We start from the raw sequence: 135,474 nt of genomic DNA, 5'->3' as shown, positions 1-135,474 counted from the left end.
AAGTTATTTTCCGACTGATTTTGCCTTCCCTCAGCCTTGGTTGTCTTTGAGAGCATAATGACAATGAAGTGTAAGGTGCTTGGTATGTTTGTTAATTGCCATTTGGTCCCTTGTAAGTTATAAGTGACCTGTATAAACCTCATATTCTATCAGTTGATGGTGGTGGTGTACTGCATCTGGTGCAGCCTCCTGTTGAGCCAGACCAACATGCAGTTGTGAGTAATACTCCACAGATTATATGAGTTTACAGTAGAACAGCAATGTTGTCTATTTCTTTACTACAGGAAAATAATGAAGAAACATTGACAGCTGTTACAGAGGAGGAAGCAACAGAGACACTTTATGAGGTTTATATCTTTTAATACTTTGTGTACAGGAAATACAGGCGACCAATAAAGCCAGTTGAACAAAAAATCTGTTTATTCTTCTTTCAACATGTTGAGGTGATGGGTCAAAAGAAATGATTGTGACATATGGTGTCTCTGACTGCTCTTCCATCTTGTATGTCCGTGGGAGGGTCAGGATGTTCATGGTTTGGATCACTGCTGATGTCTGGTTCAGAAGGACAGTGTTCTCCTCTAATTGTGGCAATGTTGTGAAGAATCACACATGCCACAATAATGTCACATGCCCTTTCTGGGGTGACCCTGAGTCTTTGCAGGCACTGGAACCGGGCCTTAAGCATTCCGATAGTCATTTCAATTCTGGCTCTTGTCCTGCAATTAGCCAGATTATATCGCTGCTGTGGGCCCGGTTCAGGGTCAGGGTAAGGGGTAAGCAAATAGGGTAAACATGGATACCCCCTATCACCAAGCAAGTAGCCAGTGAACTCTCCTAAGACAGAAGGATACACTTCAGTTCAAATGTCCCTGAAGCAATTGGTCTTTATATATTTTAAAGTATTCTCAACTCACCATGTCCAAATTTTGTGCTCAGTGTACATTCACGGAATATTTGTGAGTCATGGACAGAGCCTGGCCACTTGGCTTCCACATTTGTGATAATGTTGGCAGCATCATATATGATCTTCACAGTGCAGAGAACACAAATTAGCATCCATTACTATAATGAAATAATTTGTTAGTTTGACATGCTACAGGGAACTATGTACCTGTACATTAATGCTGTGGAAAGACTTCCTGTTCACATAGTCTCCTTCATTTACTGAAGGAGCAATGATTGGAATGTGAGTGCCATCTGTACAGCCAATCACGCCTGGGAACCCTGAAAATAAATGTGCAATTTAAGTAGTAGTCCAAGTATCACCACATCATACATTAAGTTTTGGTCATCCTGATACCTGCAATTTTGTGGCATCCCTCTTTGATAAATCTTGTGGGTCTGTGACCGGGGAACACCACAGACGAGTACAGGAGACGTTTCAGTGCAACTGTAACATTCCTGACTGCCCGACAGACGGTAGCCTTGGAAACGTGCTCAGCGTCACCAATATTATATAGAAAGCTCCCGTTTGCAAGAAACCGAAGTGCAATACAAATAATATGCAATGAACTGAGAGCATGTCCGCGATGTGTCACATGCGTAATATATGGCCTGAGGATGTTATCCAAATAAATTATAGATTGTGCTGAGAAACGGTAACGTTCGCACAGAAAATCATCAGGAAATGATAAAATGTCCAAACGCGCTCTGATCACTCTCTCCCGGCGGAGAGCTCTGCGGAGAATTTGGGCTTCACGATCTACTGGCTCTTCAAGGAAGTGGCACGCCATGTCCGACACTTCCTACTGTCAGGTTTCCGACAAAGGGGCGGAGACAGTCAGGGTTAGTTGTAGTAAACCTGCTAGGGGGCAGGTTAGCTTCACGGAGTGTGTCGTCATAGTGACTCACTCAGGCTGCAGCTGAACTCGCTTTGTGAAACCGAAAACCCAGAGTTTTCGTTAACTCAGGGTATACTTACTCAGTTTTTCCACTAAACCGGCTTCCTGAAACAGGGCCCAGGACCTTCAAATTCAGGAGGAAAGAGGTTGTGGATAAGAAGCCTGACATCAAGAACCTCTTGGAAAGATGGCCAGGTCTATTTCAGATGGAAGAGGTATAATTTTAACTTTTTTGTACTAATGCCTTTTATCATAGTTTGGAAATGGGAAATATATGTTTTGACTTTTTCTTGTTGGAAGTTGGTCTTTAAAAAAATGTATTGTACACTGTCTACTCATGTACAGATTAATGCAGAGTTTCTGCGGGTTACTGCAGTTCCCCTGCTAACCAGATTCATGGCCCAGCTGGACAAGCACTCCCCACAGCTACTTAAAATAATCAGAAAGAAAGGAGGGACAACCAAAGCAAAAACTGCCATAATCCTAGAGTTTCTTGATCAGGTAGGGTGTATATAATTAACTATTAACATGACAATTAGCATTTTAACCCCTGTATCTAATGAGAATTTGTATCCTGTTACAGTTTTATTTTGGTAACGTCAGTGATTATGTCTGTGACCTTTAAAAATGTTGAAAGGAAGTGTGGGCTTTGTCCTTGAATGAATGAAGAGATTTATTGTCATTATGCAAGTACAGAGCACATGTAACCCATATCAACTACTCCCTGTCACATGACCCACGTCAGCTGATTTGAGGTCCCTCTTCTGATTGGCTCCTTCCATGTCGCGGCAACTCTGAAAACCGGCTGTGGAGGGATACTTCCGGGTTCGACTCCTGCTGTGGCTGTGAGCTTATGGCATTTAGAGCGGTATTGGAAAACAAAGCGTTTTCTCCCCTCAATTCATCTTTAAACTTTAAACTCAGCGGTAAGTGTCCTTAATATCTTTCAACCTTTGGTTGTCAGTAACCAGCCGATCGTTTTCGCGATTAAAAAATGACTTTGTGCGGCAGCGCTCCCACCGCAAGCAGAACTCCGGTTCAAAAACCGCTGTTTTTGAACACTTTTATTTACTTAAGCATGTTAATGGGCTTACTTTGAAACAAAGTGCGATTGAAAGATTATTGTTATGTGTTGCCTTGAATTCGGCTATGCTGTCTGTTAGACAGTTGTTTTTCTTTATTGTTGTTTTTGTATTGTTTGTAGCGAACGCTACTGGAATGTATAGATTAAGCTACGTAGCCAAGATGATTAATGATTTAACTGTTTTACATTGATTGATGATGATTTATGATTTGCATTGTTACCTAGACTTGCAGAAGAGCATATTTTTTTTTACCGGTAAACTGAATTGAACTTGATGTGCTAATGGACATTTTTCTGACCTACAGGTCAGGTTTTTTTTCCCTCTTTGAATTGATCTTCTTCATATTGAAGTGGCGAGCCGGTAGGACCATTCTTTCTTTTCCCCCACTTAGCCGTCTTTGGATTACGGACATATTTCCCCCTTGTATGAAGCTGGACCCTAAGGAGGAATACCTTAAAAGTGAGCTTTAAAAAGAAAAGGACCAAAAAAAGGACTCTTAGCAAAAGGACTCTTGCACAGAAAAATCACAGCACTGATTTATTATTTAATTGTGGACATTTACGTTGTGTGTTGTGTTAATTATTTTGTTCCATTTCCCCTTTCCCCTATTTATTCAATATATTTTTGGTACAAGACATTGCAGTTTTTGGTCTCATCATTCACACCATCTGGGCTCCATAAAGAACAATTTCTTCTGCGCGTCAGTCAGTAAATTCATCCATTGACATAAACTAGTCCTTAAATAACTTAGCGTTACACGTGGCGAGCCAGCCAGGAGCCTGATGGGTGAATGAGTGGGGTTTTTTTGTGTTATTTGATGTAATTTGATATTCAGTATTTTCTGTGGTTTTGATAAGGTCCGCGACAAGAAAAAATGAAGTTTATTCAGGAAAGTGGGGTCAATGTTGCACATTCTGTCATTGTTTCTGGTGCCACGAACACTGAGAAAGATGAGGAAATTCTTGATTATTTGAAACAATACGGTCGTATAAAAACGGTTATTTTCGTGGATGACGCAAATAGTGTTTTTTACAAAAACCTGATCGTTGAATATTGTGATAGTTCTGCGTTAACTGCTCTTAATACGGTTTTCCCATATACTCATCAGTCAAAGAATCACTCGGCTTTGACTTTTTGTGTAAGATCGCTTGCCGCAGAATGCACAGCCACAGGAGGAGTCAGGACCCCTGCAGATTACCTCGGCGAGCTCAAGCAACTTGCACGCCGCAGCGGCAGGGATTTTCCAGATATTCTGCGGGAAATGATGGGACAAATTAGTGAGCATCTGGAAGGAATCGAACAAGACAGTGACTTAGAGGGAGCCTGCATCATCTCTGCCTGGCCAGCAGGGGTCGTTGTCTGGACACTCCGCAATCCCTGAGACAGCTACCAGCAATCCCTCACCTGACCAACAAGGGTCACTGCCACATCCACAAAGATTTTCACTGTCACAGACTGAAATGAACCCCCCAGAAATACAAAAAGTAGTGGTGGAGCATGTTGTAAAAACAGACACCGTACCTGCATTCAGACTTCGTCCTTTCTCTGGGAAGATCCCCAAACCAGCCAACGAAACAGATTATGAGACCTGGAGATCTCACATTGAACTGCTGTTAGCAGATCCAAATTTGGCACCTCTACAGATCACTCGTCGCATCCTTGAAAGTTTGCTACCTCCAGCAGCAGATGTTGTGAAAGGGCTGGGCTCAAACACAATTCCATCCATCTATTTAAAAGTGTTGGATTCTGCTTTTGCTTTAGTACAAGATGGTGAAGAGTTGTTTGCTCAATTCCTGAATACGTTACAGGACCCGGGTGAGAAACCCTCTGCTTTTTTGCAACGTTTACAACTCACATTGAACACTGTGATAAAAAGAGGTGGTATCTTGTCTTCAGACTTCAACAAACATTTACTCAAGCAGTTTTGTCGAGGATGCTGGGATAGCGATATCCTAAACAAACTACAGTTGGAGAACTTGAGGAGCGATCCCCCATATTTTGCAGAGCTCCTCCTACTGCTTCGAACTGAGGAGGGTAGACAGCTGGCCAAGGAGAATCTCATGAAGAAGCACCTAACTGCATCCAAGCCTCGTGCCGCTGTTCATTCGCAGAGCACATGTGCTTGTAGCCATTCAGACACCAAGGCTATTAATGAGCTGAAGCAACAGATGCAGAAACTGCAGAGTCAAATGGCTGCTCTTCTCTCACAGAAATCTCAATTCTCCAAGCCAGCACCACCTCAACTCAGATCAGCACAACAGCAGTGCAACCAGTTCCCGGCCTAGAGCAGGCTACTGCTTTAAATGTGGAGAGGATGGGCACATGTCAGCAGGATGCGCCAACCCTCCGAACCCGACACTGGTTCTGAAAAAGAAGAAACAACTTGAAAAAAGACAGCAGGCTTGGGACAGCAATCACAAATCGTCAAACTAGAGGCAGTCTCTGTGGAGGGACAGACGGAGGCTGCAGTCGACCCATGTCCCAGTTACAAGCAGGATAGATATTCCATCACATTGCCTAAAGGACTCATTGGAACCAGAAGCACAGCACAGGTCACGATTGGAGGAACTGTATTCAACTGCCTGTTAGACACTGGGTCTCAGGTAACCACCATCTCTCACTCCTTCCACCATGATTATCTTTCTGACCATGAAATACAACCTCTGAAAAATCTCCTGGAGATAGAAGGAGCAAATGCCCAAGCTGTTCCATACCTTGGTTATGTGGAGCTGAACGTCACTTTCCCTCCCGACTTCTTGGGTTCCACCACAGCTGTTGACACACTTGCCCTGGTAGTTCCTGATGTCCAATCAGCTCAACAGCCGTCAATACTGATTGGTACGAACACTCTGGACTTGGCATATGAGAAAGCATTCTCAGACCAACAACCCTCCATTCCAGCGCCACATGGATACAGAGCGGTGCTGAAAATCCTTGAGCAACGATACAGACTGGCCAACAGTAACCATCACGGAATCATCAAGCTGCACACTGACGGACCACAGACCATCCCAGCTGGAAAAACTGTTGCCTTGGAGGGGTTAATTTGCGGACGCTGCCTCCAGGCCGAGAAGGCTGTGTTGGTGGAACATCCGACTTCGTCACCTCTGCCAGGTGGCTTAATGGTCCCGTCTTGTGTCATGGATTTCCCTTCTCACCAGCCATACCACTTACCTGTGGTAATCTGCAACCAGTCTGATCATGATGTAACCCTCCCAGCCAAAGCCATCATTGCGGAGATCAGTGCCATTCAGTCTATTCAGTGTCAGGAAAGGAGTCATGACAGTATGCCTCCTAACCCTGTGACCTCTGGGTTCAACTTCAACTTTGGTAACTCCCCCTTAACACCGGAATGGAAGAGTCGTATTACTGAGAAGTTAAACGCCCTCCATGATGTCTTTGCAAAACACGACCTTGACTTTGGGAAAACCAACAAAGTGAAACATCAGATCAAGCTCTCTGACCCTACTCCCTTCAAACAGCGCCCAAGACCAATCCATCCTCAAGATCTGGATGCGGTGCGCCAACACCTGAAGGAGCTGGTTGACTCTGGGGTCATCAGAGAGTCAGAGTCACCTTTTGCATCACCCATTGTCGTGGTGCGAAAGAAGAATGGGAGTGTGCAGCTCTGCATTGATTACCGGAAACTAAATCTGCAGACCATCAAAGATGCATATGCATTGCCAAAGTTGGAGGATACTTTTACAGCTCTCTCTGGATCAGAATGGTTTTCAGTCCTTGACCTTAAATCTGGTTATTATCAGATTGAAATGGAGGAGGAAGACAAGAGCAAAACAGCATTTGTATGTCCACTTGGATTCTATGAGTTCAACAGAATGCCCCAGGGAGTCACAAACGCACCCAGTACCTTCCAACGACTAATGGAAAAGTGCATGGGAGAAATGAACTTGAAAGAAGTCTTGGTCTTCATTGACGACTTGATTATTTTTGCACCAACGCTTGAAGAGCATGAGAGGAGACTACTGAAAGTCCTTCACCGTCTGAAGGAATTTGGACTCAAGCTCTCAGTTGAAAAGTGCATGTTTTTCCAGAAATCCGTTAAATACCTGGGGCATGTTGTGTCAAAGGATGGTGTGCAGACAGATCCAGATAAAATCGAGACACTTAAGTCCTGGCCGATTCCAAAGAATCTTAAAGAACTTCGCTCTTTCCTGGGTTTCGCAGGATATTACCGTAGGTTCATCCAAGGCTACTCTAACATCGTTAAACCTTTGCATGACCTTACTGCTGGATATCCTCCATCACAGCGGAAACTCAGAGCCACCTTCAAGCGAGAGCAATATTTGGATCCTAAGGAACCACTTGCCAGTCGCTGGACTCCTGCATGTCAACAAGCCTTTGACACAATTATCAAAAAACTCACGACAGCACCAGTACTTGCTTTCGCCGATCCCCAGAAGCCTTACCTTCTCCATACAGATGCTAGTTCTACTGGGCTTAGGAGCTATTCTGTACCAGGAGCAACAAGGACAAAACCAGGTGATTGCTTATGCGAGTCGGGGTCTGTCGAGGTGTGAGTCCAAATATCCAGCTCACAAACTGGAATTTCTGGCTCTCAAGTGGGCTGTTACGGAGAAGTTTCATGACTATCTCTACGGCACCAACTTCACTGTCATTACTGACAGCAACCCACTCACCTATCTACTTACCTCTGCTAAATTAGATGCCACCAGTTACCGTTGGCTCTCTGCTCTTTCTACATTTTCATTCAAAATCATGTACAGATCTGGTAGGCAAAATCCAGATGCTGATGCTCTCTCTCGCAGGCCACATGGAGAACTCTCCAATGACCAGATGTCCCAAAAGGAGAGGGAGAGAATTCTCCGATTTGCCCAACATCATCTGGATCAGTCTTCCTCAATTTCCATCGATCAACACACAGTCAAGGCCCTTTGTGACCGGCAGCTCGTTTATAGTATGGCTGAAAAGATGTCCACCACCGCACTCATCCAGTCACTAACTGCCCATGCCGACAGTTTGCCTGACAGCTTCGTCAACGACACTCAGTTTGCACCTCCTGTTGTTCCTCAGCTGACGAATGCTGAAATCGCTGAGAGACAGAGGGAAGACCAGACCCTGAGGCATGTCATATTGCTGCTAGAGACTGGGGAAAGCCCACCTCCCGTCTTGCGGGATGAACTCCCAGAACTGCCCCTTCTACTCCGAGACCAACATCGCCTGGAGCTCCAAAACGCCATTCTCGTGAGGAGGAGGCAAGTTGGGGACCAGCTCTATCACCAGTTAGTGTTACCTCAGAAATTTCGGGCTGAAGTACTGTCAGAACTGCATGACCAGATGGGTCATTTGGGCATCGAACGTACTCTTGACCTCGTACGTCGAAGATTCTACTGGCCAAAAATGGCCAATGATGTGTGGAATAAAGTGAAGACATGTGAGAGATGCACCAAACGAAAAGCCTTACCTGAAAGAGCGGCACCCCTGGTGAACATTCGAAGTTATCGACCTCTGGAACTGGTTTGCATGGACTTTTTATCACTGGAACCCGACAGGAGCAGAACCAAAGACATCCTGGTAATAACAGATCACTTTACCAAGTACGCTGTCGCTGTCCCCACTCCAAACCAAAAAGCAAAGACTGTCGCCAAATGTCTCTGGGACAGTTTTCTGGTTCATTATGGTATCCCAGAAAAGCTCCATAGTGATCAAGGACCAGACTTTGAGTCACGCACAATAAAAGAACTCTGCAAAATGGCTGGAATTCACAAAATAAGAACTACACCATACTGCAACTCCCCCTGACTTCTGCTCCGCGGCTGCTGGGCGAGCCCTCATCTGGGACTCTCCTCAGCTCTTACTGGAACAGTGGCGCGGCTGCCCCTCTGTTGGTCTTCCATGGTCTCTTGTGTTCTGGGGGCCTCTGGATGTCTGGAGTTTTGATCTCCTCCATACCTGCTTCACACCCTGGAGGACGGGGCTGTGGCCCCCCCACACTCCCTAGCAGATCATTACATGGAGAAACCTTTGGAATGCAAGCATGCTGATCCACACAGGTATGCACACATGGGTATTCACAGACGCGGACTAAAGCTTTCTTGGCTGCTGCCTCAAAGCACACTGCGCTGTCTATCTTGCGTGCTGCACAATATCGTTTATTATTTAGTAAATATTGATATCTATGACTAGCTAGTTTATTGTGATGGTGCTTTGTTTTCTCTATTATTATGTTGCTCTTTGTTGTTTGCTGTCTCCTCTGTTTGTTTTTTTTCTCCATACAGGTGACCCAGGAGTTCTTTTTTTTTTTCTCTCTCTCTTCCCCCCCCTTCTCACCGTCTCTTCTCCCCTTTGGTTTTCTTTCTCTCCCCCTCTTTCTCTCATTCATTCCCCCTGTCCCATTTATTAAAAAAAATAAAATAAAAAAATGACAAAGGATGAACTGAAGCTCTGCCATCACGTAATGTCGCATACTGCTGTTTCTGATGTCATTTAAAAAAAAAAATTTAAAAAAAAGAACTACACCATACCATCCACGAGGAAATCCAGTCGAGCGCTTTAACAGAACACTCCTGAATATGCTCGGAACACTCACCACAGAAGAGAAAACTCACTGGAAAGATTTTGTTAAGCCCTTGGTCCACGCATACAACTGCACCCGGAGTGATGTTACTGGCTACTCACCCTATGAGCTCATGTTTGGTCGACAACCTCGCCTCCCGATTGACCTGGTCTTTGGACTGCCTGTGGACGGCAATCAACTGACTCATTTGCAATATGTCCAGAACCTGAAGTCAAATCTAGAAAAGAGCTACAAAATTGCCATTGGCAATGCGGAGAAGCTCATGGAAAGAAACAAGAGCCGTTTCGACCAACATATCACCCCCTCTGAACTGGACATTGGTGACAGGGTGCTGGTACGTAATGTAAAACTCCGAGGCAAACACAAAATCGCAGACAAATGGGAACCAGACATCTATGTGGTGGTAAAAAGAGCAGAAAATCTTCCAGTGTACACTGTCCGACCGGAGAACAAATCCAAGCCGATTCGTACTCTACACAGAGATCTCCTATTACCATGTGGATTTTTGCCGCATTCCACTCGAACCAACCGAACAACTGTAAAACCAACCAGGAAGCAGTCATTCAACCCTTCTGATGAGGACTGTGCACAACCTCAGTCAGACGATGAGGATGAAATGATACCGCATCAATGGTATGATCCTGTATCAGAGCCTCTGCAATTCACCACTGTCCACAATCTGCCAGAACCGTCATCCGCCGTTCCAGCCACTGAACCTTTACCATCTGATACACCAGTCTGTGAACCTGCTACGCTCCCTTTGCCTCCTCTTGAGCCAGCAGAGAGCAAAACCCCTGACTCATAAACCCCTGTCAAGGAGGAAGCTCCTGATACTGTGGAATCAGAGGACAGTCTGTCCTCTGCTGAACCTACCAATGTTGAATTGCGGACTGAGTCCAGTATGTCCTCTGCTGCTGATCTACCATCTAACTCTGACACCTCCAGCTCTGAACTAGAACCTCTGAGAACATCAACTCGGACCAGGAAACCTCCGGACCGGTTACAATACTCTACGCTTGGTCAGCCCATCTTGAAGAGTATTCAGGCACTAGTCCATGGCTTAACCACTGCCTTTACTCATGCACTGGAGGATGAAGAGGACCATCTGCTTACTGCCACTGAACAACCTGTCATCCGGACCCAACCACCATGTACAGGGACGTACATGAGATTGAGGGGGGAACCTGTAACCCATATCAACTACTCCCTGTCACATGACCCACGTCAGCTGATTTGAGGTCCCTCTTCTGATTGGCTCCTTCCATGTCGCGGCAACTCTGAAAACCGGCTGTGGAGGGATACTTCCGGGTTCGACTCCTGCTGTGGCTGTGAGCTTATGGCATTTAGAGCGGTATTGGAAAACAAAGCGTTTTCTCCCCTCAATTCATCTTTAAACTTTAAACTCAGCGGTAAGTGTCCTTAATATCTTTCAACCTTTGGTTGTCAGTAACCAGCCGATCGTTTTCGCGATTAAAAAATGACTTTGTGCGGCAGCGCTCCCACCGCAAGCAGAACTCCGGTTCAAAAACCGCTGTTTTTGAACACTTTTATTTACTTAAGCATGTTAATGGGCTTACTTTGAAACAAAGTGCGATTGAAAGATTATTGTTATGTGTTGCCTTGAATTCGGCTATGCTGTCTGTTAGACAGTTGTTTTTCTTTATTGTTTTGTATTGTTTGTAGCGAACGCTACTGGAATGTATAGATTAAGCTACGTAGCCAAGATGATTAATGATTTAACTGTTTTACATTGATGATGATTTATGATTTGCATTGTTACCTAGACTTGCAGAAGAGCATATTTTTTTACCGGTAAACTGAATTGAACTTGATGTGCTAATGGACATTTTTCTGACCTACAGGTCAGGTTTTTTTTCCCTCTTTGAATTGATCTTCTTCATATTGAAGTGGCGAGCCGGTAGGACCATTCTTTCTTTTCCCCCACTTAGCCGTCTTTGGATTACGGACATATTTCCCCCTTGTATGAAGCTGGACCCTAAGGAGGAATACCTTAAAAGTGAACTTTAAAAAGAAAAGGACCAAAAAAAGGACTCTTAGCAAAAGGACTCTTGCACAGAAAAATCACAGCACTGATTTATTATTTAATTGTGGACATTTACGTTGTGTGTTGTGTTAATTATTTTGTTCCATTTCCCCTTTCCCCTATTTATTCAATATATTTTTGGTACAAGACATTGCAGTTTTTGGTCTCATCATTCACACCATCTGGGCTCCATAAAGAACAATTTCTTCTGCGCGTCAGTCAGTAAATTCATCCATTGACATAAACTAGTCCTTAAATAACTTAGCGTGACACACAACTACAACAAAATTTTATTTTGGAGACACATTTTCACTCTCACTCGCCAGATACACATACATACATATATACGTATAAACTTTTATTTAGGGACAAGAAAGCATATGCCGCTTTTCCACCGACAGAACACGGTGTGGCTCAGTTCACTTTAGCCCCCTGCGGACGCTTTTCCACCACCTTTACACCTGATTGGCCCGGGTGTGTGTGGTGCCCACGTGATGTGATATAGAAGCGCTCCCACAAAAGGCTTTAAAAAAACCTCCCAGCAACCATACTCCATTGACTTTGGACCATGGCGACTTCCTCCACAAGAACCAAAAATCAAACCAATCAAAATAAACCACAGACAGAGCAAAGTACAAAAACACACATATATCGCGATTGTTGTTGTTCTTCGGGCTGTGACGTTGCGGACAAAGACTTTTGCGCGTGACTTTTCATAGCCAGATGGGTTCGCCCCTGTTCCCAGTTACGTCCGCTTTATGTTTCCACCGCAACAAGCGAGTTCATCCACGCTAAACTGAACTGCTCTCAAGCGCACCGTGTCGATTTGTCGGTGGAAAAGGTGCATTAGTCACCTTATGAGGATAGAGAGGTGAAAGAAAATTCCTCTCACGCAGCATACTCTCCATATTGCATAGTAACAATTTTAACTGTTCCTGCAGGATGCTGATGCTGACATTAGGAGGGAGTGTATACTTAAATCTCTCATTATCTACCTTGGAGAATGTGTTGAGGACTTGATAAAAGAATACATGGTATGTCCATATCTGTTCTGTCTCTACATGAGACGCAGTCTCTTGATGTAAATTTGACAACTCTGCTATTAAATGCAGTGATTAATGTAGGACAGCAACGATTAATCAACTCATCAAGTTAATATCTTAGGGTTCTGTATTGTTTTCTTTTTTTTTCTTGGGCTTTGTGGAACATTTATGAAAATGTTCCACCATTGATTATGCAATTCACAATCTGATTAGTCAAATAATTGTTCTAATAGTCTGTGACCAAACAACTATCAAAATAGTAGTTTATTATGGTCAAAGATTTATCAGGTGTGCCAGACTTCAGTTCTTCACTTGTACATTTTTGTTCCATATTTTACCTCAAGATATCCCAGAAAGATGAAGCTGAGGAAGAGCTGCAGAGTACCACCATGGCACTCTTCGTCTTCAGGGACAACTCAAGCCTCCTACATCAGCCTCGAGACATCAGGATAATCATTGATGGTGTGGAAGTCCTGAATGAGTTGCCTTCTGTGGCAGCTGGAGTGGCAATGGTCTTTGGACTCTGTTATGCTCTTAATATGGAATATCCACGAGGATTCAGGTTCACCTTTGAGGCTCTTCAAAAGATTCTGATGGAGCTTGACTTTAACAAGATGACCTCTAAGATTCGCAAACTTAATTGTGAACTTAACACTGCACAGTAGTGTGTTTGCATGCATGTGCATGTGTGCTTGGTTATTTTGCTTGGTTGGCCTGCAGTGGTATTCTACATTCAAAAATTATAAGAACACCCATTTGAAAGGGAGATTTAAGTTGATTTCATTGATACATGTTTAGATTTTTTTTTACATTGTACAGGCACAGTGCACATATAAACATTTTTGAGTACTTGCAAATTGGTTTAAAAAGAGTTTTTATAATGGTTTTATGCCAGTTTTAGACAGGTTGCAGGTTTTATACCAGTTCTAAAAAGATTGCAGGTTTTATACTGGTTTTCAAAAGGTTGCAGGTTTTATAAAACAAACATTTCTCTAATCATTTCTGTCGTAGCACTAAATCTGTATATTACTAATCCTCTCTATTGATTATAGTTAAAATGGTTTGGAACAATAAATAATTTTGAAATAATTGGTTGGCCAACTGTCTTGTTTTTTATAGGAAATGCAGAGCATTTTCGAACTGAAATAAAATGAAATGTAAAAAATATAGTTTGAATATATGTAAATCAATTACCTGGCTTCTACACAAACATATTAGTTCATGTTAATTTGGTTCGATGCGAATACATTAGCTTGGTTCAATAATTAAAATATGGTTCTATGTAAAAAAATCAATTTGGATCAATGCAAAATTTAAAGTTTCAGTCAAGTCTAGTAATATTGTTTATATCAACATAAAAGTATCAGGTCATATCAAGTGACTCAATTTGGATTCTATGAAGTCAAATATTTTGGATGTGACAATTGGACATCATTTTTTTTTTTTATTTGAATAGGGTTATTCTTTTTACAGTGTAGTAGGCTGTCGAGCCTATACAGCTTGGAGTAAGACAACATGCATGAAGAGGATGATGTGGACAAAATACTCATTTGCCTAATAATTCTGCACTCCCTGTAAATAATTAAATCATAACAACTAATTATCCAAAGGTAAGTAATGTATACTATTTATCCACATTAAATATATCAAGTAGAATGATATATAACTGAATAAAACAAAATACAAAACAAATATTGTAATAAAAAAACATAAAATACCCCCCATGAAATAAAATACATTTAAATTTAATTGCAAATATTAAATAACTGTAAAATTTACAATGTGGTTTTGCACATTTGCATATTCAAATTTACTCATGAACAAAAAAACATAAAAAATAAAAGATCCTCATACAGTTCATTCTTAGGTTATCAGTATAAATGCTCTGAAGTTTGAAGAAAAATTGTTCACGCATAAAATTATAATTTAACAAATATGGTATATTTTAGGTGAAAAAAAAACATTAAACAAGAGTTTGCTGGTGCTATTGTACTGATCACTTTTACTTAGATGATTTTATTTTTTGTTTACAGAAATCGTTTCACTTTCTCATTACGGATTGACAAAGCCAGAAGTGTCAAGTGTTTGGATAACCAAAATGAGCAGAATTGACCATATGTGAGAAATGAATGTCTGAAATAATCGTTTGTTTTTAAACTGTTTATCCAGCCAGGAGTTCAGTGGGACTGCAGCCAGTCCTAGCTGACAATCGGGCAGGACCCACTTCATGAGCCAAAAACACATCAGCTACCACACCCACACAATAATAATAAAAAAAATTATCAAACATTAGAATAACATTTAAATTAAAACCAATCAAACTTTAAGTTTAAAACAAACAAACCACAGCACCGCCATACCAGGATGGTATTTATTTTTCTTTTTGAGCTAGAAAGGGAGAAGTTTTTTTTTAAATCAGATTTATATTAGTCTTATTTATATTATTAATAAATGTTACAGTTTTACATTTAAATAATAGACCATTCATCATACACATCATGTCATGGTCTGGGTGTGTGGCTGTAGAAGTCCACTGAAGGTCTGGACCTCCCTGATATCCACTCATGGGCAGGGCCTACAGCCTCCTTCACCTGAAGCTGATTGAGGCAATTAGGTTGGAGATTTAAACTGCTTGCTGACACTGCTTCCTTGCCAGTTTGTCAACTACCCTATGTTGGTAACCAGGCCTCACTCTTCATGTCTATGATTTTCAAGTGCTTTACTAACCTTGCAATCTTGTGTTCTAGTTACTCCTGGAAATCCCATCACACTGAACAACTCATCTTGGAAATCTGGTTTACCTGCCTGCTTTCAGAATCATCACCAAACCCAACTGGACCGCACCACCTCTCCTTTAACGCTTCCATCTCCCACCAAGACGAAGATTTTCATAGCTTCCACCCTCTCCAGAACTCCACATTGGCTACCGCTTTAACACTGCTCTCCTCTCTTCCAGTACGTACCTAATCACCAGCCAGCTGCCGTTGCTTTCTTGGACCTGTCCCCTTGCTTTATCCCTCTCCCCTGGCCAAGACCTTTAAGCCCCATGTGTCAAGCCTTAAGTCAAGTGCCATCGTAACCATCATTCTTGTGCTAGTTAATAAACCTTTGTTAAACCCTTTCCTCAGCATCCGCTTTGGATTTTCTGCATGTGGTTTTGATTTTTGGTACTCGGCCTCCAGCTGTTTTGTGACACATCAAAATAATGAATATTAAATAAAGATGTAAAAAAAAAAAAAAAAGGTTCACATTACGTAAATTTACTGACTGTATAATTATTATGATTATAGTTAGACTACTTAATCATGGCCATATTATGAAGTGTTACCCACAAACATTATGAAGGAGTAGGTAATGGATATATCAATGGTACTGGATTGGAACAATATGAAAAAGTTGAGCTTATTATGTAATATTGTACAACCGTACACAGCGTATTGTACACAACTTTGCCAAAGTGCTTTACAAAGCACCAAAACACTACACAACAATTCAGCGAAACAATAAAAAAACAACAACAATGACAAATATAATAGAAGTTAAGAACGCACCACTCTCATTCTGAGTTAAAACCCAAGGAATAAAAATTAGTTTTAAGAAATGTATTAAAACCAGGAAATGATTAGGGCATCGTAACACGGTCATTTCACAGTTTGGGGGCAATAACTGAAAATCGATCGCCCCTGGTTTTCAGCTGGTCTATGGACCTCAGCAACCTTAAAGGAACATATGGAGTCAGCAGCTCAGATATTTATGGTGGAGCTGATTTATTAACTGTTTTAGAAACACACAGTAAAATCTTGAAATGGATCCTGAAACAAGCATGGGGACCAGAGGAGGAAGGCCAGGATGGAGGAACTGTGCTGGCGTTTGCGAGTATCATGTAAAAGACGAGCCTTAGCTTTTTGGTCTAAGTGCAGGCAAGCAAGGAAAGCTTTGGTAAGGCCGAAATAGAGAGTGTTACAGTAGTCCTCACATGTTGTGATAAAAGCATGAAACAGACGTTCAAAAAATTTAAAGTTAAGACTTGATCCTGGATGAAAGCATCAAATTACAAAAACTAGCTTTAATTACAGAATTTATCTGTTTATTTAATATTAAAAAATCACAGTGTTGCTCTTTCTTATTTGTTTTCTCTTCTGTTTTTTTTCTCCATACAGGTGATCCAGGTGTTTTGTTTGTTTTTCTTTCTTTCTTCCACCCTTTCTCACCGTCTTTTCTCCCCTTTGGTTTTCTTTCTCTCCCTCTCTTTCTTTCATTCTTTCTCCCTGTCCTGTCCCCCAGTCAATATGGCAAGGCCATGATGATCCACTGGGTAAAATAAATCCGCTTGGCATCTTTCTTGGCCTTAAGACAACAATTCTGATGGCTAAAGATCCAAACAGGACACAAAAAAAAAAAATAAAAAATCACAGTACGGTTTGACACCAAGGATAGTCACTGTGGGTTGAACATTATGATGCAGCAGGCCAAGGACCAAAAGAGGAGCAGCACAGACACTAAAGGTCTGAACACAATGACCTTACTTTCATTGGCATTTAAAAGATTTAATGCCATCCATGCTTTATTTTCTTCTGACATTGTGGTAGTGGTTTACAGGGAGCAAACATCAAAGAGAGAAAGCACAAACCAACAAGTTATTGTGTAAATAACAGGAAATGAATGAAAGAGAGACACAAACAGCACACAGCAACAAATGGAAACCTGTGAAAAGAACTAGAGAAAATACAAGGTTCATTCTTGTTTGAGAGACCTGCATCTGTGTCCTACCTGCCCACCCTTGACAAAACCTTAAAGACATAAAATTAGTTGTTTAATGGTTCGTATGCGTGCCGCCTCTTATATGCTGAAGGTAACGATTCATCCCGCATTATAGATCCTCTGCTCTCAACATGCATTTAAGGAAATACGCCATCCTTAAGCATTTTGTACCCAGATTGAAGGATGGAAAACAGTGGAGTGTTTAAAATTTCTATTTGTTAAATAAAATACCATTCAGCTCTTAATGGACAGTGAATAAAATAAGTATTGAACACATCACCAAAAGTATTTCTAAAGGTGCTTTTGACATGAAATTCTCAGCAGATGTCAGTAACAACCAATCCAATGCAAAGAAATCAATCTATAAATTAAGTTTATTGACCTTTAAAGTTTCATCAAAGGTCTTAATAAACAGCTAGTTTTGGCTTTAAACCCATAGTAGTTGTTGTGACCTCTTAAATAAACCTACTTTATTGTATTTTACACAAGGTTTACATTGTTGCTTAATGATACAGAAATGTAACTAAAACAAATGAAGCTTAAGTGAACAGAGGTTAACATAGTACCAGTATGTTATACTTTCTTCACAGCGCTGAGTCAAATTATAGGTGCTCTGCAAAAATGAAAAATATAATCTCAAGTGTGAAAGTAAATTTTTAGTTCTCTGATCAACTTACATGTTGATTTCAAAGACTAAGCTCACCTTACAAGGCAGACTCACAGACTCTGTTCAATGCTGCTGTAGGGAGGTAGGGTATAGGTGAAATTTTCAGAATTTCACAATTTTATTTGTTGTTTTAAAAGCTACTGAGTGACATTGTGCTAAAATGAGCTCTTACTTACACAGAGGTTAACAGCAAGTGTTCTTAGGTTTGAAAAAATCAGGTTTTTCAATCCTTCGATCATCATTCATGTTAAGACATGCAGTTCACGCTTTCAGTTATAATAGAACAGCAGAAAAGCAAGGAAATATAAAGTGCTGTGGAGAGAACAGGTTCAGATTTTTAATGACCTCTAATGAACAGGAAAAATTTCAATTCAATGGTACTTTTATATATACTGTTAATTCAATTCAATTTTATTTATATAGTGCCAAATCACAACAAAAGTGATTTGTGATTCATAGATACAGAGAAAAACCCAACAATCATATGACCCCCTATGAGCAAGCACTTTGGCGACAGTGGGAAGGAAAAACTCCCTTTTAACAGGAAGAAACCTCCGGCAGGACCAGGCTCAGGGAGGGGCGGGGCCATCTGCTGCCACCGGTTGGGGTGAGAGAAGGAAAACAGGATGAAAGACATGCTGTGGAAGAGAGACAGGTTAATAACAGATATGATTCGATGCAGAGAGGTCTATTAACACATAATGAGTGAGAAAGGTGACTGGAAAGGAAAAACTCAGTGCATCATGGGAATCCCCGGAAGCCTATGTCTATTGCAGCATAACTAAGGGAGGATTCAGGGTCACCTGGTCCAGCCCTAACTATATGCTTTAGCAAAAAGGAGAGTTTTAAGCCTGATCTTAAAAGTAGACATAGTGTCTGTCTCCCGAATCCAAACTGGAAGCTGGTTCCACAGAAGAGGGGCCTGAAAACTGAAGGCTCTGCCTCCCATTCTACTTTTAAATCAGGGGCGTCACTAGGTTTTAAGGACAGGGGGGGCTTAGCCCCCAAGAGATGCACACGATATGAATCAACGTAGTGAATGAGCATAAAATTTCACAAACAGAAAACAAAGACTGGGAAATTGTTTTCCTACTTCTTTGGACAGATTAAACATCCTAGGCCACCAATAGATCTATTGTTTTATTTCAGTCTGTTTTATAATACAGTACAACAAGAAAACAGAGGAAATGTGTTTGTTGCATCAATAACAAGACAAAAAAAATGAAAATAAAAAAGTACATAATTTTTATGGCTGCAATCACCAGTTACTTGGTAGGTGGAAGCATCAAAGAATGACGTCTGTTTTTAAGAGTGGCAAATCGGTCAATCACTCTGTTGTGACTCAGATGCTGAAGCGTGTCTTTTTCAATAGACATGACTGCAAGACTGTGAAGTCTTTTCTGACCCATTGTTTGACACAGCCAGGAGTGCAGCCGACGCAGTGCACTAAAGGACCTTTCGCACGAGCAGCTGCTAACAGGCACTGTTAGGGCAACTTGGATGGTTGCCTTCAGAGAGGGAAACATGTCTGAATCAAGGAGGTTGTGCATAGACAACATATCTTTGGGTGGACATCCAGCCTCTGTTTTCTGGGTAAGAAAGTTTCTGGCCACCAGAACCTCCTCTTTTTTCAGGTCAAGTCTGTAGTGCTTTGCAAGTTCATTCAAGTGTGGTTCACTCAAGAAGTTCTCAGATTTAGGACTGCATGCCTGAATGCCTTTTAGCCCTGCATCTACACTGCAAAATCTTTGATCAAGCTCGCCAACCATCCGATCCACACAAGGGAAAAGTAACTCTCTTTTCAATGTGTCTGAGTTGTTCAATTCAGTGCGTGAACCCACAGTTGCCTCCAGGACAAAATCCTCCATTTCCTCTGTTTGTGCCTTGTCTTGGCACCTGGTTCAGGGATACTGTGGGTGTTACACAGGGCCTTGGTTTTCTCATACAGCTCTGTAGCAAATGCATCTGAGTGTTTGCCCTTAAGTGTGTCACACACAGCTTGTTTGCAGATAAAAGCTTCTGCCAGGTCTAAAGTCTCTTTCTGCAGGAATTTGTGGAGTCCTTCAGTTACAGACAGAATCGACTGAAACATCAGTAGTGCATAGACTGCTGAGTACTTGTAGAGCTTTGCTCTGAGACCTACAGCTATGGGAGATCCAATTGCAGATAGGCACTCCAAAATCGCAGGCAATATCTCAAGAACTGCACTGACTGATCGCAACTGACATGCTCAGTGAGTGTTTGAAAGTTGCACAAGCTCAGTTTTTGTCAATCCAAGCTTTGCCTCAGTCTCCATGAACTTATGATGACTGACTAGGGAGGTGCTGAAGAAAGAATACACACACTCCAACAAGCTGAAAAGCTCCACAGCCTCTGGGGCAGCCTTGCAAGTATTGCACAAAACCAGGTTGAGTTGATGAGCATAACAATGCACATAGATAGCCTCAGGATGGAGCCTTCTAAAATGTGCTTGTACACCTCCAGTGGAGCCACTCATAACGGCTGCACCATCATATGTTTGTGCTACACACTTAAGCTCTGCAAGACCATTGTTTTGGATCTGCTGCTGAATCTCATTTGCAATGGACTGGGCATCAAATGATTTTATCTCTGCAAGTGCAAGGAAACGCTCCTTCACTGCCCCCTCTGACACGTACCTGACACAAAGAGCTAACTGCTCTGCCTTTTCATCCCTTGCCTCATCTGCCATGATGGAATAGACTTTAGACTTTGTCATTTCAGATACAATGACACTAGTAACTTCCTGGGCACAACAGTCAATCATGTCATTCTGGGATATTGGCGAGATATACTGTGCATTTGATGGGGGATTATGTTTTTGAAGAAAAGGATCAAACTCCTTTAAAAGCTCTATGCACGTAAGAAAATTCCCTCTGTTTGGGCTGTCTTCACCTTCATCATGGCCACGAAAAGGGAGTCCCTGTCTCCCTAACATAGAGGTGACTGCAACAATTCGTCTGAGATACTCTCTTCTTTCGACTATCTCACTCACATTTGCAGTTGCTATCATCTGTGCAACGTTTCCCTGTTTGCTAGTTCCCTGGTAGCTTTTCCATGTAACAACACTGTCCTTATGTGTTTGTGCCATCTCATGCTTGCCAAAGATGACTAAAGCTTTCTTCCAGTTCTTGCAACCGCTACTGACCAAACTATCATGTTTGATGTTTTTGCCAAACACTCTACATGGGAAGCAGAAAGCTGCATTCTAGTTGACTGAATATTCTAACCAGTTGTGCTTTTCAAACCAGCTGTGGTTAAATGCTCGCTTCTGTGTACCAAAAGTATCATGTGGATAGCTCTTCAGCTTTACCTGTCTGGGCCCTGTGTCTTTGTCACCTAAATCAAACCCTGTAGTAGAATGAGTTGTTCATGTCCAGCTAAATCACTGGACATGCTGGTAGGCAAGAAGTGAAGCAGCTCATGGCATTGAGAAGTGACCATCAGGGGAGATGTTACGCCCCTAGTCTAGGCGTGTAGGGACGCACATAAAGGTTGGAGGAGAGAGAGACAAATCCCCGCCCTGGTTCCCAAGCCAAGCATCCAAACCAGTTGTGAGTAAAAAGGTGATTTTATTTAAGGAAAAGAAGCATAGCTCCAGGGTGAGCCCAGGCCAAAATAATAAACAAAACCAACTAAGTCCCACCAGAGAAAAACTAACTAAACCCTAGGAAAGAAACAGAACAAACAAATGACAGAGCTATCCCTCGCTCCCTACCCGGAAAACAGGAGAAAACGGTTCCAAAAGAAAAGGCGGCTCACCCCTTCCGCTTCAGCCCCAAGAGTGCCTACGCTCTCAGCTAATGCACTAGGAGCGGCTTTCACAATTCACGCTCACACAAACACACAATAAGAATACAGGCTGGGAAAACCAGGGTCAGGGTCAAGGGTCGGCTGTCAAGCTACTCGCTCGCTCCACTCTCTCTCCCTCTCTCTGTGGATCTGTCAGAGCGGCTTTTTGAAGGTAGTCACCTGCTCCATGGTCCAATCAGCCGCTCACTACTCTTCATTAGGGGAGGGACCTGGAAAGAGTCTTAAGCACAGTACAGAAACACAGAAAGAAAACAGCCCACACAGGGTCCTCATGGCCACAGCCGTAACAGGAGAGCAGACACAACCTGACCACTAGCGGCATACTTTTGCACCGGAGGTTTTCGTAAAGCTTTTACTTTGGTATTTCCATTGATCTGATTTTTGATATTTAAAATAAATGAGTACTTGTGGAAAGTTAGAAGATGCTGTCCATTTGCTATCCACCTGCACACCTGCGTGGCTGCATTCATCTCCACTGCATGTTACACATGTTAGCAGATTCTTGCTGAGCTTGTAACAAAATTTACATCTAAAATTACCTGCTGCCAAAAAATATGTACTACCACTTGCTCTTCTTCTTTTTTGGTCCTCAGTAGATGCTCAAGTACTGCAAGAACAGCCTATTAACACCAGTACATTATTTGACTGTAATAATAAGCACCAGTTATGGGAACACTAATGGTATTGTCTTTTTGTGTCTCATTGTTACTCCACTAGGTTAAAATCAGTTTGATGCTGTAGAGGAAATAGTCCTTCAGCTTCTAGCTATGTAGACTATTTCCAAGAGAAAACAAAAAAACGACCCAATGAGGTCTTTTAAGATAACTGACAGACAGGGAAGTCCTGGTCTTGTTAGGAAAGATAACACCTATGCTATACATTGAATGGTGCAGCATTCATTTTAGAAATTATTAACCTCCCACAATGTGACTATTCAAAGTTGGGACCAGGAAGCAGAGGTGCAGTCTCACGTGCCTCTCTGCAGCTTCCCTCCTCCTGTCATCTCCCTAAAACCCAAAAGACTGACAAAAAACAAACTAAGTATAGTAATGAAATTGTAAAAAGAAAATGATAATAATAATTAAAGGGAAGAGTTACAAATATCATCCTGAAATACACCAAACAGTAGATCAGTTAAATATAGATTATTAAACATTAGGTCACTTTCTTCTAAGTTCCTGATATCATATGATTTAATAACTGATCAACACACTGATTTATGTTGCCTTACAGAAACCTGGTTACACATTATCTAGGTTTATACTTTAGTTAAAATCAATCAGCACACAAGAGTCCTACTAAATCTCAGAAGCCTCAAACTACAGGGCGAGGAGGAGGAGAGGCAACAGTTTCCACTCTGGTTTCTTAATTTACCAAAGACTCAGAGAGTTTTAATTCATTCAAAAGCCTGACTCTTAGTTTTGTGCATCCTATCCTTAGGTTCATGAAAAGTAATTCCTGTGATGTTATCTTCTTCAACGATACGTGCTAACACAATGTAGACGTCCTACCTAAACTCTTCCTCCACAACTCTTTATACTGGGGCTCCTTTCACAAAAAAGCAACAAATCAGAAATGCTCGACTCCCATGGTGCTGATTACAAAGTAGAAATCCCATAACACTAATCTACAAGACCTTTGTTTGTCCTGGAAAAATTGTTTATCACTGTATAAAATTTCCCGTGTAAAGCTAGCACTTCTTTCTGTTCATCACTGGTAGATTAAAATAGGAGCCACATCAGGTTTCTTTTCACCACTGTAGCCAGGCTGTCAAAAAAACATTATGTTAACTAGTGATTACTGCATGAACTTCTTTGCAAATATTTTCTAACCACTACGAAAAATAATTATTCACAGCCGTCCCGCAGATGTGTGGTACACTAAAACTGCTATTTCTTTAGACTTTCTCTCTCCGATCAATGTTTCAAAGCAGACTTCAAAAATATCTTTGTCTAAATTGCCAACATTAGACCCCATCGCTACAAGACACTCAAAGAAGTCTTACCATGAATTCATGATTCAATTATAAATTTAATCATATTTTTGGTACTACCAGACTTTGCACCACAGACATTCAAAGTTGCAGTAATTAAGCCATTTTAAAAAGCCCTTATTTGATCCACATTTCTTAGCTCAATACATACTGATATAGACCAGCTGGATGATTATCTGCAGAGAAATGGTTCATTTGAAGGGCTTTATTTGGGATTGAGAACTCCCCATATCACATAAACAACATTAGTGAAGGTTTGAAAGCCCTTCTAATTACATCTATTTTTTGTTTTTGCTTTTTAGAAAAGGTAAGAAATACAACACAAACAGCTTGTTTCTCCAGACTGTTTTTAACATCCTGTAACATTATCTTACTGGGAAAATTAAACTAGGTTTCATTTCCTCATGTTCGTTTCACTGTTTTATTGTACTTTGATAACAATAGGTTTCTATATGCATCACACCACAAATATAACTAGTTTTGTCACCAAAGCACAATAGGAAATGTTGTTATCCACGAGCATACCAGCAAGAAGACTAATAGACTATTGTATTGCACACTTTTACAATTACATTCATGGCGCTTAAAACTTGTTTTTTCATGAAGTATAATTCAAAATAAATATTGTCTCTGAGTTTTCTTTGTTCTTGTTTATCGGAACTGAAGAAAATAGGAAACTTCTGTCTTTGTGATATATATTTATATATATATATAGAGAGAGAGAGCCTTGTGGGGAGAACTAACACAGATTGATGCTAATGAACAGAAATTTATAAAGGATGAAGATCGCAGTAGCTGTGCTAACCTTGTGCCTCTTCTATCTGTGTGCAGCTGCCTTCCCTCAGGTGGATGGCCAAGCAGGCAAAGCATCTGAAAGTGAAGGCTCCATTGTTGAGAAACCTCATCTGTCTGCTGGGACAAATGAACAACTTTTCCTAATATTACGACAACTAGAATCCAAGCTGAATAATGCTGAGAAACAGCTGGCAGATCTGAAATCATCAATCCAAGGTAAGAACATAACACAGCTGGAAGTTTTCATTCTGACATGTAAAGATCTTTATCAGTGTACTGATACAGGTTCAGGTTTTGTCGTTGTAAAAAAAGCCCAAATAATTCCATATTTCCATGCATCTCCAGGCAGCCGTGTGGCATTTGGAGCATCAATTGGCAATGTTGAAAATACTGGACCAATGAATGCAGAGATCACACTGACTTACAAAAATGTCTACTTTAACTCAGGCTCTTACAACCCTGCAACAGGTAAACTTATCATAATTATGTGTATTTATACACATGTGAGTTTATTTGTTAGATAAGTACTGCATTTCTCAACTGATTTGATTATTCTTGATGTTATATAAGCTGTAACTGTGTCCATCATCTCCAGGTATTTTTACTGCTCCGGTCAGAGGAGTTTATTACTTCAGCTTCTCTGGTCATAATTTATCAACTAGACCGATGGGGCTGCGTCTGATGAAGAATGGAGAGCAGATGGTGACAGTGCACAACCATGCAGCTGAAATTGCTATGAGACAGCCACCAATGGCATTTCTCTGCTGCTGGCTGCAGGAGACCAGGTGTACATGAGGCTCCGTCCGGACACCTGGATTTTTGATAATGACAACAAACACAGCACCTTCATTGGAACCTGTACTCTGTGGCCAATTCAGGGTCTGCAGCCTTAAAGGCCGCATTTTAAGTCCGATTACGTCACAGCAACGCGACGAAGGCTGTCCCAATTCAAAGGCTGCTCGAAATGCGGCCCTCAAATGCATCCTTCATTTCCCTGAACTTTAAGGCTGTGGCAGTGTAGACTTCGTGGCCCAACATATGTGGCCCAGAATGCATAGCACGGCGGTGGGTGTGGATAATTTTGCTGAAAACAAACAGCGGATGAGGGGCAGCCGAAGAGTAAACTTTAAGTAAGTACTGAATACTATGTCACTTATTTATGTGCAAATGTTTAATAACGAAGAACATTAAAAGATTCCTGTTGGCCACATGTCGGCAAAGTTATGTGACATTTGTGACGTTTCTACTAACTTGGTTTTAAAGCCTTTACTTTAAAATATACGCCGTTCAATAGCTGAGCTTAATCTTACAGAGAATGATCAAAGCTCATGTAGAAAGAAACAAACAAATGAACAAAAGATTTTCTCCTTCATTTCTGTCAAACAAAGCTGTATGAAACGTTTCCAGCTGTTAGTATCATGGTTGCTAGGCAACCTGGGCAGCGCAACGGAGGCTAGACCGTCCCATTTCACAAGCCTCGCATTTCCGGCCTTAGTGGTCTTTGAGTACGCGGCCCTTGTGGACTGTTAAGGCTGCATACTTTAAGGCTGCAGACCCTGAATTGGGATACAGCCTGTGTTCCCTTCGATCTCCGTCAGTGTTGTGTCTCTGAGTTCTGTCAGTTTACGTTTCCTGTTTTACTTCCTTGTCTTGTCTTGCCCAATTACTCCCAGCTGTGCTCTCCCTCTGTGTTTCATTCACTCATTATCCCTTTGTGTATATATGGCATTACACTAATCTACAAAACCTTTGGAAACCCCCTGGAAAAATAATTTGTCACTACATAAAAGCGTGCATAAAGCTAGCACTTCTTACTGTTCATCACTGGTAGATTAAAATAGGAGCCACATCAAGTTTCTTTTCACCACTGTAGCCAGGCTGTCAAAGAAACATTGCATTAACTAGTGATTACTGCATGAATTTCTTTGCAAATATTTTTCTAACCATTAGGACAAATAACTATTCACAGCTGTCCCGCAGATGTGCTGTACAGCAAAACTGCTATTTCTTTAGACTTCCTCTCTCCTATCGATGTTTCAAAACAGGCTTCAGTAATTTTGTATCTCTACATTGGCAACATGCCTATTAGACCCCATCTTTACAAGACACTCAAAGAAGTCTTGGTTATGGTGAAGTAGCCGGACCAGGTAAGTGGACCCAAATGCAGACAGCACGGAGGCGAGGTTAGAACAAGAAGACAAAAACATTATTAACTCTGTCTCCTCCTTGTCTGAGCTCGCCACAATATGTTAGCCACAAACATTATGAAAGAGTAGGTAAACTTGAGCATTGTGGTGATTTAGGGGGATCAAAGAGAACATCAAAGAGAGAAAGCAAAAACCAATAGCAAAAAAGTTACTGAGTAAATAACAGGAAATGCATAAACGCGAGACACAAACAGTGCACAACAACAAATGGAAACCTGCACAAAGAACTACAGAAAATACGACAAAGGTTCATTCTTGTCTGAGAGACCTACATCTGTGTCCTACCTGCCCACCTCTGACAAAACCTAAGAGACATAAAATTAGTTATTTAAGTGTTTTTATGCGTGCCGCCTCTCTTAAATGCTGAAGGTAAGGATTCATCCCGCATTATAGCTCCCGTGTGCCACTGCTCTCAACATGCATTTAAGAAAATATGCCATCCTTCAGCATTTTGTACCCAGATCGATGGCTGGTAAACAATGGAGACAATGTGTGTAAAATTTCTATTGGTTAAATAAAATACCATTCAGCTCTGTTGAAATGTCAAACTTTTGAGTCCATCTGCCCAGTGTTCAATATGACACAACTGGAGGTCAAGGTGGCCAAAGTTTCTTGATGATTTTTTGTATTAAAATAATATTTTTCTTGGATCCCAAATGTAGATATTTTTTTATGATTGCTAAAATCAGTTTAAAGATTGATTTAAAAAAATATTAGTTAACTGGTTTAAAATTATACAGAGGATAAAAAAAATATTGAACGCAGTATTTCTAAAGGTGCTTTTGACATGAAATTCTCAGCAGATGTCAGTAACAAAACACCCAATGCAAAGAAATCAATCCATAAATTATGTTTATTGACCTTTAAAGTTTTATCAAAGGTCTTAATAAACAGCTAGTTTTGGCTTTAAAACTACAGTAGTTGTTTAGACGTGCTACCTAAACTCTTCCTCCACAACTCTTTATACTGGGGCTCCTTTCACAAAGAAAGCAACAAATCAGAAATGCTTGACTCCCATGGTGCTGATTACAAAGTAGAAATCCCATAACACTAATCTACAAGACCTTTGTTTGTCCTGGAAAAATTGTTTATCACTGTATAAAATTCCCTGTGTAAAGCTAGCACTTCTTACTGTTCATCACTGGTAGATTAAAATAGGAGCCACATCAGGTTTCTTTTCACCACTGTAGCCAGGCTGTCAAAAAAAACCATTGCATTAACTAGTGATTACTGCATGAATTAGGTAAGTGGACCCAAATGCAGACAGCACAGAGGCGAGGTTAGAACAAGAAGACAAAAACATTATTAACAAAAATGTGACTCTTAATTAACAGAGTGCAAAGTGAGACCTGAAGTGTTCCAAACATCAATAATAAAAACATGAACTATGAACAATGAAGTAAACGTGACTGGGAGTTAAAGTGTCAACCATGAACTACGATATCAAACACAAAACTATGAACTAAAATGTCAGACGGGGCTGTGAACTACACAGCAGACGGGAAAAGGTAGTCTCAGGGAGAGGGTCGTGACTCAGGCAGTGAAGGTCAGAGACACTAGGACACAAAGAGGGTGTGCCTGTGATTGGTCAGGCAGGAAGAGGTGCATTACTTTGAGTGTCTTACAGTCTTTGCAGGTGGAAGCTGTTGTGCCAAAAAGTGATCACCTGCCAAAAAATGATTTCCAATGCTTCCGTGTGTTTTTTATGAGTAATGTCTTTACATATGTTGGTAAATAGACTTTGGTGAACTAGGTCTACAGATGGGTTATATATAAAATATATAAAATTACCTCTTTTTAAAGTATCTTTATAACTTTGTGATATTGTACTTACATTATAACCAATGCGGTCCTTTTTGTCAAATTAAAACATGTTTACAGAACTATTGTTATATTTGTTGCAATTTCTGCTGTTGCCTTGGCCAGATTACTCTTAAAAAAGACATTTGTAATGTCAATGATATTTTTTTTTAAACTCGATAAATAAAGGATATATAAAAGTCACTGGCAAAAAACTAACTACCTTCTTACAGGAATGTTGTTTGTGACTCAAGATGACTTGATATCATTCATGAGGGATACATGTGAAACATGTTTCACACATTATAGTAAAATGCCGCCATTCACCCGGACTATGACAGTCTTATCATGAGTTAATGCTTCAATTTGAAATTTGACCGTATTATTTGTATTCACAGATTATGCACCACAGGCTTTCAATGTTGCAGCAATTAAGCCATTACTTAAAAAGCCCTTATTTGATCCACCTTTCTTAGCTGAATACAGACCAGTATAGACCAGTTGGATGATTATCTATAAAGGAAAAAGTTCATTTGAAGACTTTTGTTTCCCTGTGTCGCATAAACAGCATTAGTGAAGGTTAGATGTGACCTTCTTATGACATTTATCTTTTGTTTTGTTTTTAAGAAGAGCTAAGGTATGCGGTAGAAATGCTACTCAAACAGCGGGTTTTCGATAAACAGACAGTTATGGTATTCAACCCTCATTAACTTCCTTATTGTTTGCTAGCTCCACTGAAATGAAAATTTCTACCTGTTAGTCAGGTGAGTTAGGTGAACTTGTGGGTCACAAGACCGAGAAGCTGAAGTCTGACACTATTCACTATGTGTTTGATTTGAACTCATCGGGTTGTATGTAGAGACCAAATGGTACAATCAGCTGTCAGAGCAGGTATTCACAAAATCCGCTCAGCACAGTTTTATGCAATAAAATCGTGTGTTTTCCCAAGCACATCCAGACAATTAACATGTTTCTACACATGCATCACACCACAAACATATACTTGTCACCAAAGCACAAAAGGGAATCCCAGTATCCATCAGCATACCAGCAAGAAAAAACGGCCACTTTCTACTTAACAAACTGAATGAAAGTGGGCAGTATGTAGTTGGTTTTTAACATAAAACCTCCTATTTTTTAGTTTCATTGTTAAACGCTCAGTTCTGTCATTAGTTAGCTAACTTAAATTAATTAATTGGGTTTATAAGTAGTAACCAACTGACCAAGCTAGTGACATCACATTCTGTACTGGCACAAGATGGTCCTGCACATGCCCTAAAGAAGAGCAGGACAGCTGGGTGCCTTAATTCTAACAGTAGGTTTGCTTGTTAGACTATTGTATTGCATTTGCATGCTTTCACAACTTTTACTTTGTATTCTCCAGTATAAAAATTCTCAGTTTAAATGTTGAGTTCAAGTTCACCTTAGAATGTAGCTGAAATTGCTATTTATAATGTCGACTACTACTGCTGCTGATTTCCAGCGAGAAGTCCAACATTACTCACTGCGTACTGACAGACAGTTGCTTTTGCTATTTCTGCTGTTATTTCAGTTAACCACTCATGTTACACCGCTTATAAAGAGAAGGATCATTCATGGGGCTTAAAACAGGTTTTTCGTGAAGTGTTATCTTGTCTCAATCACATTGCAGATAATTATTATCTCTGAGTTTTCTTTGTGCTTGTTTATTGGATAGGAAAAAAATAGGGACACTTCCGTCTTTGTGATACAGTATATATCTAGAGCCTTGTGGGGGGAACTAACACAGATGAAGAGAAATTCTGAAAAGATGAAGACTGCAGTCTTAACCTTATGCCTCTTCTTTCTGTGTGCAGCTGCCTTCCCTCAGGTGGATGGCCAAGCATCTGAAAATGAAGGCTCCCTTGCTGAGACACCTCAACTCTGTGCTGGGACAAATGAACAACTTTTCCTAATATTACGACAACTAGAATCCAAGCTGAATAATGCTGAGAAACAGCTGGCAGATCTGAAATCATCAATCCAAGGTAAGAACATAACACAGCTGGAGGTTTTTATTCTGACATGTATAGATTTTTATCAGTGTACTGATACAGGTTCAGGTTTTGTTGTTGTCAAACCAAACAAATAATCCCATATTTCCATGCAACTCCAGGCAGCCGTGTGGCATTTGGAGCATCTATCGGCAATGTTGGAAATACTGGACCAATGAGTGCAGAGATCACACTGACTTACAAAAATGTCTACTTTAACTCAGGCTCTTACAACCCTGCAACAGGTAAACTTACCATAATTATGTGTATTTATACACATGTGAGTTTATTTATTAGATAAGTACTGCATTTCACTACCACTGATCTTCTGCTCTGCTTTATAAGCTGTAACTGTGTCCATCATCTCCAGGTATTTTTACTGCTCCGGTCAGAGGAGTTTATTACTTCAGCTTCTCTGGTCATAATATATCAACTAGACCGATGGGGCTGCGTCTGATGAAGAATGGAGAGCAGATGGTGACAGTGTACAACCATGCTGCTGGAAATCGCTATGAGACAGCCACCAATGGCATGACTCTGCAGCTGGCTGCAGGAGACCAGGTGTACATGAGGCTCCGTCCGGACACCTGGATCTATGATAATGACAACAACCACAGCACCTTCATTGGCCATTTGTTATTCCCTCTGTAAGCTCAGACAAGCATGATTTGAATAGCAAATGAGTAAACAGAACAATATTGACATGCAGGTTTTGGTTGATTATTTTTGGTGGTGACAGAGGTGGCAGGGTTACAGTAACAATCTACAGATTTAGAACTTGGTGGTGGTGTCAGAATTAAAACCAGTATTTTAAAGTTTGTCTCAATGGAACAATAAAGTCTGAATATGTGCAGCAATTCCACTTTTCTTTTTTTTAGTGAGTTAGGCTCCTCTGACTCATTTTAAGGTAAACATAAATATATATGTGTGTGTGTATGTTTGATGTCTAAAAGTGATTTCTCAGTTATAATCAATAAAAGAGGTTTTCTGATTTATGTCGGTGTATTTTTATTTTTATTATTATGTGCAAACCCATCTAGACTTGGGCTGAGTTAAGTTCACTAAAGTTCTAGCTACATCTGGACACGTTTTTCTAAATTATTCTGTTATAACAGCTATAAATAAAATTAAGAATATGAAGAAAATTAAACACAACAATTATTGCTATTTGTTAATAATTAATTAACTAATTGATGACAATTAATAATCCAAAATTAAGTCATGTGTACTATTAATCTTTATTAATTATATCAATAAGTAGAATGATATACACTTGAAAAAACAAAATACAAAACATTTTTTTTAAATACAAGTATTAAATAACTGCATTGTGGTTTTGCATGTTAGCATGTAGCATAAAAAACATAAAAAACAACTGCTCTGAAAGTTTTTGGTAATGAAACAAAAACATGGAAAACATCAAACCTCTTTTCTGGTGGAAAGTGATCAAAAAGGATGGATGGCTATAGAGTTGATCCTTATCTGTATAAATACTTTGTAGTTTGAAGAAAATTTGTTCAGGTATAAAATGTGAACTGAACAAATGGGGTATATTTTAGTAAAAAAATAAATAAATAAAAAATCAATAGTTTGCTGGTGCTATTGTGCTAACATTTTATTTTTAAAAAAATACTTTTATTTAGATAATTTTATTTTTGTTTACTGAAGCCATTACACAAAACCAGAAGTGTCAAGTGTTTGGATTACCAACATGAGCAGAACACCATCCCCACAGATACACCAAGATACACCGAAAATGCTACGTCCAGATGAAGAGAATAAACTCTCCTTACCTTGATTATTGAGCATGCTTTTAAATTTTATAATTATAGTTAGATTGTTATTTCAATTAAAATACATTTAAATTCCATTTAATTACTGGGGAACTATGCACTTAATCGTGGGTCACATTATAATATTGTAGCGGGTCAGGGTTGTTCTGGGTTTTGTTTTGACAGTTATGTTTTGTTGTTCTGTTGCCATGGTTACAGGTGATGCTCTCTCTGCGACTGTGTGTTTGCGGTGAGAGAGCGCCTTTTTGTTGTTGTTGTTGTGCTGGTGCCACGCTGAGCAGTTGGCTAGCGGCAGTGTTCTTCTGTAAGATATAAATAAACGGCTGTGCTCCCTGGCTAGGACGGCGGGGAAGCAAGACCGAACGAAACCTCTGTCTCCTCCTTGTCTGAGCTCGCCACATTGGTGTCAGAAGTGGGATAGCTCACCCTCACCGTAATGGAGAGAGACATTCAGAGGCTGGAGCAAGCTGTCGAGGAGAACATTCACTGCTTGGGAAGCTGGCGATTGAAGAGAGAGGAAGCGAGCGGCCATGTAACTCCCCCGACGGGTCCCGATGGTGCAAGCGCACCGCGGCGGCGGCCTGTCGCGACAGACGCTAGGACAATGCTTCATGGGCTGCCTCTGTCGACCCACACACCGGCGGGCTAACCCCGCTAGAGGCCTACCTCTCACAAGTCCGGCTAGCCGCCAGGCATAGTGGCTGGAGCGAAGAGGAGGCTGCTACACACCTAGCGCTAGCATTGGAGGGAGATGCACTGCAGATACTCCTTGACCTAGCCCCGGCAGAGCAGCATGAGCTCCAGGCCCTCACCGCGGCACTCGAGAGGCGATTCGGGCAGCGGCACTCCACTGATCAGAGCAGAGAGCAGTTGACCAACCGGAGCCGTTGGCTGGGGGAGAGCCTGGGCACCTTTGCAGCGGACGTGTTGCTGTATGCTCGTCGTGGCTACCCGGAGTTCCCAGCAGCAGCCCTTGAGGAGCTTAGCCTGCATGCTTTTCTGCGAGGACTTTTTCCAGAGCGACTACGCCAACACGTCCACCTGGCCATGCCTCAAACCCACCGTGAGGTGCTCCTTGAGGCTGAAAGGGCCGAGCTGGTGCTCACCTCGCGACCTAACCAGCAGCTTCCTCCCCCCCCCCCCCGAACTACCCCCAAATCAGAGCCGCAGACTGCGACGGGGAGGTTGCGGAGATATGCCAGCTGCAGTCTTCAGTGCCCCGGAGGCGTCCCCGTCAACCGACCAACCGCTGCTACCGGTGCGATGAGCCTGGCCACGTGGCACGTGACTGCCCAGCACCTGCCCCGAAGGCCGGAACTATGCAGCCTCAGGGAAATGGGGTGGGAGCGGTGTAGCGAGGGGACCACCGCTCCAGCTTCCTGCCCCCCTCCAAGGACGATGCACGGTGGTGGGCCAAGTTGGGCACCTCAAGGGACTCTACCTGAGCTGCTGTGTTGAGGACCAGCCATGCCCGGCCCTGGTGGACACGGGGTCTACCATTTCCCTAATACAACCTGGCGTGCTCCCTGGAACGTCCGGGCCACTGGTGAAGGGTTGGTTGCCCACAGACACCCAGCTGATGACAGTGACGGGGGAGAGAACTGTTATGCGGGGGAAGAAACTGTTGCGGATCCGAGTGAAGGATCTGGAGCTGGTGCACGATATCTGGCTTGCTGACATTCAAAACCGGTGCATCATCGGCCTGGATCTGCTGACCCGCTGGGGGGCCTGCAAAGTTGGCTATCACTCTTGGCACAGAGACTCTTGCCCTCCAGTGTGGTCAAAAGCAGGGAGTGGAGGGGACCAGAGCCAGACGAGACAGGCATTGGGCAGCTGCCACTCAGCAGATTTCGGGTGCCGGTGGCTCTGTGTCATCTCTACTCACCTCAGCCTCAGCCTCTCAGCCCGACAAATCTCCCTCGACCGAGACAATCGAGGCTGTTGATGACCTGTGGCAGCACAGCAGCGTAGGTCTCAACGTTGACCAGCACCAGCGGTTGAGGTGCCTCCTGGACGAGAATGTGGACATCTTTGCTGCCAGTGACAAAGACTGCAGGCAGACGGGGCTGGTCCAGCACACCATCGACACCGGCTCTGCTCAACCCATCCGTCTGCGCCCAAACCGGCTGCCCCTCTCAAAACGGCAGGTGGCGGAAGAAAAGATCCGTGAGATGGCTGATCGAGCCATCCAACAGCCCATGGGCGGCACCCGTGGTTCTGGTGGGAAAGAAGGATGGCAGCCCGAGGTTCTGCGTGGACTTTTGCCGTCTCAATGCAGTCACCAAGAAGGACTCGTACCCGCTTCCACTGATCGACGAGGCCCTAGATTACGTTACCGGCTCCAGCTGGTTCAGCTCCCTCGAGCTACGCAGCGGTTACTGGCAGGTGGAGCTAGCCCCCGAAGCAAGGCCTAAGACTGCATTCACCATTGGACAGGGGCTGTGGCAGTTCAGGGTCATGCCATTTGGGCTTTGCAATGCGCCAGCGACGTTTGAGAGGCTGATGGAGAGGGTGCTCGTAGACATCCCTTGTAGCCGCTGCATTGTGTACCTGGATGACCAGTTGGTGCACGGTGGCGACTTCGACAGTGCACTGTCTCACCTGAGTGAGGTCTTGAGTACCATCCGACGAGCTGGGCTGCGGCTCAACCCTGCGAAATGCCGGCTGTTGGTGGGAGAGACCACGTTCTTGGGCCATGTGATCAGCGCTCAAGGTATCGCCACCGACCCCGCAAAGGTGGCTGCGGTCCGGGACTGGCCGACTCCCTCGAACGTCAAAGAACTGCGGAGCTTCCTGGGCCTAGCCTCGTACTACCATCGGTTCATCAAGGGGTTCGCGACGATAAACAGCCCCCTCCACCGCCTGACTGACAAGGGCCAGCCGTTTGGCTGGGGTGATGCCTGCGCTGCAGCTTTTGCGCAGCTGAAGGAGGCCGTCACCAGAGCTCCATTCCTGGTCTACCCCGACGCCCGGCAACCTTTCATTGTGGACACTGACGCTAGCAATGTAGGAGTCGGGGCGGTCCTTTCCCAGCAGGACGAGGCCGGAGAACAGGTGGTGGCATACTTCAGCCGTGCCCTGGGGCGAGCCGAGAGGAACTACTGCGTAACTCAGCGGGAGCTGCTGGCCGTAGTGCTGGCGGTGCGGCACTTCCGGCCATACCTGCACGGCTGCCGGTTTCTCCTGCGCACTGACTATGCATCTCTGACTTGGCTCCTGAACTTCAAACATCCAGAAGGTCAGGTGGCCCGCTGGTTGGAGGTCCTTCAGGGCTACGACTTTGAGATCCAGCATCGGGCAGGTCGACAGCATGGCAACGCTGATGCCCTCTCTAGACGGCCCTGCATGGCTGTCGAGTGCCGCTACTGTCTGCGACAGGAGGAGCGGCCCAGGAGGCGCTTGGGGTGGCTACTGCTCAGGCCGCGGCCAGCGGAGGGGGATGGCTCCCATTGACCATGCAGCAGCTGAAGCGGGAGCAGGAGGCCGACGCGACGTTGGCTCAGGTGGGGGCCTGGCTGGAGGCGGCGCAACGCCCAGACTGGACGGGGGTGTCGGGACAGGAGCCCGAGGTGAAGGCCTACTACTCCCAGTACAACAACCTGGAGACCCACGACGGCCTCCTGTACCATGATATGGCGGGCCCCCGGTCAGGTACGAGATCTCCTGCAGCTGTTGGTGCATCTGTCGCTGCGGTCGCAGGTGCTCGAGTTTGTCCACAGCTCAGTGGGGGCCGGCCACTATGGGAATGCCAAAACTCTCCGCCGTCTCAGAGGACGGTTCTACTGGCCTGGCTGTCGACGGGATGTGGAACTTCATGTGCACTGCTGTGACACCTGCACGGCACAGAAGGGCCCAACTCCACGCTCCACTACCCCCCTTCAGCAGTACCTGGTGGGGGCCCCAATGGAGTGAGTGGGAGTGGACATCCAAGGGCCTTTCCCCGTTACAGAGTCAGGGAACCAGTATGTGTTGGTGGCTATGGACTACTTCACAAAGTGGCCAGAGGCCTACGCAGTGCCGGACCAGAGTGCAACGACGACGGCGGAGAAGCTGGTGGAGGACATGTTCACCCGTTTTGGGGTCCCGGCTGAGCTCCACAGTGACCAGGGGCGTAACTTCGAATCGAAGGTCTTCGGGGAGACTTGCCGGCGGCTGGGGGTGGAGAAGACGAGAACCACACCACTCCACCCGCAAAGCGACGGCTTGGTCGAGCGCTTTAACCGCACGCTGGCCACCCAGCTTGCCATTCTCACCAGCCGCCACCAGCGGTATTGGGACCGACATCTGCCCCTGGTCCTTTGGTCGTATCGGATTGCGGTTCAGGAGTCCAGCCAGTGCACACCTGCCGCTCTGATGTTTGGATGGGAGCTCCGGACGCCTGTGGATCTGGTGTTCGGGTCCCCCCCCGAGCCGGAGATTGATGGTGGGCCAGAGATGGATTACTACAGGAGGCTGAGGGAGCGGCTGCAGGTGGTTCATGACTACACCCGCCAGGCCCTACGACACCAAGTGCCAAGGGGGGGTTTTCATGCCTGGCGACAAGGTTTGGGTGTACTGCCCGGTTCGCAAGAGAGGAGTGTCCCCCAAACTCTGCAGTCACTGGCAAGGGCCGGCGGAGGTCGTGGAGCGGTTAACAGAAGTGGTGTACCGTATCCGCATGCCGGGCCCGGGCGCATGGTGGTGTTGCACCAGGACAGACTCTCACCGTACCGACCGCTCACTCCAGCAGACGTCGGGGCAGGGGATGCTGGTGGCACCTCATGCTCTGATCCGAGTGACTGTTCCCCCGCCGGCCGAGATCGGCCGGTGCGCCAGAAGAAGACACCTGGACATTTGCAGGACTTTGTTGGGTAATGGGGTTGTCGGGGACGACTGACCCCTTAGGTGGGGGCTATGTAGCGGGTCAGGGCTGTTCGGGGTTTTGTTTTGACAGTTATGTTTTGTTGTTCTGTTGCCATGGTTACAGGTGACACTCTCTCTGCGACTGTGTGTTTCCGGTGAGAAAGCGCCTTTTTTTGTTGTTGTTGTTGTGCTGGTGCCACGCTGAGCAGTTGGCTAGCGGCAGCGTTCTTCTGTCAGATATAAATAAACGGCTGTGCTTCCTGGCTAGGACGGCGGGGAAGCAAGACCAAACGAAACCTCTGTCTCCTCCTTGTCTAAGCTCGCCACAATATGTTAGCCACAAACATTATGAAAGAGTAGGTAAACTTGAGCATTGTGGTGATTTAGGGGGATCAAAGAGAACATCAACGAGAGAAAGCAAAAACCAATAGCAAAAAAGTTACTGAGTAAATAACAGGAAATGCATAAACGCGAGACACAAACAGTGCACAACAACAAATGGAAACCTGCACAAAGAACTACAGAAAATACGACAAAGGTTCATTCTTGTCTGAGAGACCTACACCTGCCCACCCCTGACAAAACCTAAGAGACATAAAATTAGTTATTTAAGTGTTTTTATGCGTGCCGCCTCTCTTAAATGCTGAAGGTAAGGATTCATCCCGCATTATAGCTCCTGTGTGCCACTGCTCTCAACATGCATTTAAGAAAATATGCCATCCTTCAGCATTTTGTACCCAGATCGATGGCTGGTAAACAATGGAGACAATGTGTGTAAAATTTCTATTGGTTAAATAAAATACCATTCAGCTCTGTAGAAATGTCAAACCTTTGAGTCCATCTGCCCAGTGTTCAATATGACACAACCAGAGGTCAAGGTGGCCAAAGTTTCTTGGTGATTTTTTGTATTAAAATAATATTTTTCTTGGATCCCAAATGTAGATATTTTTTTATGATTGCTAAAATCAGTTTAAAGATTGATTAAAAAAATATTAGTTAACTGGTTTAAAATTATACAGAGGATAAAAAAAATATTGAACGCATCACCAAAGTATTTCTAAAGGTGCTTTTGACATGAAATTCTCAGCAGATGTCAGTAACAACACACCCAATGCAAAGAAATCAATCCATAAATTATGTTTATTGACCTTTAAAGTTTTATCAAAGGTCTTAATAAACAGCTAGTTTTGGCTTTAAAACTACAGTAGTTGTTTAGACGTGCTACCTAAACTCTTCCTCCACAACTCTTTATACTGGGGCTCCTTTCACAAAGAAAGCAACAAATCAGAAATGCTTGACTCCCATGGTGCTGATTACAAAGTAGAAATCCCATAACACTAATCTACAAGACCTTTGTTTGTCCTGGAAAAATTGTTTATCACTGTATAAAATTCCCTGTGTAAAGCTAGCACTTCTTACTGTTCATCACTGGTAGATTAAAATAGGAGCCACATCAGGTTTCTTTTCACCACTGTAGCCAGGCTGTCAAAAAAAACATTGCATTAACTAGTGATTACTGCATGAATTAGGTAAGTGGACCCAAATGCAGACAGCACAGAGGCGAGGTTAGAACAAGAAGACAAAAACATTATTAACAAAAATGTGACTCTTAATTAACAGAGTGCAAAGTGAGACCTGAAGTGTTCCAAACATCAATAATAAAAACATGAACTATGAACAATGAAGTAAACGTGACTGAGAGTTAAAGTGTCAACCATGAACTACGATATCAAACACAAAACTATGAACTAAAATGTCAGACGGGGCTGTGAACTACACAGCAGAAGGGAAAAGGTAGTCTCAGGGAGAGGGTCGTGACTCAGGCAGTGAAGGTCAGAGACACTAGGACACAAAGAGGGTGTGCCTGTGATTGGTCAGGCAGGAAGAGGTGCATTACTTTGAGTGTCTTACAGTCTTTGCAGGTGGAAGCCGTTGTGCCAAAAAGTGATCACCTGCCAAAAAATGATTTCGAATGCTTCCATGTGTTTTTTATGAGTAATGTCTTTACATATGTTGGTAAATAGACTTTGGTGAACTAGGTCTACAGATGGGTTATATATAAAATTCCCTCTTTTTAAAGTATCTTTATAACTTTGTGATATTGTACTTACATTATAACCAATGCGGTCCTTTTTGTCAAATTAAAATATGTTTACAGAACTATTGTTATATTTGTTGCAATTTCTGCTGTTGCCTTGGCCAGATTACTCTTAAAAAAGACATTTGTAATGTCAATGATATATTTTTTAAACTCGATAAATAAAGGATATATAAAAGTCACTGGCAAAAAACTAACTACCTTCTTACAGGAATGTTGTTTGTGACTCAAGATGACTTGATATCATTCATGAGGGATACATGTGAAACATGTTTCACACATTATAGTAAAATGCCGCCATTCACCCGGACCATGACAGTCTTATCATGAGTTAATGCTTCAATTTGAAATTTGACCGTATTATTGGTATTCACAGATTATGCACCACAGGCTTTCAATGTTGCAGCAATTAAGCCATTACTTAAAAAGCCCTTATTTGATCCACCTTTCTTAGCTGAATACAGACCAGTATAGACCAGTTGGATGATTATCTATAAAGGAAAAAGTTCATTTGAAGACTTTTGTTTCCCTGTGTCGCATAAACAGCATTAGTGAAGGTTAGATGTGACCTTCTTATGACATTTATCTTTTGTTTTGTTTTTAAGAAGAGCTAAGGTATGCGGTAGAAATGCTACTCAAACAGCGGGTTTTCGATAAACAGACAGTTATGGTATTCAACCCTCATTAACTTCCTTATTGTTTGCTAGCTCCACTGAAATGAAAATTTCTACCTGTTAGTCAGGTGAGTTAGGTGAACTTGTGGGTCACAAGACCGAGAAGCTGAAGTCTGACACTATTCACTATGTGTTTGATTTGAACTCATCGGGTTGTATGTAGAGACCAAATGGTACAATCAGCTGTCAGAGCAGGTATTCACAAAATCCGCTCAGCACAGTTTTATGCAATAAAATCGTCTATTTTCCCAAGCACATCCAGACAATTAACATGTTTCTACACATGCATCACACCACAAACATATACTTGTCACCAAAGCACAAAAGGGAATCCCAGTATCCATCAGCATACCAGCAAGAAAAAACGGCCACTTTCTACTTAACAAACTGAATGAAAGTGGGCAGTATGTAGTTGGTTTTTAACATAAAACCTCCTATTTTTTAGTTTCATTGTTAAACGCTCAGTTCTGTCATTAGTTAGCTAACTTAAATTAATTAATTGGGTTTATAAGTAGTAACCAACTGACCAAGCTAGTGACATCACATTCTGTACTGGCACAAGATGGTCCTGCACATGCCCTAAAGAAGAGCAGGACAGCTGGATGCCTTAATTCTAACAGTAGGTTTGCTTGTTAGACTATTGTATTGCATTTGCATGCTTTCACAACTTTTACTTTGTATTCTCCAGTATAAAAATTCTCAGTTTAAATGTTGAGTTCAAGTTCACCTTAGAATGTAGCTGAAATTGCTATTTATAATGTCGACTACTACTGCTGCTGATTTCCAGCGAGAAGTCCAACATTACTCACTGCGTACTGACAGACAGTTGCTTTTGCTATTTCTGCTGTTATTTCAGTTAACCACTCATGTTACACCGCTTATAAAGAGAAGGATCATTCATGGGGCTTAAAACAGGTTTTTCGTGAAGTGTTATCTTGTCTCAATCACATTGCAGATAATTATTATCTCTGAGTTTTCTTTGTGCTTGTTTATTGGATAGGAAAAAAATAGGGACACTTCCGTCTTTGTGATACAGTATATATCTAGAGCCTTGTGGGGGGAACTAACACAGATGAAGAGAAATTCTGAAAAGATGAAGACTGCAGTCTTAACCTTATGCCTCTTCTTTCTGTGTGCAGCTGCCTTCCCTCAGGTGGATGGCCAAGCATCTGAAAATGAAGGCTCCCTTGCTGAGACACCTCAACTCTGTGCTGGGACAAATGAACAACTTTTCCTAATATTACGACAACTAGAATCCAAGCTGAATAATGCTGAGAAACAGCTGGCAGATCTGAAATCATCAATCCAAGGTAAGAACATAACACAGCTGGAGGTTTTTATTCTGACATGTATAGATTTTTATCAGTGTACTGATACAGGTTCAGGTTTTGTTGTTGTCAAACCAAACAAATAATCCCATATTTCCATGCAACTCCAGGCAGCCGTGTGGCATTTGGAGCATCTATCGGCAATGTTGGAAATACTGGACCAATGAGTGCAGAGATCACACTGACTTACAAAAATGTCTACTTTAACTCAGGCTCTTACAACCCTGCAACAGGTAAACTTACCATAATTATGTGTATTTATACACATGTGAGTTTATTTATTAGATAAGTACTGCATTTCACTACCACTGATCTTCTGCTCTGCTTTATAAGCTGTAACTGTGTCCATCATCTCCAGGTATTTTTACTGCTCCGGTCAGAGGAGTTTATTACTTCAGCTTCTCTGGTCATAATATATCAACTAGACCGATGGGGCTGCGTCTGATGAAGAATGGAGAGCAGATGGTGACAGTGTACAACCATGCTGCTGGAAATCGCTATGAGACAGCCACCAATGGCATGACTCTGCAGCTGGCTGCAGGAGACCAGGTGTACATGAGGCTCCGTCCGGACACCTGGATCTATGATAATGACAACAACCACAGCACCTTCATTGGCCATTTGTTATTCCCTCTGTAAGCTCAGACAAGCATGATTTGAATAGCAAATGAGTAAACAGAACAATATTGACATGCAGGTTTTGGTTGATTATTTTTGGTGGTGACAGAGGTGGCAGGGTTACAGTAACAATCTACAGATTTAGAACTTGGTGGTGGTGTCAGAATTAAAACCAGTATTTTAAAGTTTGTCTCAATGGAACAATAAAGTCTGAATATGTGCAGCAATTCCACTTTTCTTTTTTTTAGTGAGTTAGGCTCCTCTGACTCATTTTAAGGTAAACATAAATATATATGTGTGTGTGTATGTTTGATGTCTAAAAGTGATTTCTCAGTTATAATCAATAAAAGAGGTTTTCTGATTTATGTCGGTGTATTTTTATTTTTATTATTATGTGCAAACCCATCTAGACTTGGGCTGAGTTAAGTTCACTAAAGTTCTAGCTACATCTGGACACGTTTTTCTAAATTATTCTGTTATAACAGCTATAAATAAAATTAAGAATATGAAGAAAATTAAACACAACAATTATTGCTATTTGTTAATAATTAATTAACTAATTGATGACAATTAATAATCCAAAATTAAGTCATGTGTACTATTAATCTTTATTAATTATATCAATAAGTAGAATGATATACACTTGAAAAAACAAAATACAAAACATTTTTTTTAAATACAAGTATTAAATAACTGCATTGTGGTTTTGCATGTTAGCATGTAGCATAAAAAACATAAAAAACAACTGCTCTGAAAGTTTTTGGTAATGAAACAAAAACATGGAAAACATCAAACCTCTTTTCTGGTGGAAAGTGATCAAAAAGGATGGATGGCTATAGAGTTGATCCTTATCTGTATAAATACTTTGTAGTTTGAAGAAAATTTGTTCAGGTATAAAATGTGAACTGAACAAATGGGGTATATTTTAGTAAAAAAATAAATAAATAAAAAATCAATAGTTTGCTGGTGCTATTGTGCTAACATTTTATTTTTAAAAAAATACTTTTATTTAGATAATTTTATTTTTTGTTTACTGAAGCCATTACACAAAACCAGAAGTGTCAAGTGTTTGGATTACCAACATGAGCAGAACACCATCCCCACAGATACACCAAGATACACCGAAAATGCTACGTCCAGATGAAGAGAATAAACTCTCCTTACCTTGATTATTGAGCATGCTTTTAAATTTTATAATTATAGTTAGATTGTTATTTCAATTAAAATACATTTCAATTCCATTTAATTACTGGGGAACTATGCACTTAATCGTGGGTCACATTATAATATTGTAGCGGGTCAGGGTTGTTCTGGGTTTTGTTTTGACAGTTATGTTTTGTTGTTCTGTTGCCATGGTTACAGGTGATGCTCTCTCTGCGACTGTGTGTTTGCGGTGAGAGAGCGCCTTTTTGTTGTTGTTGTTGTGCTGGTGCCACGCTGAGCAGTTGGCTAGCGGCAGTGTTCTTCTGTAAGATATAAATAAACGGCTGTGCTCCCTGGCTAGGACGGCGGGGAAGCAAGACCGAACGAAACCTCTGTCTCCTCCTTGTCTGAGCTCGCCACATTGGTGTCAGAAGTGGGATAGCTCACCCTCACCGTAATGGAGAGAGACATTCAGAGGCTGGAGCAAGCTGTCGAGGAGAACATTCACTGCTTGGGAAGCTGGCGATTGAAGAGAGAGGAAGCGAGCGGCCATGTAACTCCCCCGACGGGTCCCGATGGTGCAAGCGCACCGCGGCGGCGGCCTGTCGCGACAGACGCTAGGACAATGCTTCATGGGCTGCCTCTGTCGACCCACACACCGGCGGGCTAACCCCGCTAGAGGCCTACCTCTCACAAGTCCGGCTAGCCGCCAGGCATAGTGGCTGGAGCGAAGAGGAGGCTGCTACACACCTAGCGCTAGCATTGGAGGGAGATGCACTGCAGATACTCCTTGACCTAGCCCCGGCAGAGCAGCATGAGCTCCAGGCCCTCACCGCGGCACTCGAGAGGCGATTCGGGCAGCGGCACTCCACTGATCAGAGCAGAGAGCAGTTGACCAACCGGAGCCGTTGGCTGGGGGAGAGCCTGGGCACCTTTGCAGCGGACGTGTTGCTGTATGCTCGTCGTGGCTACCCGGAGTTCCCAGCAGCAGCCCTTGAGGAGCTTAGCCTGCATGCTTTTCTGCGAGGACTTTTTCCAGAGCGACTACGCCAACACGTCCACCTGGCCATGCCTCAAACCCACCGTGAGGTGCTCCTTGAGGCTGAAAGGGCCGAGCTGGTGCTCACCTCGCGACCTAACCAGCAGCTTCCTCCCCCCCCCCCCCGAACTACCCCCAAATCAGAGCCGCAGACTGCGACGGGGAGGTTGCGGAGATATGCCAGCTGCAGTCTTCAGTGCCCCGGAGGCGTCCCCGTCAACCGACCAACCGCTGCTACCGGTGCGATGAGCCTGGCCACGTGGCACGTGACTGCCCAGCACCTGCCCCGAAGGCCGGAACTATGCAGCCTCAGGGAAATGGGGTGGGAGCGGTGTAGCGAGGGGACCACCGCTCCAGCTTCCTGCCCCCCTCCAAGGACGATGCACGGTGGTGGGCCAAGTTGGGCACCTCAAGGGACTCTACCTGAGCTGCTGTGTTGAGGACCAGCCATGCCCGGCCCTGGTGGACACGGGGTCTACCATTTCCCTAATACAACCTGGCGTGCTCCCTGGAACGTCCGGGCCACTGGTGAAGGGTTGGTTGCCCACAGACACCCAGCTGATGACAGTGACGGGGGAGAGAACTGTTATGCGGGGGAAGAAACTGTTGCGGATCCGAGTGAAGGATCTGGAGCTGGTGCACGATATCTGGCTTGCTGACATTCAAAACCGGTGCATCATCGGCCTGGATCTGCTGACCCGCTGGGGGGCCTGCAAAGTTGGCTATCACTCTTGGCACAGAGACTCTTGCCCTCCAGTGTGGTCAAAAGCAGGGAGTGGAGGGGACCAGAGCCAGACGAGACAGGCATTGGGCAGCTGCCACTCAGCAGATTTCGGGTGCCGGTGGCTCTGTGTCATCTCTACTCACCTCAGCCTCAGCCTCTCAGCCCGACAAATCTCCCTCGACCGAGACAATCGAGGCTGTTGATGACCTGTGGCAGCACAGCAGCGTAGGTCTCAACGTTGACCAGCACCAGCGGTTGAGGTGCCTCCTGGACGAGAATGTGGACATCTTTGCTGCCAGTGACAAAGACTGCAGGCAGACGGGGCTGGTCCAGCACACCATCGACACCGGCTCTGCTCAACCCATCCGTCTGCGCCCAAACCGGCTGCCCCTCTCAAAACGGCAGGTGGCGGAAGAAAAGATCCGTGAGATGGCTGATCGAGCCATCCAACAGCCCATGGGCGGCACCCGTGGTTCTGGTGGGAAAGAAGGATGGCAGCCCGAGGTTCTGCGTGGACTTTTGCCGTCTCAATGCAGTCACCAAGAAGGACTCGTACCCGCTTCCACTGATCGACGAGGCCCTAGATTACGTTACCGGCTCCAGCTGGTTCAGCTCCCTCGAGCTACGCAGCGGTTACTGGCAGGTGGAGCTAGCCCCCGAAGCAAGGCCTAAGACTGCATTCACCATTGGACAGGGGCTGTGGCAGTTCAGGGTCATGCCATTTGGGCTTTGCAATGCGCCAGCGACGTTTGAGAGGCTGATGGAGAGGGTGCTCGTAGACATCCCTTGTAGCCGCTGCATTGTGTACCTGGATGACCAGTTGGTGCACGGTGGCGACTTCGACAGTGCACTGTCTCACCTGAGTGAGGTCTTGAGTACCATCCGACGAGCTGGGCTGCGGCTCAACCCTGCGAAATGCCGGCTGTTGGTGGGAGAGACCACGTTCTTGGGCCATGTGATCAGCGCTCAAGGTATCGCCACCGACCCCGCAAAGGTGGCTGCGGTCCGGGACTGGCCGACTCCCTCGAACGTCAAAGAACTGCGGAGCTTCCTGGGCCTAGCCTCGTACTACCATCGGTTCATCAAGGGGTTCGCGACGATAAACAGCCCCCTCCACCGCCTGACTGACAAGGGCCAGCCGTTTGGCTGGGGTGATGCCTGCGCTGCAGCTTTTGCGCAGCTGAAGGAGGCCGTCACCAGAGCTCCATTCCTGGTCTACCCCGACGCCCGGCAACCTTTCATTGTGGACACTGACGCTAGCAATGTAGGAGTCGGGGCGGTCCTTTCCCAGCAGGACGAGGCCGGAGAACAGGTGGTGGCATACTTCAGCCGTGCCCTGGGGCGAGCCGAGAGGAACTACTGCGTAACTCAGCGGGAGCTGCTGGCCGTAGTGCTGGCGGTGCGGCACTTCCGGCCATACCTGCACGGCTGCCGGTTTCTCCTGCGCACTGACTATGCATCTCTGACTTGGCTCCTGAACTTCAAACATCCAGAAGGTCAGGTGGCCCGCTGGTTGGAGGTCCTTCAGGGCTACGACTTTGAGATCCAGCATCGGGCAGGTCGACAGCATGGCAACGCTGATGCCCTCTCTAGACGGCCCTGCATGGCTGTCGAGTGCCGCTACTGTCTGCGACAGGAGGAGCGGCCCAGGAGGCGCTTGGGGTGGCTACTGCTCAGGCCGCGGCCAGCGGAGGGGGATGGCTCCCATTGACCATGCAGCAGCTGAAGCGGGAGCAGGAGGCCGACGCGACGTTGGCTCAGGTGGGGGCCTGGCTGGAGGCGGCGCAACGCCCAGACTGGACGGGGGTGTCGGGACAGGAGCCCGAGGTGAAGGCCTACTACTCCCAGTACAACAACCTGGAGACCCACGACGGCCTCCTGTACCATGATATGGCGGGCCCCCGGTCAGGTACGAGATCTCCTGCAGCTGTTGGTGCATCTGTCGCTGCGGTCGCAGGTGCTCGAGTTTGTCCACAGCTCAGTGGGGGCCGGCCACTATGGGAATGCCAAAACTCTCCGCCGTCTCAGAGGACGGTTCTACTGGCCTGGCTGTCGACGGGATGTGGAACTTCATGTGCACTGCTGTGACACCTGCACGGCACAGAAGGGCCCAACTCCACGCTCCACTACCCCCCTTCAGCAGTACCTGGTGGGGGCCCCAATGGAGTGAGTGGGAGTGGACATCCAAGGGCCTTTCCCCGTTACAGAGTCAGGGAACCAGTATGTGTTGGTGGCTATGGACTACTTCACAAAGTGGCCAGAGGCCTACGCAGTGCCGGACCAGAGTGCAACGACGACGGCGGAGAAGCTGGTGGAGGACATGTTCACCCGTTTTGGGGTCCCGGCTGAGCTCCACAGTGACCAGGGGCGTAACTTCGAATCGAAGGTCTTCGGGGAGACTTGCCGGCGGCTGGGGGTGGAGAAGACGAGAACCACACCACTCCACCCGCAAAGCGACGGCTTGGTCGAGCGCTTTAACCGCACGCTGGCCACCCAGCTTGCCATTCTCACCAGCCGCCACCAGCGGTATTGGGACCGACATCTGCCCCTGGTCCTTTGGTCGTATCGGATTGCGGTTCAGGAGTCCAGCCAGTGCACACCTGCCGCTCTGATGTTTGGATGGGAGCTCCGGACGCCTGTGGATCTGGTGTTCGGGTCCCCCCCCGAGCCGGAGATTGATGGTGGGCCAGAGATGGATTACTACAGGAGGCTGAGGGAGCGGCTGCAGGTGGTTCATGACTACACCCGCCAGGCCCTACGACACCAAGTGCCAAGGGGGGGTTTTCATGCCTGGCGACAAGGTTTGGGTGTACTGCCCGGTTCGCAAGAGAGGAGTGTCCCCCAAACTCTGCAGTCACTGGCAAGGGCCGGCGGAGGTCGTGGAGCGGTTAACAGAAGTGGTGTACCGTATCCGCATGCCGGGCCCGGGCGCATGGTGGTGTTGCACCAGGACAGACTCTCACCGTACCGACCGCTCACTCCAGCAGACGTCGGGGCAGGGGATGCTGGTGGCACCTCATGCTCTGATCCGAGTGACTGTTCCCCCGCCGGCCGAGATCGGCCGGTGCGCCAGAAGAAGACACCTGGACATTTGCAGGACTTTGTTGGGTAATGGGGTTGTCGGGGACGACTGACCCCTTAGGTGGGGGCTATGTAGCGGGTCAGGGCTGTTCGGGGTTTTGTTTTGACAGTTATGTTTTGTTGTTCTGTTGCCATGGTTACAGGTGACACTCTCTCTGCGACTGTGTGTTTCCGGTGAGAAAGCGCCTTTTTTTGTTGTTGTTGTTGTGCTGGTGCCACGCTGAGCAGTTGGCTAGCGGCAGCGTTCTTCTGTCAGATATAAATAAACGGCTGTGCTTCCTGGCTAGGACGGCGGGGAAGCAAGACCAAACGAAACCTCTGTCTCCTCCTTGTCTAAGCTCGCCACAATATGTTAGCCACAAACATTATGAAAGAGTAGGTAAACTTGAGCATTGTGGTGATTTAGGGGGATCAAAGAGAACATCAACGAGAGAAAGCAAAAACCAATAGCAAAAAAGTTACTGAGTAAATAACAGGAAATGCATAAACGCGAGACACAAACAGTGCACAACAACAAATGGAAACCTGCACAAAGAACTACAGAAAATACGACAAAGGTTCATTCTTGTCTGAGAGACCTACACCTGCCCACCCCTGACAAAACCTAAGAGACATAAAATTAGTTATTTAAGTGTTTTTATGCGTGCCGCCTCTCTTAAATGCTGAAGGTAAGGATTCATCCCGCATTATAGCTCCTGTGTGCCACTGCTCTCAACATGCATTTAAGAAAATATGCCATCCTTCAGCATTTTGTACCCAGATCGATGGCTGGTAAACAATGGAGACAATGTGTGTAAAATTTCTATTGGTTAAATAAAATACCATTCAGCTCTGTAGAAATGTCAAACCTTTGAGTCCATCTGCCCAGTGTTCAATATGACACAACCAGAGGTCAAGGTGGCCAAAGTTTCTTGGTGATTTTTTGTATTAAAATAATATTTTTCTTGGATCCCAAATGTAGATATTTTTTTATGATTGCTAAAATCAGTTTAAAGATTGATTAAAAAAATATTAGTTAACTGGTTTAAAATTATACAGAGGATAAAAAAAATATTGAACGCATCACCAAAGTATTTCTAAAGGTGCTTTTGACATGAAATTCTCAGCAGATGTCAGTAACAACACACCCAATGCAAAGAAATCAATCCATAAATTATGTTTATTGACCTTTAAAGTTTTATCAAAGGTCTTAATAAACAGCTAGTTTTGGCTTTAAAACTACAGTAGTTGTTTAGACGTGCTACCTAAACTCTTCCTCCACAACTCTTTATACTGGGGCTCCTTTCACAAAGAAAGCAACAAATCAGAAATGCTTGACTCCCATGGTGCTGATTACAAAGTAGAAATCCCATAACACTAATCTACAAGACCTTTGTTTGTCCTGGAAAAATTGTTTATCACTGTATAAAATTCCCTGTGTAAAGCTAGCACTTCTTACTGTTCATCACTGGTAGATTAAAATAGGAGCCACATCAGGTTTCTTTTCACCACTGTAGCCAGGCTGTCAAAAAAAACATTGCATTAACTAGTGATTACTGCATGAATTAGGTAAGTGGACCCAAATGCAGACAGCACAGAGGCGAGGTTAGAACAAGAAGACAAAAACATTATTAACAAAAATGTGACTCTTAATTAACAGAGTGCAAAGTGAGACCTGAAGTGTTCCAAACATCAATAATAAAAACATGAACTATGAACAATGAAGTAAACGTGACTGAGAGTTAAAGTGTCAACCATGAACTACGATATCAAACACAAAACTATGAACTAAAATGTCAGACGGGGCTGTGAACTACACAGCAGAAGGGAAAAGGTAGTCTCAGGGAGAGGGTCGTGACTCAGGCAGTGAAGGTCAGAGACACTAGGACACAAAGAGGGTGTGCCTGTGATTGGTCAGGCAGGAAGAGGTGCATTACTTTGAGTGTCTTACAGTCTTTGCAGGTGGAAGCCGTTGTGCCAAAAAGTGATCACCTGCCAAAAAATGATTTCCAATGCTTCCATGTGTTTTTTATGAGTAATGTCTTTACATATGTTGGTAAATAGACTTTGGTGAACTAGGTCTACAGATGGGTTATATATAAAATTCCCTCTTTTTAAAGTATCTTTATAACTTTGTGATATTGTACTTACATTATAACCAATGCGGTCCTTTTTGTCAAATTAAAATATGTTTACAGAACTATTGTTATATTTGTTGCAATTTCTGCTGTTGCCTTGGCCAGATTACTCTTAAAAAAGACATTTGTAATGTCAATGATATATTTTTTAAACTCGATAAATAAAGGATATATAAAAGTCACTGGCAAAAAACTAACTACCTTCTTACAGGAATGTTGTTTGTGACTCAAGATGACTTGATATCATTCATGAGGGATACATGTGAAACATGTTTCACACATTATAGTAAAATGCCGCCATTCACCCGGACCATGACAGTCTTATCATGAGTTAATGCTTCAATTTGAAATTTGACCGTATTATTGGTATTCACAGATTATGCACCACAGGCTTTCAATGTTGCAGCAATTAAGCCATTACTTAAAAAGCCCTTATTTGATCCACCTTTCTTAGCTGAATACAGACCAGTATAGACCAGTTGGATGATTATCTATAAAGGAAAAAGTTCATTTGAAGACTTTTGTTTCCCTGTGTCGCATAAACAGCATTAGTGAAGGTTAGATGTGACCTTCTTATGACATTTATCTTTTGTTTTGTTTTTAAGAAGAGCTAAGGTATGCGGTAGAAATGCTACTCAAACAGCGGGTTTTCGATAAACAGACAGTTATGGTATTCAACCCTCATTAACTTCCTTATTGTTTGCTAGCTCCACTGAAATGAAAATTTCTACCTGTTAGTCAGGTGAGTTAGGTGAACTTGTGGGTCACAAGACCGAGAAGCTGAAGTCTGACACTATTCACTATGTGTTTGATTTGAACTCATCGGGTTGTATGTAGAGACCAAATGGTACAATCAGCTGTCAGAGCAGGTATTCACAAAATCCGCTCAGCACAGTTTTATGCAATAAAATCGTGTGTTTTCCCAAGCACATCCAGACAATTAACATGTTTCTACACATGCATCACACCACAAACATATACTTGTCACCAAAGCACAAAAGGGAATCCCAGTATCCATCAGCATACCAGCAAGAAAAAACGGCCACTTTCTACTTAACAAACTGAATGAAAGTGGGCAGTATGTAGTTGGTTTTTAACATAAAACCTCCTATTTTTTAGTTTCATTGTTAAACGCTCAGTTCTGTCATTAGTTAGCTAACTTAAATTAATTAATTGGGTTTATAAGTAGTAACCAACTGACCAAGCTAGTGACATCACATTCTGTACTGGCACAAGATGGTCCTGCACATGCCCTAAAGAAGAGCAGGACAGCTGGGTGCCTTAATTCTAACAGTAGGTTTGCTTGTTAGACTATTGTATTGCATTTGCATGCTTTCACAACTTTTACTTTGTATTCTCCAGTATAAAAATTCTCAGTTTAAATGTTGAGTTCAAGTTCACCTTAGAATGTAGCTGAAATTGCTATTTATAATGTCGACTACTACTGCTGCTGATTTCCAGCGAGAAGTCCAACATTACTCACTGCGTACTGACAGACAGTTGCTTTTGCTATTTCTGCTGTTATTTCAGTTAACCACTCATGTTACACCGCTTATAAAGAGAAGGATCATTCATGGGGCTTAAAACAGGTTTTTCGTGAAGTGTTATCTTGTCTCAATCACATTGCAGATAATTATTATCTCTGAGTTTTCTTTGTGCTTGTTTATTGGATAGGAAAAAAATAGGGACACTTCCGTCTTTGTGATACAGTATATATCTAGAGCCTTGTGGGGGGAACTAACACAGATGAAGAGAAATTCTGAAAAGATGAAGACTGCAGTCTTAACCTTATGCCTCTTCTTTCTGTGTGCAGCTGCCTTCCCTCAGGTGGATGGCCAAGCATCTGAAAATGAAGGCTCCCTTGCTGAGACACCTCAACTCTGTGCTGGGACAAATGAACAACTTTTCCTAATATTACGACAACTAGAATCCAAGCTGAATAATGCTGAGAAACAGCTGGCAGATCTGAAATCATCAATCCAAGGTAAGAACATAACACAGCTGGAGGTTTTTATTCTGACATGTATAGATTTTTATCAGTGTACTGATACAGGTTCAGGTTTTGTTGTTGTCAAACCAAACAAATAATCCCATATTTCCATGCAACTCCAGGCAACCGTGTGGCATTTGGAGCATCTATCGGCAATGTTGGAAATACTGGACCAATGAGTGCAGAGATCACACTGACTTACAAAAATGTCTACTTTAACTCAGGCTCTTACAACCCTGCAACAGGTAAACTTACCATAATTATGTGTATTTATACACATGTGAGTTTATTTATTAGATAAGTACTGCATTTCACTACCACTGATCTTCTGCTCTGCTTTATAAGCTGTAACTGTGTCCATCATCTCCAGGTATTTTTACTGCTCCGGTCAGAGGAGTTTATTACTTCAGCTTCTCTGGTCATAATTTATCAACTAGACCGATGGGGCTGCGTCTGATGAAGAATGGAGAGCAGATGGTGACAGTGTACAACCATGCTGCTGGAAATCGCTATGAGACAGCCACCAATGGCATGACTCTGCAGCTGGCTGCAGGAGACCAGGTGTACATGAGGCTCCGTCCGGACACCTGGATCTATGATAATGACAACAACCACAGCACCTTCATTGGCCATTTGTTATTCCCTCTGTAAGCTCAGACAAGCATGATTTGAATAGCAAATGAGTAAACAGAACAATATTGACATGCAGGTTTTGGTTGATTATTTTTGGTGGTGACAGAGGTGGCAGGGTTACAGTAACAATCTACAGATTTAGAACTTGGTGGTGGTGTCAGAATTAAAACCAGTATTTTAAAGTTTGTCTCAATGGAACAATAAAGTCTGAATATGTGCAGCAATTCCACTTTTCTTTTTTTTAGTGAGTTAGGCTCCTCTGACTCATTTTAAGGTAAACATAAATATATATATGTGTGTGTATGTTTGATGTCTAAAAGTGATTTCTCAGTTATAATCAATAAAAGAGGTTTTCTGATTTATGTCGGTGTATTTTTATTTTTATTATTATGTGCAAACCCATCTAGACTTGGGCTGAGTTAAGTTCACTAAAGTTCTAGCTACATCTGGACACGTTTTTCTAAATTATTCTGTTATAACAGCTATAAATAAAATTAAGAATATGAAGAAAATTAAACACAACAATTATTGCTATTTGTTAATAATTAATTAACTAATTGATGACAATTAATAATCCAAAATTAAGTCATGTGTACTATTAATCTTTATTAATTATATCAATAAGTAGAATGATATACACTTGAAAAAACAAAATACAAAACATTTTTTTTAAATACAAGTATTAAATAACTGCATTGTGGTTTTGCATGTTAGCATGTAGCATAAAAAACATAAAAAACAACTGCTCTGAAAGTTTTTGGTAATGAAACAAAAACATGGAAAACATCAAACCTCTTTTCTGGTGGAAAGTGATCAAAAAGGATGGATGGCTATAGAGTTGATCCTTATCTGTATAAATACTTTGTAGTTTGAAGAAAATTTGTTCAGGTATAAAATGTGAACTGAACAAATGGGGTATATTTTAGTAAAAAAATAAATAAATAAAAAATCAATAGTTTGCTGGTGCTATTGTGCTAACATTTTATTTTTAAAAAAATACTTTTATTTAGATAATTTTTTTTTTTTTTTTACTGAAGCCATTACACAAAACCAGAAGTGTCAAGTGTTTGGATTACCAACATGAGCAGAACACCATCCCCACAGATACACCAAGATACACCGAAAATGCTACGTCCAGATGAAGAGAATAAACTCTCCTTACCTTGATTATTGAGCATGCTTTTAAATTTTATAATTATAGTTAGATTGTTATTTCAATTAAAATACATTTAAATTCCATTTAATTACTGGGGAACTATGCACTTAATCGTGGGTCACATTATAATATTGTAGCGGGTCAGGGTTGTTCTGGGTTTTGTTTTGACAGTTATGTTTTGTTGTTCTGTTGCCATGGTTACAGGTGATGCTCTCTCTGCGACTGTGTGTTTGCGGTGAGAGAGCGCCTTTTTTTTGTTGTTGTTGTGCTGGTGCCACGCTGAGCAGTTGGCTAGCGGCAGTGTTCTTCTGTAAGATATAAATAAACGGCTGTGCTCCCTGGCTAGGACGGCGGGGAAGCAAGACCGAACGAAACCTCTGTCTCCTCCTTGTCTGAGCTCGCCACATTGGTGTCAGAAGTGGGATAGCTCACCCTCACCGTAATGGAGATAGACATTCAGAGGCTGGAGCAAGCTGTCGAGGAGAACATTCACTGCTTGGGAAGCTGGCGATTGAAGAGAGAGGAAGCGAGCGGCCATGTAACTCCCCCGACGGGTCCCGATGGTGCAAGCGCACCGCGGCGGCGGCCTGTCGCGACAGACGCTAGGACAATGCTTCATGGGCTGCCTCTGTCGACCCACACACCGGCGGGCTAACCCCGCTAGAGGCCTACCTCTCACAAGTCCGGCTAGCCGCCAGGCATAGTGGCTGGAGCGAAGAGGAGGCTGCTACACACCTAGCGCTAGCATTGGAGGGAGATGCACTGCAGATACTCCTTGACCTAGCCCCGGCAGAGCAGCATGAGCTCCAGGCCCTCACCGCGGCACTCGAGAGGCGATTCGGGCAGCGGCACTCCACTGATCAGAGCAGAGAGCAGTTGACCAACCGGAGCCGTTGGCTGGGGGAGAGCCTGGGCACCTTTGCAGCGGACGTGTTGCTGTATGCTCGTCGTGGCTACCCGGAGTTCCCAGCAGCAGCCCTTGAGGAGCTTAGCCTGCATGCTTTTCTGCGAGGACTTTTTCCAGAGCGACTACGCCAACACGTCCACCTGGCCATGCCTCAAACCCACCGTGAGGTGCTCCTTGAGGCTGAAAGGGCCGAGCTGGTGCTCACCTCGCGACCTAACCAGCAGGTGCCCCCCCCCCCCCCCGAACTACCCCCAAATCAGAGCCGCAGACTGCGACGGGGAGGTCGCGGAGATATGCCAGCTGCAGTCTTCAGTGCCCCGGAGGCGTCCCCGTCAACCGACCAACCGCTGCTACCAGTGCGATGAGCCTGGCCACGTGGCACGTGACTGCCCAGCACCTGCCCCGAAGGCCGGAACTATGCAGCCTCAGGGAAATGGGGTGGGAGCGGTGTAGCGAGGGGACCACCGCTCCAGCTTCCTGCCCCCCTCCAAGGACGATGCACGGTGGTGGGCCAAGTTGGGCACCTCAAGGGACTCTACCTGAGCTGCTGTGTTGAGGACCAGCCATGCCCGGCCCTGGTGGACACGGGGTCTACCATTTCCCTAATACAACCTGGCATGCTCCCTGGAACGTCCGGGCCACTGGTGAAGGGTTGGTTGCCCACAGACACCCAGCTGATGACAGTGACGGGGGAGAGAACTGTTATGCGGGGGAAGAAACTGTTGCGGATCCGAGTGAAGGATCTGGAGCTGGTGCACGATATCTGGCTTGCTGACATTCAAAACCGGTGCATCATCGGCCTGGATCTGCTGACCCGCTGGGGGGCCTGCAAAGTTGGCTATCACTCTTGGCACAGAGACTCTTGCCCTCCAGTGTGGTGAAAAGCAGGGAGTGGAGGGGACCAGAGCCAGACGAGACAGGCATTGGGCAGCTGCCACTCAGCAGATTTCGGGTGCCGGTGGCTCTGTGTCATCTCTACTCACCTCAGCCTCAGCCTCTCAGCCCGACAAATCTCCCTCGACCGAGACAATCGAGGCTGTTAATGACCTGTGGCAGCACAGCAGCGTAGGTCTCAACGTTGACCAGCACCAGCGGTTGAGGTGCCTCCTGGACGAGAATGTGGACATCTTTGCTGCCAGTGACAAAGACTGCAGGCAGACGGGGCTGGTCCAGCACACCATCGACACCGGCTCTGCTCAACCCATCCGTCTGCGCCCAAACCGGCTGCCCCTCTCAAAACGGCAGGTGGCGGAAAAAAAAATCCGTGAGATGGCTGATCGAGCCATCCAACAGCCCATGGGCGGCACCCGTGGTTCTGGTGGGAAAGAAGGATGGCAGCCCGAGGTTCTGCGTGGACTTTTGCCGTCTCAATGCAGTCACCAAGAAGGACTCGTACCCGCTTCCACTGATCGACGAGGCCCTAGATTACGTTACCGGCTCCAGCTGGTTCAGCTCCCTCGAGCTACGCAGTGGTTACTGGCAGGTGGAGCTAGCCCCTGAAGCAAGGCCTAAGACTGCATTCACCATTGGACAGGGGCTGTGGCAGTTCAGGGTCATGCCATTTGGGCTTTGCAATGCGCCAGCGACGTTTGAGAGGCTGATGGAGAGGGTGCTCGTAGACATCCCTTGTAGCCGCTGCATTGTGTACCTGGATGACCAGTTGGTGCACGGTGGCGACTTCGACAGTGCACTGTCTCACCTGAGTGAGGTCTTGAGTACCATCCGACGAGCTGGGCTGCGGCTCAACCCTGCGAAATGCCGGCTGTTGGTGGGAGAGACCACGTTCTTGGGCCATGTGATCAGCGCTCAAGGTATCGCCACCGACCCCGCAAAGGTGGCTGCGGTCCGGGACTGGCCGACTCCCTCGAACGTCAAAGAACTGCGGAGCTTCCTGGGCCTAGCCTCGTACTACCATCGGTTCATCAAGGGGTTCGCGACGATAAACAGCCCCCTCCACCGCCTGACTGACAAGGGCCAGCCGTTTGGCTGGGGTGATGCCTGCGCTGCAGCTTTTGCGCAGCTGAAGGAGGCCGTCACCAGAGCTCCATTCCTGGTCTACCCCGACGCCCGGCAACCTTTCATTGTGGACACTGACGCTAGCAATGTAGGAGTCGGGGCGGTCCTTTCCCAGCAGGACGAGGCCGGAGAACAGGTGGTGGCATACTTCAGCCGTGCCCTGGGGCGAGCCGAGAGGAACTACTGCGTAACTCAGCGGGAGCTGCTGGCCGTAGTGCTGGCGGTGCGGCACTTCCGGCCATACCTGCACGGCTGCCGGTTTCTCCTGCGCACTGACTATGCATCTCTGACTTGGCTCCTGAACTTCAAACATCCAGAAGGTCAGGTGGCCCGCTGGTTGGAGGTCCTTCAGGGCTACGACTTTGAGATCCAGCATCGGGCAGGTCGACAGCATGGCAACGCTGATGCCCTCTCTAGACGGCCCTGCATGGCTGTCGAGTGCCGCTACTGTCTGCGACAGGAGGAGCGGCCCAGGAGGCGCTTGGGGTGGCTACTGCTCAGGCCGCGGCCAGCGGAGGGGGATGGCTCCCATTGACCATGCAGCAGCTGAAGCGGGAGCAGGAGGCCGACGCGACGTTGGCTCAGGTGGGGGCCTGGCTGGAGGCGGCGCAACGCCCAGACTGGACGGGGGTGTCGGGACAGGAGCCCGAGGTGAAGGCCTACTACTCCCAGTACAACAACCTGGAGACCCACGACGGCCTCCTGTACCATGATATGGCGGGCCCCCGGTCAGGTACGAGATCTCCTGCAGCTGTTGGTGCATCTGTCGCTGCGGTCGCAGGTGCTCGAGTTTGTCCACAGCTCGGTGGGGGCCGGCCACTATGGGAATGCCAAAACTCTCCGCCGTCTCAGAGGACGGTTCTACTGGCCTGGCTGTCGACGGGATGTGGAACTTCATGTGCACTGCTGTGACACCTGCACGGCACAGAAGGGCCCAACTCCACGCTCCACTACCCCCCTTCAGCAGTACCTGGTGGGGGCCCCAATGGAGTGAGTGGGAGTGGACATCCAAGGGCCTTTCCCCGTTACAGAGTCAGGGAACCAGTATGTGTTGGTGGCTATGGACTACTTCACAAAGTGGCCAGAGGCCTACGCAGTGCCGGACCAGAGTGCAACGACGACGGCGGAGAAGCTGGTGGAGGACATGTTCACCCGTTTTGGGGTCCCGGCTGAGCTCCACAGTGACCAGGGGCGTAACTTCGAATCGAAGGTCTTCGGGGAGACTTGCCGGCGGCTGGGGGTGGAGAAGACGAGAACCACACCACTCCACCCGCAAAGCGACGGCTTGGTCGAGCGCTTTAACCGCACGCTGGCCACCCAGCTTGCCATTCTCACCAGCCGCCACCAGCGGTATTGGGACCGACATCTGCCCCTGGTCCTTTGGTAGTATCGGATTGCGGTTCAGGAGTCCAGCCGGTGCACACCTGCCGCTCTGATGTTTGGATGGGAGCTCCGGACGCCTGTGGATCTGGTGTTCGGGTCCCCCCCCGAGCCGGAGATTGATGGTGGGCCAGAGATGGATTACTACAGGAGGCTGAGGGAGCGGCTGCAGGTGGTTCATGACTACACCCGCCAGGCCCTACGACACCAAGTGCCAAGGGGGGGTTTTCATGCCTGGCGACAAGGTTTGGGTGTACTGCCCGGTTCGCAAGAGAGGAGTGTCCCCCAAACTCTGCAGTCACTGGCAAGGGCCGGCGGAGGTCGTGGAGCGGTTAACAGAAGTGGTGTACCGTATCCGCATGCCGGGCCCGGGCGCATGGTGGTGTTGCACCAGGACAGACTCTCACCGTACCGACCGCTCACTCCAGCAGACGTCGGGGCAGGGGATGCTGGTGGCACCTCATGCTCTGATCCGAGTGACTGTTCCCCCGCCGGCCGAGATCGGCCGGTGCGCCAGAAGAAGACACCTGGACATTTGCAGGACTTTGTTGGGTAATGGGGTTGTCGGGGACAGATATAAATAAACGGCTGTGCTTCCTGGCTAGGACGGCGGGGAAGCAAGACCGAACGAAACCTCTGTCTCCTCCTTGTCTAAGCTCGCCACAATATGTTAGCCACAAACATTATGAAGGAGTAGGTAAACTTGAGCACTGTGGTGATTTAGGGGGATCAAAGAGAACATCAAAGAGAGAAAGCAAAAACCAATAGCAAAACAGTTACTGAGTAAATAACAGGAAATGCATAAATGCGAGACACAAACAGTGCACAACAACAAATGGAAACCTGCACAAAGAACTACAGAAAATACGACAAAGGTTCATTCTTGTCTGAGAGACCTACACCTGCCCACCCCTGACAAAACCTAAGAGACATAAAATTAGTTATTTAAGTGTTTTTATGCGTGCCGCCTCTCTTAAATGCTGAAGGTAAGGATTCATCCCGCATTATAGCTCCTGTGTGCCACTGCTCTCAACATGCATTTAAGAAAATATGCCATCCTTCAGCATTTTGTACCCAGATCGATGGCTGGTAAACAATGGAGACAATGTGTGTAAAATTTCTATTGGTTAAATAAAATACCATTCAGCTCTGTAGAAATGTCAAACCTTTGAGTCCATCTGCCCAGTGTTCAATATGACACAACCAGAGGTCAAGGTGGCCAAAGTTTCTTGGTGATTTTTTGTATTAAAATAATATTTTTCTTGGATCCCAAATGTAGATATTTTTTTATGATTGCTAAAATCAGTTTAAAGATTGATTAAAAAAATATTAGTTAACTGGTTTAAAATTATACAGAGGATAAAAAAAATATTGAACGCATCACCAAAGTATTTCTAAAGGTGCTTTTGACATGAAATTCTCAGCAGATGTCAGTAACAACACACCCAATGCAAAGAAATCAATCCATAAATTATGTTTATTGACCTTTAAAGTTTTATCAAAGGTCTTAATAAACAGCTAGTTTTGGCTTTAAACCCATAGTAGTTGTTGTGACCTCTTAAATAAACCTACTTTATTGTATTTTACACAAGGTTTACATTGTTGCTTAATGATACAGAAATGTAACTAAAACAAATGAAGCTTAAGTGAACAGAGGTTAACATAGTACCAGTATGTTATACTTTCTTCACAGCGCTGAGTCAAATTATAGGTGCTCTGCAAAAATGAAAAATATAATCTCAAGTGTGAAAGTAAATTTTTAGTTCTCTGATCAACTTACATGTTGATTTCAAAGACTAAGCTCACCTTACAAGGCAGACTCACAGACTCTGTTCAATGCTGCTGTAGGGAGGTAGGGTATAGGTGAAATGTACTTACAGCTACTTGCGCAACTGATGCCAAATGAGAAGGATGCCACATTTAAAAGTTTTGCAATTTTATTTTTGGTTTTAAAGCTACTGAGTGACATTGTGCTAAAATGAGCTCTTACTTACACAGAGGTTAACAGCAAGTGTTCATAGGTTTGAAAAATCAGGTTTTTCAATCCTTCGATCATCATTCATGTTAAGACATGCAGTTCACGCTTTCAGTTATAACAGAACAGCAGAAAAGCAAGGAAATATAAAGTGCTGTGGAGAGAACAGGTTCAGATTTTTAATGACCTCTAATGAAAAGGAGAAATTTCAATTCAATTCAATTCAATGGTACTTTTATATGTATATATACTGTACTTTTATATATACTGTTAATCACAACAGTTGCCTCAAGGAGCTTTATTTTGTAAGTTTAAGACCTAAGTTTAAGACCTCCAACTATCAGATGACCTCCTGTGAGCAAGTGCTTTGGTAACAGTGGCAAACATCCATCCATCCAAAGGTGAGTGAAGAAGAAACACAGTGCATCATGGGAAGCCCCCAGCAGCCTACACGTATTGCAGGATAACTAAGGGAGGATTCAGGGTCACCTGATCCAGCCCTAACTATAACCTTTATTGAAAAGGAAAGTTTTAAGCCTAATCTTAAAAGTCTTAAAATCTTAAAATCTAAACTGGGAGCTGGTTCCACAGAAGAGGGGCCTGAAAGCTGAAGACCCCACCTCCAATTCTACCTTTAAATAAATGACCACAAGTAACCCTGCAGCCTGAGAGGAGTACTCTATTGGGGTGATACTGTACTATGAGGTCTTTAAGATAAGATGGGGCTTAATTATTCAAGACATTGTAGGAGAAGGATTTAAAATTTGATTCTAGATTTAACAGGGATCCAATGAAGAGAAGCCAAGTCCTTGTCAGTACTCTTGCTGCAGCATTTTGGATGATCTGAAAGCTTTTCAGGGAGTTTTTAAGGCATCCTGATAATGAAGAATTACAGTAGTCCAGCCTAGAAGTAATAAATGCAGATGTATTTCTTTAGTGTCACTCTGAGACAGGATTTTTCTATTTTTAGAGAAAGCAGTCCTACATATTTATTTAATATGTACATTGAAGGACCTGGTCATAAACAACCCCAAGACTCCTCACAGTGTTACTGGAGGCCAAGGTAATGCCATCCAGAGTAAACATCTGGTTAGACACCATGTTTCCAAATTATTAAGGGCTGAGTATGACAACCCTTAGGTTTATGTGAATTTAGAAGCAGGAAATAAGAGGGCCTGTGGTTGATTAACAAGCTGGAGTGAAGGATTGCTGCCACACCCCCTCCCCGGCCTGTGTTTTGTGGATTCAGACTATTAGTATAACTCATAGTGATCTATTTAAACTAACATAATCATTCTGCTCTAACCAGGTTTCTGTAAGTCAGAGTAAATTAATATTAATAATATTTTTTCTAAGAAAATAATTAGGCAAATTTACCAATTGGGTTCTTCTTCAAGCATCTCTCATGTGCGGTGAATTAGAGATCCAAGAAGACTGTTTCAGTAGCTTAACCTGAATAAAATATTAATAAAATATTTTTATTAATATTTATATGAATTATTATATCCTTTACTAAAAGGGACTTAGAAGAGAGAGAGTTTTATTCTTTGGTGCAGCTGAGGATGCTATGTGTTTTTTCCTTGTGTATATGGGTGTGGTTGTGTGTGTGTGTGTGTGTGTGTGTGTGTGTGTGTGCGTGTTTTAAAGCTCTAACACCCCCTGCAGTTCTGTAATGTCCCAGCAGCTTCTACACGTTACAGTTAAACAGAAAAATTAGTAAAAATCCTAGTTGATAAACTCTAGTTGTTATGATGATGTCATGTGATCATTTCACATGTGGTGTCTTCATTTCAGTTAAAAGAAAATCCCTCAAAAAATGGATTGTAAGATTCAGAAGTGCCTATACTCAACAAACTGTAATGCCCCTGAAATGAAATGTATTTTCTCTGGCTTTACTCCTGGTCCTCCTCCTTTACTTTGGTTACTCTTTCACAGTCTTTCCTTTTTTCTGTGGTGTTATGCAAAAGGTTCCTCTAAGTTTTGTCCCTCCATATTCTGTTTGTCAGCAGTTCAGTGTGTGTGTGTGTGTGTGCCACTGTTTGCACGTCAGCATCAGGTGTTCTGACTAAAGCTGTGACGTATGATTCAACCAACAAAAACCTCCATGTCCCATCGGGCCTTCCTCTTTCATTTTCCACCTCCAACATCCACCTCCGTTTCCAAATAGAGGCACCCCTCATCACCTCTCTCCTCCTAAAATAGCCCACTCTCTTCTCACCCCCTTCCTTTGGGATGCCAGGGTTTCAGGTTTTATGTTTTAGTTGCTCTCCTGTGTATCTGCTTTTTTTGTTAGATTGTTAGTCATCCATCCTTCACACCAACAGAAAGGGGCTCACATAGATCAGTAGTTATTTTATGATAAGTGCAAACCTTATGTTGACAGCACCGCATAAAGATAACATCTCAATCTAAAAGATAACTAAAAGTTCCTGCATTAACTTTTCATAACACAATAAATGTCTTTGGAGGAACATCTGTCTCTTCTTCGCTTAGTCAGCTTGCATCGTTGATGGGAGGGACCAAGCAGAAGTTCGCCTGAGGACGTAGAACCTGGGAAACGAGAGAGCATGATAACAGAGTGGATGGACCATAGACAGGAAAACAATCACGTAACTAGAAAAATGAGAAAAAATACTAAACTCAAAATAGGAAGTGACACATTTGAAAGCATAAATACTAGAACAGTGAATAAACAAACAGGAACAAGAAGTCAAATACTTCCACAAGAACAAAAGCTGAACATTACTGGAACTATAATGACACCATAACTCAAACACAAGACAAAAAAGTTCAGACACATGTATGCACACTTTAACTGTAGAACGTAGCCATATATTTGTAAGTCATTTCTTTTTGCCTTTTTCATTTTATTTTTCTTATTTGAAGGTCGGTTTTCTCTTATATCTCATTCTATTTTGACTTCCTGCCTTCCCTCCTGTTCTCCTAATCCTGCTCAGCTGTTTTTAATGACTTGCATTGTATTTGTGTCTTTCCCTTGGCTATATGTAATCCTGTCTTCCCCTTTTGCTTTGTCAAAGTGTTTGCAACGCTCCTCAAATCTCTTGTTTGAGTTCCTGTGTTTTTTCAGTGTGGCTTCAGGCTCCTCATTGTGGAAACCCCTAATTTCTTTGGGTTTTATACTTTTTGTTCTGTTTTGTTAACAGAAATCTATAACATCTATAACTTTATTTCTTTGGTTTAGCATAAATGGCCATGGGTCTTATTTTTAATTGCATGAAAATGCAATTAAAAGTATAAAATTTCTGTCCTCCTTCACATTTCCCAAAGCCATCATGTGGACCAGTGGATTGGATTAAAGTATTTGCCAGGCCAATTCTGGCCCCTAGGCCTTATGTTTGACACCCCTGTCTTAGAATGAAAGGAGAGGACTAAAAACATGCTACTATTAATCAAACACCGGTGATTTTTTTTCCTTTTATCATCAGGAATGGTTGTGTTGCAAAACTTGGATATGAATCATTAGTCATCACAAGCACACTGTATATTTTGTGCTGAAAGCAGTTGTCACTGCCAGGCACACACAGATCTCCACTGTGATTCATCAGGAAGCGAGAAGGAAAGGGAGGCAGAGGTCTGATGTTAGGATGTGTAATTGGTGTACTTACTAGCTTTCTAACTAAATAATAACTTAATGTTTTCTCACTTCTTTTTTCAGACCCAATAACAAGCTGAGAAGTGCATGAGACCTAAAGAGGATCCTAAAACACAGATCTGTGTGACATGTGACATAAAAGTGCAGAAACCTTTGAACATGAACAGAACAGAAATACTGCAGAAACAGGGGCTGATAAATTACAGTTAATTCATTTTCTGCTGAAATGAGCTGATGTCAGACTGGAAAGTCAACACATTGCACTCTGACTTCTAGTTTGGTACCAGACAAATACAAAATATGACAGAGGAGTAAATCCTCGCTGGGATGACATGAAAAAAAAAAGTGCAAATCCATCCACTGATGTCTCGAATTTACAAATTGTATTCAATTCAAATGTGGGCTGTTTTAAATGCAAACAGAAACAAGAACAGAAGAAGAAATGACATCTCTGTAGGGATAAGATTAAATAAGAATTTTTTTTAAAAATACCTCTTTAGTAGCAATACAGAAAACCCGAAAGCATCACTGCATGCGATTTCAGCTTTTGAGCCTGATTTTTGGGTTTTACTTTACAAAACTATCTCACCCAGATTGGTGCTAAAAATTCACCAGAATGCAGAAGATTAAGTATTGACTGCTCAAATCTTCCTTAGAAGGACTGTAGCGCCCCCGTTTGTGCAGATGTTGATTCCATCAGTGCCTGCTGTTCATTGTATAGCTAAGTGTTTCCTAACTCTAATTTGTTTCACTTAGACTGAAACAAATTAGAGTTATAAATATTAGTTTTTAGAAGAAGTAAAGAAGAATGTGGGCTTTATTTATTTAATTTCTCAAAATAACTACACAGCATAACAGACTCTATCTAAAGATGAGGCTTAAGCAGAGCTAGTCTGGGAATAACTCAGGATCCTCCAGAGGAAACTGGAAAATGTTGCTGGGGAAAACGACTCTAAGCAGAGGAAAACTGCGTAGCTAAAATAAAATAAATCCCAAGTGAATCATGAATGTGAAACAGCCTTTTACTTACTTAACTTACTTAAATGTACTTGTTATTCAAGTCTAACTAACTAATTAAAAAATACTTCCCAGAAAACGTGTTGTAATACAATGTTGTAAAACAATAAAACAACATAAAAACATTTATTTTTTAAATCCCACAGAGGTTTCGGTTGTGGTTGGATGTTTCGGAGCTACAGTAGAGGATGTTTTTCTTTAACCAGAGAGATGGTGATCAACTTCAGAATGGAGAACATGGTCACATGACCTGTGCCTATGCTGGGACAGGATGTTGAACAGATCATTTCAACAATGCACTCTTCCAACACATCACACAGTAATACTGAGCCACCTTTATGTTGTCTGATGTTTGTTACTCTATTTTTCAGATACATTTACTGAGCCGATGTCAGTTCTGTCTTTTCAAACATTGTATTTGCTAAACATTTTACTGTAAGTCAAGAGTAATGTTATCACTGGTCTTGCTAAAGAAAAGAGAGGAAGGCTAAAGACTGCTGCACCATGTGAGGCACCATTAAATCAACTGCTCACGTTAATTGAGAGATCACACAAAAATACAAAAAGTATTTGGACCTCCCCGATTTCTTAGTTTTTTGAATATTTGCCACATTTTATCATTTAAAAACTGCATTTTGTATTTAGTAGAGTTATCTTCGTCTAATATTAAATATGAAACATAATCATTTTAAACAGGTAAGTATGACAAATATGCAACAAACTAAGAAACCATGAAGGTTGATGTTGCATTTTTGACTTTTTCCATTTTACAGCAATTTTGTAACCAAAAATAAATGTCGGAAACAGGAACTTGTTAAATTAATAAATTACTAATAAAACCAGTTCCAAGCTGCTTGAATGCTCAGTCGAGCTACAGACACAGACACAGGTTGTTTTATGATCCATCACCGTGGGCTCATTTACAGGCTGTTAATATTATCTGAATACTATTAGCTTTATCAAAACATAATAACTCTAGTTGGACACTCACCATGGTGAGTTTTTGGGTCTTATTTAATCATGTGCTTAACCTTTTCTTTATGTGCCGATGTGTGCTGTTTGTGTTTCTGAATGAGTAACCTGTTTTATTTTGTTAATCACGGTCTTTATGCATGTCTGACAGTTGTTTTTCCTTTGTGATTGTCTGTTTCACCCTTAGGGGTTTTACCTGCTCTTTGCTGCTGTGAGTATTTGAAATTACTCTCACCTGCTGTATTACCTGTTTTTGTTTGATTTTTTGGTTTTTTTTACTTTGATTGTCTGCCAGCTGTTTCAGACTCTTTGTGCATCGTCTCCTTTGAAAGTACAAATGCGGTTAATTTGCTTTTGCCTGAACCTGCTGCCTCCTGCTTGTTGCATGTTCGTCCATGTCTATTTAACGTTAGGCATGTACATGTTGTAGTTCAGGATATAAGCATGCATCATAAACACATTGATGTTGAAATACTGAGATCTTTGATCTGATGACGGCACTAGACGAAGCCAGGGGATGACTGTGCTGAGGAGGGGTGTAAATTAGTGCAGCACATGTCGTGACAGTCTAGCCACATAGAGAAATTCTAATGAAAATGCAAATGTAATCAAACTGTAAGATATTGAAACACAGTTCAGAGGATATTTGAAGATCTCCGCTCACAGCTACATTTACATCTTTACATTTAGGTAAAAAACAATCTAAAAGAGCGATTCATAAGACCCTTATGAAAAGGACATCGAGGGAACAGTTTACCCTGCCCGGGATAGGGTTACCGGGGCCCCGCCCTGGAGCCAGGCCCGGGGAGGGTGCCCGAGGGCGAGCGTCTGGTGGCCGGGCCTTAGTCCATGGGGCCCGGCCGGGCACAGCCCGAAGAGGAGACATGGGCCCATCCTCCCGCAGGCCCACCACCCGCAGGAGGCGCCATAGGGGTCGGGTGCATTGTGTGCCGAGTGGCGGCCAGGAGCGGAGGCCCTGGCGGACTGACCCCCGGCTGCCAAGACTGGCAATAGGGACATGGAATGTCACCTCTCTGGTGGGGAAGGAGCCTGAGTTAGTGCGTGAGGTTGAGAGGTACCGGCTAGATATAGTCGGGCTCACCTCTACACATGGCTTGGGCCAGTCTCCTGGAGAGGGGCTGGACTCTGTCTCAGTCTGGAGTTGCCCCTGGTGAGAGGCGGCGGGCTGGGGTGGGTATCCTAATATCCCCTCGGCTTGCTGCCGGTACGTTGGGGTTTTTCCCGGTGGACGAGAGGGTTTGTTCCCTGCGCCTTAGGGTCGGGGAACGGGTCCTGACTGTCATCTGCGCTTATGCGCCGAGTGGCAGTTCAGAGTACCCAGCCTTCTTAGAGTCCCTGGGGGGGGGTGCTGGAGGGTGCTCCACCTGGAGACTCTGTTGTCCTGCTGGGAGACTTCAATGCTCACGTGGGTAACGACAGCGAGACCTGGAGGGGCGTGATTGGGAGGAACGGCCTCCCTGATCTGAACCCGAGCGGTGCTCTGTTATTGGACTTCTGTGCTAATCACAGTTTGGCCATAACGAACACCCTGTTCGAACATAAGAGTGTCCATAAGTGCACGTGGCACCAGGATGCTCTAGGCCGTAGGTCGATGATCGATTTTGTAATCGTATCAGCAGACCTGCGACCATATGTTCTGGACACTCGGGTAAAGAGAGGGGCTGAGCTGTCAACTGATCACCACCTGGTGGTGAGTTGGATCAGGTGGCGGGGGAAGACGCTGGACAGACCTGGTGCACCTAAACGCGTAGTGAGGGTGTGCTGGGAACGTCTAGCAGAGGCCCCAGTCCGCGAGATCTTCAACGCACACCTCCGGCAGAGCTTCAACAGCATTCCGAGGGAGACTGGGGACATTGAGTCCGAATGGACCATGTTCAGCGTCTCCATTGCCGAAGCTGCTGCATTGAGCTGCGGCCGCAAGGTGGTTGGTGCCTGCCGTGGTGGTAATCCCCGAACCAAATGGTGGACACCAGAGGTGAAGGGAGCCACCAGGCTGAAGGAGTCCTATCGGGCTTGGTTAGCCTGTGCGACTCCGGAGGCAGCCGACAGATATCGACAGGCCAAGCGGAATGCGGCTCGGGCAGTGGCTGAAGCAAAAACTCGGGTGTGGGAGGAGTTCGGAGAGGCCATGGAAAAAGACTTTTGGGCTGCCTCGAAGAGATTCTGGCAAACCGTCAGACGTCTCAGGAGGGGAAAGCGGTGCTCTACCTGCACTGTGTGTAGTGCTGGCGGAGCGCTGCTGACGTCGACTGAGAAAATTGTCAGGCGGTGGAAGGAATACTTCGAGGACCTCCTTAATCCCACTGACACGTCTTCCGAGGAGGAAGCAGAGTCTGGGGATGAGGGAAATGACCCGCCAATTTCCGGGGGCGAGGTCACTGAGGCAGTTAAACAACTCCTTGGTGGCAGAGCCCCTGGTGTTGATGAGGTCCGCCCCGAGTTCCTGAAGGCTCTGGACGTTGTAGGGCTGTCCTGGTTGACACGCCTCTGCAATGTTGCGTGGAGATCAGGGGCAGTACCTGTGGACTGGCAGACCGGGGTGGTGGTCCCCATCTTCAAGAAAGGGGACCGGAGGGTGTGTTCCAACTACAGGGGGATCACACTCCTCAGCCTCCCTGGGAAAGTCTATGCCAGGGTGCTGGAAAGGAGAGTTCGTCCGTTAGTCGAACCTCGGATACAGGAGGAACAATGCGGTTTTCGTCCTGGTCGCGGAACACTGGACCAGCTCTTTATCCTCTCCAGGATACTTGAGGGTGCATGGGAGTTTGCCCAACCAGTCTACATGTGTTTTGTGGACTTGGAGAAGGCATTCGACCGTGTCCCTCGGGGTGTCCTGTGGGAGGTATTGCGGGAATATGGGGTGTCTGGCCCATTGCTACGGGCCATTCGATCCCTATACAACCGTTGCAAGAGCTTGGTTCGCATTGCCGGCAATAAGTCGGACTCGTTCCCGGTGGGTGATGGGCTCCGCCAGGGCTGCCCTTTGTCTCCGGTTCTGTTCATAATTTTTATGGACAGGATTTCTAGGCGCAGCCAAGTGGCGGAGGGCTTTCGCTTTGGTGGCCTCAGAATCTCATCTCTGATTTTTGCAGATGATGTGGTTCTGTTGGCTTCATCGGGTGAGGGCCTCCAGCTCGCACTGGAGCGGTTCGCAGCCGAGTGTGAAGCAGCGGGAATGAGGATCAGCACCTCCAAATCTGAGGCCATGGTTCTCAGCCGGAAAAGGGTGGAGTGCCCACTCCAGGTCGGGGATGAGTTCCTGCCCCAAGTGGAGGAGTTCAAGTATCTCGGGGTCTTGTTCGCGAGTGATGGGAGAAGGGAGCCGGAGATCGACAGACGGATTGGGGCTGCGGCTGCAGTAATGCGGACGCTGCACCGGTCCGTCGTGGTGAAGAGGGAGCTGAGTGTAAAAGCGAAACTCTCAATTTACCGGTCGATCTACGTCCCTACCCTCACCTATGGCCACGAGCTGTGGGTAGTGACCGAAAGAACGAGATCGCGGATACAAGCGGCAGAAATGAGCTTCCTCCGAAGGGTGGCTGGCCTCTCCCTTAGAGATAGGGTGAGAAGTTCGGCCATCCGGGAGGGGCTCAGAGTAGAGCAGCTGCTGCTCCACATCGAAAGGAGCCAGCTGAGGTGGTTCGGGCATCTGACAAGGATGCCCCCTGGGCGCCTCCTGGGTGAGGTGTTCCAGGCATGTCCCACCGGGAGGAGGCCCCGGGGCAGGCCCAGGACACGCTGGAGAGATTATATCTCTCGGCTGGCCTGGGAACGCCTTGGTATTCCCCCGGATAAGCTGGAGGAGGTGGCTGGGGAGAGGGAGGTCTGGGCCTCTTTGCTTAGGCTGCTGCCCCCGCGACCCGGCCCCGGACAAAGCGGATGAAAATGGATGGATGGATGGATGGATGGATGGATGGACAATCTAAAAGTGTGAAAATAAAGAAAATAAATTAAAGATGTCTGATATATGAGCATGATTTTTTTTTGTCAAGCATTTCTGAACTTCCATAACATTAATACAATAAATGAGTGAGTGCGATCAGCTGTTTACATATTAGCCTTAGAGTTAAGCTCTTGAGCCCAAAATGATTAACTTGCTCAAAAATCCCTTTGTACAAAAGTTTTTATATTTCCATTTTCCAATTAAACAAAGAAAATGGGATTTAGTGGACTTTTTGTTTAGTTTCTTCTTGTGTGAAGTTATGATGCTCCGCTTATCTAACCAGCTCAATCTTACAGGCGGATGTGAGATTGGTACAGTGCATCCAGAAAGTACTCACAGTGCATCACTTGTTCCACATTTTTTAAAGCCTTATTTCAAAATGGGCTCAATTCATTTTTCACCTCAAAATTCTACACAAAATACCCCAAAACGACAACATGAGAAATGTTTTCTTGAATTCTTGCAAATTTATTAAAAATATAAAAACAAAAAAGAACATTTTCATAAGTATTTACAGCCTTTGCTCAATAATTTGTTTAAGCACTTTTGGCAGCAATTATACTGCCTCAAGTCTTTCTGAGTATGATGCTGCAAGCTGGGCACACCTATTATTGGGCAGCTTCTCCTTCTTTGCAGAACTATTCAAGCTCCATCAGGTTGGATGGACGATTTTTAGAGCTCTCCAGAGATGTTCAATAGCGTTTAAGTCTGGGATCTAATTGGTCCGCACAAGCACATACATAGAGTGCTCCTACAGCTATTCTTTTGTTTTGTTGTTGTTCTCCTGTTGGAAGATGAACCTTCGAGATCCAGAGAACTCTGGAGCAGGTTGTCATCAAAGATGTCTCTGTACATTGCTCCACTAATCTTTTGCTCTACCTTGACTAGTCTCTCAGTTCCTGCTCCTGAAAACCAAACAGCACATCGTGATGCTGCCAGCACCATGCATCGCTGCAGTTATGGTATTGGCCACGAGATGAGTAGTGCATGGCTTCTTCTAGATATGACTTTTGACTCTAGCTGCTTTCTGGCATTCAGGCTAAATAGCTCAGTCTTTGTTTCATCAGACCAGAGAATTTTGTTTCTCATGGTCATGCTGTAGAATGTTTTCTGTACTCTTCCCCAGATCTGTGCATCAATAAAATCCTGCCTCGGAGGTCTACAGACAATTCCTTGGAGTAGTTTGTGATCTGACATGCACTGTGAACTGCGGGCCCCTATATAAACAGGTGTGTGCCTTTCCAAATCATGTCCAATCAACTGAATTTGCCACAGATAGACTCCAGTCAAGTTGTAGACACATCTCACAAGTGATCATTGGAAACAGGATGCACCTCAGCTCAATTTTGAGTGTGAATAGTTATGTACATGTATACTTTTAATAAACTTGCAAGAAATGAAAGCAAACCTGTTTTGGGGGGTTTATGTGTAGAGTTTTGATGTGAAAAATGAATTTAATCAGTTTTGGAATAAGTCTGTAAAATGACAAAATGTAGAACAAGTGAAGAGCTGTGAATACTTCACAATCAATCCTAACATGCAAAAAAATTATCTAAATTAAAGTTCAGGACATAAAGATATAAAATTGTATTTTCTTTAATCTTTATGCTGAAATGTGAGAACTGTTGTCACTGTAAGCTATCCATAAAAACACTAAACAGAATACCATTGAAAAACAGGAGAAGACATGAAAGCAAACTAACTGGGCTCACTCTGAAAGTGTGTGTCTGTGTCTCATTTGTCACAGTGATTCAAGTTTATGTGATTCAGTGGTTTAACAATAATACAGACATTATAGCCCTTCATTCAGATACTGTGAGGTATTTGCAGTGTTTCCAGGAAGGAGTGTTTGCAGTGGCTGGAAGGTGGTTTAATTGATCCAGCTGAGTGTTTCCAAACAGCTTACCGATAACCAACCACGATAACAGCAAATTGGTGTCATATGATCGTACCAACTTCTTCTCATATCAAATCACAGAAAGCACTGCACAATTCAGACACCCCAGTCACACAAGTGCAATGTTTCCACCCATGCCCCAGCCCTTTACTCTGCTTACTTCTCTATTTTGGTTTGGTTTGATAATGATGTAAAACATATTTCTTGGAACATTACAAAACTGAGGTCATGCCCTGTGTGTGCTTTGTGTGCACCTAGGGGGGAACAGAGTGTGACAATAAGCTACTATTTCTAAATAACAAAATGGAACTGATTGCCTTTTTCAGCATTTCATAGATCTGAGGTGAATCTGCACAGGAAGCAACAGTTCATCCACCCTTCCTGTCATTCTACATGCCAAAAAAAGCCCAACATATGTGTCAGCTCATAACCTTCAGCTGTAGAACTTGCAGGAGATAAAGTGAGCTTGCATGTACTACATTTATTTTACTTTGCCAGGCAGCTTGTGAAATTGAGGATGAAGAGTGTGCTTGTGCAACAGCAGTAAGAAATGGTGTCAGGGTTTAGGCAAACCTCCAGCTCTGGGTTGTACTTCAACAGCTGGAACAGTGTATTTGTTATTTTAGCTTTATATAATTTATACACAGTCAGATAAGCAAAAACAAATGTGATTTGACTGTGGCAACCTGTATTTGCAGCATTGTCAAGTTTCTGTTTCAGGCATTTATGCATAGTGGATTGTATAGTCCACCAGACTGATAAACCTGCCAGGTCATGTGACTAAATCCCTGCAGGTGTGTAACTAATCTGAGAATTATGGCAAGATGGGAAAACACCTCAGACTGATTCTCCCATTGTAACGCCACTAAAATCTGCCCCGTGTTAACTCGTTACTTCATCATCTGAGGTTTTACCATAACCATAAACCATAAATATTGTTATAACTGGGATTGGTGCACTTAGTTGTAAGGTTCTTTATACTGTAGCTTAAAGACCCTGCAATAATACAAGAAAACCCCAACAATAATATGACCCCCTATGAGCAAGCTGGGAAGGAAACACTACCTTTTAACAGGAAGAAGCCTCCAGCAGAACCAGGCTCAGGGAGGGGCAGCCATCTGCCATCCATACACACTGGTCTTTAATTTTGCACATTTACATAACATGTGGAACAATATGACCATGTTGGGCCTTTAAAATATTGGAGTTGTTCTGAGGAAAACTCTTCAACAGCTGTACATTCGCTGCTTGTTTTATAAGTGCTTACAAACCAAGATGACTGTGACCCCTTGGATTCACTTAACATTGAGTACTTATTTTATACAGTGATTTCCAGCTGAAGAGTTAAACTCCAGCTTTTACATAAATAAAAGCGAGTAAAATGTCTGCTTCCATTAGATGTATAGAAGTATGAAGCTTTTACTTATATAATATATACTAATGAAGTCCCTCTAACAGGCCGTGAGGGGCTTTAGCTGGAGTATTTTACACATATGAAAGAAATAAGAGAGTTAAATATGTGTAAGAAAATCACTTAGTAGTGATGCAAGGTATTACACTAAATCAGTCTGACTCCTCACCTTGGACTGATTTTTGTGTTGTTCTTTTAATATAAAAAAGTGAATATAGAAAAACCTGATGAAATTATTATCAGATTGATCTTAGTTGCCATTTTTACAGTAAGTTCACATTCTTTTGTGTTCCTGTTCTGATTGGCTGAATTGAGTCATAACTCATTTTAAAGCAACATTTTTACAGTCATTATTAAAAAAAAAACATGAACCACTTATTTATAAATAATCACTGAGATGAACATGAACTGTTCGTAAACTTCAGAAGAACTACAGGACTGCATTTTGTGAATTATAAGTAAATGCTTTAGTGGCCCAGATTCTGATGACAGAGGCAGCAACAGCGAACAGTAAGTATTTTTACAAAAGGGAACATTTTCTTTCAATAGAACCTGAATACTGCAGTCACATTCTCAAATTTGTTTTCCTAATTAGACCATGAAGCTTTGTGGTTTCTGGACACTTATTACAACAGCTCATTGGGCAGACTGAGAAAGACTTACCAAATGTCAGTCTTGAGCATGTATGGTTGATTTAGGTTGGATACTGACACAAAAAGTGCTCACTGTCTTCCAGAACAAGAGATCCACAATATTGATGTGCAGCCGACAAATCTGCAGCAACTGTGTGATGCTCTCATGTCAACATGGACCATCTCTGAGCAATGGTTCGAGAAGTTTTTTGCCATGGAGAATTAAAGCTGTTCTGAAAGTAAAAGAGGGCCCATCCTAATCCTTGTAAAGTGTACCTAATAAAATACATAATCACACATTGTACAAATACAAAGAAAGGTTACAGTTGTTTAACATGGAAAATAATAGTAGAAAAGCTTAAGAGGTGCAGCTAATGATTGTTTATACTGTAAATCAATATTTTATTGATATGTATAAAAATCCAAAAGCACTGAAAAATATGCTTGACAGATTCACTGACATCCTTAAATCACTTGCTTTGTGTGACCAACACAAAGCAACAAAACTGAAAGATATCCCCTTTGCACATCCCACTGAATCCCACGGTCACTGCGAGTTCCTTTTTAAATTGCTGTAAAATGTAAATAAAAGCACAATGCACTCATTTGCAAATCATTTAAACACTGTTATATGTGCAAATAGTACAAAGACAAGTTCTAAAATGTTGCACGTAATTATACGTATATATATGTATGTATGTATGTTTGTTTGTGTGTGTGTTAGTTAAGTGATAGAAACAACAAAAAACTGGAAAAGCTGTGCGTTGCTAAAAGACTCTGAGAATCTGGAAAAAAAAGAAACGTCTGCACGTGCGTCAGTGTTGGAAACAATTATTGAATGGCTGTTATTTTCAGGCCCGCAGGAGGCACTGCATTTTAATACAGAACATTCTGCAGCAGAAGCGACCGCGTGAGCTCAGAAACATGTTCTGAAATCCATCACCAGTGATTGTGGTAGGAGTATGGATGCCAAACCTGGCCTTCCTTTAGTCCAGACAAAACATCTGGCAGCATATAAAATAATATATGACAAAGTTGGCACTTAACTGCTTAATTCTCATATCAAGCAAGCACGATGAAACATTTTGTCTTCTCTGGTTGCCAAACACTTAAAAGTGTTAAAAAAGAAAAAGAAAAGAAAGAGGTGATGCAACACAGTCACAACTTTTTTGTAACCAGCTGGCATCAAATTCCAAGTGGAAAATTATTGCTTTATCCACATAAAATTCAAATTCTGTTTCACTTGTCTTTGCTTTACTTTTAATTTACTTTTTTTTTTAAATGATTAGCAAATCATAGCATCATGTTCTTATTTTACAGCTCATCCTATACCCATTTCCGTGCACCACTACACAGTTCATATGTTATCAGTGATTTGTGATTATCAGTCGGTTGCTTATGGATTAATCAACTACCTGTTTCAGCCCTAAAGTTGTTTACAGTGAGAGTCAAATTGAAAACACCCCGAAAGTATAACGCATATACATATCCTCAGCACAGACGGGCACAGCACACAGCGTTACGTAAAATCTGTTTTGTATTACAAGTCTTCCAAACTGACAGCTGGATTGGCAGATTTGTCCAAAGAGAGAAATACAATTATGGTAAGTCAAAGAATGTCACATTTTAGAAAGGGAAAAAAACTAAACAAAACAGCTAGATAATACATACAGACATGGCTTCCATTCACTGAACCAGAATTGCAGTAGGTAAAGTTATTCTGTTGTTCTTCTTGGAGTAGTACCTCAAGAAACGGCCTGAATCTGACCCTTTGGACAGCAGGTCGAGGACAAGCGAAGCTTCCTTACAGTCAAGTAGGAAGAAGCGCCTCCCATTCTCAGCACAAGTGAAACTAGACTGTAAATTGAAAACTGCTAGAAAAGTTCTGATTGCCATCATGACTCACTGCAGAGGAAGTAGGGCTCATGAGTTGGCACAGTCACAGATTTCTTAGGAAGGCACTTGACACGGGGTCACGGCGTCCCCCATGCAGCGACAGCAATGCACTAAGGTCCTTGTTTGTGCACACTGGGGAGGGACACCGTCAGCTAAGTGCAAGTTCCACGATAAATCCATTTTCACCAAACCAGAGACAAGGGGGGGGGGCGGGGAGAAAACAAATAAAAAATTGCTGGCAAAAGAACTCCACCACAGTCCACGGCTTCAGTATTAGCGGGTGGGTCTGTGCCTCTGGGATCACGCTTTACTGTCTGGAGAGATAACGGGACATTGATTCGAGCAACCTGTCCAAGGCTTGAGCGGTGACTGATAATTTAATCAGATTTGTATTTTTTTTTTTTTTTTTTTACACTTTCAGGCCTTCCAAAAGACCAAAAGACCCTAAAGGTAAACAATCCCATTTAAGCCTAGGGATTTGGTGTAGTAGCCCCAAAACACAAGAACAACCAGTCTCCAAGACAGAAGACCCTAGCCCAGAAGATATAAACAGTACAACTGAAAAGAAGAAAAAACACAAAAATAACCAGAAATCACGTGTCTCTTAGGTTTCACAATAAGACATCCCCACTGAGGCACATTTCCAGAGAAGTGTCATATACAAAGCTATAAAAAAATCCCCAAACATTCAAGTACTTTTTCATGTAAACACTTTTCCAGAATATGATACATATTTGATTGTTGTCGTGGATTTTGTGTGTGTGTCTGTGTGTGTTTGTGTGCAACAATAAGACAACAGTGTGAGGAGAGAGAATACTTTTGCAAAAACAAAACAAAAAAGAAAGCCTGCAGGACAACTTTGAAAGCTCAAACAGCCCGGATGCACAGTTTCTGTTTGTTTGTTTGTTTGTTTGTTTGTCTTTTAGAGCACGACACATGAACAGCACTTGCCTCCACCGCTGGGGACATTTGTATAGTTCATCTGTCTGACTATCTCTGCAAACAGTTCGTCGACTGATCCTTTATTTTTGGCTGAAGTTTCCATAAACGGGCAGTTCCACTCTTGGGCCAGAGCCTTGCCCTCCCCGGAAGACACCTCTCTCTCCCCCTCCAGGTCCACCTTGTTTCCCACCAGGATCATGGGTACCCTCTCGTACCTCTTTACTCGGATGATCTGGTCTCTCATGGGCTTGATGTCCTGAAAGCTCTGCTGGTTCACCAGGCTGTAGACCAGAATAAAGCCCTGGCCGTTCTTGATGTACAGGTCTCGCATGGAGGCGAACTGCTCGGTCCCCGCCGTGTCCAGGATCTCCAGCACAGACGGGGACGAGTCCACCTCGATCTCCTTCCTGTAGAAATCCTCTATGGTGGGGTCGTACTTTTCGATGAAGGAGCCCGTCACGAACTGGACCGTGAGCGCGGATTTGCCGACTCCGCCCGACCCCAAAACAACCACTTTGTACTCCCTCATGGCCGCGGAGAGGTATATGTATATATATTCTTAAAAAAGAAAAGGCAGACACCTCCTTTTCCGCGACGAAGCCTCCTCTCTCTGCCACCCGCTGGCCAGCCCCGATGTTTTCAAGCCGAGCAGGCTGAGAAGAGTGCCCTCTGGCTTGGATAGGATTCAAATCCCACGCCGGCAAATCGCCCTCTCGTGCGCTGTAAGGGCCGCGGAGCACGGATCCGGGGAGAATGGCCGCTCCTGGGCATCAGCGGGCTCAATTAAGACACATTTTTGATAGCGCTGTATTGTGCAACGGCGGCCGTGAAGCGTGATCGCTTCACTGCTCTTGCATGGCGTTTCCTGCCCACATCCTGAGCAGCGTCAAAAGCCGAGGCTTCAGTTCCGTTTTCTTAAAGGAGCCGACACCCTTCAGTCACAGCAATCAGATGACCAGACAGAACGATACTGCAGTCGTATGCACGTCTGTGGCCCGATCGGCGTGACCTCTGCCCTCATATTCATATTCACGGTCACTGCTCGCAGCTGTAGACTCTGTAATTATGTGTCTGGTAATGGGATTATCCAGTTAGTCGGTAATCGGTGCGCATATGTCAGTGTGCACCATGTGCGCCACATGGGCATAGATACATAGTTAACTGATCACAAAGGAAATCCAGTAGCTTGCAAAGCACAAAACCTGAAACATAACAGGGCAGCAGGGAAGTGACGGAGTCACATCACTCAGTGCTGGCCCAGGGTGTTTGCATTGTATGCTTTGTGTGTTAAGTGTAGGTATTGCAAAGGGTGTAATTATACACCAACAAGCAGTATGCACAATGCAAGAGTTGTAACCACTTTGCATAGTTTATAGGGAACGCTGGCACCGTAATCACACAAAATAAAATAAAAACGACTAAAATAAAATGTCAATGTGCATATGCATGGGGCTGCTAATGTGCTGCTAATCACAGTTATGCTGAAAAGTCAGTGTTTCTGTGTCCCCGCCCATTCTGTGATACACTGCAGAGCTGTGTGGCTCTTCTGTGCACTTCAAAATTCCCACATTTTCTTCCAGTTCTGTTTAAATAAATGCAAATGCAGGTGAATTATGTCATTTGTTGTTCCTCATCAGCTGCTATAACCTGAAAAGATCAAACCATCATGAGGATGTACGGTCATAGCAGGGGCGATTTTAGCCCATTTTGGGGGGGTGTTTCAGCACTCCCAAAATGAATCAAAGCACCCCCAAAGATTTCTTACCTTTCTGACAATATTTGCTGTTTGTGTGACACACTACTAAAAATATAAAAAGCAGACAGTACTTGGTTGAGACGTAACATTTTAACAACAAAAGTATAGATATCCCCCCCCCCCCCTCTCCCAAAATGGTTTGTTCCAGCTCGGCTCTCCCCTGCTCTGGCTCTAGCGCTGCCAGAGGATGTTGGCTGAGACATAGCAGAGCGGAGGTTTAAGTGCCTGGCTTAAAACAGGACATATTAGCTGCATTTAACCTTCAGTTACTCTTTATATAGTTAGGTAGGAGTCACACCATGTTTCTTTTTAGCTGAAAAACATTACACCCAGGTAACCTAAACATGGTAAAAAAAAATGGCCTGCATTTGTATAGCGCTTTACTAGTCCCTAAGGACCCCAAAGCGCTTTACACTACATTCAGTCATTCACCCACACATTCACACACTGGCAATGGCAAGCTACATTGTAGCCACAGCTGCCCTGGGGCGCACTGACAGAGGCGAGGCTGCCGGACACTGGCGCCACCGGGCCCTCTGACCACCACCAGTAGGCAGACATGGAGTTAGTATCTTGCCCAAGGATATTTGGCATGCAGCCAGGAGGCAGCCTGGGATCGAACCACCTTCTGATTAGTGGCTGACCTGCTCTGCCACCTGAGCTACAGCCACCCCATGTGTTTTCCCCACGATATTTGCTACCCTACAATCCGTCCTGCTCTGACCGCCCTGTTGCTCCCATTGAAATTTATACAGCCTATTTAAAATCTAAAACTTAAAATTGTTTTAGCCTACTGTTGTTGCCACTGTCCTGTTTGAAATAGAATGAGAGAAGCTGCTTATTTTGTCATATGTGCCTATATTAAACCCAGGAGCCACATTCAGGTAAACGTGTAAGAACAAATGATCCGTCAATCAAGAATAATGTTGGATCAGTGTTTCAATATTTAGATATTTTATTAGATGTTCATGTGGTTTGGTTATTTGCCTTTTGGTTGAAAGTACACGGAGATAGGACTTTTTTATTAGTGATCTTAATAATATTTTTTTTCATATTAATGTAATTTTTTTTATCTAATTGAATATAATCTATTTGTGTATGATTGTGAGTCCAAAGAGGGAGAGAGGAAAGAGGGAAACATGAGGAGAAAGTACAAGGTCAGGAAGAACCAGGTAAGGAAACAGAGAGGGAACAGTGACAGGCACAACAGAAACTGTTAAACTGCTTGAGAGACTTGACCACCAAAAGTGATAGACAGATTTGCCAACCTCAAGGTGAGGCCACATAGGTTAAAATAAAAGAAAATAAATCTGCAGAACCATAGTAGTATCTGCAGTAAAGATCTTTTCATACATTGTATACATTGTACCATAGGAAAAGTTGCCTCCATTATTATAATTTTTTTTATCAATATTTTGTACATTTGTACATTTCAAGGACTCTATTTTTGGAGTGTATTTTTATATATCTGTATTGTATTATACATACACATTAAAAGTGAACCTCTGTCCAAAAAATGCACTCAGTTTACTTCTCATTTACTATGAGCATAATTTTCCCCCAGTAATTAAGGTTAGGATATGTATTTTTTTAAAAATTGCAATCCATTCTTCATTTGCAGCATTTAAATAACCTTGATCAGATTTGATGGTTTTGTTACAGACTTTTAAAAAGTGTTTTGCTTTTCTTTTACAAATGTGGGGATTCAATTGTGTTAAAATGTACAAAACAGTGATGTCATGTTTTGTGACGAGGACCCAGGCACAGAGAGACTTGATGAATTTAAGAATCTTATGATTTAATAAAGAAATTTGCAGACTTGCACAGAGATGGTAAAATTATGATGACTGATAACGGAAACGAAGACAACGGAGGACGAGGACAGGGAGGAACAGGGGTTTAAATGCACCAAGGAGACAGTCAGAGAGAACTCAGGACAACTGGAGACATTTAAGGATGCAGGGACTGACAGAGACAGGGAAGAAGTCTCATCGTGACGAGTAAAGTTTATCTTGCCTGGCTGGGCAGTGCTCAGCACCCCCAAAGCTCTGATCCTAGAATCGCCCCTGGGTCACAGGAAGTACAAATCACACAACACTGTTTTTAAAGCCTAAATCAACATAAATAAGACACATATGTTCAGATAGAAACCCTTAGACTGTCCACAGTTACATAAAACACCCATCTCGCTCTCTGTTGGGTAACTTATGTAATGTGAAACTGTTTTGGGCTCCTGTTGATACCAATTCCTCCTGCTGTCTGCTTCTGAGTAAACAATGACCACAAGTTAGACCCTTGGACAAATTCAGGGAATACTGACTTACATGCTGGCTACAGTAGTGCAGGTCTTAGTGGGGTTTCCTGGATAATTTGCACAGAAACCAAAAAACTGATAACTCTTATGCACCAATAAGGTGTCTGTGAGCCCAGAGTTGGAACCTCTGACCGCATCAGTGGCTGAGGGGCTACTACAAGTCCACCATTGATAGATAGATGGAGCTCATGGAACCTATCCACATCCAACTTCCCCCATTTGCTTTTAAACCTGTCCAAATACAGGCTACTTCTTGAAAGTCAAGAGGAAGCAGGAAAGCTGTGCACCAGCTCTGTGTTAGCTGCAAGGTATCTGACATGTGGAACACAGCAGGGCTAACTATGGTGAGATTTAAATTATAAAGTGTGCAAACATCTTCCTGTTAGGTGCTCGGGAACTACATGCACTAGGAAGCACAGGTCTTTATGTGAGATTATATAGGTGTCATTCAAAAGCACCACTATCATTTCTGACCCAGATAATACACGCGATCTCATGAAAATCGCCTTGAGCATAATTAATGCAACCTTCAACATGTCATATATTGCTCTCCACGGAGCTGCTCCAGAATTGTTATCTTGATTGCCTGAACCCTTGAGAAGAAGACAGCTGTAATGACTATAAGCTGTCCTCTTCACCTAAGAAATCCCTGCTAAAAGTGAAATCAGATGATGAGTTGATTTGATTTTGCATCACTTGAAATTTCCACCTTTGTGGCATTCGCTCACATCGATGCAGAGAACCACACAGAGGGTTGCGTGAGCAAATCAAATATTGTTTTATTCAGATTTTTTTTTTCATCCATACAGCAAGAGTCAATTAACAATAAAATGTGCATAAACAAATATGAAGACAGAATAGTACATTATTGTGTGGCAACTGTTAGCAAATACATAACTGGGTGGGTGCACTTACAAGTAAAAAGCAGTCAAAGCGTACATGTGCGCCCAGCAGGGAAGCGAGACCTCGGTTGCAGCCTGAAGACTGAACGTGTGGTTTGGAGAAAATGGTGCTTTGGTTCTGTAGCAACTATACAAAGCAGCCTCGAGTCAGAAACACATCTGATGTTGTCTGGCGACTGTTACATTCATTTTTTTAAAGACTAAATTTGCCAAATAAGCATTTGGTGTGATGAGCCTTCACCTGCTGAGTGCACAGCTATAAGAGCAGGAACAACTGCCCCGTGAGTCAGCGTGGACTGTAATTATACGGCTATGAGAATGTATCCGGGGGGTGGATGAGTGCTAATGTTTTCTCATTCTTTAAATAACAAGTTTGCTTGGACAATATTTTATTTTAATCACACAAGAGTAAGATGACTTGTTCTAAAGTATCACTTCTTCCCACTGTGGATGTTATCTACTGCATGGATAATTTGAAAAACAAAGAACAAATGTTGTGTATTCTGTAGTCTGAAGGTGTTATCTTATTACCTTACATATCTATCTTTTGTTTACGTGTTTGTACTTTTACATGCAGTCAAATCAAACTATAATAGAATACACATTTTTGACAGGTTCATGTATCAGCTGTACCATGGGAGCAGCAATACTGCGTGACCAAGTCCAACACATGGTATATGAATGTTACTGGATATGTCATCCTACAAGAGGGGTGGAGTTAGCATGATATGGGGATATCTACTCCCCTACAACATTCCCTGGCAATACTAGCCACTTATAAAATAAGACAAAAAGCGCATAGCTTTCTCTGAATGCATTGGCCAAGAAACTAGTGCCCTTCTTTGCAAGCATTTTTTTTCTTTTAGCTGGTCTTCTAATTTAAGAATTTAAATTAATCTAACAAAATTCCTTATAATTATAGATCTTTTTTTATTCAAAATAATATCTCAATATGATACACATTTTTTTCTCTGTTCATTTGACTATATACAGAAGTGCAAAAAGACAACCTTCGTCCCTTAGGTTCGAACTCATAATCTGCAGCATTTCTGATTCCTCGGGAAAACAGACGCCTCTGCTTCCTCGCTCCTAATCTCGCTATCTATCGAACATCCGAACACCCGTCAAATCTCAATGCTCGTTTTGGCCTGACATTCAGGGCAAACTTAAGAAATATTCAAACAAAAACAAAATTACATATCTCTTTGAAATGGATACAGTAGAAAATAATTTTTACTCTAAAACATGGACAGTCTGAATTTCAGTACAATATAGTATTTTCAAACATGATCTCGACATGTTACAAGGAAAAATTTAAGTTGGTTAAAATAGTTTTTGTGTGTGTGTGTGTTTGTGTTTGATTTTTTTGTTGTTTTTTTCTTGTTAAACTCAGAGACCGCTGCCGTGCAGCAAATCAATTGATCTCGTTCCTCGTATCAAAAAGTCTTCTCATCAACAACAACAACAAAAAATTAACTGACAATGTAACACAACTGAAAAAGACATCCAGCTATATGAATGAAGTGAATATTTAAAACTAACACATTATCATTTATATGGTTTGAAAAAAAGTTATGAATGTCATTCTACCTCAACATCTACAACGGCTATATCAATGTTGTCAAGTAATATATAGTAAGGCAAAAACAAAACAACAACAAAAAAAGAAAAATAATCTAAAACTACATACATCAAATAGATTCAAATTCTTAAGTAGTACATAACACATAAGTTCAATGAAATTTAAGAGAGTAATTGTTATTGTTACAGAGCGAGAGAGAGAAAAAAAAGATCATAAGCGGCATGTGAGAGAACTATAAAACATCATTGGTGTTCTTTACCTGCACGGTGATTGAGAGTACATTTGATTGGGCGAGGACCCATTAACTGTAATCTAAGGCTTTGTTAGGTACATTACAATCGGTAAAGACACGCTGCTGTGAAAAACATAAATCAAGACACATGAATGAAAGATGATAAACCTTTTTCCTTAATTGTTTCAGCCTCTGCAGAGATGTCTCTGTATTCACCCACAGTGGATAAGTTTGAGAGAAAAAAAACAAACTGTGCTTTGGTTTCCATAGTCAGATCTATGCGTGGATGAAAACCTTTGTGTTTTTGCATGAGATACAAGGCAAACGTTTGAACGTGTTGTACTTCCTCAGAAAATCAAAAATGAAAGTTCACTTGGGATGGGATGTGAAATTAAAATATGGCGACTGGACAAATAATCGTTCAAGTGCACATGTGACCTACTAGACCTTTGGGCTTGTTGTTTAAAGTTCGCATCCACACATGGCTCAACAGTGCTTCTTGGGAGACACAGTTTAAGAGCTGCTCCTCTTTACAAGAGGGGGAAACATGGTAACGCAATGTCAATTGAAGCTACACCCTCTACTTTGCCAGGCTTTAGAGTCAATGGACTTGTCCAGCGACTTAATTCCAAGAAGGAAAAACAACACTAGTCTATGAAAAAGAGTTATGACAAACTTTAGAAAAACCCTCCATTACTGATTCTAAACAAACAAAAAGGAACAAAAAAAAACATCAAATACCAAACAAATTGATTTGGCAAGAAACCCACTTCTAAAACTGATTAATTTGAGAAAAGAAAAAGTTAAAAAACACTCACAATGGAGATTTTTAAAAACAAAACAATACAAAAAAAGGAAAAAAAAAGAGCCATACAAAACTTTTACCTTCGGTAAACAAATAACACTGCTGAGATAACACTCTGGTTTTAGCTGTATGGCCTTTATAGCACATAACGAGGTGAGAAAAGCTAGCCTGGCTGTGCTTTCAAGGTACACAGGTATGTTGGTTTACCCAGAACATTCATATGTCCAAGACCCTCATGTCAACATCTAGTTTCACTAGTAGCTGTAAAAACACAATACTGTACATGCCTAATTCATTTGGCGAATAAAATCCTGTTAAAATCATTGTGCCTTTCAGATTTCAATTCAAATTCAAGGTGCATGTTTGCATTACTCTTGTAAACGCTGAAATATGGCTATCAATTAAAAAAAATGAAAAATAATAATAATAATAAAGCAGAACAAATAAAAAAGGAAAGGAAATCTTGGTCTACTATTGTACCAGCACTTGATGTCGTCTCATGTAACAACGCTCTTGACCTTCTGTGCATGCGGTAATAATAATAATAACTAGAAGAAACTGAGTGCTATGATTCAATCCGACACAGAGGTATCATGTGAACGTTTCCCCCGCAGAGGGGGGGAGAGAGACACGCCGACCCTGGCAACAAGATATGCTCTTCTCTCAGCTGGATGTTGAATTTGACAGCAAATTCTTCTTGACATTGATATGTGGGAAGATGGCACAGATCATGTGTTGTACCCTTGATGTTTTCACGTGTGATGAGACGTGGCAGACCCTCCTTGTCCCACTGCTTGACATTCTGAAGGTTATGTACATAAAGGCTGAACTCTTTTTTTTTGGCTTGGACGGTGCCAGCACACATTCATTTGATCTGCAAGAGACGGTGGATTTAGCTTAAATCAAACTGATGGTAAAGTGTGGTTAGAAGCTCTGTGTGCATACAAATTCAAGGGAAACTTGAAGCAGATAATATGAGTCACACAAATGGAGAAAAAAAACCAAACAACTTGTGATGAATAGAGAAAATGTGAGGGTTGAAATAGGAACTCACTGTTCTTGAGAGGAACTACATCTGAGTCAAGTACTTGTGACTACTCAGATGATCTGCAGATATTATTGGAATCTGGGGATAGAACAACAGACAAGAGATCAAATGAAGGATGCTGACGCGAAAACGGACAAAGCTGAGGCTGGCCGGCGCAAATAAGTACAGATCAACATATTTTAACATCATCTCCTCGCATTAAGATGAAGTTATTGCTGGAAAAAACAAAGACAAATATGACAAGCTGGGGAAAAAAAAGCAATTTGGCTACAGTTGTGGCACAACTGATGCAGACACTTCTGGATAGCAGGGAGAGAGGAGGAGTAAAAGGAAGGGAGACACGAGGTGGGAGTTTGGGGCGGGGGAGGTGGATGGGAAACTGTCAGTAAGGTGGCTTCCCCCATGCAAATCTAAGTCCTCCATGTTGTTGACCTGCACGCCTCGGTAAAATGCATAAAACTAGTCCAGGATGAAGAACAGCTGCATAATGGTTCATCTCGACTGTTCATCAATCTTGTTTAATGGAAACCTATGATTATGCAATGCAGCTTGCTGCTTACAAAAAAACGCCTCCAACAGAACTGAACTTAAACACGCAGCAAGTCATCTTACAGACTGATTTTATAACTTTTTTTCCTGACATTAATAATGAGTATGTCCAGCTTTTTAACACAAAGAATATGGTAAAGCTTTGCTTTACGTGCTGGAAGAAGCAGCAGAAAAAAAAGAGAGGAAAAAAAAAAAGCAAAGCACCAAAGGGCACAGATAGCAACTATTGCACAAGCTGTGCAAATGGCTCTAAAAATGTGGGGAAAAAACACTGCCTCATACATACCAATTGCATGTATTCGTTGGAAGCCAACTTTGATAAGGAAGAGTCCTCAAAATGGGAAAGGACAAAAATCGAGGTTACAATGAGGACACACATTAAAATACAATACAGCATGTTTTTGTTGTTGTTGTTGTTGTTGTTTGCTCTTTTTAAACACAGGTATATAATCTAAGAAAAAGAGTTATAGTTAAAATGGACAAGTACTACTAGTTTATAGCACTGCTTGTGTTCACAAAACTTTATGTTGGACTGTAGTGTAGGCCAACAAGAGGGAGTCCTGCTGTTTACCCCTTGCATTAACACACAAGCATTCCCAGATTATCCATGTGCACTGAGATAGATAGATAGATAGATAGATAGATAGATAGATAGATAGATAGATAGATAGATAGATAGATAGATAGATAGATAGATAGATAGATAGATAGATAGATAGATAGATAGATAGATAGATAGATAGATAGATAGATAGAGAGGGAGAGAGGGAGAGAGGGAGAGACTGAGGAGGTAGAGGTGCAAACCTGATTGGTGGAGGCAGTTGCGAAGGGAACGCTTGTGGCAGATGTGGTGGCTGCAGACACAGTGGCTGGAGTACCACCGTGCATCATGGGAACTTTTTTGGAGGGAAAATCATGTAAGCAAAAAATATACAGGAGGAGCAGTGTAGCCACATACACACCAGGCAAATGAGGGAAGGAGAAGGAGAGAGAGAGGAGGTCAGAGAAGGGTTCGATTTAACTGGTTCCCTTTCTTCCCTCTGCCAGCACTGATAAGGATCAAACAGTCTGAGATCGCAGTCTGGCAGCAGCAACTTACTTCCATATTTGCATGTAATAATAGTAAACTGCTGCTGTACTCTTCCAGTAAAGAAAAACAAAAACTAGAATGTGGCAGAGGGAGACAAAGGTCACCACTCTAACAAACCCCCCTCAGTTTTGTTTAATGTTTTCAAAGGGTTTCTACAGGTGTCAGGTTAAACTAGCCAAAAGCCAAGTTTAGAACGAGCATGAGGACAAGTGTGGTCGAGCAATATATACGGCAGAGAGGTCAAAATAACGAAGCTCAGTTAAACCATGAGGATGTTTTTATACATGAAATAAACAACATTTATATAAAACATTATTTGCTTTTGCCTCAAATCACGGAACCAAAGGACTGACTCTCAGGTCACCAAACAAAAATGCTTACAAATTGTCTATGAACACAACAAAGTACATTTCACTAAAACTGCGACTCAAACAAACAACAACTAAAGAAGGAAAGCCGGGACCTACCAACGCTGGCTGCAGGTGTCATGCACAATATTGAGCCTGTCCATCATGCAGTGCAACAGGAAGTGGATTGGATAGGGAAGAGAAATCAAAACAGCCCATCACAAGGTTCATTAGAGCGAAGGGAGAGATAACGTGGGGGAAAAAAAGGTTAATATCTCTTGGACACAGACATCAGTGATTGGAAAAGGCGAAGAGGTAAACTCATCATCAGAAAACCAGTTAATTAAGTGAATCTACAGTTTCATCTTTGGTGCGAATGACAGAGTGAGAGCAGGGCTATGAGTGTAACTACAGAGCATTAAACATTACGTACATACTCTAAAAAGAAGTGAGAGGAACAGCAGATGTGTGCAGAAGCCAGACTCTTCAAACTGGTGTTTGTTACCAGATACCATTACCCAGCCCCATTCATCCCAGCCCAAGCCGAAGCCCCTCTTCGAAATATGAGTGATCACACCGTGAAAAGTCTAACAACCTACTAAAAAAAAAAAACTAAACTAATACAAATTATTTGGATTACTAGTATTCATACCTATCATCCTGGGCCTGCATTTAATATGGGGTGAAGGTAGCTATAAAGAATTATATTAAGGCAATTAGTTGACAGATTGAAATAGTAACCCATTTTAATACCTACTGGCCATGCAAAGCCGGACAAAGCATAAAGCACATTTTTTCAAAGCTCTCTTTTAACACTGAAATACACACATGCAATCCCTGCAAGCCTAGATTAAAATCTAGAGTTATCACTTGCCTATTTTTTTTTTTTTTAAATCCCTCTTTATAAAAGAAAAACAAAATCTGCTCTGTACTGCAATCTACCACTCTGTCCGACCCCAGCCAAGCAGGAGCCAGGTTAGACTGATCCAGGCATCCACTCAGTTGGTAAGAGCACTTGTTGTGGTCGCTTTGGGAGCCATACCTGATGGGAGGAAAGCAGCCTGCTGCTGAAACTGCATGCTGGCCAGGGCCTGTTGGTACTGGAGCATGCCGGTGTTAAACACGGCAGAGGCCCCGTTGGCCTTCTCCAGGGCTGCCCGCTTTGGCAGGGGAGCCATGACACTAGGGGCGATGCCCTGCCCATCCAGAAGGAGGGAGGTCAGTGAAAAGGAAAATAAAAAAGCCAGAGAGAGACAGAGGTTAAAAAAAAAAAAAAAAGAGGAAAAAGTAAGACAGAGAGAGAGAAAGAGAGAGAGAGGGTGTGTTGAAAGAGGCAAAAACAGGAAAGAAAACAAAAGAAGGTACATACGTTAGAGGACATCCGAGGAGCACTGTCACAACATCCTTGTGTGTACAACAATAACAATATCATTATATCATCAGTAGCAAGCAAGCAGCAGTCTGACACAAGTACTACACAAGCAGGAGCATGGTGCCTACTGGAGCTACTAGCTAACAAGCATTCATATGTTCATTACATTGGATTGTTAACTCTGCAGTCTTAAGGCTGACTAAGTGCAACATAAGCAAGCATTAACTATTAAAACAATAAGGCTACTAACAAGTGGTGTAACAGGTAAGAAGCACAGAGAAAAGGGAGGCTGCACTGCTAGCTCCATGATAAACTGTGTAAGCATGTTTAAGTGATGGTTCACTCGCAGACAAAAACGTCAAAAATGGTCTTAGGCCAAGGGACGTAACTCAGAAAGCGGATCCCTGCTGTTTAAAAACCATGAGTGCTCTCGCGTGCGGGCTTCATCTTGGCTTGAGGCCATTCTTGAGGTCTGAATATCCGTGACAACATTTGGTGATGGAGTGAACTATCATTTGAACTGTAATAATCTGTTACGGTGGGATCACTCCTGTATGGTTTTAAAGGCTTTCCCTCTTAGCCCGCTCACCACCACCACCATCACCACCCCCACCCTTATCCATCTGACATGCACTAGCGACACAGACATGCACACATTTGATTGAGCTGCTCCACAACACTGAACACTGACTTAAGACGTTACACTGAAGCCATGCCACCGTTTATAGAAATTCTACTTCCTTAGCCCTCACTGACTGTTGTTAGAAAAGCTACGGGTGATGAACTGATTGTGGCTCCGAGAAAAATGACGCATTTAGACTTGGTGCTTGAGGTGATCTGTACAAGAAGAAAAGCTGTTTTGGATGCGACCGTTGGGTTTTTTTTGTAACCCCGGAAAGCCACAATCACTTTATCACAGCCAATCATGACAGATCAACAAGAGGAAAAGACAGACATTGCACTGAGACAACAACAACAGAAATAGCTAGGTATCATTGGTTAAAACACTGCGCTACAACAAAGCCACATGCCAAGCTAAAAGGTGAAAGGTCATAGTACCAGGTCAAAGGTTGCGTCGAGGGGTCGCTTCAGTGATTTGACAGCCGACTGAGTCTTAATTAGCAGGCAGCGAGCACATGATGGCAATGGGCCAATGGGGTTCAAGCGCATTAACATAAACCAGCAAGCAGAGGTGCATCATGGGGGCAGCAGTGCAGTTTGGGTATAGGTGAGAAAAACAAAAACAAATAAAAAAACAAATCATTGGAATGCAAATATACAAGGGGATAACAGGACTAAGGCATGCACAGTGTGGACACTAGCTCTACTGCTCGACAGTTAAATGATCATCAGGAATCGATGACAGCTACTCATCTACATTAGTCATTGTCACACAGAGATGGATGAATATAGCGAGGAGAAAAATTATTCAACCATTACTGTAAGCGATTCTCAGTGACTGAACAGGAAATCATATGGAAGCACATATTCACAGGTTTCCATTTCACTGTGCACATCAGTCAGGTTCACATTGCAACGCTTCACCCCGAGCTTTCTGTTTCGCTACGTCAATAAAAGCATGTAGAAAACACTTTGATCAGCACTATTATTCACCCGTGCTGTTACTGTAAGACAGGACTGAAAGCACAATGAATCCTTTATAATAATGTCAAGAGGAAGAGAAGTTATAGGTAAGGAAGCACAGAAACAATGGAGTCACAATTAAGGCCAGGCCATCAGAGACAGAGACAGAGAGGAACTGGACTCTCTACTCGTGTTCTGCGATGATAGAAAAAGGAACAACAATCAAAAAAAGGCTTAGCATGGGAATAACGAAGCTACTAATGCACTATTGTCCGATCCTTCTTCTTATCATCCAGATATGAGCAGGTTTCACCTACATGAACATGCAGACCTTTAAGGTTGGCCTGGCAAAAGCAGAACTGAGAACGCTACATTATACCAACCAGGAAGGTTACGCAAGTTGAGTACGAAACACAGAACACATCTGCTCTACAGTCGCTAACCCTAACGTAAATATAAAGCCAGTTGTGTGGGTGGTAAATGAGTGTGCTTCTGCAGACTGCTCACCATGGCTGCGGCGGCTGTGGCCTGGTTCACCTGGTGCTGGGCAGCCTTTATTTTGGCCTGCAGGTGAGCCGGCGGGTGGAAGTACTTGCACTTTTCTCGGGAGCACCGACCCTTGATGTAGTCCATGCATACAGTGACGGTGTTGTCGTTGGTGTCGATCATAGTGCTGTCTGCGGGGTGAGCGAAGCGACAGTCGTTCTCCCCCCGAGAGCAGTTGCCCCTTTGATACTCCCGACAGACCTACAGACAAATGGGATGAGGCGAATGATAACGTGCAGGCTCCATGTCCAAATTCACCACCGCGGGAGAAAACGTTGTACAGAATATTTATATGAGATTTATTTATTTATTTTTAATTCAAACCTTATTTAACCAGGAAAAATAAGACCTTTGAGATAAAAAAAAATCTATTTTACAAGAGTGTCCCAGCTAAGAAAAGGCTCAGTCCAACAATAAGTCGCATAAAAAACTAACACACACACATCTGCCAAATCCACCCAGGCAAAAAATAAAACTAAAACACAAAAACAACCAAAATCTATAAAGTTCACTGTCAATAAAAATGATGACCTTAGTAAAAGTAATAGTCTATGTCCAGTTCACTTAAAATTGCCTTAAATTCAGATTACACAGAAAAAAAATCCTGTTTTATGCACTAAAATCTCAAATATTAATATTATAATACAAATTGAAGTGATTTGATCTAAACCAGTTAACCCGTGAAATTCTTTCAGCCTGTGCTGAGCCTTCCTCTATCCATCATCACAAGATATATCTGGATACTTCCTGTTCAACTATTAGTGAGATCCTGTAATGCATTCAGAAAGGTCCACACTATGTTGAACCATTTCTACATTAACACAAATACGTATAATCTCATAATACATTTTATCCCCTATACACAGCTATGTGTTGCATCTCAGACATTTGTAAGTACGAGAGACACCAGAGGGCAGCACTTTCTTTTAAATTAGGCACACATAACGGCTGTTGCTTTCCTGACATCAACTCTGCCTTACTCCTGTGAGCGTTTCAGCAGTGTGTGACTGAACATGCTTTATACCGCGCTATGCTACTTTTGTGACATGATGCTATTAAACACACAAAACTGCTATTTTAAATGGTGGCTGTGTGATATTGACACATAAAAGGTGCTATTTAACGACAACGTGACAAAAGTGTAATTTTAGTGCGGTTTGTATACGTTGAGCGCTGATTATAGCTTCAGCACTCTCTTCTAAATAACACGCCTCTGTTGTTATGCTCGTCTTGTGCCATTGTGTGAAACGCAATGAGCGAAAGCACCATCTCCACGGGAACTTAATTGAGATGCAGTTCATCAGGATTATACGAGTGATAAACCGATGACATTTCATCACAGTTTATCAACCTGTTTTTTATTTTCTTTCAGTTTGGTTTCTACTTTGCATAATTGCACCAGCTATTATAATTCAATTCCGTTTCAGAAACTGTTTATGCAAATCAAGTAAGGGCACCATTATTCTTATGCTTGTTAAGCTGCTTGCCATCAATATCTGTCTTGTTTACAGGCTCATTATCATTGAGGTTAACTCTACTCTGACTAACAAAGAGATACACCACGAGGAAGAGTTTGTAATGGAAAGTTTTTCATAGAAGAGATGAGATCACACTCAGTCAGTTTGTGTTTTACCTCAAGTCTGTCTGTTCTCAGCAGTTTCTGGGCTGCAGCGGCAGCGTTGGGGACTTGGCTGACTGCAGGGCTGGAGGCCATGAGGACAGGGGTGCTGGGCAGGATCTCTGGAGGCATCAGGCTTGGTGACACAGGGCTTAAGTAGGGATTAAAGGCTGCAGCTGCAGCTGCTGCTGCGCTTGCATTGGTGGCCAGGCCTGGTGTCACCGAGAACATCGGCTGGAGCAAAACAAAATAAAGGCAGAGGAATTAAAGGACAGCGGGGAGCGCAAACTGCGATCTTTCCGTAAAGACACGCACTGACATGAAGGGGACTCAAAAGACGGGAAAGAGCCACGCAGACAAGAAGGAGCCATATATGTGTGAGCTTTTACATGTACGTAATCTCACCGTGGGCAGTAGCTGTGGTGTGTTCATACGTGTGTGTCCTCTCACCATAGGTGGTAGCTGCGTGCCAGGCATCATGGCATTGGCGAGCTGCATCTGTTGGGCGAGCATGGCCATATTCTTCTGCTGGATCAGATTGTTCCTGCCATTGATCTCCAGTTGGGTCTTTAGATGGGGAGGAGGGTGCAGGTACTTGCAATTCTCCCTGGAACAACGGCCCTGAGAGGAGTGGAGAGAAGTGACAGCATTTAACGCCAGATTCAGAAAGATGCTTATATGGCAACAGGGTACAGACAAACATTATTGACTTTATATTGACTTTAAATTGATCAGCTGGAGTAGTTTGCCTGTGCCAAAAATTCGCAGATTTCAGCGTTTTAAGGTTTATGGCAACATTCTTTTATTGGAATTGACGCTGATTTACATCAACAGTTATTGGTGCCTAATGTCTTGGCAGCTACCAAACTGGCCGTTATAAAATTTGTATAGACATCCATAGTCTTGAGTAACAACTGTGAGGATCGCCAGCTCCTGTACGATTGTCACGATGCCAAGGTTTACCCAGGTAATTGGCCTAACAACCAAATACCTGCTAAACTAATGTCATTCCTAACACTCTCGGCTTGGTGAGGGTGCTAAACATTATATCAGCATTACTTCAAGGCTTGGCAGACTAAAAAAACCAAAAAACCTCTCATTATTCACAAGGGGTCACCACAGCAGCATGGTGTGTTTGATTTGGCAGAATTTTTCAATCCAGACACCCTAAAGGGATTTGTGTCTCCTCGTAGATCTAAACAAGCTTTCACTTGTAAACCTTGTAAACCACTACACTGCGCACCACCTTTTGCATGTAACAATAAAATGTGAAAAATGAACACATGGTGCATGTTCAATCTAGTTACACCATGACCAGATGGCGGCGCGCACAGACGCAGCGGCCCGGAGCTCCTACACTTTTGTCGGGGACCAGGAGGCATACAGTGCTGCCAGGGCCAACCTGAGAAGAGGCATCAAGACTGCCAAGCAGCAGCACAGGAGGCGTATCGAGGCCAGGTTTGAGAACAACACAAACCCAAGGGAGGTCTGGGAGGGCATCAGGGCTATCACGGACTACAAAAGAAGAACACCATCACCCTCAGCCGACAGTTCTACTCTGGCCGAGGATCTAAATCTCTTTTATGCCCGTTTTGACAGGGAGAACACCGACCCTGTCCTGTCCCCTCTCCCCTCAACCGACCCTGCTCCGGTCCTGAGCACTCATGAGCTGAGGCGTGTGTTCCGGAGCACTAACACCAGGAAGGCGGCCGGGCCGGATGGAGTGCTGGGCCGGGTGCTAAAAGACTGTGCTGCGGACCTGGCGGACATCTTCCCCTCTATATATAACACCTCGCTGTCCTGTTCACTGGTACCATCCTGTTTCAAAGCAGCAACCATCGTTCCCATCCCAAAACAGTCAAATGTCACATGTCTGAACGATTTCAGACCTGTGGCACTCACCCCCATTCTCGCCAAATGCCTGGAGAGACTGGTCATTAAACACATCAGAGCTGCTTTTCCACCATCCCTGGACTCGCACCAGTTTGCATACAGGGAGAACCGGTCAACCGAGGATGCGATCGCCACAGTGCTGCACACATTACTGAAGCACTTGGAACACAGGAACACCTATGCACGGCTCCTCTTTGTAGACTACAGCTCGGCTTTTAATACCATCCGGCCATACAAACTCCGTCCCAAACTCCACCAACTGGGACTTAACTCCTCTCTGTGCAACTGGATTGTGGACTTCCTCACTAACCGTAGACAGAGTGTCAGAGTGGGTAAGAACACTTCTTCCACCCTTGTGGTCAACACCGGTGCCCCTCAGGGGTGTGTTCTGAGCCCTCTGCTATACACTCTCTTCACCCATGACTGTATTTCCTCCTGCGCGTCCAATCTCATTGTTAAGTTTGCAGATGACACCACAGTGCTCGGACTTATATCCAACAATGATGAGACAAACTATAGGACAGAGGTGCAACAACTAGAGTCATGGTGCCACGACAATAACTTGGTCTTAAACACCAAAAAGACCAAGGAGATCATTGTAGATTTCCGGAAGAGGGGTCATAACAACCATCTGCCTCTCTTCATTGGCAGTGAGGCGGTGGAGAGGGTGAGCAGTTTTAAATTCTTGGGGGTAACTGTGACCGAGGACCTGTCCTGGGGCAACCATATCACCTCAGTTGCACGGAAGGCCCAACAGCGCCTCTACTACCTGAGGAGACTGCGGAGCGCACACATTCCCAGATCTCTGATGTTGAACTTCTACAACTGTGCCATCAGCAGCGTTCTGACGTATGGATTTCTAGTGTGGTTCCCCAGCTGCACCAAGGCCGATCAGCAAGCACTCCAGCGGGTGGTGAAAGAAGCTGGCAGAATTATTGGAACAAGTCTGCCAGAGATCAGTAATATCTTCCCCACTCGCTGTCTGAGGAGGGTGCACAGTATCCTGCGGGACCAACATCACCCTGCGCGCCACCTTTTCCATCTGCTGCCCTCAGGGAGAAGGTACAGGTCTATACAGGCCAGAACATCCAGACTGGCCAACAGCCTGTATCCACAGGCTGTGAGGCTCCTGAACTCTCTGCCCCCCTCTCACGGACAATAACCATATCCAACTTCTTAATAGCAATGAACTGGTCTGCATTGGTGCATCATATCTTTATTCTCTTCCCCCTCCTGCCCCCCCCCCCCTCTTTCTTAAATAGATAACTATCATATCTGATATCATATCTCACAGTACAATAATATTGAATGGGTTGCATTGTTGTATTTTGTCATGTTTCTCAGGTCTTTGTCTGAATTTCTACGAACATTATTGCTAAGGATTGTCTTATTGCATTGGAGTCACACTGGGTTAAATATGTACACTTGGGTTTTAAGGGGTATTTATTATTTTCTTCTTTTTTTTGGGTTGTATGGAAGCCCCAAACGCAATTTCATTGTTCTTGACAATGACAATAAATAAATAAATACTAAATACTAATACTAGTGAAATCCTGCATCCTTGTTTATAGCTACTTCAACGTCAGACACTCAGTTTCACATTGGGTCTGGCCTGAGTCTATCACTAATTGTTAACAGCTTGCTATTTCTGCCAGTCCCAGCTGGGACATGTGTGTATGTGTACACTAGCCCCAGGAGGTCAACTGATGCTGCGCTGCTTTTCTCCAGACATCCAGCTTGGCTACATGTCTAAATGGTGCTAAAAATACCGTCCACTCATATGATCTGTCTATATTATATCAGCAGTCATCCGGAGGTCACGCTTCAAAGCCTCTGAATAATAATCTAAGACAGGGATCCCTTTCTGCTGCCTGTTGCGAGTATCCAATTATATATTCAGTCTGGAGAGGAGTAGTCTAGGAAAAGGTCTGACACACTCAAGCGCATTCTTGTGCAGGCAAGAATGCATATGCATTAATGCATGCACATTGGGGTCAGGTTCCTCTAACAGGTGGCAGATGTATGTCACGCAAACATGAGAGCGCGCACACAAAACACGTCCGCAGTTTAGGAAAGGCGCGTATTTCCTTTCAGCTCTGCGGTACAGCTGATCTGACTGTGCTCTCCCTCGCTGACAGAGCTGACCCCACTGGGATTCATTTCTATACTCTGTCATGACTTCATCTCACTTTTCCATCTCCTTTGCTTTCACTGACACTGGAGCACCGGACAGGTGCAAAGGAAACAGGAAGGAGCACTGAGGGGAAATTTAATGGCAGGGGGTCCTTTTGAAGGTATTTTGTTGTATCCACTTGTCTGAAATTGTGATCTCAAGTTCTACTTGGAGCTCCTTTTAAAATGACAGCAGATTGTGTTGCAGATAGCTGGTTAAGAGCAATTAAGACAGATGCATGGACTATGACTACCTACACGTCTCCCTTATGCTCTGTGCCTGCTATCTTCTCTTCTGCTTAGATAACAAAATGGAGCGCACAGATAAGGGGCCTGATATTTTCATTATTTCTCTTTTTATATCAAAAATCTGATGAACAGCTATGAGACAGCACTGTGTCATTCAGAAAATGTGTTAAACTTGCTATGAAATTCTAGCAGTGATAGCAGAGAGTAAAGATTTGCTAAAGTTGAATAAAAATGAACATAGGACTCATTTATTTAGTGAGAAGACAAACAGACACAAAGACAGAGCCATAAAAATGGCTTATGCAGATTAGCTATTCACATTTTATGTCACACAGTGTCAATGAGTCAAAAAATGTGTGGCTATTTCCTAATGCGCAGGGCAAAATAGATGTTTGAATCAACTTAAAAGTTTCATACTGATCTAAAACACATTATACTCTTTTTCTTTTTTTGTTTTTATTCCTTTCTGTCATGATCCTGGGTCTGTTGACCCAGCGTTTTGAGTTTTAGTTTATGTAAGCCCGTCAGGTTTCCTAAGTTCATTTGTTATCATGCCTAGGTGTTTCTAGTTCTTATTATTTCCCCCTCGTGTTTCCAACTATGTTAAATCTCCCCTGCTCTTCATGCGTTTCATGTCTGTGTCTTACGTTGTCAAGTTCGGGTTGTCATGTCTATGTCTCTTTATGTTTCCTGTTTTATTGTGAAGAGGTCTGGTGTTTCTGTGTTCATCGTGTTCAGTTTTACTCTCCCACGGTGACGTCATTATGTTCATGTGTGCCAGCTGTTTCCCCATGTGTTCCCACTTCCCTCATCATCCTGTGTGTATTTAGTCCGTGTGCTTTCAGTCATTTGTTGTCAGGTCGTCTGCTCATCCATGTCTCATCCCCAGGTACCCATGTCAGTTCACTATGGTTAAGCTTTTTCATGTTTTGTTATTAGTTCACCCAGTTTAGGTTATTGTTTAGTTTTCACCGATGCCCGATTATTTTTACCCTCATTGCTAGCCTCAATAAACGGCTTGTTTTGTTTATCCACACTACGTTTTGGTCTGCGTTTGAGTCCTCCTCTGCAACACATACGGTCTGGCTGGGGCAGACCGTGACACTTTCATCTTTTATATAGATGTGTCTTTGAGCAACTGTTAGCCCATGTGCTCAAACATCTAGGACAGGCCAGGCTATCCGGTTGTTCAGTCTGACGTCACTAGCCGTGTCTGGGTCTAAACTCCGCTGCAGGTCCATATATCAAACGATCACTATGGCATTACTGAGAGTTGAAAAACTGTCTAAAGTCTTTCATCTTTAATAAAATGATCAGCGTTCTGCTCTACCAGGTGTAAAAATTGAGTTTAACATCCAGGCATCCATGAAAACAGAATTTATGACATTTAACGGAGTTAGAAGTTAGCAGGAAGTTAGCTCGCTAGCTTCTATCTAAATACAATATAGCATGTCCTGACTGCAGGGTTTTGGAAACAAATTAAAACGTACAGCTCTGTTATCACTTCCAGCATAAATGAAGACAGAAAACTAAACAGCAGTGACGTTTGCAGGGTTACTGAAGTTTGGCTAGCTGGTATATAATGATGTGCTACGTGACCGCTAGCGACACAGCTATGTTAGCATAATATAAACAAGCTAACTTTTTTTCCACTCGATAAAAGTTACCGTGAGTGTTCTCGGTGGTCAGGAACAAATGTAATGGCATGGCAGGATGCTGTAAAAGGACCAAACTTCAGCCAGGAGAACAACTGAGATAATCCATCCACAATACGAGGTTAGTCATTCATATACTGCTGCATGGGCTGGGCTGTAGTTACATCCTAAGGTTTTAAAAACTGAGCTTAAATAAATGATTAGTGGTAATAAAAGCCGAGGGAGGTCAACAGGGATCACCGACTGTTTTAGGAGCTTTTTGAGATCAAATAGAAGAAAATACATAACATTAAACATGTTAACAACACAAAAGCCATATTAAACGCAGACTACTTTAGACCCGGAAGTAGGATTCGTCGCGTCATCACTGAACAACCGGATATGTTAGCTGAGCTGGCCTCGACAATTCTGACACATTCAATTCATTCATTTTGAATTCGCATTCAGTTTTATTTATATAGTGCCAAATCACAACAACAGTCACCTCAAGCTGTTTTATATTGTAAGACAAAGACTAAACAACCCCTCATGAGCAAGCACTTGGTAACAGTGGGAAGGAAAAACTCCCTTTTAATAGGCAGAAACCTCCATATAATCAGCCCAAGGGAGGAGTGGCCATCTGCTGTGACCTGTTAGGATTAAATGCAGAGTGCTGTATAAACACAAAGTCAGTGGAAAAAGGTGAATGAAGAAGAAACACTCAGTGCACCAGCAGCCAAGGACTATTGCAGCATAACTATGGAGGATTCAGGTCACATGATCCAGCCCTAAATATATACTATCAAAAAGGAAAGTTTTAAGTTCTTAAAAGTAGTGTCTCCAGAAATCTAAACTGGGATAGGCCTGAAAGCCTCCCATTCTACTTTTAAATGCCCCAGGCACCACAAATTAACCAGCAGTCTGAAAGTGAAACGCTCTATTGGGGTGATATGGTACTATGAGATCTTTAAGATAAGGTCTGAATATTCAAGACCTTAAATGTGAGGAGAAGGATTTTAAATTTGGCACTAAGGTGTGTGTTCAAAAAAAGAGGAGCTGAAAGCAGGTTCTAATAGCACTCATCCAGAGAGTGACAACAACATCCAGAGAGGGGAGGGAGAGTGTGTGTGTGTGTGTGTGTGTGTGTGGGTGTGGGTGAGGGGTAGGTGAAGCGGGGTGGTTGTAAAGGCATAAAAGATCATGTTGCGCTCACCTCATATGACCTCAACCGTCAACTGCTGGATTTGTTATTGCAGTTTTGTATATGGACGTGTTTTTGTGTTAAGGCGGGCAGAAAATAAAATGCTGCTTTGATTTTTAGTTCAATCATTTTGAGAAAAGAAAATGTCATCAACCATCACTAGCAGCCATTTTGAATTTAAAAAAAGCAGGTCACATAAGAGAAAGCACTCTGATCGCATGGAGAGAGAGACGGAGAGCGTAAAATGAAAGTCATGGTGACTCAACGGCTGTAACAGTGAAATTTTAGAAGTTGCAGAAGTGATCAGTTTAGACCATTGCGAGCTGTCGCAAGCAGGGTGGGAAGAAAAAAAGAAAAGAGATGCAGACAGGGATGAGAGGAAAACGTAGCCCCTCGCGTCGTGTTTTTGTCTGTTACTGTGACATCACCAGCCTCGAGGAGCAGCTACAGATGGTGTCCACGGCAACAGAGCAGTCAGACACTTCTCCTCTAATACACAGTGACTCCTGAAATCCGCCCGATCGCTGCCAGAGAGAGAAGCTCGCCAAAGGAAACGCTACAGATAGAGCTTGCCCTGCAGCCACGACTAGTTAAGGAGCATCTTTCACTGCTTGTCTGCGTTTCCATCGCGAAAAAATTCAAACTATGTCGACGAAAGATAGATACATCACCTCCGATAATTCTTATCACTGACCAGCTCTTTCGACTCCACCATGGGATCTCAGTCTGAGCAGGACATTGCACTGTCTCATGATAATGACGGGATTTAAGGATAATTATGCAAATCAAACGTGGGCTGGGCTATGGAAGCTTCAAATTCTTCTTTTTATGGATTTTTCATAATACCTGATAATGAGTGAATAGATGAGTTTGTCACTGCTTCATGCAAGACATGTAAAAACAATCAAAAATGATTCATCCACATCATTAGCTGTTTCCCTCATTCTCTTTCCCTAGAATCAGTGTAGGCTGATGAGCAGAGGGCATATTTGTCTTCATTGTTCAAAGTGTGTTTCAGGAAAGTGCTTCCAAGTTCAGGTGATAAGAACTATGAGGGGGGTTAAACTACATATTATAGGTCATGATTTAGTAGAATAATACGACGTTAATACAGCGGGGCTTTTTCACCAAGCAGCCGCTGCACTACTGAACTTTCCCTGCCTTCTTTAAGTTCAATCCAGGCCATGTTTTATTTTAATAGTGAGAGTCTGCACTTCCCCCGGTGAGCTCAGACTTGCCAAAATCCAGGCCAAACTGGGAACAATAATCCCACTGGCTACTGGGCAGGCTGTTTGATGATAAGTTGCAATAACATGTCCCACCCTGAGCGCACTCTCTTCTAGCTCTCTGTCTCACACTCGTAGACACACACCCAGCTTTGGTGATTGTGTGGGATTTAAACAAACAATGAACCAATGAGTAAAGAATGCTGGGTGGGGCTGTATCCCATCCTTTTAAGGAGCACACGTGAAGCATGCAGCAAGATGTTGCACTGTGCATGTGCGCGAGCCAGCAAGAAGGAGGGAAACACGAGACAGGTGAAGAAAAACGTCTCTACCGTGAAGACTATAGTTAAAAGTATTCAGTAAAATGGGGGCTTTTGTATCCATTTGACTTGCAACCTTTAAATATAGTTTGTTATAAAAGTCTGAATGGATTAAGGCCGAAAAACCAGATCATCTCTGAACTGCTGCTACATTATGAACTGTCCACACATGTCTTAGACGAGCCAGCTATTCTTGCATGTGGCACAGCTAAACAGCGATATGCAGCATTCAGTTATAATTCTGCTCTTTTCAGGAAAACGCCTGCAGAAAACAGGTAAACTGTAACTTCAAGGTCTTTTAAAGTGAGGCTAAGGAGATTCCTAGCTTTATTGTTTTTGGTTTTATTTTATTTTTCTAACATATTCAACATGGTCACTTGATTGTTTCAGTTTTTACTGTCTTATTTCTGGTATCAACGTTCTGATTTAGTGACAGCCCTACTTGGTAGGTTTACATTTCGTATATGTCAAGATGCAAACATCAGCGGAACCACTCAGTCTCCAGTTTATTAAACTTTTTCAAAGATTCCCCTAAAGGTTAAAATTTAATCAACTGAAACAGTGATTCTGTTTGGACTATATTTAACCCAGACTAACTATATGTTTGCCAGATGCTAGTGAAATAGGAGCTGGTCTATATTTTTTATAGTTCAAATTTTGTAATTTAAATACATCACAATCACTTGAATTCATTTTGTGATCTTTTGGTATGGTGTCCCTGAGAGGTAAAACGCCACTAAAGAACACAAAGCACAATGGACGCGGTTTTGGGGAGACAATTACGTGACTGACGAGCTACAGAAGTGACAGAAACCGAAGCACGTGAAAGACTGCACTGAGACACGTTTAAAAGAAGCAGAGGACTCATCTGAGATGTGTGTTTTAATCACATGACTCAGATGATACTGTAGACACATGTTTGCTATTATCCGTTTACTGTTAGCTTGTCATTTGCGCAGCTGGTCGATCAACACTTCTGTTGTATTTGTCCTCTCAGGGCCACTGTACTTTGGCCCCCTCAAAAAAATAACTGGAAACTCTGCAGCATAATTTCCTGAGGACATCAATCTGTCCAAACTTTTACTAAAAAAATAAATACCTAAAAACAAACACACAATATTCTAGTTACTGCAGGCTAACCCATTTGAAGCGTGACCGTGGATGTATTTATATCCTGCATACCGTTAACCTACATCCTTTTAAACACACTACAGAGACAGTTACAGTTGATCCAACTTCACTTCCCCTCTTATCTTTGATGCTCCAGCGTTGTGGTGTGATGTTATGGTGTAAGATTCAGTTGTGTTGAGTTGTGCTGTGAAGCTACTCTGTTCTCTGTACTGCGTTCCACTGACTTCTGTCTAAACATACACAGAGATGAAAGCCCTTTCTCTTCACACACACTCTGAATGAAGCTTTGTTCTGCTGGGGAATAGCACAGACTCAAAGGACCGGACCCAGCAGTTGGTCTCTTTGTCTACCATGCACCCAAATATGGCATAAAACATAAAATACAGCTAATTCAGTCAATATACTAATGTGCACGTTGACTGGAATTTCCTGGTAAAACAGCAAGCACCCAAATTACTGGAAAAAAGAGCGAGCCAGAAATATTCCGATGTGATAGTCTCATCTTATCCCTGCTAAATTTGCAAGCATTAAGTAATTAGCAATTCACAATCAATAACACCCATTTAGAGAAGAGAAAAATAGATTTTCTTTTCTTTTCAGTCACTTAATTTAGCATCAAATTAACAGCAGATTTTGAAGACAGCGAAGAAGACGGCAGAGGTCTTTGGAGTCTTAGTGATGTAGTGCCGTTTCTTTGCTGAGGCCTGCATGTCTATATCAGACCATAAACACGCACTCGTACTCATGCCCACATCTCCTTATTGGGGCTCAATGCACCCAGTAATCTGTGAAGTGAAGATTAGTGGTCAGAGAGTTGATGTGACCAGCGGGCCTTGTGGAGATGTGAAGAAAAGAGGGAGTGTCAATCTATGATAATAGCCATACTGGTTACGGTGACGCATCCCCGCCCTCACCCAACAACGGCAGAGAGAATGAGGATTACAGGCTAGAATAGAGTTACAACACGGACCACACAGAGTGCGATAAGGTACGTCGTGTGGCTGTGGGAAAAATGTGAGCAGAATGCATCAGCGGATTTTCTGGGTTTTAGGAGAAAAATATTTCGCAAATTGCAGCTGTGGTTCAAATGTAAACACCCACATGCATGTGACACAGTAGCATCCACATAAAACTATTCATATAGACACAGACAGACACACAAAATGCAGGCTGAGCAATGAGTTATTCACACTCGAGAGGGTGTTGGTTCTCAGAAATCCCTCAGGTCAGATGTCACGTACACAGGAGCTCTGGATCCAAACTTAGACCTCCCTCTGTTTTTTTGTTTTTTTCTCACATGCCCCCCTCCTCTCCCTGTCTGCCTCTCTCTCTCTTGCTATCTCTTGATACACAAACCAACTTTCATGTGACTTCGTTTACATTAATGTCCCCCTTTCTCAGTTTAGCGATGCTTCTCCTCCTGCGAGGTCAGTTTCTTGCTTTTCATTATCCGTGATAACAGAGCAATCACACGAGTATTGATTTGAGCCGCAGCACTTTATGAAAGCCATCCAGTGCTCGCGACGTAGCCCGGTAACATTCATTTAATCATCTCCGAGCTCTGCCTCAGAGTGAGAAAGAAGAGTCGCTGAGCAGAAATCGCAAGTCTGAGGCAGCAATGACGCATCAATAGCAACACTGTTTCTGAAATGACTGAGGTGGGCTCTTTTTCTAATATTGGGCCTTCTGGGTTGAGAAATAAAGACTTTCTTTTATCTAAATGAGACATTTCAAAACTTAAAGCATGAGTAATGCAGTGGGATGCAATATATTCTCACTAAAGAATGACAAGTAGACTTACAATGCCCTGTATATATATATACATATTTATTTATTTGTTATAAAATATATAATACAGTCGTGGTGTATAATGAGCTTAGATTACAAAAGCAATCTGGAGACAGACAAAGAAAATGGGGAAGTGATCTTAATACAGAGAAAACAAAGTCACCTACAAATAAAGCCCCTTAGCCTGGGATGAGTTACGTGTACCAATCTCCTTCCACATTTTTTTGTCTTTCAACCAAGACTCCATCATTATCTCTATCACTTCAGAGTGGCAGCGTTGTGATGCATTTCAACCCTAAGCAAGACCTATAAAAGAAGGAAAAAAAGTTTAAAGGGGTCCTTTTTCTCTTTTATATACCTTCCTTTAGTCCCAGCTTTCTGCTCTCCCTTTTTTAACCCTTGTCACTCCCGCCACCATCTGCACAAGTCTCAGACAACAGGGGGAAAAAAGCCTCTTCTATCAGTAGCCAAGTAATAATGATTAGTTTAGTTTGCAGCACTAACAGATTTAATCTGGTATGTATTATGCTAATCTGATCTCACAGTCTGTAATCCTATCCACGGCTCTAATCCCACTGTCAACTGGCCTAATCCTGTTTCTGTGTGTGATTATGCCTTTCGGGCTTGGCACCAGCACGAGGACGATTTCACCCTCTTCCTCTCCTACAGCATTTTATCAAGTGGTTTAGCCTCATACTCTTTCTATTATGGAAGATTATATTCTGATATTCATAAAGTTTGCAAAAACAACAGCTGGAACTAGCAACAGCTAACTTGCAACTTCAGAATTAAATCCAGCCTAAAAGATTTTGCAAGCAAGGCTACAGCCACAAATGCAAGTCATACGCTATATTCTGCTGTCTGTGACCATCATATAAAGTAATTAGGGCTAATAATTGGTGTTCAGATTGTGTCACTGTTCCAGGTCAAGAAAACAACAACACATGAATTATCCTGCCTAAATTAAGCCTACATTTGAGGGTGTTGACTGTGACTCATTGCTCAATAACATATAATGAAATAAACGAATGCATAATGGAGAATATTTTAAGTTTCAGATTCGCCAAATAAGGTAAAAGAAGGTTTTCCTTGCGATGACAATGAAAACTGAATTGAAGACAAGCAGAAAGTGATTAAGACTGTTGCCATGAGTCTGACAGGCCCAGACACTGCGATTCTGAGAAGGAATGCACTTAAAGAAAAACAAGACAGGCACACAGAGAGCAATTGAGAAAGAGAAAAACACATGGACAGCTATCAACTATTTTTTTCCACTTTTTGCCTCACAGTCACTTCTAAAAAGCATGTGAGTGTGCAGCGCCTGACATAGCCTCCTTAATGTTTTGGCATCGACGGAGAGAAAAGAGGCAGGGTAAACGTGACAGCTGGACCGAGGAGAGGGAGTGGAAGAGTGAAAAGGTGTTAAGAGAATTGAATCTAAGTGAGCGGCTGTGCCCTCAAGCTACGCGCTCACCTGTCTTGTGGGATTGATGATAGCCTAGCTAACTGTAGCATCTGCTAGTACTGTTATCAGTAACTATTAATAAAGTTGATATAATTTTGTTTCTTTGTTATAAACTATATAGCGTGAAAAATGTAACCGAATGGGCACACCTTGCAGTTCATTGTGTTTTCTATTGATTTGAATCACGGACCAGTGGCATTACCAACACTAATTATAAAGTATTGTGCCAAAGTCTTGACCCACCTCTCCATTTTTTAAAAATATTTTGCTTCCAAGGAGCCCGAATTCTTGTAACTTTTTAAAGGTGGGCTAGATCAATACTTCTCCAGGGTTTCTGAAGCTCTTTCCAAGTTTCTTTACTTAGACTTTGGCTTGTTTTCAGTCCAGTCCTTGTGCCTGACCATTTTCAGAGGAATTAAGCCACTTTAGACTGACCTATAAGTCATTCAAAAATTATAAGGCCACCTAATTCAAGGGATGAACCAGCGTTGTGTCTACATGCAAAGGACAATTTTGCAAAAAACACTTCAATACTAACTTTGTTACTGCACAAAAACACATAGTTGAGTTGAATTTGACTGATATGAATTGAAAAATACCAAAGATAACAGCAGCTTTAATGAGATAAAATAGTAATTTTGCATCAACAAGGCAAAATAAAAATCCACCAGACCCAACACAGAACCTGAGACACAGATCTTTCAGTTGATCCATCTACTGTTCACTGAAGCCTTAAACAGAAATGGTCTTTGTTATAACCTCAGGATAAAAATGCTCGGAAACTCAAGTGCCAGTTTTAGGACGTTTACTGACCACTTTTAGAAACAACCACAGCTAGTCGCACACATACAGGAAACTGTCCCACGCATAACATTCCGGCAGGGAGAACCCTGAAAAACCTCTGAAGGTTCCGGGATGCAACGCCCCCAAACATACATTAACAACAAAACTGTCTATAACAGTCTTAGTGGAAGACTGGGTGTCAAGAAGCCATTCTTAATGAAATCAAACAGGAAGAAAAGGGCGAGGTATGCCAATTTAAACAACAAGTGGACTGCTCACGAAGTTACTATGAATCCAAATGTGAAATTCCTGGTTCAAATATTGTCCCTAAGAACAGAGGAAGTTGGGAGGTGAGTGTCTACGGTCATCTGTAAAACATGGTGGAGGCTTTATCATTTCCGCCAGTGGGGTTGGAGATCTTGCCAATTTGATGGAATTATGAACACAGAAAAGTACCATCAGATTCTGATACCATCTGGAAAGCATCTGATTGTCAACAGCTTCACGCTTTAGCATGACAATAATCCCAAACATACTGTTAATACAGTAAAAGCATACCTGGCCTCCCCAGAGCCCAGATCTCATATGACTGAAGCAGCTCGGGATCATCTTGACAGATAACAGAACAAAACGCAGCTAAGATCCAAAGAATAGCCTTGAATGTCCTTCGAGAAGCCTGGAGAACTATTCCTAAAGACTACTTAAAGAAATTACAAAAAGGTTTGCCAGCCAGAGTTCAGGCTGTGTCGAAGAATAAAGGTGGTCACACCAAATATTGACTTTTGAGCTTGTTAGAATTGTAAAAACCACTTTTTTGCCTTATATACTGTGTTTCCATATATTCACACATTTCAGTAAATCGCTGCACCTACTTCCCATTTTCCCAACAAAATATAAAGAAATGAGGGGTGGACTCAGTACAGATTATGTTTTACGAGTTTCGGATAATTTAACGCTTGAATCCTGACTTTGATCTGTCAATATTTGCTACTGGGTGGAGCAAACAAACCCTCGGGCTATTTGTAGCTTTCTGTTAAGTCTGTACGTTAAAGACAGATTCAGAAAGGGCAGCTAGAGAAGTAATCATTGTATCACTGGTGTTATAAATGGGCCCAGTGTGATGCCGGGACAGGGACGGCTGACACCGAGAAGAAAAGACTGTTGTTGCTGATCTTCTGTCACATAAGCTCACAGACAAGATGCATAGATGCGCTGATGTGACAAGGATGCACACACAACCTAAAACAAGCAGGCCAAGGAAAAGGCTCTATGTGGTTTAGTGTGTGCATCAACCAGGATTAGCGTGGTCCAAGCATGAATGTGACAAAGACTTAAGAATAGGTCCATTGATGCCAGGAGAAAGAAAACTAAAAACGCCTACTTACTGAAATAAAATCCCAGTTATGGGTCTCAGTTTATTTTAATAAGCTAGAGGAAAGACTGAGCATAGCCACGCACAGCATCCGTTTAGCAGAAGCTGTATCGTACAGATGAATAAATCTACCCCTTAAATATATTTAAAGAGGAGAAAGAGCTTTTCTGTATGCAGTCATAGAAATCCCATTAGGAATGCAATTAAGATGAAAAGTCTGCAAGAGGAGTTACATCATTCCTGCCAGAATCCGACTGAAAATCTGCACCATGCCACTGAAAACAAACCTTGATGACTATGGCTTGCACTTTTTGAAAGTCAGTGTATCAAAAGCAAAGTGAGTACGGCTGACCTATGACCGACTTTGGATTCCACGTGCTCATCTGTGGCTGCTGTGTTGGAAAATGGCACATCTGTCTGTCTTTAGCGTGTGTGGTGTGCTTACGTTAACCCTTGCAGTTGATTTAACGTGGCAGAGTGTTCCTCAGGTTATCGCTGGCCAAAAAAAGTGACAGGTATTGAATGCACGTGGCCATATACAGTCAGTCATTGCGGAGACTGGCAGAAAAATTTGTTTGAAATCACAAAAATGCCGTCAGCTAGCAACATGGTTAATATTTACCAGAAAAGTCTGTCTGGTGTGTCTGTGTGTATTTAACCTCACTGTACTGGATCTAAACGTGCTGTCAAAATATGACCAGCGAAACGAGAGGAAAGGCAGATAGAGGAAAGAGAATGAACGGGAGAAAAAGCCAGACAGATGCAGTCCAGACCAGAAGTTGTAAATCAGGTGTAAAATAATGGCTAAAACAAAGTGTCAGGTCGCAGCTTTTATGCGTGTTTACATTGACGTAGACAGAGCCATGTGGGGAAATGTAAGCGGCCTAATAAAAAGAATTACCACCAGCGTGAGGCGTTGAAAAGTAGCTGGACAGCAATGCATAAAGTCAAATAAACCAGCATATTTAACACATTGTGGAAAATCCTGTGGGGAAAATGACTAATTTAAATATTCAGTCCATAGATATTAACACACGATATATCTTCACTGGGGACGCTCCCTCAGCCTTTTACCGCTGCTTGTTGTGGCATCTTTCCGTGATTAGTCTCAGCAGGGGGAAACCATCTGCAATCAGACTGATATCAGGTGATGCTCGTGCTGTGACTTATAGGTAATTGCTTTTTTATTTCAGCAACTTTTTTCTTTCCTCATTCCTGTAGTTCACTTGTTACTTTTTTGTATATTTTTGAACTGCAATCTGTTTTTTCTGGATTTTCGGCTCACGTGGGAGGTATCATGAACAACGGGGAAACATGTATGCCTACATCCTCTGTCTAGCAGCTTGTTAGGCATTTACATGAGTACTTCTGCTTTTTTTTTTTAACATTTCTAGCAGCTGACTTTGGCAAACCGATTACCTTTTGTGCACCTCTGATAGATTTTTTTTCTTTTGTTAACCCCTATTATTGTTTTCTTCAAGTTAAAGTGAACTCTTAACCCATATTGAGTCTAATTGCCAACCTCAGTCACACAGTTCTTTTTACACGGATGTAAAGCATACTTGAGACTTGGCCTTTTACAGTAGCACCTGCTTTATGTCGAATTTAATGTGCCGAAGCGAGAAAAAACGGTCCCTGAACAAATAATTGGTGTGCAGATGGTAAACAAGCAAATATTTCTCATTTAACATCCAGCTCGCCTCAAACAGTGCAGCAACACAAACGAAGCGGCCGCAACAGCACCACAAATCCCGATGTAATGCACGTGCATGTGCTCAGAAACGTGATGACAGTGGGTGTGTCAGGCTGGCAGGTAGACAAAGCACAAAGTCTATGCTGTGTGAAAGCATGTGTGTGTGTGTATCTTCAAATGGTTCTCTGTGGTAGACGATCAACTGCTTGCATTTTTAAACATTTGGGATGCCATCCGGGGTTAAACAAGGACCTGCTCCTGACCTAATTCCACACGGGTTTGTGTTGTACGATACGTATGTGGTAATAGCTGTGCTAGTAGGGTAGTTATCCAGGTGTAATGTGACCCATCTTGCCCAGGAATGGGTGTGTCCTGATGCAACAGACAGACTGAGTGGAACAGCACAGAAGGCGCTTTTAATGAGCATTAAAAACAAGCAACAACAAGTTCATTTACAGCAGAGAACAACTTGCCTCATATACTAATGAGGCAAGTTGCGCGCTTGTTTCTGCAACATTAAGCCCCTGTTACACTCCTATCAGCTTTAGTGTACAAGCAGAGAGAACAAGTGGTATCAACTAGAGTGAGTTAAAAGTAAGTTACTACGCTGTACCTCCTCGAAGTATCGGGTATATTTTAAACATCTGCCTCATCAGTTAATCTGTTGCTTAGATTAGTTTTAGCTATGAGGCCCGTTGTTTATTAAGATTCCAATTTATTACACCTCACCTATCTGCTCTGCAGTTAATCATTGACGGGCAAAGTTACAAAGCTGACTTTAAATCAGGGAGTCCAGGCTACCATTATCCCTCTCTAAATATTTACCCTGCTTCGACATAGCTGAGCTGTCTGTGCTGCACCAACCAGATAGACAGGCAACAGAAACGGCTGCACTCTGAGGTTAAGGCCAAGTGTAAGGCCAGCAAACACCCACAAGCATCTTGTTCAAGCACGGGCAGATTCAAAAGCACCTCCACTCTGTTACGGGTCTGTGGCCTAGATGGATACGTGGTTGTAATTGATTTTCTAGCTTGAGGGAATGTGGTGCACATATGATTACTGCCATGAGAAATCATGATTTAACTCCTTTTTACTATTTCTGGTATCAATATATTATGTACAATGTCATTTAGTGCCGGACAGATGTTTGTGAGGCCGTGACCGTGACATAAAAAAAAAAAGAAAAAGGCCGAAAAGAGAGCGAGAGTGGCTGTTGGGGAAATGACTGGCTTTGGGTGTGACCTGCTCAGCTATGCACTAGTGATCATGTGAGACCTGTGCTAATTATACACTTCTCAAGAAGAAGGTCGATCCTCTCTCATGGGCAGAAAACATGTGCACATGTGTCCAGGAGGCTGCATTAGTGTCTGCGTGTTGGGAGTGGGCAATGTGGCTTCATGTAACACAACTCATTCGAGAGTTAGTCCTATTTCAACCTCTCAATCTGTGTTAAAGAGAATTAGGGCAGCTGATTTTTCACTCAGTGCTGCTGCGGGTCTGTTTAGAAAGACTAATGCAGAGAGAGTGTGTGTGTGTGTGCGTGTGCAGAACTAGAGGTTTATGCCTTATCATATAGTGTGAACAATTATCTGACAAATCCACAGGTTTTCTTTCTGATATTTCCTCTATCCTCTTTTGCTCTTTCTCTGTCTTTTTACTTTCTGCTTCTCTTTCCATTGTGGGTTTCGGAGACCTGCTCTGTTTTTCATTACCAGTGGAAAAAATGGGGCGAGTGGTTTAAAAAAAAAAAAGTATTACCCATCTCCATTAATACACATATCCTAGTGGAAAATGAGTCTAAACTACTAAAAAAGGACTTCAGAGTCCTTCAAAAAGCCACCGTATACTTGCCAGTCACTCCTTTTTAATGGCAACCTCTACCTCAGTGTGACAATTTAAACATCCGCCTGCAGATAAAAGCACCACTGCTCTCTCAGTCAATATCCTCTCGCAGTGGGTAACACTGAACTCAGGAGTCTGTGACATGTAGGTAACGTTGTGTTATGTCTGTAGCAGTTATGCTGCTGCAGCAGGTCTTCAGTTTGCTAAAACTTGAATATAACTGGATGCCACCTTTTTTTTGTTTTGGCTATTTTAAAATGTTAATCCAAATTATTTTCTGACATCTGGCAACACAATATTTTAACTATGTGAGGCTGAGTAAACTAAACTGCTTATGAGTATTATGAGTGCCTTATGTCCCACTTTTGCAAAGTTGCAGTGTTTTGAGAAGATTTCAGGAGATTAAGCTGTGAAAATATATTAAACTTTTCTTGTAATTTTCATGTGCACAGGTGAAGAAGCTGCTGAACAGTCAGCTTGGGCCTGACAATGTTCTTTTGTCCACATCTGGCTGTAACAACTCTTCCCCTGAGTTGCACTGCGCACACGCTGTCCTCATCCTAACCCTGCTCACATGCAGTCAATGACCACGAGTCACCAGTATCTGCTGGACAATACAAACACGAAAAACATACAGTGCCAAGTCAATGCTGGAAACTTTGGGTTGAGGTCCACCCATCTCCAGAGATCTTGTGCTCCGATAAAAAGAGTCATTGTGAAAGAGCGAGAGAATCGACGAGAGTGAGAGAGAGAAAAAAAGAGGTGTTTGCTTTCCTGCTGCTGCCTAAAAATGGAAAATTACTGCATACAGTTCCCCAACTCTGCTCTAAAGCAGATACACATATAGAAACACACACAAACCCCTTATAACTGCCCTTAGGCCTCTGAACAGGAAGTGGTTTCAGCGAATGAGAGCTACATGATGACGCTATCGCCTTGTTCGTTTCTAGCAGCTGAGCTTTGCTTAGGGCATCCGTATGAGTTTGTACATCTGGCTATTCATCAGACTGTTTGTCTGCTTTTCTATTCAAACACTGCCCCACAGCAAACATGATCACTTCCAGAATAACTGCGCTATTGTAGTAAATTCATGCAACTGTGTTTATGTGCAGTGTAATCAGTCGGAAAAGCAGCCGATTCTTGAATGAATTCCATTTGGAAGTAAACACTACTCAAAACATTTCGGACTGCGCCAGAAAATTCCACAGCTCTGTGTTAAATATGCCGAACTGCCTCACCTAACCCCACCGCCAAAACACCCACCCCCCTCCATTCTGCACCCTTCATCACACGTTCCAGTCACCTGACCAGAAATAGGTCGGACCAAGGAGAGCACATGCTGTGGCCAGATGGTGCACTCCAGTTTGTTATTTCCAGTTTGCAACACCATAAATTCCCTCAAACTGCCTGTCAGACCGAATGTGCTCAGTCTCTTATCTGTATCTCTTTATCGACTCCAGATTTCCTGCTCGCCACTTCTCCTTTCTTACCTTGAGCGAGTCGAAGCAAGCGATGACCCGTCCGTTGTCCACCTGGCAGCTCTTGGCTGGGTGAGCGAACTTGCACTCCTGGTCGGAGCGTGAGCAGGTGCCCCTCTGGAACTCCCGACATACTTCCAGTGTCAGCCACTTTGTGTCACGGATGTGTGTTATGTTCATTGCCATCTCAAGACGCCGGCAGAAAAAAGTATTCCGAGCGGAGATCTGTTCGAAAACTCTTCGAAATCTGTTCAAATTAAGTACCTATAGTGTTGTTATCCACAATCTTTTTCTTTTTCTGTTTACTTATCAGTGTTGTCACTGTCTGGGATACTTGTCTGTGAAGATGAAATGAAACACTCAAAAAGAAAAGTTCCTACTGATTGACTGGGCTCCTTCTCCAAAGTAAAATGTTGCAGGATGGCTGTGGATGTAAGCAGGTCCTATTCTTGATCAGACAGCGGCTGATAGAGTTATTATATCCAGGGGAGACTACTTAGCTTAACAGTCAAGCTGCCTCTCTTGGTTAGACTTCTCTCTCTCACTTGTTATTGCTTACTGAACTGCGTCATCTATAACATTCCCAGGCGAAGGTGACAGCCGAACTGAGAGCCCTCTGGTTAGGTGCAGTGAAGCAGGCAACAAAGGTGACAGTCTAGGTGTAGCCTGCTACAAGAAGGTTAAGGACACTGAGGACTAAGTGGAGGCTTTAGAGCGTTGAAGGCGAAGGTGAAAGGCAAGGTGATGCTGTGTGGGCCTGGTGGTGTGTTGGGCTGCTGTGGTAAGGCTGGTCAGCTGGTGGATAGTTGCTGGCAGCAGGGCCGTCTTACAGTGAGGAGAGCGGAGTTTGGAGTCAGGCTGCGTGGAGTGGATGATGATGGTACAGTGGATGGGGTCGGAGCGAAGGCTGCGAGGAGGGTGTGGCTGCTGTCCTTGTACTCGTGTTGCTGTGGCAGCAAGCGAGCGAGGCAGGGGGGAGGGTGGAGCTTCAGCTGTAGAAGCAGGTCAAAGCTGCAGCAGACATCAGGGAAGGCACTTCCTCTGGGGAGATAAAGAGAGAGATAGAAGAAAGGGGAAAAAAGGAACGAAAGATTAGTCTATATACAACACGTTAACAAAAAGAAGATAACAACTATCATGTTTGTTTTCCCGCTCGTGTGTCTTTCAGAGAAGATTCTGACCTGCAGGATTTTTAAAGTCGTGACACTGCTGAGCTATGCAGCTGTGGGAGTGAAGAATATGTAAAAATCTCAGAAATGCAGGGGTGTCAGCGAAAACAAATAAAACTTTCACCCGCTCTGCGCTCTAAACACACATAGTGCAAGCACACCTTCATCAGGCCATGCTACGCACAAACAGACACACACACATAGAGAGAGAAATGCACAAAGCAGCCATTCACAACTTTCCACATCATCTGGACAACGCAGAGAAAAGCACATCAAATCCCGTATCACTTACAGTCCAGTACAGCAAAGCCGGCCATTGCAAATGTGTTTAGAGGTGAAAGAAAGGAAGAGAGTGAAAGCAAGGGGGAAGTTGAGGCTGGGCATGAGGGAGAAGAGTTTAGTCATTTCCTTTCTTGCGAAGCCTTGTGAGAGCGGTGGCCAATGAGAGCTTGCGGAGTTGCAGCAACATTCTGGGCCGAGCGCCAGGTGAGAGCAAGGGGGAGGAGCGAACAGGAGGCTGACCTGCCCGCTTGCTGTTGAAAGACACACAGGCTGAACTGTTTCTGCCTCACAAGATAACCTGTTTCCTTATCAAAACAATAAAATTCATGGACTCCAGAGATAATGTCGTTTTATTTTTAAATAGGAAATACCACCGTTGCAGTAAGGCAATGCATATTGCAAAGGTCTCGCACAAATGCAAGCTCGCACGCAGTAATTGTGCAGAACACGATTGAATGAAACAGCCTGGTTATTATTTCACTGTCAGAATTTTCCCATTTATCACTTTTAAATGAGTTTATACATTTAAATGAGTCGTTTTTTGCTTTGCGTTTGTTTTGATTGTTTGTTTAAATTTTGCATTGCTGCCAGTGGTTTCTATTTTTGGTGAATCCATTGTATGGGGTCTGTTGGGGGAATCTGCATGATTGGGATCCCAGGGGCCCATTCTGCCCTTATCGCTAAGCCAGAGTAAGTCACCACACCCTGTGTAGTGAAATCGCTTTCCCCAGAAAAGCATGTGCACCCTCAGCAATGCCACCAACCAACCACTGCTAACTTTACAACACTGCAACGCACTATATCAGAGCCCTGCAGCAGCGCAGCGCAGCCCATGATGAGCCAGCAACATAGATAAACAGTGTATTTAGAGAAAGAGAGAGAGAGAGAGAGAATGACAAAACATTTCAGTTTCACCTTGGATGACCCTTATGATAGCAAATGTAGCAATGTAGCATTAGAAATGACCTTTGGCGTGTATTCGGAACGCAAATCCTGCAACGACCATACTCGACGACTACACACATACCCAGACAATTATCTTTCATATCACGCGTTATATGGAGATCAAAATAAATTAACTTTCCAATGAAACACAAACATAAAACATCTGTCTCTTCACTATAACTAGTGCTGTGTCAGTTTTTGGATCGATTCCGATACCAAAGGAATACATATACATGGCCAGTATTGCCGATACCAGTAACGATAACCTATAGCGGGAGTTTATGTAGTGGAAAGCAGTGTGTTGTGATTTATGAGCTGAATCATCATCTATTCATATTTTAATAATTTCAGCATATTTTAATGACCCCTAAATCGTTATGATTTTTTACTATCCACAGTAATTAGTTGATACAACAAAGCACACTTTTCAGCTTTTTCATCTATTTTAAAACTATTTTTCTTTAGACCTGGAATGTAAATGTGCCTGTATCTGAAGCACTTTGGATCAACTTCTGTTGTTTAAATGTGATGTGACACAATTCAGTGGGCTACATATTGAGAGGTTAGAAACAAAGTATCACTCTGATACCAACACCAGCGTTGGTATGAATACTAACGATATTTGGATCGATCTGCACACCTCTCTTATCTTAGCAAATGTTGCACAAGAAGCAATAGTTTTCCTGCCGGTTTAAAAACTCTTTTATGCCAAAAAACATTTTTGAGTAACAGAACTTAGATTGAATATCTTCGTCAGAGTGCAACTCTTCCAGCATGCTGCATGTCATACTTTTGTTTGTGTGACTCGGGCCACATTTCTGTTCCCATGAACTCTATTCACGTGAAGTCATTCATCAACTTGCGCACACTGCTACATAAATGTCAAGTCAGTCGAGAGTAATCTTTATGTGTGTTCATGAATGGTCTGTTATTATCACTAAATGTTGACCTTACATGTACCTATTACAATTGAGTCTGATGAGGCATTTAATGACACACTTTTACTACCAAGTACACTTTGTGGGGTTCAGCTGAACCATGTTGTCTGGACACTAATGAGGTGGAACAGAGACATCTAATTCTTTTTTTTTTTTAACTAAAGGCACCTGGAACTGTCTTCAATCAAATGCGAGGGTGTGACGACTTGATGCATTAAAAGCTGACAGCCCCCTGAGTCTGTCGGCTTGCCTAATCAGTTTCTGTGGTTTTGGTCAGATGAGAACACAGCTGTGAGGGAGAAACAATGTAATATGGTGTAGAGATGGACCGATCCGATATTACGTATCGGTATCGGTGCGATACTGACCTAAATTACTGGATCGGATATCGGAGAAAAATAAAAAATGTAATCCGATCCATTAAATATCACGAAAGCACCTCACAAAACTTGCAACACGCCGTAACTCACCTCAGAACGTTAGCAGTCGGAGCAGTATGCATCACGTGATAGAGCAGCTGTGGCATGCCGGACCTGTCGGTGGTCTGGATAGCATTTGGAGCTTCGCTAGCAACCTGGCATTTCATCTCCGACAAAGTTATCCCCGAGAGAAGTAAAGCAAGTGTGTAAGTCCATCTCTGAATGTTTGTAAAGCATTCCCACGTTAAGCTTAACAAGCGACTGCCTCTCGCTCTCCGGCTGCTACTTCAATCGTGAAACTGATCAGCTGATCGGCTTTTCTGTCGCGACTCCGTTTGTTTTTGGCCCACTTTGCACCAGAAAGAGGAAACCAGCGGCTGAACAACAGCAGCACGTTTAAGCTTGATAAGCTGTTGTTAGAATTTATTTAATATTTCTTTCTACACCAGGATCTTTTTCTACGCAGCTGACGGCTGTAACTGTGCAGGGGCGGATCTAGCAAAGTTTAGCCAGGGGGGCCGATAGGGCATGAACAGGGAAAAGGGGGCACAAAGACAGACTTTTCTTTCTTATTCTCATTTAAAATGTCTAGCTTTTAATAAATAATTATCTGACACCCAAAGTTTTAATTTGATGTAAAATGAATAGAAGTCAATTACTGTATATAGTGACTATTAAGTCTAATATATATACCCTAGTAAGCTATAGTACTTTTTACTTTGGGAAGGTACCATCTGTGCAGTCTGCAATTTTGTTGAAGAAAGATGTTGAATCTATTTAATATTTCTTGAAAAATAATTGATTTCTGTGCATTTTTTTTCACACTGCATCAAATTAAGGTTGATTACGTCGATTAAGCATCATGAGGTGGCGCGTGAGGGGTGGTTCCCTATTTTTTATTTATTTATGTTGTTGCTGGGAGTTGGAACCCTGTTAGTTAGGTTTCTTAATATTTACGCTAAGTACTCTTTAAAATACCAGAATAGGGAGGATGGTGTAGGTTTAAGTTTATTAGATTGATCAGTATTGCTGAACTATGAAATATTTTTTTTGTATACAGGTATAACAGAATAGCTTTAGTGTAGTTGTTGTTTTAAACTTGAGTATGAACTTGCAGACTTGCAAAATGCAGCAAGATATTTTAAAAAACAGTTTTGTTGATTAAAAAACACTATATCGGATTCATATCGGTATCGGCAGATATCCAAATTTATGATATCGGTATCGGTATCGGACATAAAAAAGTGGTATCGTGCCATCTCTAATATGGTGTAAGACGAGCCAGAGTAATAATGAATCCTCATTATGATCCATCATGTCTGGACAAGGGCCTCCTTCCCTTATTGATTTCCTCATCTCTACAGTTTTTTTCTGTTGGTGTGCCACTCCCTCTATCTAATTCCACTTTAACTGTCAGTGCTCTTCGAGTATCCATTTCAAATCAGCGAGTGTTTAACATTATCTTCTTCTCTGCTCTTTCCACAAAATTTCTAACAGTAATATAATTTGAACAGGTGGATCTGTGATTTCCTTCCTATTGTTTCAGCCACCTCAACTCCACCCACGTCTCTGCCTTCGTGTCCTCGGTGTGATTATCTGGCCTATGTTCTCGTTCAGCATCCTCGGCAGCCGTCCCTTAGACTCCAAGGTCTTGTAAGCTGGTGCAAGGTCGATCAGAGTGGTGGAAGGGGAGACAGCGAGAGAGCGCAAGCAAGACATTCTTCCTATCGCTCTTTTAGGACACGTGGTAGTAAGACTATGGGCCGACAAGAAGAGGAAGCGGAAGAAGAATCGGTCCTGTGACAACAGCATACACTTTTATGGCATAAACAGTTTTGAAAATCAAGCCTCCACATCTTTTACTTTCTCTTCCTTTTGAGCCATGAAACAAATCTGTTCTCGCTATGAAAAAACAGAACAAACTGTCAATATTCACCCTACGCCGAAAGCCCCTACAAATCATAAAACCTGACACTGATGTGCATGGTGAATGGTGCTGAATGGCAGTCGTGCATGAAAACATGCCTCAGCTGACTGAAAAGTGGAATCTACCAAAGACACATGCTAATCTGGCAGCTGGTTTTGGGATTTTGGAGTCCTTATTGCAACTGGAAAACTCAGCAGGGCCGAGAAAACAAGAAATAAGGTGTGGCTCACAGTTATGATAAGACTTCCTGAAAAAATGAGCGACACATTATTAGTTTAGATAAACGTGGCTTGACTTCATGGCCACGAAATACTTAAGGCTCTTTATTGCATAGACGCATAAAATGGAATAACTAGCGCAGTATTAACAGAGATTAATCTCAAGAAAATGCACGTATGCTACTGGTTATATTGCACCATCTGGTATGGCTACCTAATTAGCAAACCACAGCTTCGAGGCGGAGCTTCTATTTTCGACTGTGACAGCGGAGAAAGACGCAGTCATCCCTTTTGGTTCGCTGCTGTTCAGCGCAGGGAGTGGTTTCAGCATTTTGCCAGAGGTGGTGTCAGGGTGACAGTGTGCTGATACAGGTCATCACGCTGTACGAAACACAACACCTCTGGACTTGCTGCTCAGAAGCTAGCATTCCAATACTGCCCTCGTTGACCTTTACACACACTTACACACCGGTGCATATCTGGACACATATTGATACTTTCTTTATCTTTTCTGCATTGATGCACAAATGTAGAGGCTAAATGATGCTGCTCAGATCTCAGTTGGTTGAGAGACTGCATTCAGTAAGGTATCCAAAAAAATTCGTGCAAGTGTATACAGGACACACTATTTACTTACACTTCATTTATTAGTTTGGTTTAATGTGAGTACAGATCACATGGACAGAGAGCTGTGCAAATATAACATTGCTGTTCTGAGCTGTGCCACATCTGTTACTCTTATCAACTTCATTGGCATGCTCGTCCTCATCATAAAGTCATTAACTTGTCTTATTTATTAGTCGCATCAAGTTATGTATTTGATTAAGGTTTCCTGAAAGTAACTCTTTGGCTAGAAACGCAAAACTAACAATGCCTATTGATTCTCTAGAGGAGCAAACCTCTGGAGACAATGAGAGCTCTTGTGTGGCACACATGGACAGCGCTAAACACACACACACGCTGACAACATACATAAGCGAGAACCTGTGTAAACACACAAACCTCTATCCGACTCGACACTGGGCATTCTTAAACTGTGGTGAATATCTGATTGTGGGCAACACTGCATCTTTGTGTGCACATGTGTGTGTAAGGATGTTGTGAAATCAACAGACAGTGAGGATAATGGCGGGCCTTATGGTTTATAGAGTGGCTCGCTGGCTCGCGTTTATGTCGTCTGTATCAGTACACAGAGAGACAGGGGCTAATTTCTACTGAAACGCACTAAGACGATTGCAAATAGCCAAAAGTAAAGTAAGATAACAAGTGAACAATTCACAAGTTTCAAAACAAGAGAATCATATGCTCTGACCTTTGCAGTCACCGGATCTCAATCTGACTGAGCAATCGTGGAAGATTCTGGGCGGGTATATGGAAAAATATCCTTTAGAACTGCAGTGTTGATTCCTCTGGGTGTTCAGAAAGTGTAAAATCCAGGATATTTTGAACTTATACCCTTACTCACTACTTAATAAGACCCTATTTAAGAAGTTACTGAATCCCCAAATTATACAAAAGCACTGCTTAACCTAGGTGCATTACACCTACAACAAAAAAATGCATACTTTAATTTGTTTCAGCCGATGATCAGGAAGTGTTGCCGTGACTGTGTGATTTTGCCCAATAAGACCACAGCAATATTGCTAAATCTTTTTTCCCCCTGCAAAGTAGCACAAACTGTCAGTCTGAAATTTCTCTCCTCATTATTTCCTTTTAAGGTCACAACTCTGCAACTGTCTGCTATATTTTTCATTTAAATATTTGCAGAACAAAATTTTCATTCCTGGACAAACACTAAGGCATCTAATCATGTGTTCCACTACTAATCCCACGCTAAGCACCTATATTTGGCTGCGTTATCTGTGTATTTTATGCAAAGGCACATTACCAGTCACCAATTTTATCTTCTGCCCTAATCACCAGTGACCACGTCATGCAATGTCTCATGCTTGCATTGACCGAATATTATTGGGGCCCCTTCTCTGCTAGACTGAGGCAAAGGTTGCTAGAAAAAGCCCGAGCGACAGAATCAGACTAGTGGGACGGCAGCGTTATAAATGTTACAGCCATCTGACACGCTGTCGGAGGCCTAAGAAGTCATGGCTGTCAAGAGAAACAAGTAGAAGCTTGTGTTGACATGTGTACCTCCGGACAGAACAATAATGAAATATCTAGACCCTTATTACTGGCAGCACAAACAGCAGCTTTGACACATCAGTCATCCCACATATTAGCGCTGCTGTGTAACTCTGATAAAATGGGCACTGCTGCTATCGTGTGATGTCTAAAACAGAAGCCTGAAAATAAGAACAGGAAGAAACATGTATCAAGTCAGGTTAAAACCTCATTTATTACTGGTGTATTACTTTGCTAAGGGCATTTCTTATTTTTAGCTTAGCTTAAAGTGTGTCATGCTCGGGCAAAACTGTGTCAAACTTCCTCAGAGAGGATGAAATGTGGTTGTATCACCAGAAGCATACAGAGAAGCCCTCGTGTAATAAAGGCTTAACCTGTCAGCGCACAATCAGCCAGGCACATAATCCTTTCTGTAGGGCAGATTCTAAATGATAGGAAGCACATATAAATGCAGAGTAATTTGCACCTGAATGTATGCACGTATGCGACTCGACGCCGAGAGAGCAACATGATCTTACGACTTCCTTATCTGCCATAATCACAGTGACACGTTCTTTAGCCAGACAGAAATTAACAGTCTACCTGCAGTGCACCTATTGTGGAGATTTTTCCAAAGTCTCTACTAAGTAATCTGCCACACATCTGTCTTTGCTGCGACTGCTCACATGTGTGCACATACTTGGGTGTGTGTGCTACTGTCTGAGCCACCATGAATCCCTCTAAGTCACAACAACAACATTCCTCATCATTGCACCAACCACCAACAAGCCACCGAGGGTATACTCAGAGATCATGAGGAGAAGGACAAAGACGGGAGGAGAAGGAATGAAGGCGTCAGATACTTTTAGAAATAAAATCGTGACCAGCTGCTGTTCACAAATTGTTTTAAAGCAACAAACAAACAGCGAAATTAATGTAATTGGTGCTAAAAGATATTATTGTATGAATTAAAATGCTTTTCGTTCCTTATAAACCAGTCTGATCTACACGGACAAACCAGCCTGGTCTGTAATCGCTTGGAAAAAAGGTATTACAGTACACTGCAAGTCACCCAAACAAAGTAAACTCTTAAGTCGACTTACTTTCACTCCCGTTTAAAGATCAACAAGTAAAACCTTCTCCATTTACGCGGTCTCCTTCTCCCATGTTTCTCTGTCCTTCTTTCCCCTCTTCCCTTCTCTTTGTAACTTTCTTCCTCTCTCTCTCTCTCGGTTACTCCCCCCTCTGTCAGACGCATGCAAACACTTACTTAGAGACACACACACACACTCCCACAGACAGAGTCACCCCCTCACACACTCTCTCCTCCCGCGACCCGAAATGCTTGGCAAACATTCTAACGTACTGAAATACTGCTTGCCATATAAGGTAGCACCAGCTTCACATGTCACACATAATTTACATACGGCGGGGCGGGAGTTTGCCTTACACAGGTCACTCATGTTAAGGAAACACACATGTGGTAGATCCATGCTTTCGCTTTGGGCTGACACAGCAAGAAAGAGGGAAGACGTATAGGAGAGTCAAATGATACCATTCTCCCTGTTAACCAAGCCCTGAAGGATAACTCCAAACATGTCCTATGTTGAGTCAGGCAGAGGGAATGAAAGCTGAGTGGGCGATCTATTGATCCTCTCCACTGCTTCCTGGAACAACCACGGCCCTCTAAACACACACACACAAGCAAATTTTCTTGCTAACTAGCGCTACCCTCAGGAACGAGCTATTGTGTGACTGTCTGGTGTGAGTCAAGAATGTGTCTAAATGTGTGCGTGCCTCTCTCTCTCTCTCTCTCTCTCTCTCTCTCTCTCTCTATATATATATATATATATATATATATATATATATATATATATATATATATATATATATATATATATACACACACACACACACATATATAAATACACACACAGATACACACACACACACACACACACACACACAACAAGCCATAACAAATGGAAGTTAGCCATGTGGTACACACACACCTACACACACACACAGAGAGAGCAGACACCAAGGCAAGCAATCTCCACATCTCTACCTATTCCCCATTGCACAAGTGCCTACTTTGGAAAGTAAAGGCAGCACACACACACACACACACACACACACACACACACACACACACACACACACACACACACACACACACACACACACAGGAGGAAAGATCTAGATAAACCAGTGAGGCAGGGAGGAGGGTTATGAACCAAGCTCTTACCTCTCACATTGCCCTCCAGTTTGTGTGTGCGTGCTTCCGCGTGTCGACTGGCTCTGTATGTTTATGCGTGTATTCAGACAGGCCGCGACAGCAGACCCCCAGGCACCGGCTGGACCATTCTCAGGCAGGCAGGCAGAACACAGCAAGGCAGAGCGACTGGCAGAAGAGGAGGCAAGCGAGTGAGCGAGTGAATCAGCAGCGAATGAGTAAAGGAGCTGTGCGCGGAGCCGAGCACCCAGAGTGAGGGAGAGCGGATAGGGAGAAAGCAAGAGAGAGAGAGGAGGAGTGTTTGTCTGTGCAGTTGTGTGTGTATGCGTTGCAGCGTTGGCTGTGTGCGCTAGTGTCTCCCCTCCCCTGCCTCTCCAAGTGGCTAAGCTGGGTTGTGCAGAGCTGTGCTGAGACGGGGCTGGGCTGTGTCTTTACTGACTCCCCTGCCTCTGGATCATCTGTCTGCTGCAGGAAAGTAGTGCTCACTGGGCGGCAGTGGCAACAGCTGTGGAGGAGGAGGAGGATGACGACGAAGAGGAGGAGGGAGGGAGACCGGACTGCACTGGGCATACAGATCCTGCAGTTCCCTCTCCCTCCTTTTCTTTCCCACTGAAGCTGGCCACGCCCCCCCTCCAAAAACACCAGGAAGTGCTGGCTCAGTTACAGCAGCACTGTCCTTGCCTATTCAGTGAGGCTGAGGTAGGAGAGAGGGAAGAGGCAGGTAGGAAAGATTGGGAAAACCCAGCAACAAGAAAAGATGAACATTAGTAACAGGATAAACATACCAGTGAGGAAAGGTCATGCACAGCGAGGACTTTAGAAGTAAAAGTCATGAGAGTGATGTTAAATACAACCAGAAAGGAAAAGAATGGGTGAAGGAAGGGTCTTAATGAGGTCAGGAAGAAAAGGAATAAATGGCAATTGGAAAGAATGAATAGAATATGGGGTGTGGAGGAAACAGTTATGGAAAGACCCAACAGTTATGATGGGTTTTTGCATCAGATTTGGCCTGGCTTCTGTCCAGATCCTCTCTCTCACTTTCATACTGCTTTCCGTCCTTGGCATGCAACCCTTAGCTCACACTAGCTCCTGCCCACATTATAAAAGCACTACAAAGTGAAACTGCAATAAGTGGTTATAGTTTTAAAATTACTTCTTTAAAAAAAAGATGCAGACCAGGGCAGTTTGGTTGCAGGTCAGCAACATATTAAGAAAAAGGCTAACTCAGAAAACACAGAGGCGGCTGTTCCTGCCAACTCGCCTGTATTGTTGTTGACACCAGGCTTCTGCTGCTGCAACCCATGCATCCAATAGAAGCCTCCAAGAATTTGATTTGGACCCGATTCTGCAATATCCGGTAGCTATGGAGATAGTGGCCCTGGCGTCTGCAGGAATCCTTGCAAAGTTCGAGCGTGTGCTGACGCCAAGTTTTGCGACCAGTTCGTGCATATTGTCTGTGACTCACTTTCATTTGATTGCCATCACCGGGAAAATGCATCCCTATATCCAAAATATCTTTGCAATGTGTTTTCATATACAAAGCATGTTAATGCTGCATAGCGCTGAACGTAAATTAACTGAGCTCACACATATTCACTTGGAGATGTAAGGGTCCATTCTTTCTTTGGCGTATTTGCCTATACGTACATGAAAGACTGCTTAAACCATTGCCTCTCCTATGTAAAACTGTCACACCTCCACTGTCTCTCTGTTCCTAGCCTTGCTATCTTGCTGGACTTGTTTCAATGGCTGCACAGCTCTGTTTAATACAAAGCTGGTGATAAGTCATCTCCAATTTACACAGCAGCACTGTGAACCCAGGGTGACAATCTGTGGCTGAGCCCCTGCAGCACGGCTAACCCTTTACCTATAGCCATATAAACACTTCTGCAATGTGTTGGTAAACTCAGAGAGAGCAAAAACACAGTGCGCACCGCAGACAAAAGAACTGAAAGCATTAATGCAAGTTCTGATCGACAGTGGCGTTATTAACTACAACAGTAACGTGCATGCCTTGATCTATTTCCAGCAGTCATTCATTAGTGAAGGAAGGATCTATTTCCAAGCATGGAAACAACCCTGCTAGACTTGTTGTCTTTTAGATTAGAAGGCCAATCTGTTTGACGGCACTGAGCTTTCGTTGACCCATAATAAAGAAACACAGTGATTGATGATCTGGCTCAATAGGAGACATATTAGCAACGCCTCCAAAGATCTGGGCTCTCTGCGAAACTCAGACACTAATGTGGAATTTCCCCTCTTCTACTGCAGTTCAGTGTACACTGTGTGCATCCTTTTCATATTTCTCTTCTTTATGATATCGCTAAATCTGTCTTTTCATAGCTTTATCTCACTTATGAATGCATCTTAATTCCCCTAAACTTGCCTTAAAGGCTTTATAAGTGCTTGTCAATTCGTAATAATCCCCTCGATCATACTCCTCTCACCAACTTCAAGTACGAGTGCAGAGCCAAATTGTGCGGTTACCAAATGTTCGCTCATTGCTTCTGACAAGTTTCATTCTGATCGAGTGCACAACAGGAGCTTACTTCTACTTTTATAGTTCATATTTCTTTTCGTGTCACACCGGCCGAATGATTTGCCTTCTTTCTGCACATGCCTCGTATCTCACAGAGATGTTGTGCTCTCTAGATCAGTGAAGCTGTAGAGCTGCGAAAGGATGCGCAAAAAGCAACAGGAATAAACACACTGAGGTCGAGCAAACTGTTAACACACATACTTATGGTACAAACCGAAAACAGGAAGAGGTGTGTGTGTGTGTGTGTGTGTGTGTGTGTGTGTGTGTGTGTGTGTGTGTGTGTGTGCGCACACGCTTGAGAGAGTGTATTCAATGTGCTTGAAGGGGAATTCCACCACTTTTACACTCTAAGTTCATCAAGTTACTCATGGGGAGTATACTCAGCCTGTAAAAACACTTGTATAGTTTCTTCTGTGGTTCTGTACGGTTAGGGAAGTCTCTAAAGTAGCCTAAGTAATGCCTGGGAATTCCCTTTGCCACATCAGTTTATGTGTATTTGTATTTATAAATATATGAAAAGAAATCGGTCTTTTGCATATCTTCCTCATTTACTGAAGTAGAAAAGAAGATAATAAAAACATTCCTAATATTTCAAAATTCAGTTCAATTCAACGCTAACACAGTCTTTTCTTGATGGCCCTTCTGTCTCTGTCACATAAAAAAACATAATGGCTAACATTTTATTTCCTTTCCTTCCTCCCTGATGAACTCAGCTTTCCACCTTAAGCATCCCTATCATCTCAGCACTCTGCTATTTCTCAGCTGTCTGTAAATGACAGTATCTGGCTGATGTGAACTCTCACTCCTCTGTGGAAATGTTCCAGAGCTTCTATATGCCAAACTCAAATAGCTCATTTATTCCTTAGTCCTCCCCCCCTTGAAAAAGAACTGCAGAAAAAAACAATTACACTCAATCGTATAAAGTCTTTAAGAAAGACCAAAAAAACCCCAGGAAATCGCATTTAACATTAGCGATTTCACAAGAGTATATATTGGAGGCTGCAGAATGACAAAGCAAAAATACCCCCTTGAGGTAACTTCTACACTTTAAACAACTTAACAGAGAGAAAGCAAAACAAAGAGTCCTCCTCTTGTGAAAATTTGCAGTCATATTTCCCTACTGCATACTTTGTGGTTTTCTCTTAACTTCTTTCCATTTTGACATGGTGGGGGAAGCAGGTGCAATTCAAGCTGTCAGTTTTGAAATACACAGAGAGGAAATAGCACGCTGTCTTGTCCCTATCTGACACCACAGTGCACATGTATGTGTGTGCAGAGCTCAGGCTTTAAGCTTATCTTGGAGCAAACGAATGGAAACACCCTCTGCAAAGAGGCCCTTTTCATTTTAGCTTTTATCTAATTTTCTAAATGTAGCCTATGGGTATGTATTGCTGTGTTTATCATATAAAGTCTCCTTCCATTTAAAACCCTCAACACGCACCCCACTGAAGAGACAAATTTGACAAATGAACAAAGAACAAAATATTGCATGTTAACATCAAACGGAGACTGACATTTCCTTCTTTGTGAAGCAGAAAAGAAAGTAAGTCAATCAGCTTGCTGTTTAAATATTTTTTTAAAAATACCAACCAAACCAATTGGAAGTATTAAATAGAAATTACAAACAAATTTCACTTAGAACCGGTTAAAATAACCTAATCATATCAATTCTGCAGGGAAAACTTACAGACAGAGAGCTTACCTGCGTGTTTGTCTAACGCTGATGTGCCTCTGGGACCGACAAAGCCACTTCAGCATAGGTCATGCTGCTGCAATGCATTGTGGGATTTACTAACATCTTCAGTTCTCTCTTCCTCTACTTCTCTAACTCTGATCTCTCTCTCACTCTCATAATAGCACCTTCTGCTTGGCAACGGCTATACCACAAATGTGGTCAGGTTTACAGCGAACCATCACTGCGCAACATCAAGTCTCCATGACAACCACTCTTTATCTCATTTGCATCTTCTGCTTGCATTATCTACTTTTGCCAAATATGGTCGCTTTGTTATTCTCCCCGCCTCTCTCTGTATCCCCTTTCTGTAACTTCCTCTTTTCGCCCATTTGCAAAACTACGTGTCAACACACTGTGCAACATATATTGTACAGTATATATCCGCAATGACATGTACAAATGCTTGAAAAGGTGCGAAAAAAGGAACTGATTGAGACATTATAGTTTGCAGACTAAGAGATAAGTTAGATGACTTTACAAATCAGGAAGTGGAGTGTTGAAGAGGCTGTTCGTGAGACTGACTTCAAAAGGAAACGGGGGTTTCAGCTCGACAATATGACCTCATCCCCTTAAAAACACGTATATCATAACAGAGCACCATTGATTCCTCTTCTGCGAGGTTGTTGCAGGCCCTTCCTCTTCCACCCGAAAGCCCATGTCTATCAAACTATCAGTGGAATGTTGAACCAGGCCCCTGGGGCCCACACACGCAGCAACACTCAGCAGCACTCAGCACCTGTTTCCGACTGCCAGCACAGAGAAAGAGACGCGGTCAATCACACAGGACAGCTCAGTGCAGGAGAAAGAGCAGAGGAGGGTAGGAGACAAACAACAAGCATTTTATCAGCAAAAATACACAACTGAGTAGCTACAGCTTTATCTTTCACAGCAGAGTGTGACTGCATGTAACTTAGCAATATTACATGAATTATATATATTATAAATAGGATTTAGTCCTATAAAATAAGGTCAGTGCAGTTTCCATTCTTTGTCTCATTTCAGTACTTTTCAAAATTTGCAGTTCTAGCTTCACTGTTAAAGTGCTACCGTTGCTTGTGCTCTGCTTGAAGCTACTCTTTCAATACAGTAAAAAGAGCCGCAAAGCATTTAAAAGTGATATATGGTGTTCTTTAGCAAGAATTTCAAAGATCCTTTATGGCTTTGTGTGCCATAAATGAAAACACCTTCATATGTTCAACTTTTTAAATCTCAATCTCGATAAAGTTCACAATCTAATTTCAATTTGAATATGGCTCACATGAAGAGACTTCCAGGCCTGAATTATTCAGCTGTAGCATACTGAAACATGTAATTGTACAGCCAGCTAACAGCTAGTAGACTTTAGGATAACCTGCTAGTATTAAACAAGTGTGTCTATCCACCCTCAGGTTCACAATCATCATACTTATGACAAAATTTGAAATACATCCTATGACTCTCAAAGTAATTCTTACAAAAATAATCAGAAGAACGTACACAGTAATAACTGGTACGTGCCCATGTCCCAGTAACACTTAATGGCACAGAGAGAAAAAAACAAAACATGGGCTGTTGATGTTGTTTATACGCTAAAAATAGGTCCTTAAAATCCATTGCTAGGTGGTTGCTTTGCAACATGATTTAGTCATAATATATTGAACTTCAACTTTTATGGCTCTAAACAAAACCTTAATATTGTGAAATTAAGAGGATAAGATGCTTTTATAAGGCATAAAGGTTTATAAAATCAAAAAGGGTCATTTTAGGCTGTTACTACATGGTTGGTAAGCAGCATGACTACGATGATATAGAGATGTTAAAATAAAAAGCCTCACAAACTGTGAATGTTTCTGTTGTATTCAGATTTCTCACTTCTCTATCTGACTTCAGTTACCCAGACAGTGTCAGGGAAAGCTCTGAGGAAGGATCAGAAGCACTGATCACCACTGGGCCTCCCCTCCTATGGGCTGAAGGGCTGCTGTGAGTCGGTGGACTGGAAGTCAATGAAACCAGGCCTAATTTAGCCTTCGCTCCTCCACGAGCTGCCAGGAGTAAGAGTGAGACTCCTTCCCTTTTTAGGGCTACCAGGACACTGCCGTCTGCAAGTGGCACTACTGCATACCTAACTAAACTAAGGAGCTGGAAAGAGTGAGAGAGAGAGAGAGAGAGAGAGAGAGAGAGAGAGAGAGAGAGAGGGAGAGAGAGAGAGAGAAAGAAGCGAAGGGGTGACAGTCAAAATTTGTTATACAGATGTGCCATTTAAATGGCTGTCTAGATCTGAACGTCATAAAGCATCACAGACAGAACTGCGTAAATATTTTAACAAACCACCTACTTGAATTACTCCAACTCAAAGTTTATTTAACAAGCCAGTTTAGACACTTTTACAACCATCTTATCTTTACACTGCTTTCATTAGATACACGGACAACTTGACTTTGTAACTGACTTTGACACGATGATCACAACAGCTTGCAATAGGATCACACCAGTAATTAGGTGAGAAGAGAGAACTAATCAGCGTCTATACTTACACTATCCACTCAGCCGGGTCCAGACACTGTGTCATGCAATCTTTAATAACTCCAGCCTACACAGAAAGTAGATAACTAGATGCTGCAGGCCTGGAAGTGTTGTTTTTCCCCCCATCGTGATCTGGCTGATATTCATGTGACAGAGAGGAAAGGGGAAGATACTTGGCTTCAACTCTGGTGAGACCCAGGAAAACATTTTCTTTTTCAGTTCATAAGTATTTTCCAATTTGTGTGGACTAAATAAACCCATGACTGAAAGAAATGCAAATTTGCACTGGCATTCAAAGCTTTTGCTTTGGAACCGGGGTGTGAGATACGTCGAAGGCAGTGTTGCAACTATGTGCACACACGAAAATGATAGACACATCACTACTTAATAACCATGACAGCCCATGTATTTAAAATAAATGGATTAGACGAGGATTACTCACTGAGCCCCAACTGCTTTCGCATCTCTGTGTTTATATAACTACACATGTATTCTTGAAGACAGTGATCACATAAGCCATGGTATGGAGCACACAATAGGATTATGTATGGTGGTGTGCTCAAGTATCGTCTTCAGTTCCCACCACCGATAGTGAGCAGACAAACACTTGGCTTCCGTTTCACTGCATGCATGTGTAATAACCTCAACAGAGACCAATTCAAGCTGACATAATCCCATCAGCCTATTCAAGGTTCCCGTCTGACCACCCCTACATAATGAGGAGATAAAGGCCCCATCACTGACTGTTTTTATGAAGATAATTATGCACGTCTCTTGTGTTATGGACAACTGTTAATTGAATTAATCTTCCCTCACTGGAGTTGAATACTATAATTTTGAAAGTAATATCCAATCATTTCTGCTTGTGTCTGACTCTGAGTCGGTCTCCTCACCGGCTATTAAAGCAGTCGTTGAGACTTGTTTATCTCATATTTCTCACCTCTGCATGTAAGCAATTCACTGGACATCATTGCAGCTATTTAAAACTTCCTTTCCTACTAACACTATCTATGTGAAGGATGAAATGTCACTAACAGACCAAACCAAATTCTGATAACAGAAAAAAACCCTCATATAAGCTCTCACACACCAACATTTCTCCAATCTTTTTTTGTTCAGTTTTGGTGAGCAAGTTATAGCCTCAGTTTCCTGTTCTTAGCTGACAGAAGCAGTAATCGATGTGGTCTTCTGCTGCTGTAGTCCATTTTGTGCATTCAGAGATGGTCTTCTGCATGCCTTCATTGCTGAATATTTGTGTTACTTCCTATCAGCTCAAAAGTACTTTCACCCTGACAACGACTGCACACCAAATATTTTCTCTTCATTTCAAGCCTGTCTTAAAATACCAGTCAGGCATCTTTAGAACTGAAACTGGCTTTGGCTGCTGTTTCCATTCCTCTTGTTCAAAATAGTTCAAAGGTAACTGATGAAGGAATAACATTTGCTCACCTTGTTTTGTACAAAATTCTGAATTAATCCCTAACAGGACACAGATAACATCCACACACTATCTGGGCACATCTACAATTAGCCACAATGAGTTACTCAGTAAGAATTGCATCAATGGGCCGAGGGTAAGAACAGTCACTGACCAGCAAGCAAAGGCTATATGAAAAAGAAATTTTTCTATACAGTACAAATCCTTTCACTTAGTAACCTAGCAACCAGTGAACTCAACACGGCACCTATTGCAATTCTAAAAAGCGCCAGACATAATTACATCTCTCTTCAGCCAATCACATGAGGCCCTGAGCCATAAATAACAGACTGCTCCCCTACAGAGCACCAGTCTGTGCCGAAAAGTCAACAAACACTTTCTCCAGTAGCAGCTCTGGCGTCCTTACTGGATTCATCTCGCTAAGATGAAGATAAACAGAATGGTAAAAGGAAGGCAGAGGCCTAAAAGTTTTCAGAAAGAAAGAGGTAGAGAGAAAGAGAAGAGAGAAAAAGAAAAACAAATGTAGCCTATGATTAGTGAGTCATAATGAAGGCTGCTAAATGGGACTGTGGCTATGAGCTATGTCATTAAAGACCGTGCCAAATGGCTGGAAAACCTACAGGTCTCTATTTGAAACACTGGCATGCTGGAAAAGGAGGACGCTGCTTAAAAGCTTCTTTTAAACAGCTTGGTCGAAGTTGCTGCAACATTTCACACGCATCATAATAATCTCAAAAGCAGAACATCTCGGCAAGCAGTAAACACGCCACCTTCAAGCCTTCTTACCCCTGCGTGTGTGTTTTTGCCAGACAGTTAGAGCAGCTCTATGTTAAACAACTTAGTCGCTGAAGCCTTATATTTAGACTTTACGACCAATATTAAATTCTGACCAGGGTGATATAAGATGTCAGCTCGATAGGGCTGCAGTTACCATCAGATCGCATCACGTCACATCACACGGCTGCAAGAGGTCATTAGTACATTTGTTGCTTCTGGGTGATGAGAGATAGGATTGGGAATGCGCTCTCCCTCGGGACCTTACTAATGTGTAATAAAGTAACAGAACACTTGGGGATCTGAGAATTTATATAACCTATCAGTGTCATATCATCGTGGTAACTGTGGCGACAGCTCAAAGAGACAAAACAGCTGCACAGAAACACAATGACCGAGCAGTTTCTCTGCCTCTTTTTTTTTTTAAATTTACTGCGAGGCCTTCTGAAACAACCCTTTAAATGTGTTTAAGCCAATCAAATGAAATACTGCCTCAACACTTTGTGAGGTATATAAACATGAAAGACAGAGGCATCAGAGAACTTGGCATGCATCACATAATAAAAGCCGATGCACCCTACATTTCTCATGCCCTCCTTGATTTAGAGCCTCTTGCACAGGGAAATGACACTTCAGTGTAATGTATCTCCCGAGTAATGACGCTATTAAGTTCATGCAGGTGGACATCTTGACTTGGATTACGGTGGTACTGCCTGCTGACGGTATGCTTTCTGGCAGTCGTGTTATCTGTTGCTATGATGGTGTTTACTCCCTGGCTACAGTATTTTTTTTTTCACTTTAAGGAGGAACATTTTTGACGAAGGACAAGCACTGCATACTTGTCATTTTTCAGATTTTATGCCACAAAAATAGCTAGACACAGAGCACAGAATACTTCAGTTCAAAGACTGAAGTGTTGTGTTGCTATACTCTTAAAGATCTGATGTTAAACCTCAAATTAAATCATGGGTAATTTGATCACCTCTGCCCTTAGAGACAGCGCCCCAGTACCTTTAAAACAGAATTAGACCTTCATTAATCTGTGCATGCATACCTGAAGGACAAATGTATTCCTTTAGACATGAGGGAACGGGTGTGATGCTTCAAGCAGAACAGTCCGACCCACTCTCTCTCTCTCTCCGAGCTCCCAGGACATTTTCTTGAAGCCTCCCTATTGGGATTCTGGTAGCCTACATTCCCTGCTTCAAGGTCAGCGGTGGTGACAAATTAAATTACTTGTCCTGTTTTGTAGTGCTGGCACCAGGTCAACAGCAACTTGGCTAAAATGATGAGTGCGGTATTCTGAAGGGAGCTGCATTTGTCCCGACCCTCTGGTGTCAAATTTGCAAAGCAACGAGCAGTGATGAAAGGGCTGCAAAAGCCACGTATTAAATTCTGCTTCTGTAATCACTTGCAAAGAAAAAAAAATCAATTACCTCTACTTTATACCGTCGCCCTTTGGGCTTACCCAGAGCCCTCGGTTAGTAAAAGTCGCATCATCTCCGTTCACTCCAATGGACCATTTTATTTTATTTTATTTTATTTTGCAGAAATAGTTCCTGGAACTAGGTTTTTAGCTGCACAGAAGTTTGTGAAGTTGTTGGGTAATCAATTAACGTGTGCATTGAAACATGTTAATTGATTATCCACCAATAAATTTGTAGATATGCCAGCTTAAGCTAGCAAACACACAATATCAACCAAGAACAAGTAGCCTAATGAATTCAAAATTATGTTTTATATATTATACCCCCCCACACACACAACTAAATAACTAAATATTATATTAAATATTAATTAATATTACTATATTGTGATATAACATAATGTGGCGCGTGACGATTAGCACGCTAGGTAAGGCCTGGACTCAAACTCAGCAAGAAGTTGGTGGGTTTGATTCCACTGCCTGGCCGGGGTTTTTCTGTGTGGAGTTTGCGTGGGTTCTCTCCGGCACTCCAGCTTCCTCCCACAGTCCAAAGACATGCAGATAATGGGGTTAGGTCAACTGGTAATTTTAAATTACCGATAGGTGTGAATGTCAGTGCGAAAATAACATTATTGCTTATTGTTGTCTGGTCTGTTTTAACGAATGTATAGATTCAGAGTAATAAAATAATAATTGTACAATAATCAGGGAAACAGCTAGCTATTTTCTGAAACATGGCTAAAAATAAAGAGTATATTTGCATATTGTAGCAGTCTCATAAATACTGTTTTTAGGCTTATGGTTCTGTTGACTGTCACACTGTGTATAATGTTGCATCTCAGCAGATGGTAAAATCAGAGGGAAGGAAAAGGAAACAAATCAGACCGAAAAAAAAACAAGGTAAATTTAAAATATGGAAACCAGCTCTGAAAAAAATAATCAAATAAGGCTAAATAGAGAATCTAATAAATATATGCATTTTTATAGAACTGAATTCTGTGTGTGTTGTCATACCGATCCTGTATTTTAGTATTAGTGTAAACTGTCAATACAAATCCATGAATTCATAACTAACGACACTAGTCACACTTTGTTTAACATCAACAGCTAATTCATTTCTAAAATTTTATTTATAACAACTACATCGCATGCCATCATGCACTGACTCGTCTAAAAAGTATGTACATTTTCTGCTTTTTTCTCTCTGTTAACACTCTCTCAGCACACGAACCACAGGTCTGAAGACTCCCTGCAGTGAAACAGCACCCTAACCTGGAGATTCATCTCCCTGAGTTTTTCCAAGATTTACACTTATTAATTTTTAATGACCTAAACATTACCCTTTACAGTGGTCTGGACTTTGTAAGATAAAAAAATGTGCAAATGTGTTCTTGAATATGATTGCATTTGTGTATATGTTGATGTTTTAATCCATAGTTACAGTCATTGTCATTGTTCTTTTAAAGTGAGCCAACTATTTTTCTCCTCTTGGTGTCAGTGGGATGAATGTACACGTATGCTTTTATCTCTGAGTGAGTGCAGCGTCCCCATGCAGCACAGCACACAACAGCAGATAAAACATGTTTTAAAAATATGAATATGTATTAATCCCACTAAAGTGTCTTATAATAGCAAAAGTCTTATAATGCCTGTGAAAAAAAACATGCTCTATGAGACATGATACACAATAATGAGTGTTTTAATGCAATCTGCCCTGTGTAGATGTGAAGTGTTGAGTAGCATTGTTGTCCACATGCAAGATATATAAATTCCTGTCTCTGTCACACAGAAAGTTGGACTAGATGTTTGTTTTGAATTTGAATATTTTAAGCTCTGGAGACCAAAATATTTCCAAAGCAAACACAGTTATTCTCATGCTATCATTGAAAGTCACCCGTCAGTCTCATTCTGCCATTAAGATTATTTGCAGTATGAATTTATTGTGGCATTACTGAAGCCACAATGAAGAAACCCTGACAGGTAGAAAACAACTGATTTTGAAATGTTTACCCAAGTTCACTAAAACCTAACAATAAATGTTAAACTGTGGCTGCTGTTGGTTAGCATATAATGTTAAAAACACATTAACAAGCTCAAAAATTGTCAGAAAGGTAGAGGAGTACACAAAGACTTAACCACATGCACTTTACTGTGGTATAAAAACTACTGCAGATCAATGCATTTGCTGCATTCTGAACCCTCTCTGCCTCTGCGACTCTTACTATTAGAGGGCTCTGGGCTTACCCTGCTGCTGATGGAGGATATCATGTGCTTGCACATGAAGCTTCACAACATTAGCCCCAGTTTTGTGTCACAAAAATTAGAG

The 135,474-nt window shown here is 43.0% G+C and overlaps 7 protein-coding genes, 1 long non-coding RNA gene and 1 pseudogene across 28 annotated transcripts; 5 read left to right on the top strand and 4 right to left on the bottom strand.

The window, feature by feature from the left end:
• Positions 1 to 742: 742 nt before the first annotated feature.
• LOC146553694 (uncharacterized) lies at positions 743 to 1,428 on the bottom strand. Of its 2 annotated transcripts, none has more exons than XR_014889565.1 (3): positions 1,112 to 1,276; positions 915 to 1,026; positions 743 to 834 (listed from the first exon to the last, which is right to left on the bottom strand). It is a non-coding gene; the product is annotated as an uncharacterized LOC146553694 (long non-coding RNA). The 2 variants fall into 2 exon arrangements; XR_014889566.1 differs by lacking the exon at positions 743 to 834 and adding an exon at positions 1,301 to 1,428 and having other exon boundaries at positions 852 to 1,026; positions 1,112 to 1,224.
• An 89-nt stretch (positions 1,429 to 1,517) lies between these two features.
• LOC146553693 (uncharacterized) lies at positions 1,518 to 13,743 on the top strand. The gene is made up of 4 exons (XM_085255248.1): positions 1,518 to 2,056; positions 2,187 to 2,342; positions 12,468 to 12,560; positions 12,914 to 13,743. The coding sequence occupies exons 1-4, from the start codon at positions 2,048 to 2,050 to the stop codon at positions 13,232 to 13,234; spliced, it is 579 nt and encodes a 192-aa protein (XP_085111374.1). The 5' UTR covers positions 1,518 to 2,047; the 3' UTR covers positions 13,235 to 13,743.
• A 5,504-nt stretch (positions 13,744 to 19,247) lies between these two features.
• LOC146553692 (zinc finger MYM-type protein 1-like) lies at positions 19,248 to 21,182 on the bottom strand. Its single transcript, XM_085255153.1, has 2 exons — positions 20,312 to 21,182; positions 19,248 to 19,505 (listed from the first exon to the last, which is right to left on the bottom strand). The coding sequence occupies exons 1-2, from the start codon at positions 21,104 to 21,106 to the stop codon at positions 19,263 to 19,265; spliced, it is 1,038 nt and encodes a 345-aa protein (XP_085111279.1). The 5' UTR covers positions 21,107 to 21,182; the 3' UTR covers positions 19,248 to 19,262.
• A 3,418-nt stretch (positions 21,183 to 24,600) lies between these two features.
• LOC146553691 (complement C1q-like protein 2) lies at positions 24,601 to 25,509 on the top strand (annotated as a pseudogene).
• A 4,893-nt stretch (positions 25,510 to 30,402) lies between these two features.
• On the top strand, positions 30,403 to 31,621 carry LOC146553690 (complement C1q-like protein 2). Its single transcript, XM_085255037.1, has 3 exons — positions 30,403 to 30,629; positions 30,758 to 30,880; positions 31,006 to 31,621. The coding sequence occupies exons 1-3, from the start codon at positions 30,413 to 30,415 to the stop codon at positions 31,284 to 31,286; spliced, it is 621 nt and encodes a 206-aa protein (XP_085111163.1). The 5' UTR covers positions 30,403 to 30,412; the 3' UTR covers positions 31,287 to 31,621.
• Positions 31,622 to 41,125: 9,504 nt separating this feature from the next.
• Positions 41,126 to 42,344, top strand: LOC146553689 (complement C1q-like protein 2). Its single transcript, XM_085255035.1, has 3 exons — positions 41,126 to 41,352; positions 41,481 to 41,603; positions 41,729 to 42,344. The coding sequence occupies exons 1-3, from the start codon at positions 41,136 to 41,138 to the stop codon at positions 42,007 to 42,009; spliced, it is 621 nt and encodes a 206-aa protein (XP_085111161.1). The 5' UTR covers positions 41,126 to 41,135; the 3' UTR covers positions 42,010 to 42,344.
• Positions 42,345 to 51,849: 9,505 nt separating this feature from the next.
• On the top strand, positions 51,850 to 53,058 carry LOC146553688 (complement C1q-like protein 2). Its single transcript, XM_085255160.1, has 3 exons — positions 51,850 to 52,076; positions 52,205 to 52,327; positions 52,453 to 53,058. The coding sequence occupies exons 1-3, from the start codon at positions 51,860 to 51,862 to the stop codon at positions 52,731 to 52,733; spliced, it is 621 nt and encodes a 206-aa protein (XP_085111286.1). The 5' UTR covers positions 51,850 to 51,859; the 3' UTR covers positions 52,734 to 53,058.
• A 20,975-nt stretch (positions 53,059 to 74,033) lies between these two features.
• On the bottom strand, positions 74,034 to 77,583 carry LOC146553687 (ras-related protein Rap-2b-like). The gene has a single exon (XM_085253957.1). It carries the CDS (start codon positions 77,020 to 77,022, stop codon positions 76,474 to 76,476), a length of 549 nt encoding a protein of 182 aa, XP_085110083.1. The 5' UTR covers positions 77,023 to 77,583; the 3' UTR covers positions 74,034 to 76,473.
• A 3,734-nt stretch (positions 77,584 to 81,317) lies between these two features.
• LOC146553686 (muscleblind-like protein 1) lies at positions 81,318 to 127,113 on the bottom strand. Of its 20 annotated transcripts, none has more exons than XM_085255634.1 (12): positions 126,976 to 127,113; positions 112,498 to 113,526; positions 92,644 to 92,859; positions 92,254 to 92,472; positions 90,582 to 90,821; positions 89,550 to 89,603; positions 88,161 to 88,314; positions 87,239 to 87,274; positions 86,486 to 86,577; positions 85,968 to 86,012; positions 85,139 to 85,210; positions 81,318 to 84,958 (listed from the first exon to the last, which is right to left on the bottom strand). In XM_085255634.1, exons 2-11 carry the CDS (start codon positions 112,669 to 112,671, stop codon positions 85,154 to 85,156), a joined length of 1,287 nt encoding a protein of 428 aa, XP_085111760.1. In that variant the 5' UTR covers positions 112,672 to 113,526; positions 126,976 to 127,113; the 3' UTR covers positions 81,318 to 84,958; positions 85,139 to 85,153. The 20 variants fall into 20 exon arrangements, 19 of the variants coding, with proteins under 19 accessions (XP_085111760.1, XP_085111758.1, XP_085111757.1 ...); XM_085255632.1 differs by lacking the exon at positions 126,976 to 127,113 and adding an exon at positions 122,747 to 123,219; XM_085255631.1 differs by lacking the exon at positions 126,976 to 127,113 and adding an exon at positions 121,602 to 121,809.
• Positions 127,114 to 135,474: the final 8,361 nt, after the last annotated feature.

This window comes from Mchenga conophoros, linkage group LG18 (genome assembly GCF_057382185.1).
Source record: "Mchenga conophoros isolate Kocher_MC1m ecotype Shallow Benthic linkage group LG18, M_conophoros_male_GT1.1, whole genome shotgun sequence".
NCBI lineage: Eukaryota > Metazoa > Chordata > Actinopteri > Cichliformes > Cichlidae > Mchenga > Mchenga conophoros.
The sequence above is the reverse complement of the archived record's forward strand: the minus strand, read 5'-3'. Positions and strand labels throughout refer to the sequence as shown.

Coding starts and splice junctions, on each gene's coding strand:
- LOC146553690 (XM_085255037.1), top strand. CDS start 30,413: ATGAAGACTGCAGTCTTAACCTTATGCCTCTTCTTTCTGTGTGCAGCT. Junction 30,630..30,757: donor TCTGAAATCATCAATCCAAG/GTAAGAACATAA, acceptor ATGCAACTCCAG/GCAGCCGTGTGGCATTTGGA. Junction 30,881..31,005: donor CTCTTACAACCCTGCAACAG/GTAAACTTACCA, acceptor CATCATCTCCAG/GTATTTTTACTGCTCCGGTC.
- LOC146553688 (XM_085255160.1), top strand. CDS start 51,860: ATGAAGACTGCAGTCTTAACCTTATGCCTCTTCTTTCTGTGTGCAGCT. Junction 52,077..52,204: donor TCTGAAATCATCAATCCAAG/GTAAGAACATAA, acceptor ATGCAACTCCAG/GCAACCGTGTGGCATTTGGA. Junction 52,328..52,452: donor CTCTTACAACCCTGCAACAG/GTAAACTTACCA, acceptor CATCATCTCCAG/GTATTTTTACTGCTCCGGTC.
- LOC146553692 (XM_085255153.1), bottom strand. CDS start 21,106: ATGGCACAAACACATAAGGACAGTGTTGTTACATGGAAAAGCTACCAG. Junction 19,506..20,311: donor CTTTCTTCAGCACCTCCCTA/GTCAGTCATCAT, acceptor CCCTCTCTGAAG/GCAACCATCCAAGTTGCCCT.
- LOC146553693 (XM_085255248.1), top strand. Junction 2,343..12,467: donor TCCTAGAGTTTCTTGATCAG/GTAGGGTGTATA, acceptor CTGTTCCTGCAG/GATGCTGATGCTGACATTAG. Junction 12,561..12,913: donor ACTTGATAAAAGAATACATG/GTATGTCCATAT, acceptor TTTTACCTCAAG/ATATCCCAGAAAGATGAAGC.
- LOC146553686 (XM_085255634.1), bottom strand. CDS start 112,671: ATGGCAATGAACATAACACACATCCGTGACACAAAGTGGCTGACACTG. Junction 92,473..92,643: donor CACCACAGCTACTGCCCACG/GTGAGATTACGT, acceptor GTTTTGCTCCAG/CCGATGTTCTCGGTGACACC. Junction 90,822..92,253: donor TGAGAACAGACAGACTTGAG/GTAAAACACAAA, acceptor ATTTGTCTGTAG/GTCTGTCGGGAGTATCAAAG.
- LOC146553689 (XM_085255035.1), top strand. CDS start 41,136: ATGAAGACTGCAGTCTTAACCTTATGCCTCTTCTTTCTGTGTGCAGCT. Junction 41,353..41,480: donor TCTGAAATCATCAATCCAAG/GTAAGAACATAA, acceptor ATGCAACTCCAG/GCAGCCGTGTGGCATTTGGA. Junction 41,604..41,728: donor CTCTTACAACCCTGCAACAG/GTAAACTTACCA, acceptor CATCATCTCCAG/GTATTTTTACTGCTCCGGTC.
- LOC146553687 (XM_085253957.1), bottom strand. CDS start 77,022: ATGAGGGAGTACAAAGTGGTTGTTTTGGGGTCGGGCGGAGTCGGCAAA.